This window comes from Anomalospiza imberbis, chromosome 1 (assembly GCF_031753505.1).
Source record: "Anomalospiza imberbis isolate Cuckoo-Finch-1a 21T00152 chromosome 1, ASM3175350v1, whole genome shotgun sequence".
Lineage (NCBI taxonomy): Eukaryota > Metazoa > Chordata > Aves > Passeriformes > Viduidae > Anomalospiza > Anomalospiza imberbis.
Window position 1 is genome coordinate 78,709,354 of NC_089681.1, and position 144,179 is coordinate 78,853,532.

Sequence of the window (144,179 nt, forward strand, 5' to 3'; positions counted from 1 at the left end):
TTACATCTATTTAATAGGGAAACTAGAATTCTTTCTTATTCAAATAACGTGTATCAATCACATGAAAATTCAAAACTCTTTTGACTGTTCTAATTACATACACTGTTCCTATTCAGATTAATGTTTCTAAAAAAATATTTATATGCTTCTAATTTTAAACTACTAGATTTAAGTGAAAAACTGAAGGTTCTTTGCCATACAACAATCTCATTGCTATTCTTGGATGATCTCTGCATAGTAAGGAGTGGTATGGTTTAGTAAAGACCTGCATTCAGTGGAGTGGAAAAGAAAGTGCATTAGACCAGAAATAGTAGCCTCTAAATGAATTGTGCCATCAACACAAAAATTATAAATTTTATATACAGCAGAGTATTTGAATTTCTCTTGTACATTTTGTACAAACATACAAAACCCAAAATATTGTGAATGCACATATATAAAAACAGAGTTTAAAATAGAATATAACTTCGTTAAGAGATGCTTAAAATAAATTGCACCCAAATAGCTAACACGTGCTACTTTTCTACATAGCAAAATGAAAGTTTGCCCTGCCAGACTTAAAATGGGTAATGACTTGTTATCTAAAGGTTGATGCAGATAGATTAACCATCCAACGTTTTTTCTTAATTCTTGTGATGGACCTTAGTTTAAGTCAGAACATCCTAATCCTCTCTGCCACCTTGTTGCACCCTGGGTTTGGGTTCACATTATGGGTTTTTTCTTTGTTAGTTTTCCACTTCTCTGTACCCTCATGCATCCCCCAGGTTTTCCCCTACTCCTGCGATTTCCGTGCCCGTCTCCCCGTTCTCGCGGTCCCACTCACCCCAAAGTCCCGTGTCCGCCCCTGCCGTGTTCCCATTGGTCGCTGTAGTACACGTCATCACCACGATGTCTGTACCCATTGGGCGGGAGGGCTCCCCATCCGCCCTGTCCCTTCCCTATTTCATCCCACTCCTCGGCATGCTCGAGGACATTAGCTTCTGTGCGAAGCTCCGGCTGCAGCTTTTCCACCGCAGCTCTCGCAGCCAATAAAGCATCCAGCTGTCACGTGGATGGATTTGGACAAATTCCCTGCGTCTTTGTTTCTTCCCTTGTGCTGATGGCGAAGCCCGGCCAACAGCCCAACTCGGAGCATGACAGCAAAAGCGCCCGGGAACTGTGGCGAGCCCCGGCCCCGACGAAAAGCTGAGACACCCAAGCCGGGCGCCTGAGAACTGACCGGGGCCGAGAAAAGTAACGGGCAGTTGCGCCACCTCTTCTATTGCAATTTCAATTCAGCTAATTTCTTCATGCTTAAATATTTCTGCAAAGTTTTGCTTTATCCACACTGGGAGAGAAAAATTAAATATTCAAAAACATACATCAAGCTCAAGACTCATTTTGAGATTCTTCTTGAAAAGCCAGCTTCTCCTCCAAGTAAATCTCTTTCTATTACACATATCTCAAACATTAACTGGGTATTTTTGCTTTGCATTACATCTTATATGAACTATCAGATCAGGTCCTGAGTTCATCTTAATCTTCATATAACTGTTCTCAGATACAATCTTGTGGCCATTAATGTTGCCTTCCAACAAAAGCAAAGCATGTTTGCTTCTGCTTGCTACCTTTCCAATTGTTCTATTGTTCCTATGATTTTTTTCCGACCCAAATAGGGAAAAAAGGATTCTGCAGGGCTGCTGCGATTAATTTACTCTCTGTTTGTTCTGTTCCTCAACAGTCAGATTTAAGTGTCAGAATTATCATGCAGGAGGTGTCAAAATGTTGCAGAATTTCAGGAAATGCAGAAGGAGAACCTTGTGAAGAATAAAACCTCTGGTTTTGGTGTCAGGAAGCTACTAAATGGACTTAGCTGTATTTTTTTAGCCATGATTCATTTCCCAGTTTGCTAGGCAATGATTTCAATAGTCTTACATAAATAAACATTTGTGCTGTGGTTCAGACTTCTTGTTTGTTCTACCTGTGAGTGTAAAAGGGTCTCATAAATACATCTGTGATTTCATCAGACAGAAGAAAACCACACACCAAACAATTCAGTACCTTGTCTGTCTTGACAACACAAGGTATTTATATTGACATCTTTCCTATGTTCAGTATCACTGACATTCTCCTGAAAGGTTAATGTCTTCACAAACTCATTTGGACTCATTTAACAAAAAAAGCATTTTTCACTTCCATCTGTGCAATGAAATTACATCATAATATATTCAAATTATGAGGTCTGTGTTAAAAAAAACAAACAAACAAACAAAAAAACAAACAAAAGAAACAAAAATCCAAAACTAATTTCCATTGTTTTTTAGAGTTCTGATTTCCATTTGTGTCTGGCCACCTTATCCAGAGTAAGACTAAAAGCAGACATGTTAAGGGAATAGGCAGTGGTGAAGGAGAAAGAGGAGTAGAAGCTATTCCTGTCCAAAATCCAAACAAGAATATGCTCACAGGGTTCCAGATCATGAGTAAAAGCACTGTTTAAATAAAAGCTGTGACAAAGTATTTAAGAGAATACTCTGATTGTGGTAGCTGGAGCTGTGTGCTTTAATTCACCCCCTGAAGGACTCTTCTGTAGTGGTTTTAGTTCACCAATTTAAGATTTCCCCAATTTAGAAATTTTCCCGGCCAATGCACCAAAGAATGTGATGGGTTCAGTGCTGGCCCATCACCAATACACTCACTTCCTGCTGTGAGATAGGATTAGGAGAAATGCAGAGCAGGCTCAAAACTTTAAAAGGGCAAGAGAATTTTATTAAAAGAGAATTTTATTAAAAGTAACTAGATGGAAAAAAAGGTAGTAAAAATTAAAACAAATCCTTCAGAACACCTCTCCTTCCTGCCTCCACAACCTTTTCTTCCCACTGACAATGTAAAGAAACCAAACCTAAGATTTTCAGTCAGTTCACCACCTCTAAAATAGTCTTTCTTCAGTTCACTGAGGGAGAGAAGTCCCTCTTTATAAGGTTATGGAGTCTCTTTCACAAGAGGAAAAAACAGTTTCTCATGGCTCTCAATTTCATCATGACTAGCAGCTGCCCAGGAAACCCTGCCATCGTGAAATCATTCCCACTGCCACGAGCCTTCCCACAGCTTGTCCATGTGCCATGTCAACTTATGGGGTATTGTTTTAAAGATGAGCTGTTCAACGGCAAAAGTTCTCATTATCTATTTCTAAAATCGTCTTCATCCCTGGAAACAGAAATCTTCTTCTCTGGGAAGCACAGGAGTACTCTTCTCTCTTTCTCTGTTCAAACTTCTCATAGGACCACAGCTATTTCAACATCTGCTTATTTTAGCATGGAGGCAGTATAAATTCGATATCATGATCAATATCAATTTGAACACTTTCATCTTCCCATAGTTTCATGTGTTATAAGGGGAAAAAAAGGTATTTTCTCCATAGCTTACAAGAGGATTTCAGCTCCAAATACAGAAAGGCATCACCTCACCCCTCCCATCTGGGACTTAACTTCTTCCTCACTGAGCTTGATGTCTTCACGCAGTTCCTTTACATGCTTGCACCTTGTTCCTTTCTCTCACTCGAGGGAGGACTGAAGCACTGAAAGGGTTGACATCACGCCTGGGCTCTTCAAATGGTCACCTGAACCCCCGGTCGAGCTGGGTGCTCTAGATAGCAGCTGGGGGAGGTGGCTTGGATCTAATCAGCCGGGCCAGGACTCAGCAGCAGCACAGCAGGACTGAGGGGGGTGGGTGGCCTTCTCTTTCCCCCTGCCTGATGGCTGCGGGCAACTTCCATGGAGGTAAAATCCCGGCATCGATGCGGGGCTGCTCCCGGGGCACAGCGGGTGCAGCTGGGCCCCGGGCTGGGGAGTTGTAGCAAAAAGCTAGATGTTAGCAAGGCCAGCTCCATTCGGCCCGCAGCACCCGCTCTCCCTTCCCCGGGAGCAGATGGGGGAAGGGACAGGGAACCAGCAGGCGGCCCAGGTAAAGGGAGTACAGCCCTGCGGCAGGGTCAGTGGGCCCGGCCCGGGACGGGGCCCCCCCAGCCGTGTTACCTCGCTCCTGACCAGAGGGGAAAAAGAGAGTTCCCGGCTTTTTTAATTTTTAACACTTGTGTTTCTCAGAGGCGTGTCCAGCTTCTCAGTCGTTCAGCAGATTGTCAGTTACACAAAAAGCTTTGCATCACTTCCCCGAATTTCCTCACATTCCAAACTATGACAGTCCAGTTATTCATTTGTCAAAGAGATACAACAAAGAATGTACCAAAAAAAAATGTGTTCATCATTCATCATTTATAGCTGCCTGATATAGCTGTCTAGTGAAAAAACTATATTTATATATATATGTATAAAAATATATAAATATATAAATATACATAAATATATAACTATATGTGTAAATATATAAATATATATGTAAATAAATAAATAAATGTATATATATATATACACACACACATACACAGAGGTGCCTGTATATAAAGTGGAAAAGCAGCCAATAAAATTTAAAATTTTAGGCAGTCCCAGTAGTCAAGGTAATAATGCCCATCATCCATTTACAAGGCTTTGCATTGACACATTATTTCCAAGTTTAAGACATCTATTAATGCTTTATTTCACATTTTTAAGGGTGTGACATTGGCATTTGGACAATTTTGAGGATACTTCTTGTATGCCTCTCATTAAGAGGGTAGGTACTTTCCAAGGGTAAACACGAAAGCTGATAAAATTGACAATAGAAGCAATGTATAATAAGCTCAGAAAATTCATAGGGAAGGTCAGGATTGTCTCTAGGACCCTTGAGTAAGATGTTGTCAGCTGAAAATGAGCTAAGACAATTCTTTTAATTGCTGAAGAGATACTTCAGAGGTTTGCGAGTTATCACCATAATTTCTTATTCAATCTTTGTAAAATGCATGTGCAAAGTGGTACATGCACATTAACTTGCTATATCTAACGGGAATACCATAACCATATGGCATGTTTCCATTACTTCTAGCCTTAAATAGGTACAATTCTACCTCTCTCTGCTGAAAGGTGGCTCAAAGTTAGAAAAGCAGAATGATGTGAAAAGAAGGGCTGGAGAGGCAGGATTCACAGATGGAACCTGAACAGTTTGAAGAAAACCAAGTTGAACCTTGTAAGAGATGGTCCCAAGTTCCCCTCATTTTTGCCTCACATTTGCCGCAATGGCAGAGACTGAGATCCTGGAGACTCCGATTGGAGTTCCAGCTTGGAGAGGTGGATGATTATTTTTGCAGGTGTGTTTGCTGTACCACCACAGACTACTGCTCTGAGCAGGGCCTGGCAAGGACCTGGCAAGGAGCGGCTTGTTCTACATGCTTACACCTGCTTCACGATACCTGCTCAAACCACAAATTTTGCCACCTCTTGGCCAAATAATCTTTCTGGGGTAACTGGTGATCTCCCATGGAAAACCCCTCATTTGCCTCATGACCACCATGACGGACAGAGATTGAAGCCCCCTTCCAAGGACTGAGACTGAAAACCCTAACATGGGGGGTGGACTGGCCTGACTTAAGCAGGATGTTTGCCAAGTGTTGCCGACAGGTATGTTCACTGGATCAAGAAAACTATGGGTCCCACTCACTGCTGAAATTGGCTTGCCCTGCTTCGGAACATGGACTGTCTGTAGCTGTTCGCCCCACTCGGCAGACGACTATAAAAGACCCCTAAGTTAACCAATACTTTGAGGAACCCCAACAGACGATGGTGAATCTCTGTGGCTGGACCATCGAGGATTTTGTCTCTCCGTTTGGTAGTTATATTCCCCCCCGCCGTTTCTCTTTTTCTCTCTATCCTTTATCTCCTTTCTGATCCCTCTATCGCGTTTGCCGTGGGCATTCAATGAAGGTGCATTTGTTGCGATTAACTGATAGTCCCCTGCTGTTTGCCTTTCGCACTTTTGGGATCGGTTAATGAACCATCACGACAACCCGCTCCTCCAAGTGGATCGTGACAGACCTGGTCAGTTTGATTACTGAGTTACCTATGTTTCATACTTGTAGAAGGTACCTTTGTATCAAAAGTGAGCAATGACTTTTTATTCAGTAAAAAAACCCAGAAGAAATCAAGAAAGATGGAGCATTTTTTCTTATAAATAAAACCAAATCATAGAATCATAGAACCCTTAAGTTTAGAAAAGACTTTCGTGATCACTGAGTTCAACCTTGGACCGAGCACCACAATGTCAACTGAACCACAGTGAATGTCTTGAACACCTCCAGTGATGGTGGCTCTACCACTTCCCCAGGAAGCCTGTTCCAATGTTTAACCACCCTTTCAGTGAAGAAATTATTCCTGATGTCCAATCTGAACCTCCCCCTGACACATCTGGACCCCTGGACCTTTTAGTCTTGCTAGCTGCAACTGAAAAATGGTAACTCCCACCTGGCTACAGCCTCCTTTCAGGTAGCTGCAGAGAGTGGTAGGGTCTCCCCCGAGCCTCTTTTACTTCAGGCTGAACAATCTCAGCTCCCTCAGCTGATCCTCACAGGACTTCCTCTCTAGACTATTTATCAACTCCATTGCCCTTCTCTGGATATGCTCCAGCACCTCAAAGTCTTTCTTTTGGTGAGGGACCCAGAACTGACATAGGACTTGAGATGCAGCTCCAGCAGCACTGAATACATGGGGACAATCACTGCCCTGGTGCTGCTGGCCACACTACTGCTGACACAGGCCAGGATGCTATTAGCCTTCCTGGCCACCTGGGCACTTCCTAGATCATGTTCATTCAGCTGTTGACCAGCACCCCCAGATTCTCTTCTGCTGAGCCACTTTCCACACACTCTGCCTCCAGCCTGTAGTGTTGCATGGGGTCATTGTGAGTCAAGTGTAGAACCCAGCCCTTATTGAACTTCATACTGTTGGCTTTGGCCCATTAATCCAAAGTGTCCATATCCCTCTGCAGAGCCCTCCTACCTTACAGCAGATTAACAATCTCACCAGTTTAGTGCCATCCTGCATAGATGTGCTCGATCACATCGGACAGATCACTGACCGGCCCCAGTCCTGAGCCCTGGTGTTGTTGTTTGGGTTGATTTAGTCAGGAGTTTAATCAATGTTAGTTAGGTACATTCCTTGTACACCCTTATTTTTCCCTCACAGTGGTTTGCTCCAAGTTGTTTACCCCAAGATTTCCCTCGAACCCACAGTTAACTGTCAATCTTCTCACTCCTCCTGGGTTTCTCCTTATTTGGTTCTGTCAGTCAAGGGTCGTTCACTCCCTGCCAGGTATCAATCATGTCACCACTCCCCGGGGAAGGTCACTTTTGAATGGTAGCCAGCTGCATCTAACTCCATTCACCTGGTAGACAAAATCCACAACTTTTCCTTTATCCGCTAGCCAGGCGATGAAGTTTTGTTTACTTAAAATCTTCCAAATTCCAAATTTGTCAGCTGCAAACAATATGTTGCAATACATATTTGTGTTGTTGTTTTGGTTTGCATTAAAAAAAAAACAAAAAAACCCCAAACATGTCTACAGCTTAGTGTCTCAGAACATACTTTATGTATAAATAATAATGACCAAATTTTCACATTCCTACCTGGAAAGGTTTTTCCACCCTCACCCTGGCCAAAGAGCAAAAAACTTAATATGAATCCCACAATATGAGACCTCTGGTTGCCAATATTCCTTGTTCATACATTAAGGAGACACTGTGTTTAATCAGAAGTTAAACAAAACCTCTCACAGGAGTATTGTGGCCTGGTAAAAACAAGTTTGGAGGGAGATTTCATATCAGCATTTTATATTTTTCTCTATTCTAGCACTGTATGTTGGGAGATTCCACATGCAGTTGATCACAACTGTCTAATTCTTAGCCAAAATCCCTGAAATAACCTAAAGACTCTCCCAACTGTATGTTGGGAGATTCCACATGCAGTTGATCACAACTGTCTAATTCTTAGCCAAAATCCCTGAAATAACCTAAAGAAAAGAAAACAGCAGGCAGACAGCCAAGCCCTGCATGACAGCATAGGCAGCAGTGGGTGTTTCAGAGTCAGAATTCAGGTTTTGACTTTCATAGAGAAGAAGTCCTACCTCACAATGATGCCATGCACTTTATAATGCATACCCTCTCAAAGTCCCTGACAAATAAAGACCTGTGAAAAATGTGTGAAATAACTAATTAGCATGAAAGTAAGGAGCAGTTCAGAAGCAATAACATCTGCAGAAATGAGGTGTGAAACACTTTTTCATAAGGCTTAAGTGAAATAACAATCAGTGGTTTTCAAAGAAAATTGCTGGCTATTTTCCCCCACACTGAATTTTGCCAACAAAGGATTTTGAAGGAAAAAAAAAAAACACTTAATGTTTATCTGAAAAAAGCATGCCAAAATTTTATTGTTTCCAGTTAAAAACACAAATAAATTACTTGAAATGTGCTTGCTTTCCTTCAAAATTTGCATGGAAGCAAATTAGATCAGTTTCAGTGCTGTAAATGTTATGAAGGCAGAAGCTGAATTGGCTAAATCAGGTGTTTTATTGCCATGTTTTAGAAAGTATTTTAGAAAAGATGAGATTCTATACAAAATTATATATTTTCTCAGCCTGATAAATATGTGTTCCATAGCCCACAACAGCTGAGAAATAATCCTTAGAGAATTTCCTTAGAGAAATAATATATCTTACTTTTAATACTGCAAGTGCCATAGTAAAGAATGCCTCACGTTTAATGAGAAAGGAATAAAACTTCAGAAAAGCTTTGAATGCCATTGCATCTTCATACTTTGTCAGTACAGGTCCTTTACACATTAAGTGAACCTTCCCAAAGGTTTTCCATGGAAAGAATGAATAGTTATAGCCTCTGGCATGAGACATTGGATTTGGCTGACCAAGAACGAGCAGCCAAGTCTTGAGCAGGTTAACATGGCTAGCTGAAAAAGAGCTAAAACTGTTCAGAGACTTCAGCTCAGAAGAGATGCTATAAAATCACAATTATTTTTTTTTTGTCATATTTACAATTTATGTAAAAATACATTGAGAAGTTCAGAATAGAATGTCACTCAAAGTTGTAGTATGGGGTTGGGAATTGAGATTTCTATGAAGATAGTATTACATAATATGAAAAACAACAAAAAGAAAAAATTAAGAGCATCTGAACAGATATTTCTTTAGTACGCAAAACCACTAAATGAACACCTGGAGTCATCTTTTTCTAATTCTTCCTAGTGTTTTATGTTTTGCATTGATAACATTACTACAGGTCATCTAGTCTTGAGTATACTTTAAATAAAAGTCTTTAAATAATAGGGTTGAAAAAACAATTATTACAGCAATATAATCTTCCATGCACAGTCAGTTAATGCCATCATTATGTGATTGAGTCCAAAACATTAGGGTGAAAGCAGTTTGGCAGCATTTTTGCATAATATGCCTCTGCTTGAAGCATCGGGCCAGTTGAAAAAAGATAATGTTTGAAGGAGGGGGAAATGGGGGAAGGCAGATGAAAAACACATAAATCAGAATAGGAGGATTTGAAGCCCATTAAAAAAAAAAAGCTTTTCATTTCCAAATATAGAGCATCAGATTTGGTTGTGACTTTACTTCTTTTCAGTTGGCATTTCAGTTATACTGCAAAGGACTAGAAACACCATGTATTGATGCATTATCCTAAAGCAAAACCTCACTAAATTAATAAAATTTACAATAACAGTTTTGAATATGCTAACATAAACATATTTTAATGCTCAGTGTAACTCACTTTTTTCTCACACAAAACAGTGTTAAACTAAAATTTTATGTATGGGAAGTTGTTCACTTGGGCATGAGGATTAATTGTCATTAATTCAAATAATGGTTAATTTTGTATTCGTAAAATGAGTTTGTCTAGAGAAGAAATTTCAAATGCTTTAATTTGTAGCTCGTGAGCCATTTCCTATATATCTCTTAGTGAGATAATAATATGCATATCCTTTGTAGTCAGAAATCTACATGACACACTTCTTGAGCTATTCCATCTTTGTGAAATTGATACTTCTAATGATGTGCTGAAACGTGTCAGATATGTTTCAATAGAGAGACATAATCAGAACTCTCTTATCAGACAGGGATGATATACCTTTATTGTGAAAATGTTATGAAATATACTAATACTTGTGAAAAATAATTTCTTGTATTCCTGTACACTTAAAATGTGTCTTCCTAAACAAAATGTGCAGTTAACACAGGAGTCAAGAGTTCAGTTTTTTACAAGCTCTTGGCAATATCACAAGACCCAATTTTAAGTAGCTTTATCTTTTTCATGCTGTAAAAATATCATTGTTGCTTGCTGAATATTTGGCTTTCTATTTAAGTATACTCAAGATTATATAACTGAAATATGCTGATATTTGCATATCATCAAGAAAACAGATGATAACTTGCAGAGACATTAGAAATATAGAGCTTCTCACTGAAAGTCAAAAATATTTGGTCCTATAGAATGTTTTTTAGACAGCTGTATCTTAAATCCCTCCTGAATGGCTTAGGTGATATTTTTGAAATGCATACATTTCAGCAAGAGCACCAGCAAAGATCAAAAAATGGAGCAGGTTGGTATAATTCTTGCCATTCTTTGTAAATCTTCTGGTTAAGAAGAACCTGTAACCAAATATGTTAGAATCAAGTAATAGCTTTGCTCTGCTATTAACATATATATCTGATTCTCAAAGTAATTGTGAAATATTAACAATGGAATTTCCCTGAAATACAGTAATAACAGCAAGAGATATGGGTCATCTTCAGTCATAGTAATACCAGGCAGAAATATATATAATTCTAGGTCTTAGTTTTCTGAAAGTAATAAATAAAAAAAAAAAAAAAAAATCGTTATATTGCTTCTAGTTGTTTTTATGAGTCAGGGAAGGTCCAAGTCACAGATTTTGGACTTAATTCTCATTTTACTGCTTATGCATCTGCCTTTTAAAGGCATCAGCCTTTAAAGGAAATGAATGGTGCTTCTCTCCAGAACTGCACCAGGATATAGTAGTAGAATCTACTACAGCTTATTTTCAAATGTAATCCACTTCATGCTCAGTACACAGCTTAGTTTATGCCAATGTCTAATGAAGAAGAGAGTTAAAAATCCATCGCCCATTGTTTTTCTTTTAAAAACTTTTTTAAAATTTCTTCATTACTGAAGGACTAATGAGGGAAAAGTAGACTTTCAGAATGAATAAATAAGCTGATTTTACTATACATACTGGTTTCTCAAAGCAAATTTATTTTAATAGAAGGTTTTATTTATTCATATGTTTTTATCTTTGCAAGTTCTACTTCTTTGATTGTGCATGACAAATCCCACTATAGTTATGAAAGAGATTAAACACTCCTAATTCATAAAGTAAATGATCCTTCCTAACTCAAACTGCTGCTGAAATTAAACTAAAGTTCTTATCATTTTAGGGTTCTACTTTCTTTAACATCAGCAGAGGAATATCAAGGTGCCAACAAGGACAAGGACCTAAAAATACTCAGTCTGTGAATGGCTCGTTTGTGCTTATCTGAACTGAACTGAACCTGTTTGAGGTACATCCACTGGAAGAAATAAAGCTGAACTAATGATAGAAGGAAACATTGGCCATTTTTTCAAGTAATACAAAAATATTTTATTGCTACATTATCTTAACACTTTTTCCTGTTATAACACTGCAAAAAAACTACTAAGCCCAAAACATTATTCAGCTTTCACTACTTTATAAATAAAAATTAATTTCTATTCAACTTCCAGTGGCAGCATGAATTGCTGTTAATTCATTTCACAGCATTTGGGTGCTAGAAAAAAACTAGACTGCTCCCCTCTCCTGACATTTTACTTTTAAACATAAAATGTTTTTCCTTTAATATCTTATGTAAGATAATTGTGTATTAAATGGCTTAGATATATATAAATAGCTAACAGTGGCCACGAGTAGTTATTTTCAGTGGGCTTAAAGAGATTTTATTGGCACATATGAATGTTGATTGCTATTTCAGTTTGCAAGCATGTTTTACATCAGCAAAACCGTGTACTGAACCAAAGGTAGAAGACTGGAGCACTTTATAAGAGCAATTTCACATTAGATATTTGATTTTATTCTCACAGTTCTTAAGAGTAGGGGTAAGGCCTACGGTATAAGTCAGAACATGCCTGAGAATAAATATGACAGCAATAAATCATAATCTTATTTGAGGGTTTCTCAATGTGTTATCAGAAAGGAATAAATACTGAAAAGATTGCTAAATCTACTTTTAACAATATTTACAATTTATTATTCAATCATGTTTTACCCTATGAACTGGAATTTTAGGAAAATAGAATTTGCTTTTATGTCTCTGCTAACAAAAAGGCGCTTATTAAAATGTTTTATAGTTGAAGGTTCGGGGTATGTTTTTTCTTCTATTTTCCTATATGACAGATAAGAACTCTGAAGTTTTACTAATATTAATATTAATATCAATATTACTATTACTATTAATATTAATAAGATTCTCATTTTTTTCAGGAAACAATAATCTGGTAGGCCCTTATTTACAGTAAAAAAAAAAAAAAAACAAATTTACCTTACATTTTAAATAAGCTAAAACAGGAAGGGAATCTTAGACCACAGTCACATTTTCAAATTTTATGTATGAAATGGTTCCTTACACATTACAGTATAGGTATAACTGAATTTGTAAGGAAAAATCTGCTTAGCTTTATCACATACTAATGGGAATAATGCTCAAATTTATTATTAGTTAACAAAATTAAGGCTTAAAGGCAACTCGGAAAATGCTGTTATTGAAGCTGTACTTATTTCCTTATTTTATGCATGTGTTATAGGTGAGTTTTAATCACGTGGTGGATTTTTCAGGGTTTTTTTCTCTGTTGAAGGAAAGCTGGCCTGCACTTCATAAGTAGCTATTGATTTTGTCCAGTGAGTAGCCAAATATTTAATTTGCCTTATTTTCCTTACAAGGGGCTATCAAGTATTTTGCTTTGTTTTGGTTGTTTTATGGTTTGTTTTTTGTTTTGTTTTTTGAGAGTTTTTTTATTTGTTTGTTTCTTTTGGCACTCCAATTTTGCTTGCCACTACACAAGACCAATGTTTGACAATTAATTGAGCAATAACAATGCTCATGGTCTAAAAGGCTTATTTATACATCCTTGAAAAATAAGACCTGAGGAATAACTACTAAAGTAAGAAAATTCCTCCCAGCTGAGCGCGGCGTCTCATGGTGTTTTCCCAGTCCCCGGGAAGCTCCGGCACCTAGAGCAGTACCGCCTCTCTCTGGGACCCGGGATTGCTGCGTGTTTCCGGACTCGGCTCCATGCCGATGTCCGGGCGGGTTTGGCCACGGATTCTTGCCACCATGAGTGAGAGACACCAATAAAGAGTGAAGGAACATCCAGATTCCCCACGCGTGGAAGCCTGAAAGTCCTTTATTGCCGCGGGGGCTGCGCAGAGGCACCGCAACCTGCTCCCAGCTGGCGCCTGAGGAAAACGGCCATGAGCACTCTGAGGTGCGGGATTATATCGGGGACGGGGTGAGGAGAGCAGGGGCCCTCCCACCCAATGGGGGCAGGCTCCATGGCGATGACGTGGACCATGGCGCTCAACAGGGACGCAACCGGGGCAGACCCCGGGCGCTGGGGCAGACGGGGGTTGGGAGATTGGAGTGACGGGCACCGAGCCCTCCGGGCAGGATGGGGAGTGGTCACAGGAGTGACAGCGGAAGCTCAACAGTCAGGGACCTGGAGTGAACAGCCGCACGGGGCGGGGAAGAGACACAGAGGGTGCGTGGGGGTACACAGAACACAGCTAGCTAACAGATCAGAGCCCCTAACCTAAACCACAAAGCGAGATGCAACAGCTGAGATATGTAGCTGTGAATTCTTGGTTTGAAAGACTGACAGTTTTTCCAAAAGCTTGGAGCTCAGAAATTCAAAACTATATAGGTTATGGTTCTCAATATTTATTTTATTTTAAGATTTTCAAGTAGAAGTAGAAATAGAAAACTGCTTCCTTGGGAAGTGGTATTTTGTTGGAATATTATTACTATAAATGACAATCTGTGTATGAAATGAGGCAAATCTTTACAGAAAATTGTCATTTTATAGTAGCCTCTACCTATTCCCAAAAGAAGTTTACCCAGTGTGGAACTAAGGAAAATAGAGCAAGCAGAACTAAAATAAGGGAGCATTAGAGTTACCATAATACTTGGAGTACATGGAAATTTGCAATAAGGAAGAAGACTTTTCCCCCTCTGTCTAGTGCACTAGTATGGAAGAAGGCCATACTGAGGCCTTAGCTACAAAGGAACACTTTTTTACAACAACTGTTTTTCAGATTATATAATTAAAGGTCAGAAGACAACCTTCATGATTTTCTTTTTTTCTGTCTTCCAGCCTCATTTGTACCAAGGTTGCTCAGGTCACCGTTTTGAGTTGGTGATGCAGGAAGGTTTATATATCTTTGGTATAATTGTGCATAGCAGTTTCCTAAAGTTTCTCTGTTGGGAGTGGCATCCAGAAAGCTTACTATGACATTTCCAAAATTGTGTCTTATTAATAGGAATGAAACATATTTGTTTCCCTTTTCATGCATTAATATTGTGTACACATTTATCTATAGTGTGATATGTTTATCTAAAACACGAATACATATTTACGTATATATATATATATATGTGTGTGTGTGTGTGTGTGTATATATATGGAATATTGATCTTAGAAATAGTATTTTCTTTGGGTTATATTTTACTTTGAATGTAACATAAAGAGTAGTAAGCAAAACTATTTCTCAAACATGAATAATTTGGAGAAGAGAAAGAAGTTGGGCAACAGTGTGCTTCCAATAATAGTTTTCAGCAACCTCTGGGTTATAAACAAGGTTTACCAACTTCCATTACTAAATAAGGTGATGTTTATGGTAGCTAAATTAACTATAATATCCTTGACTGTGTCTGATGGACTTTCATGTAGACAGAAATATTTTAAATTGCAATCTATATATCATCTTATTAAACCTAGTGTTTGCTAGCTGTTACGCCAGCCATGTCTTAGAGAAGTACCCACTAAATTTTCTTCTAATAAATTTATATTTTGGCCTCACTTATATTAAAGTGCAACTATAGTGAAGGGGAGGTAAGTTTAGCTGAGTAAAGGTAAAATAGAGCTTTACTGTCAAAACCATCTAACATTTTCCTAGTCTACTTCTCTTCTGGATACTGTTAAAACACTTTCTGACATGACAATTAGCAGCAGTTAGAGATATATTGAAAGAATGTCAAGGATTTATGATCCATTTGATCCATTGAGAATTATATGGTGGTATTTGTTTCTGGGGACAGAAGGAAGGGCATAAAAATGAGAATATATTAGTCATTGTAACAGAAATCCAAATGTCTAGATCATCAAAACCTGTCTTTGAAGGTGGCCAGCTGTGGGTGGTTAGGAAGACTAAAAGCATAAAGTTAGCATGTAGTGATAATTACATATAGCATTTTCTTCTATGATCACTAGCAGTGTAAAATTTTGGGTCTTCTTGATTGATTATAACTTACATGAAGGGGCTTTTGAAACATTTCCTTAAACAATTTTGTAATCCATTTAAGAAGTTGGCATCTACAAAATCTTGCAGCAAGGAAATTCACAATCTAAAGTGTTTTGTATCTGAAAAATAACCTCGTTTTCTTTTTGAACCCGGTATATTTTTGGTCTTATTATAAGATTCCTGATTCTGTTAATGAAAAACACAGTGAATATTAGATCCTGCATATAATTAATGTTTTCATACGCTATCAGCTGGAAAATTCCAGCCTGCCTTGTTCTTCTTTATAGAGAAACCATTCTCTGACTTTGATCATCACTTGTCCTCTTTGTTATCTTTGCTAGATGGAGAATACCTTGTCTGAAGGAGGACATGCTAATGACAGCAATAAAACCTTCACTATAAGGACATGACAGTCAGTAGTCTAACATTTTTTCTTCTTTTCCTAATAATTCTTAGCATATTATTTCCTTTATTTACTTAACACTGAGCTAAGACTTTTCCCACAATTAGCTATTATAACTACAAAATCTCATTTGTGAATAACCATGTTTTACCACTTCATCAGCTCTCATTCTTTTGAATGGCCTTTTTATTTACTGGTCTTAATAACAATCTCAAATAAGCTCTTATTCCCATTATTCATTTTCTTTGCCAGATCAAAAGATCAGATCTGCAAGAATTCTACTTTTGTCCATCCTCTATTAGTATTATTGAATATTTACTTTAATTATTTTGTCTGTATTTTGTTGAGGGGAAGATTTTCTAGCCTAATTTCTTTAGAAATGTTGATGATAGACCTTGTCAAGTACCTTCTGGAAAGCTAAGCAGACTATGAAATCTGAAGCTCCCTCCTCTACAAGTAAAAAGTATGACTGCCTTGATTCATAACATGCAAATGAAATTCCTGTGTGTGGCCAAATCTTAATTTCTGTCCTCATGAACAAGGACACATTATCCAGAAACCAGCTGAAAATAAGGAAGTTCATTGATTCTGTAATTTTTTACAATTCTGAAGTTAGTAGGATGAGGCACATGCAATGTGATGGAGATATTTCATATGCACCTATGTTAAATACACCAAAGTTCCTCTGTAAATTCAAGTTTTTCAGTAGTGTCATGACTTCCAAATCTTTTCACATGTTACTGATTAATTTATTTATATATTCTGTATTTTCTGTGACTGCAAAGTTGCAAGTTGTGCTACCTGTTTGGAAAATAAAAGATACATTCTAGATTCACCTACTGACTTTCCTCTAACCTTTTCATGAATATAATAAGTTAGAATTTCTTCGGTTTCCCTCAAAAAGTTTTGCTAGAAGTTTCCACACACAGTACCTAGACATGGGTGCAAAAATACTTATAAAATGATTACTTTCCAAAATTTAATTATTAAACAAAATACCATTTGACAAACATTAATGGAAAGTTACAAAATTATTTCACCAAATATAAGTTCAAAATTTATATGATTTATGGTTTGCAGTCAAAAAATAAAGGAATATTTCATATTTCTTTTCAAATAGATTTTTAGTTTTTCTATGCTGACTAGGGTTTACATCAATTTAAAGACAATTAATTTTCTCAAAAATTAAATGCTTCTTTTGATTTTCTGGGGGAAAAAAAACTGATATTCCAAGAGAAACTGACATTCCAAGAAAAATATTGGTTTAAAAACTGTCATTTTGATTTCATGGTTGACTATATTCTTTTAAAATTGAAACAAAAATAGCTATAAAGAAGAGAAAACAAAATAATTTTTAAAATTATGTCTGGCTTACTACTGTATTTGTGAATCCCATGGTATTAGTTCTATCTTCTGTCATGTAGAAAGTGACTTTTCATCCAGCTTAACCACATTAGAATAGAGTTTAAATAAGCCTCTGAAAAACTGGAGAGACAATAGGGAAGCCCAGAATACTTTGTTGGAAAAATAAAAGTTGTATTCATTCACATGTCTCCTTATATTTCCAATTATCTCCTTATGTTTACTTTTTATAGGATGGCTTTGAACCTAATAGATGACACTGTTTCGAAAAAGTGAAATTGTTTTAGATTGAACATCTATTTGTGCATCTTGCAATGAACAGATTACAGCTGAGTGATTTCTGTGCTGTTCAAGTGAGCCTGATAATGATAACACAGTGTTTGAAGGCTTCTGATAACTTTTATATTCTGGTCTCCAGTTCAACTTATTTGACACAAAGTGAGGAAAACTAAACTCTTTATATTCTTATATAAGATATATGTTACTAACTAGCTTCCTTACAGGTTCATAGTTTTTTTTTTTTTGTGTGGTTTTTTTTTTATATTCTTTTGAATTTTTAATGATGTGCCAGAAGAGAGTATTTGCTTTTTATTCAATATTGGATAAATTTAGAGGAACACTGTCAAAAATTTTAATTATGATAGAATAAGGGCAAACCAGTCTGAAGCAACCTGGAGAAATTATTGCATTTAATTTTCTTCATCATTCATGAGGATTCTTGTGGATCCCTTCCGTCTCAGAATATTCTGTTATTAGTATAATGAGCAGCTCTGTTGCCATTAACAAATATTTATGTAGTTAACCCATTTATGTAGTTAACCCAGTAGGAGCAAATTATAATAACAGGTTTAAAATGTAGCAAAATTGGTCCTCTTTCTTCCAACTTTGTGTGACAGGCAGCACAGGAAGAATTTAAGAAGTCATAGGAACCTGTGATTCAAAGGCAACAGAGTCACACTGGGCAATGAGTGAGAGGAATGAAGGGTAAACTCTTGACAGACAGTAATGCAATTGATAAATAGTTTGGCCTGGGAATAGTATATATGACTGAAGGAGAAATGATGGAAATATGATAGGCTGTAAGAGTGAATGAGAGAAAAACATCTGCATATACAGAGATGGAAGCTTGCAGGTATTACCTGATCTTTGCAACGTGAGGATTTTGTTGGTTTAAGTGCTTAAACTTAAGCACTTAAGGTGTTTTGTACTCCGGGTTTTTTTTTTTTTTCTCCTTAGAGTGTTCCTCCTATCAATCACTTTCCTGAAGGCCCTATGAAATATCACTCTTTACATTGTTGTCACTAACATAACATCTTGTGCACATCTGCTTCCATAAAATCCCTTTAAATATACTTTTTTTTTTTGCAACAGATTCTAAGAACTCTCTGTCAGTTGCATGTCCAGTGGCTACAATAGTTTTTATATGCTTCTGACTTTTTAAACATTCATAAGGCATCTTGTTGTAAATAACTTGTAAGTTCCAACTGAAATGCAATATTAATGTATGTGTATTTTCTTTGTTTCTGTGATCCTGTGGCTATTTTGTCTTAAGAAAATATAGAAAATTCATTCAGACAAAATAATGCCATGATTTTGTTTACTACATGTTGTTATGTTTTGTTAATTTTTATCTGATTTCATGTGGCTAAGGTTAAGAGGTACTCCTTGGGTAAAAGGTACCCTGTTTCACATTTTTTCTACTTTGTGTTGTCTAGGAGTTTCACTTTCCAATTTCTCACTATTTTAAGGGTGCAAGAAGACATTGTAATAGTGCCCTTGATTCCTAAAGTTTCCTAAAATTTATTGAGAAATAAATGTCCAATGATATGGAAACAAATAAAAAAAATCTTCATTTATACTATTTATGTAATAATGTCAGTAGTATGTTTATATATGGTTATATACATTCACAATGTATACTAATATTTTATTTAATAACACATACAGAATTAAATTTTAAACATCAGATTCAGATTCTACCGAACAGGTATAAAATAACTTCCTTCAACACAGTGATAGAAAAATATTTCCTTATGGTTATTACTTGGAAATTAGTACTGTAATGCAAATCAAAGTCATAGAGTCTTATTTAATGTTTGATGATATAGAGGAATAGTGAGAGAATTGTGTGTCTTTGTTTTTTCCTTCTGGATACAAACCAGAGATTTTTACTGCGTTATATGTAGAAATGTTTTCTGGACCTGTTTAATCATTTTTTTTTTTTTTTTAGCAAAGAGGTAAAAACCTAGATGTTTTACAGCCTATTTCATCTTCTGTCCTATTATGTAATCAGTTAAATACATAGCAAATCACTGATGTCAATGTTGCTGTAGATAAAATTAGTTTCGGAAGAGTGTCTTTCATCTATTTATAAATTTAATGGCTGAATATTATTTGTTTGTTTCTTCTTATTGCATGCTGTTGAATGGGGATTTGGAAGAAAAAAATTAGGTCCTGTTCACTAAGTGATCATAAAGATCATCTGTTTGTATCACCTGTAAGACTTTTACAAAGCTTTGTAATGCTGATTATATAAGACATTTCTTAATATTCTTACATTCATATTCTACTAAGGAGTATAAACAATTGCTAGTTAATAAAAGTACTATTGATTGAAATGAAGTAAAATCCATAATATTCAAATTTTCTTAATAGATCAAATAGTTTAACTTGATATCAAGTCAATAAAAATTTGATTTCCATTGCACCAAAATAGATTGCTTAATGGTAGTGTTTTCAGTTTTCAACTTCACTGGGTTTTATCAGCCCATTAAGGAGAAGAAATATCCAACTAAAAGCGAATGCAGCATTCCACTTTTCAAAGGACTTCTATATTTCCAATATCTCTTGGTGTTATGCCTATAATTAGATAAGAGAAAGCGAGGAGGAATGATCCTTCAGGTGCTTTTCTCCTACAGTAGCTTGTGGCGGCTGCCTGCTAGGACCTCAAGCAGTCGAGAAGCGCCAGCTAGCACAGCCCATGAGAGGCTGGGTAGCCGCCATGTGTGCGGACACTCCAGGGGTTTGGTGTCTGCCTCCCGCGTAATGCTGCGGCATGGGTAACACAGCTGTGGTGGCTTCTAACACTGAGAGTGAGACGAAGGGACGAGGGAAGGACACTTTGCTTGCGAGCCCAAAGAACTTTTATTCCCCCATGCGTGGTCAGAACAGCTGCCCTCAGCACAATGCAATGCAAAAATACGGGAGAACAAAAGATTACAGCAGATTAAATCAGGGGTGGGTGGACAAGGGTGGAAACCTGTCTCGCCCAATGGGGACAAACGAGATAGGGTTTCACAACCAATGGTGACATAACAGAGGTGGGTACAGCGTTCTGGGACAAATAGGCTAAGGTGGGGTGATTGCTACATGACTTTCATGAAGAAGCTGGGAGTGGTGACATGATTGACAGCTGGCAGGGAGTGAACAAACCTTGACTGACAGAACCAAATAAGGAGAAACCCTGGGAGGAGTGAGAAGATTGACAGGTAACTGTGGATCTGAGTGGCAGGAAATATTGGGGTAAATAACTTGGAGCAAACCACTGTGAGGGAAATGTAGGGGTGTACAAGGAATATACCTAACTAACATTAATTAACGTCCTGACTAAACCAACCCAACCTACAACAGTAGCTAATACTGACCTTTTAACATACTGCTTTGACCCTGAAATTATTTAATCTCAGCAGCATTTCAAAATTGTCTTCAGTGCTTGTCTAGTACAAAACTTGTGTAACCTAAAGATTAAGGGAAAAGAAGAGGCATTTCAAAATGGGTTTGGATACCTACTCTATTTTGAGATAGCTAAAGTGTATTTTTGGTTACAGTTGGCTAGTTGCTCAGGTTTCTTTTTACCAGAGCTGAGAAAGCTCAGTATATTGAGGGGAGGTGATGCTTGTTTTTGTGACACTTTCTCAGTCTTCTGACTGACAACCTTAAAGGTGGTTGAAAAACAACAAATAGTGTTTGTCAGCAAATTATTTGTCTTTGGAAAAATAGAGCTTAAAAAAGAATTGAGCATAATTTTACACTTTACCTCTTACATTTTATCTGCATTTACAGATCACTTCTGATAATGTAAGCATGATTCAAAATGGAGAACTATAGAACAAATAAACTGAGATTTTAAAACTGATGTTATGTGTTTGGATAGATAAATTGTGCCGGTATGTTTTTAGAATAAGGCTATTCGAGCTGACACAAGATAGTAATTCATATTTCTAGACTAGAATATTATTAGTTTAGTTAAAAAATTAAACCAAAAAATTCTCATAAACATTGAACTAAAGAAAGCAGCACTTGTGAACAAGCAAGTCAGTGTATAACTTGTTCCTGCCTCAGTGAGCACAAGCACTTCAAACTGTGTTGTATGTATGAAGAATACTTCAGCACGGAAGTATTAGCAGTTGGTTGTGATGTCACTGGAGAATTTCCATGTTCTCTTCAAGCTTGAAATTCATGGCCAGAACAGGCAGGCAGGCATTAACATAGTTGTAAAAACTGGTTTATTTTTTAAAAATAAATACAAAAATATAAATATAAAACATTGGCAGATAGAATTTGATGAAATGAAGTTGCACAAACTTTTTTTTAAACCAGCTGCATATTACACTTATTAACACCACGTGTACATTTTGTTTTATTTTAATGTACAGAACAGGACATATTGGAATTTTTTCTTCTTCGCCATCTTAAAAGCTGCACTTGCAGGAATAGGACATGTACCTAACAGAAGCGGCTTGTACATGAGGTTGCTTAAGGGATTGTCACCCTATTCAAATTTCTGAAGGTAAGATATTTTTTATTTTACTTACTAAAATGTACAACATTGAATTTCCATAGCTTTGGCTCTTGGAAGTTTGATTAAATAAAATGTTGTATAATATTCCAAGTGGCATCCTACTAGAAAGAATGAATGACATTAATGGACAAATTTAAAACAAATTTTAAAAGGAAACAATTGTGCTGAGTGGCAGGAAAATTTTCCTGAATGTTAAATACTGTTGAGTGCAGAAGGTGTCTGTAAAATTACTTCCGCTCAAAGGAAAAGCAAAAAGTAGCCTACTGTAGGTTAAGAAGTGTCTTTATCACTTTCTCCTCCACCGTACATCTCAGCTAGCTTATTAAACCGAGGACCCCACTCTCGGAGGTAATCATAGTTTTGGTCTCCTTCTGTAGTACCTGACTCCAAGGAGCTCAAGGATTCAGCTATGGAATCGTTTCCTTCATAGGCATAGGTTGCAAGCGAGTCATATGGCGGCGCGGAGGGATCAGTGTCATGCTCTTTTAGCCTTTGGTTAATGAAATCTCGGACATCCGTGTTGTCTGGTGCCGAAGGAGTCCTCCGTGGCACAAATAACGCTTCAGGGATAATGTCTCGCCGAAGCTTCTTATCTTCGATAGCTGCAGGATTCCTCAGTGTGCCAATATCAAAGGCTTGGGTGTCTTCCTCTCCACCGCCTTCATCATTGTAACTCACAATGTTGTCTCTGATGTCCTCTTTAGAAAGGATCAAAGGCTCCTTCTTTCGTTGCCTCTTCAGAGCAGCAAATAGCACCACTATAACTTAAAGAGGGAAACAAAGAATGGGTAAAGATCTCTATTTAACAATTTCTTAGCAGCAAATCCACCAGGTACAAGAACTACATTTCAGCTACATTTCACCAACTCATTTTTTTTGATAACTGGATAAACACCTCTACTGTATAATGGTAGCACAATAAAGTCTATAGCAAAAACCTATTTTGCACACATTGTGTACTCTGCTTTACAGGACCATGAGCTTGTCTGCATGCTCCTTCTGTAATGAGCTTTAAAATAGCCAGGTCTGTTCTGAAGTTATTTTTCCCTTTTCAAGCTCAAAGGATATTGTTAAAAAGTGGGTTTGAGTTGAATTATAGGTCATTAAGTGTTATTCTGCAAACCACAAAATGGAGGTTTTAAAAAATTTTCCTTTTTTTTTATTACTGCACTAAAATCACTCGATAGACAGGGCTTTGATGTAGTCAAATTTCTGCTTACTGTTATGTGAAATATATACTGCATACTGGTTTTTATTAGTTATTTAAATTAAAAAGAGACTTTTCCTCAAAAAAAATTAAAATTAAAAACATTAAAGCAATTTTTGATTATACTTTTCATCCTCTCTGAACTTTCTTTTTTTTGTGGGCAACTTAACGAAAGAACATAAATGAGCTTCTGGTTGCACAGCGATAGTTTTAACAGTACCAGACTTGAATTCTTATTTAGTGTTAAATTAGCAGAAAGCAAGGGTTTGCCTTTGTTTTTTTCCTTTTTATTTTAAGCTGCAGTTATATTCTTCTTTCAAAATCCAGGATCATTAATATTAACCTGCATAATTTTGTGAAATGAGTCAGGCCTTAAATATTTGTTCCTGGATAGAGGAAGACACGTTTCTCTTCTTACCTAGCAGGATAATGATGCAGAGGAGAATGGCCACCAGTGCCCCTGTGCTGAGGCCGGCAGGGAGAAGCAAGGCCTCGGCGCTGCAGGACTGCATGTTCCCCCGGCTGTCACAGGCACACACCCGGATGGTCAGCGTGCCCGTGCTGCTCTGGATTGGGTAGTCGTTGTCTGAGATCACCACTGGGAGAAGGTAAGTACTTATTTCATGTCGACTAAAGCCATTCCTTCTTGTCAAAATCCTGGCAGTGTTATCTGGATCAATTAAAAGATACTGTTGTAGGCTATACGAACAGAAACCATATCACTTATAGTAGATGCAAATTATCGTATTTTATATTACTTCAAAATAGATCCTGATATCATAGTGATATCTCTGTTTTTCTAACAACATTCCTATTTGATCAGAAAGCTATTTATAGGTTTTTAGGTACATCTGGCCTGCTTCTTTGTGCCTCTGCACCACTTTGGCATGTGGTTTGAAAAGAGGATTTCTCAAAGCTTAAAATGTTTTATAGATTAATGCATGCAGTGTGTGACACAGTTACAGTTCAGGGCTGAAACCCTGAAACGCAGCAACCAACCGAGGAAAAATAACCTTCCAATTTGTGCAGTTCAACAAGTACTTTCTTCTGGAAGATTCTTTCTACGGATCATCTGTGACAACACCCACAGGAATGCTGTCAACTCAGTATGAGATTTGCTACACCGTTTTCAACACACTGTAGAACAATGAATTATGTACCTTAGCACATGAAGTAGGGCTTTTTTTGGATAGAATGTGTCTTAGGAATTCAGAAAATGTGAAAGATGGTAGGTATTCCTGCACATTTTTGATACATGAACTTACTAAACTGTATCTGTAGCAGACAAATCTTAGTTGTGTGCAGGATACTCGAGCATCAAAAACTGTGCACTGAGTGGCCAGAGGGAAGGAAAGGAAGAGAAGGAATGAATAACACCAAGAGACTATTTCTTCTACTGTTAGAGCCACAATGCTAGAGTGGCAGTCAATACCAGAGTTTATAACTGTTTAGTTCAAAAGAGAGAAAATACAGGTTTAGTGTGCACTAAAATGAAAATTTAATTTTCATCATATTTGTGGGTTGCTTGAGCTATGTGGTTAGCTATCTTGACAACTTCAGGCACAACTAAAATAACTCATGTGCAAAAAGAAAGAAAAAAATTACAGATAGTAAGGAAATATTAAGATCTATACCATTCTGTACTCAGGACCTAGTCACCAAGATATAACCTTTGTTTAAAATATTAAATCATGTATTTTTTTCATAGACTTCAAGATGTGAAACACAAAGTTTTTCTTTCTTGCTTCCCTTCACTGGTTTTATGCATTTTAACATTATTTGTTTTCACTCAACATCAAAAATTACATGTCTAATGAATCTTTAAATACCTCTTCTGCAAGGGAATTTATAAGGTATGCAAACGATTTGATTTAATTATTTCACTTTCTCTACCATTAGAAGTTTTTTTTTCTGCTGTTGTTTGTAGTCTACTACATGCTGAAATACTCATCAGGAACAGAGGATTATTCCCTTTGCCTTTATGCCTTTGACACATATGAAGGCTGATACCATGTCCCCTCTCATTTATTTCTTGTGTAATCTAGAGTCCTCTGAATTAGTCATGCTAATAATGAAAGCCAAAATTCATAGTCTCACTTCCCCAACAGAAGCTTCTGAAAATATTTTCTGATAAAGACAGCTTGAGAAAGGATCAAAAGAAAAGCCAAAGTGGCTCTCAGAACCACTATTTTCATTAATGGTCAGAAAGAAGCAAAACAGAAGGCCCCGGGAATCAGAGCTATGGGACAAAAGGCTAAAGTGAAAAATCTCAACTTGTCAGCTGAAGGCATTTTTGAAAGCTTTTTTTCTTTTGTAGTCAAGTATTTAACCTATGTCTTATTCCAATCCAACACATTTCTGATTTTCTTTACAATTTTTTTTTTAATCACATTTTTGCTTCACCTACACAGATAAACCTCATTGAGGTAAAGTATTCTTGATAGTAGCAACATTCACAGCTTCTCTACATATTGATAGACATCAAAATCAAATATATTTCAGGAATGTAGCCAGAGAGAAAAGATAAAACTCCTTCCTTGTAACAGGCATGAATTTTACCTTCATTATCCTGAACAGTGAAGTTAGGGTTAACGGCAGCTAAGCTGAAGAAAAATTTTTGTCCACCAAGAGGGTCATCTTTGTCTACTGCACTTATGGTTTGAATAAGCTGCAGGAAAAAAAGCAAGCAAACAAACAACAACAACAAAAAGACCAAATACACCTAGGTTTTTGATAGAGCTGTCTGATCAAAGAAGATGAAAAGCATTGGAATAACTTAGCATTCACACATATTGACTTAATATTTATTCTGTAAAATAGGAAAACTAAACAAATGTTCAACAAGTGTCTTATATAAGTTTTTTTTTAAAAAGAACATCTGTATTTTTCATGTGATAGTACATGTACACCTATATCTTTGTAGCTACATAGTGGACAAAACTTGCGAAAAGTAGTTTTAGCTGTAGCTGATAGTTTTTATACATATTTGATTCATCATTTTAAATTCAAATCAACACCTAAGACAGAAATTCACACAAAGTTTTCTATTTTTGTGATAAAAACGGCATTTTATCAAACAGATATTTTTGAAAGGGAAGTTAATGTTTCAAATTACATTTCAACATTATAGCATTTTTTCTTAAACATGATTTTTCTATTTATTAGTATAGGAGAACACACCATCATGATTCCTGAGATTAAAAATGCCCGTTATATTTTCTACATATTTCTACTCTTGTAAAACATTGTAGCATACCCTAGAGATGTGCAAGTATGCAGTGGGATGAGAATCAGTTGTCATAATTCTCAGAGCAAGCTGTGCCAGGTCAGTTCCATACTCAGACTCAGAGCTTTCTACAATGCCTACAACAAATTTTGGGTATTTTTTGGGAAAGTAATGGCAAGCCCTTTACCAGTTCTTATTTACTTGTCAGGTAAGTGAATATGTGGCTTTTTCACTAAAATTTCTATACTTAAGAGTGGCTAAATATTGTTTCCCAAGCAAAATGAATTTTTTGACTTTTATTTTTGACTTTATTGCCTAATTTTAGTCTGGGGCTTTTTTTATACCATGGCATGTAAACTGAATTTAAGTCTGGATTTTTGTGCATGCATGCTTGAAGGTTCAGTTATGTTCTTAAGTTTAACTGCAAAATATAGATTATCTTTAGCCTAGATCATTTTTAGTCTTCATTTCTTATCCATCATTTTAAATTGCACTGCTTTTTCAACCATGGAATTACATCTAATTTTTAACACTATTCCTTCCCTGTTGTGTATGTGTTAAACCCTGTTTGTTTTTCCTCTTCCAGTTCTCCCAAATACAGCCATTTCTCTTCATATCACAGCTTTTGTCAGTTCTGATAATCTTTAACATCAACAACTGCAGTACACTCCTGTTTGCCTTAAAAAATGCATGACTAACTCCCATCTTCTCTCTTGTCCATCCAGAAAATAGCAGTAAATATCTTGATGAGGCAAGGATGAGATTTCTTTTAATATAACAGCTTCCTTGCTTTTTCAACAGGAGTTTTGTCCTTCTCTAAATCTGTTTTCTTGCATAATCCTCCAATAACTTTCTAAATGAATAAAACTGATAATGCAAGCATAGAATATTATTTGTTTTTGAAGAATGAATATTTTAATTATTTAGTGAGCAATTAGTATATGAATTTTCATAGGTATTTACAAAATGAAATTAAAAAACACTAGTTCTTTTTACTTAACAACTAGAGACCATGAATATGGTCAGATGTAGGTATTAGGCTGATGAAAATCAGCTGATTTGCTGAGTGTTCATAATCATAGTTTAAAAAGAGTCTGTAGAATTGAAAGCATTATACTGCAGTTTGAAAACTGTTTCCTGATAATACTGATTACTATTTTAACATGATAAATCCTCTTTTATATGTGGTTTTAAAAAGTTTTTTTTCTCTTAGACCTGGCCAGCCATGGGAAACCCCAATTACCTTGTAAATAGGGGCAATACACTCTAAGTTGCTTCTTTCTAGAAATGCCACAAAGCAGTAACTGCAGGGAAGCCAAGGATGTTACTCCATATGAAAACAAGCAGGAAATTAAGGGCCCAGTAGCAGCCATGAGGGTCGTTAGACACTAAAAAACTGATAAACCACTGGAAACAAGTTTGCTGTGTGGTCTGCTTATTTCAACAAAATTCATCTTTCTGCTTGGTAGTGTGGGAGGCGGCCCAGGGGAAGATCCGACAGGGTTGCCCTGGGATACTGCAATAGTATAACTGCCTTAGGGTTCCCGCCTTTCCTCATGTCTATCATTAGACCCGGATCTTCAGGAATTAAGTGTCGTTCGGACCTTGTCCCAGGAACAGTTTTACTTCTGTCTAAGAAGATCTCTGCTTCCTGGCCCTGCTGACAACCTGTACAAGTCCAATCCGTCAGCTTCAGAGGAAGCTTTGGACTTTACAGGACCAGCAGGACTCCACCGCCCTCCCAAGGCTCCTTTCTTTTCACCTGTGTCTTTGGGTGGTGAGTCTTGCTGCTTTGCAATAGCAGCTGACACAGGCCCTTTGCTTTTACTTTTCTTATTTGCTTTGGGTGGGGATTTTACTTGCTGTGGGAAATATGGGCAACTGCCTATCCCCAGCGAGACGGGAGTTTTATTCCCAAGTTAAATCTACCTTTATCCTGGGGAATATTTCTTTTAAGAAAAGGGAATTAAAATCCTTTGTTAATTTTCTTTTTGAGCATTTTCCATACATTACTAAGGAAGATGCTCTATCTTTATTGTTCTGGGGAAAAGTTGGGAGACATATTTATGATTTACAAGTAGCAGGGAATTTTAAAGTGGATTGGTATTTTCCTATCTATTATTCCATTCTTAATTTACTTAAATTGAAAGGGGAGAGTTGGGTCCCTAGTTTTCCTACCCCTATTTCCTCCCTCCTCAATCCTAATCCCACTTCCCCTAAGGGTGGGTCGGGAGACAGATCCTGCAAAAACGCACAGGATTGCTGCCGTCTCCCTGCTGCTTCCCGTCCCACTCTGTCCCTCTCTTGTTCTGGGACTGGCCCCCCCTAGTACAAGCTCTACCCAATCCCTCACTCCAAAAACCCCCGATCCCAGTTATAACCCCAGTTCCCATGATAGTTGTTATAAGCGGTCAATCACACAAAATGGTGATGGCCACATGGTCGATTGCCAGACCCCACAAAATGGCGCTTTCCCTCTTAGATTGTCCCCTCGGGTTCCCACCAGTAGGACCTCTGCAAGCATCAGTTCCATCAACTGTTTAGGTAGGTGCTTTCTTCTAAAATACACTATGCATTTGCTTTTAAATTTAGGATGAAGAAAATACAATATGCTATTGAGAAAAAGAAAGCAGACTCTTTAGAAACCCTACATCAATTTGCAGTTCAGAAACTTTTTCTTGCCTGAGTGAAAAACCGTTGAGAGTTTTTGAAAAAGGTAAGGCAAAGACAAAATTCTGATAGTCGTAAAACCACTGGAAGGTATAAGATCTGTGGCTATATAGTGAAGAAACTAAAGTAAGAATGAATCAGGGGAACTGGGAAAGAAAGATAACAAAATTTCAAGTAAATTGATCACAAATGGTCATTTCTCAAAAGACATGAAAGAGATGCAATAAACAAAGGTAAAATAACACTTCAGGATTAAAGGATTTAAGAAATTTTTCTAGAGATATCTGCAAAATAGGAAGGGAAAATTGAATGCTAGAAAAAAACTCCAGGGATTTTAGTTTTTCAATAGATATGAATTTTAGCTATTTTTAGAAAGACACTTGGTGAATATAGGAAGGAAATTTCTGGAAATAGGAAGATCCCAAAAGTCATGTTTAAGCAAGATTATGGTGAGAAAAGCATCCCTGATGCTTTTGTTATCCCCATTATTATATGGGTCAAATTAGCTGATAACATGAAGAGCAGAATAAAAATAATTGGTTCAAGAAACCTAGTGTGTTTATATAATCTATACTGAATTAAGTTATCAGAAAAAGGAAAATAGACTCCATGATTCATATTTTAAAATGTCTTTGAAAGAGAATTATGAGCTAGATAAATGTTATGTAAATGTTATTTACATAACATTTGGCCATATGAAAAGGGATGTATAGATTTGGCAAAATGAAGGCTAGCAACAGCAAGATAATAACAAGCCATTTAAACATGGCAGTGGACTTGAACCAGGTGAGGGCGTCCCAGAGCTGGCTCCGGGACTGTGCCGGGCCTGCCCGGGCCGGCCCCAGGCGCTGCCAGCGGCTGCAGCGGCCCCAGCGCAGGGCACGGCTGAGCCCCTCAGCCCCGGGCGGGCGGGCGAGAGCCCCGGGGAAAGCCTGGGCAAGGGAGGGCAAAACGCTGCTCGGCAGCCAGGGCTGAGCGAGGAACAGCGAGCGAGAGACAGCCCTGCGAGCCCCGAGGGGACAGCGGGAGCAGGGACGGGGGCAGGAGAGACCCGGCAGGGATGGCCCTGCGGACTGGGAGAGACCCGGCGGGGGAGGGCTTTCCCTGCGGACCTTAAGGCGATCTCCCGCTGCAGCAGATTTATTCTGAAGGACTGCAGTCCATGGGGAATGTTCATAGTGGGGCAAGGAAAAGTGTGAGGAGGAAGGTGTGTCCGAGAAAAGAAAGTAGTGAAGGGGTGAAGGTGAACCTGGGAAGGAGGGGGGTATTAAGGGAAGTAGTTTTAGTTCTTTGTTTCTCACGATCCTACCCATGTTTAATGGACAGCATATTAAGTTACTTTTCCCCAAATTGAGTCTGTTTTGCCAGTGATGATAATTTGTAAGTTTGTCCTTGTCTCAAGCCATTTATTTTTCATCTTTTCTCCCCGTATACTGTTGAGGGGGAAGGAAGTAGCTCGTTGGGCACTTGGCTGCTGACCAAGGTCAACTTCTGCCTTCTTTTCTTTTGGCAGATCATTTACAAATAGAGAAGAAGGGCCTCTCTTCTGATATCTACTATAGGGAAAATGAATATATAGAAAAGGTATACTCAGCTTCCATGCAAGATCTCTCTAAAGCAGGACTGACTTCTGCTTTTTAAACTGATTCTTCTCTTTTACATTAGAGGATCTTTGGAGGCTGGCAGCTGAGCTGCCAGACATGTGACAGCTGGGAGGTGACAAAACCAGTGGGATTCCATCTGTCCAGATGCCCAGCTCCTGGCTCTTCTCACCTGGGGGCGGAGGACAGCTGAATTTCTATGGTTGCAGGGCTGCAGCAGTCTGAGCATTTTGCTGCTTTATTTCCCTGAACTCCTATTGAGTCAGCCTTGTGTAGGTCACATGAATGCCTGTATCCTCTTTATGCCATCACACCAAGACTGTCCTCATTTTTTGGGGGGGGGGGGGGGGGGGGGTCAAAAGAACAGCAACTACTAAAATAGCATTCTGCCAGAGCTTGTGTATAGTTTGAGCCTTTTGAGATAGGCTATTTGCATAGTTTGTAAGTTCACGGTACAATCTGACATCAGCAGTAATAGCAAGCAGGAAAACAATCACAGGCCCTTTGAATCCATTAGACTAAAAAAGTCGCATTTTTCTCTTGCTATATATTTGCATATATGTGTATGTTTGTATACACAGATTTATGTGCACCTCCCCAGGTATCATATATAGTATGTATGTCTATATATATGTATATATAAAATTTAGGCTTCTGTACAAATTAAGTAAATTGAAAAGTATAATATTCATTATAATGCCTGTCTTTAGTAGATGGGAAATACTGAAATGAATACCACAGAATCTGTGACTGATGCAGCATCACTAGTTTCAGTGACCTAATAGATATAAATTTCATGGATCAAATGTAATTATAAAAACCTGAAAGGGAAGAAAAATAGCAGAAATGTGGGAGGAGTCAAGCTGAGAGAACCATGTTCAGTTTGGATTGATTACATTCTCTCAGGATAGATTGAATTTGAAAAAAAAAAGTCTTATTTATGAGCTGCCAGTAAACAAGAAGAATATAATTATATTCACTTAGATTATTCATGTTATCCTGCATTACATTTCTTCTCTTCCTGGGAATTGTTTTCTTTAAGCATTCATTTGCAACTCAGATTTCTTAAAAAATGTGTATATTTATGGCCCTCTCAATAACCTTGGCAGGTTTTTTGTGATAAAGACACTATTGAGCCCTATAACAATTTAAATAAGAATATGTGGATGTGTAAACTGATTTAGCATCTCATTTATTAGTTATAAGTGATTAGTGCTATTTTATTCAACTTTTAAACTGACAGCCTAGTCTGATTGTAAGCAATAAAACAATGCAATGTAGAAATACTTTTATATTTTCTTTTAAATTTTACTGACTTTAATAGTCTAGATAGCGCAGAAAACACTGTTCCTTAAAATACATTTACATGAAATTTAACTGCTCTCTTAACATTTCCTGTGCACTCTAGAACTAGTAACCTGCACAGAAAAAATTCTGAAACCTGAGATGAGTAAAATTTGTGGATTCATGCATTTATATTTTTTTAAACACAGGATGGGTTTCTTTTTTGTGAAGCTGGAAGAGGAAAATTCAATGTTCTTATTTTACAAGTATTAGTCCATATGTCATATTGAAAATTATTAAAATATTATTTTAGCATTTGTAATAGACACTTCAACTGTCCAAAGTTCTACATTTTTAGCCAGTGATTTCTCTTTATCTAACACCTTGAATTCTCTTGTGACTGTCACAGCAGACAAATGCACTTGCTCAGTACCTTTAGATATTTTATGCATTATAAATTTGGGGCTCAAATTCTTTGTTATAAGTTCAAACTGATGTCACTTTAAAATGAAGAATGACAACCTGAATGTGAAATTTGCAATACAACCTGAATGTTATACCTGTGGAACTCTAACAGTTGTGACAAGCTGGCACTCGTACCACATTCTAGTCAAATGTATTAAAAAGGTTGCACTAAGGTACTACTGCTACCATTTTAAAGGCTTTATTGGCTTATTATGCTCTGGGACATGTAATAGGAAAAAAAATTAAACAGTTCTAATAAGCAACTGTCTATTGGACATTAGATATTAAGCAGTACAGTCATTTCACTTAAATTGAAGTACACATTGTGTAGCCTTTGAGAAGCAAAACAAAGTATTATGTTACCACTTAAAAAATGTAAGTTTTCTTTTCAGAAATTTCTGATGTGATAATGAAAGATGACAATTGGAAAAATAAAAGTGTGACTGATTTTTTTGTTTGTAATCATTGTCAGCATGGATTGAATAATATTTGAATTTTGCTATTGGAGAATTATTGAAAATATAGATCAAACTTTTTAGTTACATATAATGTCCTACTTTGTGAAATTAAGGGCAAAGTGAATCATGACCATGTCATGGACATATCTCATCAGGATTTAGCAGAAGTACAAGATTAGGTAAGGAAAAGTGGTGATTGAAATACTGATGTGCTTGTAACATATTGACATTTCACTCTAAGCCTCACTTACAGAGCTTATTTGCTTTCATTTTTAACATTTCAAAAGCTAATTTGGATATGACATTTTCCTAAGCAATAGGCAAGAATGATCTACAATTGAGTGTTGTAGCAAAACTTGATAGTGGGAAGGGTTTATCAAAGGCATACCTGTCCAGCTCTTGCATTTTCACAGACAAAAGTGTCGTAGAAAACAGCAAACTGTGGGGCATTGTCATTAACATCCAAAATTCTTACATAGACAGGAACACGAGTAGTATCTTTGGGGTTGCCTGACAGCAGAAGAGAGAAGTAACATGAGATTATTTTCTTATTAAGAGTTTTCTGTTTTCTTTCAAATTGCATGAGCAATACACATGCAAGATGAAGTTTGAGTCTGGTTAATACTTAGTGTACAAACTAGTAACAAGTCAGAATCAGGCTGTCTGAAAAATAAGGAAATTATTTGTGTAGAGTAAAAAAAAAAAGAGGTGTTGTGATCTAGTGAGCAATTAATTTTTTCATGAAGATAGGGGACTGCAAATGTTAATAATATATTCAAATATTGTGTATGAAAAGTATGCCCACTACTACAAAAACAAACTTGGATCACTTGGTGGGCTCAAGGTTTTTTAAGGTTTTGATCTTTAATTTTGAAATTCTTTGGGACCTAGTTTGTTTTGCAGAGAAAAGACATCAAACACATCATTTGTGCATTGTGTTGGTTTTGCTGGGATAGAGTTAATTTATTCGAACACATGTATACATATCTTGAAAAATTTTCAAGTCTGACTTTCCTCTCTTGCCACTCGAAGAAATTCCAACAAAACAAATGAAAATACTCCTCCAAAAATTTGGTAAAGAATTTAGTAGAATAAGATTCTTTAATGTTTAATTTGCTTTAAAAATATAAATGTAGATTTTTCAGACATTAGGTTCAGAATTAAGAATAACCTCCCCCTTGCCAAATGCCAAATCCTACTATTATTTAGAGTGCTCTTTTGTTAGTATGGGTTAATTCAGGAATACAAGTGTCCCTGTTCTCACTTGCTGATCTTGTTGCCATACCAAAAATAATAAATAATGCCTGGGTGTGCAGCTGTTTATTGGAATTCTGCTGCGTGGTAGCTAAGCACTATATGATTTTTTTAACATTAATGGAACTGGATAAGTAACAACAGTAACAGATTGTTCCAAATTACTGATTTCCCCCCTTTTCTTCTGCTTTAAATGAAACAAAAGACATTTAGGAGCAGCTGGAATTACACTGGCTTGTTATCCACAATCTTTGCTAAAGAGCATGATGTGGATCTTTTTTGACACTCTGAATTATTTCAATTTCCAGGTTTAGGATGCAGTTTTTTGTAGCCTTCTGTATGTTTGTACTAACTTTCCATATCAGATCTAACACTGCTTTCATTCTGTCATGCTTCACAGGTAGCATTTTAAAATATTTAAAGATCTAAACCTCCCTATTCTTTCTCCAAAATTAACATATCTCTGTGGAGAATGCTAGCTACGCCAGGTATGTCCACAATATAAATTTGCTCTAATTTTCCTGTCAAGGAGATAAGTTTAGCAACTAAGATCTAGGCATACAAAGATGCTAAGGTTCATCGTTATATAAATCTGAAAATAATTTGTACAGCATTGGACAGCACTCTGAATGTTTTTTTTTTTTTGTTTGTTTGGTTGTTTTTTTTTTACGCAGAATGTTTAATTGGCAGGATGCGATGTTCCATTTAGTCCTCTGCAGTGTAACTCTTGCCAGCCATGTTTCACTGTTGACCAGTATTTTTTCCAATTTTTTAACTGATACAGAATTAGCCCTAAAATTTAGTAACTTTGAGAGGAACTCATTCTTAGTTTCTGATTTCAAAGATCAAACCTTTGTCACTCTGAAAATTTTCTCTGCATTGATTAAAGCTATTCTCAATAATGTAGTAGGTTTAGGAGGATATCTGCTCTTCTCTTCATACTCTTGACATGAAAATATCTACAGAGAGATGTTTTAAATGGTCCAAGAAATGCTACAGCTTCAGGATGAAACTGAATGGGACTTGTAAGTTATATTGATTCTAAGAGCTGTATGCGTAGATATCATCGGAAGAGATAATGAAAGTATTTCTAAGGAAATTAAGAAAATAATAGAGACAAAAACACAGATTATTATGATAAACTCAGTTCTTTTAACAGCAAAATCATGTTATTGTCCTCCAAGAAAAGGAATAAAAATAATTACTCCAATCTTAAAATTCAATTGGCTAACATCTCAGAAGTAACTTGGACATTAAAGGTCAGTGATGGAGGTAGGTGAGGAAAAGAGCAGTGAGGAGACAGGTGCTGTTAGCCACCGCATGGTTCACTTTTCCAGAACATCTAGTGTGAAGGGGCAGGGGGAAAAATAAAGGGGGGGTGTTTTCATCACAAAGTTGCAGCTGTAACTTTATAGGCTAAGGAAGACTGAAAGGAAAAAGAAAATCAAATTAGCTTACTAATCTCAGCTGCTATAACACTAAGATTGTGCCATTGGGATATCTCACGGTCAAGTGGCTTAGAAGTATAGATGGACCCGTTTCCAGAATGAATGTTAAATATCCTGTCAAGGTCAGTGTGACGATCCAGAGAAAATCTAAATATGATAATGAAATAAAAAGTATTGTCAAAATTATAGAAAGTTAATGAAAACATATATTTCACAAGTCAGTACAGGTTTTATGTTCTACATTACAAAGTTTTTGAAAAAGAAGCATTTACATAGTTTTGAAAAGACATATATTTAGTTTCTATAAATACTTCTGAAAATTCTGAAGGTTAGCTCCATAGAACAAGGAATTAAAATTTGGATTTTAAGAATGTGATACAATCATCTAATATTTGATAACTGGAGCTTTTACAAGAATATAGAAAAATTATTTTAAAAAATCAGAATTTCAATGTATAAATAAAGAATTAATTTAATTCCAAAAGGAAAATGGTCTTTGATATACTGTTTCTTCAGACTGAGACTGACAGATAATTTACAAGCTGTTCAAAAGTATTGCTATAAGCTCAGCTTCTATTATTTAGGATGTATTAATTCACTAGAGGTCAAGATAAAAAAACTTGTATAAAAATAAGTCCAAATGCAGAACTTTCATGCACAGATGTTGGAGGACCTTCTATATTTCTATAGTTGCTATACATCTGGCAGGCATGGTGTCCATCAACATGATATGGTGGTGTCAAACTAGTATCAGAAAATTTCTCTTTCCTCTTTTATTTTTAATATTTAACATTGCCTTTAAATTACAATTGAACCTTTGGTTTGGAATTAAATGTAGGATTTTGCCAAATATAGAATGATTTTTAGAATATGTGTCAGAATTGGGCCAAATTTTTTAAAAAGTTATGTAGTACACTTGTATAGTACAATAGAAACAAATGTTTATGTTTCTGTGAAAATGTATGAGTGATCTAAACTGTTCATCAAGTGCATCTGGTTTCATTTACAGTAATTTACTAAATTGGACCAAATGAAAAAAATGCTGTTATATGAAAATAGCATCTCTACGGTCTTGGTGGCTGTTGTTTGCTCACTCCACTGCATGCAATTGCAGTAAATATGAAAGACAAACAAATAAAACCCCAATAAACAAGTCAATGCCAAAATGAATATAAAAACAACAACAACAAAAAAAGGAAATTAGAACAGCCAATGAAAACTAATGATAGTGCAATAAAGACTTACTCAAATGTCTTTGTTTTTTTTACTACTAGCTTACTTTAATAACTCTTAACTAGAATAAAACAAAACCCTGCTATTTTCTAGAGAAATTATATTTAAGACTATTTGTCTTAATATGATAAGCATTTCATTTTACTTCATACATGATGTTAGTTTTATTGAAGACTAGAACTTATTTCATCAGCATTCTAAAAGCTGTTCACAGTGCAAAGTAAAAAGCAATCCTGATGGGCCTACTTGAAATAATGTTTTTTATAAATCGTGGCACTGGAAAATATTTTATATGTCTCTTGTGTGCAATTAAATTGCTGTTGCCCAACATATTTGTAGATTTACAGATTGCACCATTCTTAATTCTGTCTATCTCTGGGACACTAATAAATAATAGAAAAAAACTAAAACCTCTATGTGAAATTAATGTTGTATAACAATTTGTCTTAATTTCTCTAGCAAATAATATGTTTACAGATACTGAAGTATTACCTTATTGGACTTGAAGCAGAATCAGGATCTCGTGCCATTACTGTTCCTATTATTGTCCCCAGCTCAATATCTTCATGCACCTCAAAAAGGTAAGAAGACCTGCTGAAAACAGGAGGTTCATCTACATCTTCTACAGAGATTTTCACAATAATTGTGTCTTTGAAAGGCCCAAGGTAATAGAAACGGGGATCCACATGGGTATTTTCAGCTTCTACTTTCAAAGTATAAAGTCGTCTTGTCTCATAGTCCAGCGGCTAAAAATGAAAATTGTGATAAATTTTATTAAATTAGATTTACATATTGGCAGATGTTGACCTATGTACATAATGCAGACTGAAGAGAGCTGAAGCCTTATCAGATCCTGCCCCTGCATTGTGGGAACACCAACACAGTTAATATTTTCCCTCCACAGGATTCACCTTGTCTAATAAGAAATTATATTGTTTCTAGAAGAAGTATCTTTTCCTGTATATTAGTTAAATTATCTCAGCATGAATGACAAAAAGATTTTCAGTGCAAATTAACCATTATTCAGGGAATTTCGCAGCTGTTTCAGAAGAATATGGATTTGAAACAATCATATAACCATTTTAAATTCTTGAGATACTGACTGGAAATACAAACATTCCAGAACAATAACACTAATGTTTCATAGGAAATTCTGTAAATGCCTGGATAATCAAAATGATAAGAGTATTCTTATTGTCGAGCCTATATAGTGGGCCTTAAATATCAGGAATGTTTTAGGTGTCTTTTGAGGAAGGTGTGTGTGTCAAAGCTCTCTATATTTAGAGAAAAAGTGGGATTTATTCTTATTCCTTTTCATTTACTTTAATGAATCCGACATCAGGGTTTTTTTTTTTGAAAATATATTTGACATTTTTGTCAGCAGTTCATTTTTAAAATGGGAGGAGGAGCAGTTCACAGTTATAATTAGAAATCATTTTGGATAAAAAATAATTGTAATCCTTCAAATTTTTCTAGCTGTCATAGATGAAAAGTGTTAGCTAATTAATGATTCTAAGGAAATGAGCAAGCTGAAAATCTACCTTTCTGACACAAAGAGGACTTTATAAATTCCCACAGATTCTCAGAGAGATATAGAACTGGTGTTTTTCATTCATCAAAATGGGTGGTTGATTACTTATTTTTTTCTGCTTAGCATCTTTTAAGTACTAATTAATGTTCACTAAAGATGCCAAAGTGAAAGGTTAGACACTGAAATACACTATTCAAAAGCAGAAAGATGCAGTCCAGTGAAAGAATGAGTTTCCCCACTGCCCCAGACTTGTTTTAAAAAAATAGTCAGAGCAGATGGGAGAGTATCTTTGAATACAAATGAGAAAAGCAACTATTTAACCTAGATCTGAGGCTATTGTGTGTCTGTAAAGTGTATCATTCAGCTGTTAAGGGACACTGGCTTCAATCCTAAAAGCAAAGAAGACATGCTAGTCCTGATTTATTCTAATTGGTTTAATCTGGCAGAATGTGCACCATGAATATGTAAACTTGCTACTACAAAATTCACATCCAGTCTTAACATCTTGTCCACCTACAGTGCAAAACATGGATATGAAACATGTGGATTATACAGGCATTCCAGCACATCCACAGTAATGAACAAAAGTCTTCCCCAAATATATGAAATTGTGGAAAATCAATTATTTTGTCTGTGAGAAACTGTAAAGAAAATTTTGTATAGAAGTTGTTATTTTACAGCATATAATAAATTCAGACTTAATAACTTGCAGGCTTTGTAAAGGAACACAAGCTATTTGTAGTTATTCACCACTGCAAACAGAAATTACAATCAAAGTGGATAAATAACAACAAAAAAAAGAGACTATTTTAATGAATCAATGAACTCAGCATTCTCATCTCCTTCCTTGCTTGTTAGTGCTGTTGTCTGTGGTATTGAATGAACTACTTATTCATGACTGAGAGAGCATCCTGAAAAATGCAAATTCTGTCAGACTGTTAATGACAAAATCAGAAGATCTTGTTCATTAGTATTTATTGACATTTTTGGAATGTCACTGTATTATAATTTAGGAAATTTCTTGTGCTTGATTCAGCTACTAGACTTTTTTTCAAGATGCTATTGATTCAATATAATTGTGTGAAAATCTGAAGCAAGCAAGAAAAGAGCATCTCAAGAGAAGCCTTTACAAACTAGGAAAAGAAAAAATATAAGACCTCAAACTGTTTTTTTAAATTTTTTTTCCCAGATAAACAACTACACTGACTATGAACACAACAGAACACAGAAATTAAAAAGAACACTCTTTGCAGAGCTTCTCTCTTCATTGTTGCCATTATCAAGAGATGTGAAGGTATCTTTTATATCACTGTTTATTTCATTATTCTGTGCTTAAGAATATCTGTTTGGAAAGCTAATATAAACAGTGCTTTATCTTAAAAATTGTGCCGGAACTCTTTGAAGTTCATCTAAAAGTTTCATTTGAGATGTCCTAAAGACAAGGACCAAGGGACTTCTGGAAGGGAAATTTTTGAGGAGTAGGAGAATGGCATTTCTACTTGTGACATCTTAGACTTGGAAGACAAGCATTTGAAAATGCTCTGACAATGCGAGACAGAGGGCAGAACTAAAGGTAGCTCTGGACCAGGAACACCTTCATTACGTACACATTGCTCATGTGTCAGCCCTCTCACACATTTGCAACTTACTTTGGTGTTCTGGCATACAGATCTCATCTCACCCAAGTAGATGAGAATCTCACAGAGAAGGAAATCTGTGTCTCTCATTAGTGACTGAGCTGCTGATTGCTTGCTGAAGTAAACGGGTTATAGAAATACCTAAGAAGTCTGCATTTGAAATCACAGAGATAATTAGTGCTAACACATCGGGGCTGGTCCATTTTTTCATACTTTGCTTACAACGATGTTTTAAACCTATGCTGCATCTTAGATATGGTCACCACCTTTTATTTCCAGTTCATCTTAAAAGGAAATAGTACCTTTCAGCCACTGATGCGGGATGCTTGCAAATGTTAAGCAATTAGCATGTGTTATCACATGATAGAAGCAATGAACTCTTGTGACATAACATTGACATTGAAATCATTTAGTGCATGCTGTTAATAGACACCTTTCGCACAGTGATGATGCCTTCCTGTGTGTCCTTTTGTGTCACAATATCAAACATATCGGTCCCATCACCATCTATAATCCTGTACTCTACTTCTGCATTTTTTCCAGTGTCTGCATCTGTGGCTTTAACTCTGCCAATGGCTGTCCCAACTGGGGAGGACTCAGGAATGCGGAGATGGATGGTACCTGTCAAAGAGACAAAGAGCCATTCAGGACCCTCACAAGCCAGTACACATGCATGAACTAACACAATAGCTGATGTGACACAATAGCTGATAACATAATTTTGTGTATTTTTTTATTCTAGAGAACTTGCCATTTAACGCTGAGACAGTGGACGAGGCAGAGAACTATCCAGAGGAAAGTTTTATAAAGAAGACTGAAAACAAAATTGTAGAAAAAACATCCATAGGAAAGTAGGGTTGAGAAAGACTTTTATTCTGTCTCAGAGAAGAATCAACTATATCTGCAGTCTTCTTGTCTTTCTTTTCCTTGTAAGTTTCTTGTCCTCATTTTTCTTTCATTCTTGAAATATCATCTGGAAAGACTGCTTTGTGTTCTTTCTAGGCTTCACTCTTCTTTTTTACCCCTTAATATCTAAGGGCAATCTTTGAGATATATTTTACATTTATTTTATCATGGAAGCAATAACAAGAATAGGACTCCTTGGTTTTGCTGGCCACTTCTGTGCAACAGGCTTTCATTTCATTTCATTTCATTTCATTTCATTTCATTTCATTTCATCTTTCAAAATTAGATAGATGTCATATTAAATAAATTTGAATAACACATTAATGCAAGGGGAGGTGTGTTTAAAAGCTACGAGCAGAAATTGTGCCTATACTTGTTAAAGCAGTTAATTCATACTTAAATAGGCTTATGAATATTGCAATTCTTGGTTTGTGCTACTTTTCTTATCTCAATTATATCCCTTTATGGTAGTGTTATACAGCTGATAAAATATATAGGAATAAAACTGTCATCATTCAGACATGCTGCAGTAAATTGAAATAAGTGTCTTACCATATATTTTAGCATTCTATGTCCTAGGTTTAGTGTGAAAACTGTAAATAAGTGTTGAGATATTTGATCCCATCTGTTGGAACATATGCTAGAAAAACACGTGGGGGACATAATGCGCTATGAAGAATTCTCAGAAAAAATATTTTAAAATTAATGCATCTACAGTTGTCATTCCAAAGATGAAAGTGAATTCATCAAATCTCTCTTGGAAAACATTTTATTCTATGGTCTTTGTTAAGTTTTCCAAGATTTTCTGTTCTACTTAGAGACTACCTAAGTTAAAGGAGTTAGAGGTATGCTTGAAATAACACAAAAATGGAAATTGTAAAGGACAGCAACCACAACAGTAAAAAGCTGAACAGGCTACACAAAAAACAACACATAAATACATTGCCCAAATAAGTAGTACAGAAAAGTCCATTAAGGGCATATTAGTTTTGTGCAATCAAGAAGAATCATAGGGAGAGACTGGAATGGCTATATGGGAAAGTCACTGGCAATGTGATTTTATCATAATTCAGGAAAGCATGAGTCATTTGAGGATTATTGGTGTAGTACAAGCCAGCTACAGAGTGACACTTACTACAAAAAAAACCTATTATTTATTGGGTCATTAGAGATTGTTTCTGCTTCTACAGTTATTTTTTTTTCTGTTATTTTATGTTATTATGTTCCCATTTGACAAACCTAAAAAAACAAGAATGCAAAAACTGAAAAATAAATGCATTCACATTTAGTTTGCAATTAAACATTGAATGAAAATTATTGAAATATTTCAATTTAATTTCTTCGTATAACTTTACTTAAGCATATTTTAATATGAAACAAACATATAGCAGCAGAATTAATTCTTTATGGCCATGTACACCCCACATTCTATTTATATGTGTTTATTTTTGCTCAGTCACATTTTGATGTTCAATTGAGTATTTTATCCTGCATTTTCTCCAATATTTTCATTACCTTTCTCTAATATCTAGATCTGTAATACTACACTACTAGAGAATCTCTCTGTAATCACCTAATGGTAAAAAAAGGCAAAAGAAAAATTATCCCCAGTTTAGTACTTAAGCAGCACTATGGGCCACGATCGTGAAAGACTGCTTTTTTTTATCCCCAATTAATATTTATATGTTATAATTATTTTTATGAAGTGTCAACTACTCCTCACTTTTTTTTTTTCAGCACTTAAAACTATATCCCTATGCCTTGTGGACACTACTTTGACTCCCAGTGCAATACCCAAGTCATTATTTAGTCTACAAAGTGGTAAGAGCTCATATCATGAATTGGTAATAAGGTAGTGGAAACAGAGAGGGAAAATAACCAGAAACTTTATCATCTAAAAGATAATTTTTAATCTAGCCTATCCATTTCTAGAAATCTCCACCATAGTATGAGACGCTTCATTTTATTCCTTTTGTCACTGAAGACATTTAATGCATTGACTAAGTATGGGATGCAGTGCAGCTTTGGACACTGTATCAGAATACAAAGTACACCAAAGTAGAATCATTCTGGCAAAACTCTGCTGTCAATCTTATTTCTCTCTTCTCAAGGAAAGTAGTTTACTCTCTGCATTTACTCCAGTGAATGATGTCCTTTCATTTGTCTGTCAGGAAAAGAAATGGGAGGATCAAGGAAAGGAATACTTTTCCATATACTAAGGAGAGCAGAAATCAGCTTGAGGATTAAAGTCTACACACTTGGGATTGCAAATACTTCAGTAGGTCATAAAGAATGCAAAACCAATCTCATTTTTCCATTTACTCTTCTTCCCATTCACTCTTGAATAGGCATATAATGTGAGGGTAAATATTATAAAGTACTACAGGCTATAGTCTCACAGGATACATGGGCTGCCATAATTCAGGTCCACTGAGTTTCATTCAGACACAGGCTTCTAAGTCCATAAATCACATTTTCCATTTATCACTGGTCAACACTATCTCCTTACTTCTGAGTACAGTTGGAAATATTACAGTTGAAACGAAGTTCCAATGTCTGAGGTCTTTTAAGACCTTTCTGTAGCATCTTGAAAAAGTTTTCAATCTCATCATCACTGTTATCTATGTGGGTTTTAGTATATTTTTAAGAAGAGAAAAATATTCTGAAGAATCCTTGCTTCATAATGTAAACAATGGAGGAATTAGGGGTTCTTCTATATTTTTTTTTAGAAAGTATGATATAATACATTATGTCAAATTTTCTACAATTTTAATATGAGTTTCTTGTGGGAGACATTTAAGCTGATATTAAAAAATTTATTGAAACATATAGCTGTAATATGCTGAGTCCTGTGGAAACATAATGGGCATTCTAATACTTAGCCTGATAATTTATAAATCCTATATGAATATTATTGTTTCATTAACCTAATATATCTCGGTTTTTTATTATTGGAATAGAATAAGAATAATTTAATTTAATCAGTTTCAATTCCAGCAGTCTCATTGAACTCTGTTAAAATCATGAATCATTATAATGTCTATTTCCATTTTGAGGTTAAATATATATTATTTTTTAAAGCAAATAACTATTTTTATTTTCATATATATAGTAAAATATGTAATCTTTATAAATGTTTTAGTTTTCATATCCAATGGAACGTGCATTTATATCTAACAAAGAAATTGGCAGCGAGAAAGTAGAGAGAAAAATCAAACAACAACAACAAAAGCCCATGAGAGCAAAATTAAGTTTCTTTAAAGCAAATGACACATCTGATTTAAACTGACATTAAAGAAAAATGCAGAGATGCTACATCAAATCCTTCTCTCTCTCAAATATTATGTTGGAATCCCAGATAAGTCATGTTAAAATTGTCTAGAAAGTTGATTCCATCATTCTGTCTTAACTTCTAATTTAACTTAAACTTCTAACACTGTTTAAGAAATAAGAAAAAAGAGAAAAAGAAAAGTATAAATATGCACTTTTGAAGCTTCTACGCTATCTTAAGTTTAACTGTTAATTTTTTTTTTCTGTAAGGCTTTGAACATGACACCTCTTTGAATAGTCTTCTTCAGTGTGTCCAGAGAAGAGTGATACTGCATTCCTGTCCTACACAACAATGGAAATACCATAATCTTATATATACAAATGGAAACAATAAAATAATAAATAAAAAATTGTGGAAAATGAAAAAAAAATATAAATTAACAATAAATTCTGTTCAGAATAGAACCTTAGTAGAAATGCACAAATTCTACTAACTCAATGGTACATGATTTTTTTATTTCAAGTGTGTATATGAAATTACATGCTGATAAACATCTTAGCTGAACACATATATATTAACTTCGATATTAAATTGAACATAATTATGTACTCCAGTTCTGCCATAAAGAGCATAATTTGAAGCTGATTCTGTTATTTTGATCAAGAAGAGTGCATCAGTAACTACTGGATTGAGTGGAATTATACAGAGTGCATAAAATGTGTGGTGAGGATACTCTAAATCCTTTACGTATTAAGTAAATCTAAATCATCATGCAAATATTGCAACTTCAATTTATGCAAAAATCTTCAAATAAGCGACATAGTTTAATATTTCCATATCAGATAGAGACCAAGAATATTTTTACATTTTGGTTTGAGGATACAAAGGTAAAAGGCAAAAAGCATTATAAAAACCTTCACTAAAGCTGTAAAAAAACCTAAAAAAGTTAAATGTAATTTGCTTTACTTTGGGAAATTTTCTATGTTCTTTTATAGCTCTATAGCTGAAAAAGTACAAATCTGTCTGATTCCCTTTGAGTAATTTCTTTTCCACATTCTTCATGATTAAATACTTAAGCAGATACCTCAATTCAAACATTTCTGCATATCTAGAATTACAACATGTTTTATTCTCCAGTGGGAAAGCATGTAGGTATTAAGCAATAGGTAAGGAAAGCAAAAGCATTGCTCTAATGCTCTTACGAGTCCACCTACTATTGCTCCCCATATTTCTGGAAGGAATTCCAGGTTTATTGCAGTTATATTTGATCATGTAGCTGTTTCTTAACAAAAAAAAATGCTTTAACATTTAATATACTGCTTTAATAATAATAATCAGCACATAAGCCTTTTGTTTATGTGTGCCCCATAATCTAGATTTACTCTAAATTAAACCAGATGGTGATTGCTTAACTCTTACAGCACAAGTCAACTATTAAATGCAGCTTACTCTGGGGGAAGCGAGGTGGATTGTCATTGACATCAGTCAGTGTGATGTTCACGGTGGTGGTCCCTGATAATCCACCCATCTGGCCTCCCATGTCCTTTGCCTGGATAACTACTTGGTATTGCTCCCTGTTTTCTCTGTTCATGTTCGGCAATGCAGTCCTGATGATGCCTAAAAGAAATAAATTGGAAAACAAAATCGTTAATAATATATTTGTTGCTTATGTGCCGCAATCTGCTGCATCTTTTTTTATACTAGTCTGAAATAAATCTCTAAAATATTAATTTAATGTTTCAAAGTACAAATTTCTGTCCATAGGTTTTATTATAGTCTTATAGTAGTCTTTGGTACAGGCTATGTCTTGGCTGAATACTTGTTCTACATCACAGGTCCTTTTCCAGTTTCATGCTAAAAGTGCTTCAAAATATTTGTGTTCAAGGTTTAGGAGAAAGAACACCTTTTATTAATCTAAGTAGAAACATTAGGGAAAAATGAACAATATTTTCTAAGAAAAAAACCCTTTATTCTTGCCTTTATAAGAAATGTTATTTAAATCTTAAGCAATAAATAGTACCTCTGTAAAATTACTTATACTTCGTAATTTTAGATGTCTTGAATTTTTATATATATTATAAAAGTTATAAATCATGAGAAAAAGCAAGAAATACTCTTTCATTTCAGTTAGTTTTTAATTATATTTTTTATGTGATTTAAGGTTTTTTCAATTAAAAAAAAAGGTTTAAAGTCTATGGTAAATGAAAATAATGAAAATTTTCATTACCTGTTTCTGGTTCCACAGAGAAATATGGCTGCCCTTGAAGTATGCTGTAAATTATTCTGGCACTGTTTCCATACGAAGGGTCATCGGCATCAGTAGCTGTAACTTGGACCACAGAAGTGCCTGAAACATCCAAAGCAGACTTAGTTGCATATGACACTATATGGAGGTGTCAGAGCATCAATTTCCATTCCAACAGACACCAAAGAAAATTGCAGCTAATACTGATTGTATTTTCCAAATATATTTGTGATCTTCTAGTCAGCATTAGGTACATTCTTCCTTGTTCCGGGTCTCCTTCTATGTAAATTGAAAATAAACTTCCCGAATCCCACAAGTGTGATTAAGATTTAATTAGAAAATATAAACAATAGCTATGTCTGAGCTGAATTCTTATCCTTACCTAGCTACAGTAATTTATGTATTCACATCCTCTTTGCAGAAAACATTTTTTTATTGCAATAAATACCTTCATTCCATTGCCTAATATGGGTTTTTTGGTTTGTTTTCTTTTCCTTTTCTTTTATTTTGTTCAATGATATCAGGATGTTATGAAACTACACGATGAAACTATGCAGGAACATGACAGAAAAAGATTATTAAACAGGTCATTGGATCTTGTGAAAAACAAGCCATCAGTTCTCCCTGCTTTCTAAGTGTTACTATAGATAGAAATTACCAGAAGAAACACTGCCATATGAACTTTGAAATCTGCTGATTTTTTAGATTACAGAAAATTTCCTAACCTTAAAGACCTTCTCTAAATTTTAATAGAATATACCAGTCCTTTAAAACATGAAATGTTTGCCATTACCGCTGACAGTTTTTCCACAATCAAAATATTTTCCACATGCTGTTCAACTCTTCCATCACAGAAATAAAGTATAAAGAACAAGGATTCCCCCTATTGTGCATCCATAAAGTGCAAATACTATTTTAAGTATATAGGAAATTATTTGAAAAAAAAAAAGGAAAAACAATCATCATATGCACATGACTAGCTAGCCATGGGCTAATCTGAGGATCAGAAGACTTTAAAACTTGTTTCTCCTTTTATCCCAATTCTTTCAAAGTTCTTTTCCCCACCAAATACTGCCAAATATGAAAAAAGCACCTGTAAATCCAAGACCTTTGGCACAACTTATTTACTCCCTCACATTGTCTGCACATTCTACACTACATAGTTATTCTAACATACATAAAAAACAAATAAAAGTAAATGCTATTTCTCCATTTATTTGTGATTTTATGACATGATGACAAATCCACTTTTTACAAGTAAATTGGGGTCAGCAATTCCTTTAAAAACCTGACAGAATCATAGCACCCATATCAAGGGAATAAGCCTCTGCCTAACTGTTGAATCAGAGATGAGTTTTCCGAAACATTCGGTTTTCAACTGCTAGAGAATCGAAATACTTGTTTTAGTGAGTCCCTAAAAGTATTGTCTTCTCATAAAGAATGCAAAATGGGCATATTGCTGGTTATATTATTCCTCTTAAAATGGAGTGGATAATGAATTTAACAGAGGAAAGACCCAAACACAAAATAAAATCTTAAAAGATAAAAATTGCTACACAAGTATAAAGAAATGAAGAGCAAATAACTTGTTATTGTATTAAAAATTGCTTTGGTAACCGTCTAGAATATGGCTGAATCCAAAAATCTGAACTTTTTTTTTAAAAAATACGAATGTGGGGATGATAGGTCTGTTCTAAAAGCTTTGTTTCTATGATTCACTAAGGTTTCATGTCTTCAGCCATACTGAACTCCATGTGTAGATATATGGCTAAGGTTAAAAGGTGAATAGGCCTTTCTGTTTCATATATTTAAGTTCTGAAGAGTGCTGTCTTGATTCTGAAATGCACTTTTGGACCATCCTACAACTACAGAGAAACTGCAGTGCTAGAATTTATACTTGTTCCTAAAGAACACCTTCTCTGAGATAGCAGTTGTGTAAAAGAAGGATAAAACAAATCATGTTCAGTAACTGAAGTGCTGCAAGTTAAAAAAAAGGCAAAAAAACTCCAAGCCACTGAGTAACTGAACAACATGGAATTGTGCAAGTAAAGTTTACAACTCCTCCATTTCATATCCATAACAAGAGAGAACAGTCATAATGAAGACATCTGTCACAACAGCATGATGTGTTACTCAGAAACTTCTACACTGTACATCCATGAAAATAAATACTTTGTATTGCACGTAACTGAATAATTTCTTTTGTCTAGTTTTCACATTCCCTTCATTTGTGAAACTAGACGTATCTATTAATAGGTCAATTGCATGAGACTTTTTTTTCATGTTAGTTTAAAAATATAAGGATAATCAATTTTGAAGACTAATTTGGAAGGAAACTGAAGAACATGCTTAAAAAATTAAAAAAAATATTTAAAACAATTCCATTTTAAATGTAATAATATGTGTCTAACAGTTACTACTGTCTTATTTGGGTGTCATAATGAATATATTAATTAATACTCTTTCAGTGCACATGAAACAGAGCATATTATATCATCTATGCTTTTCTTCTGCTGGAATGAACATGGCTGCATATATTCACCCCCCCCAAAAAAATAAAACCTGTCAGAAACTTCTGAAAACTATAAATTTGCACCTATTCCCATTAAAGTCTGTGAAAAGAGACTTGTACTCCTTAATTTCATCACTATCACACAGTGCAGTTGTGGGTTATGATCAGGACAATGTGCACTCCATTACCTAAATGCAGTAAAGATGAACTTTACTTTTTAATGTTACCTCACCTCTTTGGCTTTTATGGGTCAGGCACCTGGCAGGAGAAGTGCAAGGGCACTGCTACACTTCCAAGTGCCATTCACCATGCAGAACTCCCCTTTGATCTCAGCCCTTGCTATGAGAGGAAAAGAGATGTACTCTCTAGGCTTCCACAGGGGGATCAGCAATTCCTTTAAAAACCTGACAGAAGCCATGTCAAGAAGTGAACAGGAGTAGTGCTATTAGTGTATCTATTACGTTCTGCACGTCAGCTGTCAAAGCACCAGCTGGTTTTGCTTTGCTTCAGTACACTGAAGACCACTGATTCTCAATAAAACAAATGTATTGTTTGTTCTGGTTTGAAACCTGGAGCAGAAATCAAAAGGCATTGAAGATGATCAGTTGTGCCAGGGCTTAAAAACTACAGTATAGGGATCACTTAGTGATCATCACTTGGTCTAGGTCTTCCTCTGTCTTTTATATAGTCATAGGTTGCTTCTGATGAAACTGGTCTTTGACCTTCAGAATTTAAACCCTAATCTGAACTCTATAGCATTGCATAAAGGAGACAGTGATTACATATAGGAGAGATGGAGACAGACATTTTACAAGGGCATGTAGTGACAGGACAAGGGGCAGAAGCTTCAAACTGAAAGAGACCAGGTTTAGATTAGATATAAAGAACAAATTCTTTACTGTGAGGGTGGTGAGGCACTGGAACAGTTTTCCCAGAGAAGCTTTAGCTGTCCTATCCTTGGCAGTGCTCAAGACCGGTTGGATGGGCTTCTGAGCAACGAGATCAGTAGGTGACATCCCTGCCATGGCATGGGGGCTAGAATTAGAAGATCTTTAAGGTCCCTTCCAACTCAAACCATTCTATGAATCTATGAATAAGGCACCATCTATGTTATTAATAACACACCAGTGAATTCTGTTATTTTCTGCTTGCATAATTGCCTATTTTACATACCATGAACTAGAATTCAACAGTGGTAAACTTGGCCCAGAAACAAACAGTCTTTTTTCAGATTATTGTAGTTCTCAGAAGGCATATTTTAACATAACTTTAATTATAGTCTTTGACTCTCCCTAGAGTCTGGGACTATAACAGTAATTAATATATTTGGCCCTTGCTGCTGTTTTCTGCAAGCATCTTGAAACATAATACAAGTATTAATGGCTTTGACCTCACTATTCATTTATGATGCATACATATTAGATAAAAATCACTGGAAATAATTATCTAGGAAAAGGAATACACAAAATATCCACTGTAGAGCTGGATTCAAAACTTAGGTTTTGTTTTCTTTACTCCCAGCTGAGTTATGTGATATTTAACTAGAGCAAGTACCCTCCATAGTAAATTATCCATACAAATAACAAGCCAAATTAATATAAATTTTCTGCTCTTTCTAGTGTAAAAGACAGGAAATAATGACACCTATTTTCTCTGGAAATAATGACACATGTTTTCCACTGAAATATCTATTTCAGGCTGCAGAATACAGAACAGAACTGAATAGGGCTGCATGTTCAGAGAACTCAATGTCAGAAAGAACTTTGAGTACAAGGTAGTCCTGTAACTAAGAAAATAATAAGTTGCAAACAAGCACAGGAATGGATAATTTAAATTCTTTAAAATGTCCTTTGTAAGGATAAATAATATTTTAACTTGGTGGGGTTTTGTTTTGTTTTTGGGGTTTTTTTAAACTTTTTGTTTCATCTCCTTATGGCAGGATTTGCGTGCAGAGTGAAATGAAACTTTGTAAACAAATCAAAAAAATCCTAATTTGGGTCTTTGAAATGTCCTAAGTCTGAAGTTGCAAAAAGATTTGTTCAGAGAACTTTATATGAAAAAATATTTTAAAATACCTTTGTAAGTAGGAAACCAGAAGGAAGTGTTGTAAGATAAATTCCATGGCAGAGAGGACTAAGCATTGGGAATTGGTGAATAGCACTAATGAGGGAGTATAGAAGAAGCCAAGGTAAAAAGTTAAGCAGCTCTAACTGCTGTCCAAAGAGAAGGAAAAAGATATAACAAGAGGTAGAGATGACAGGCCAACAGGGCACCCTGTGCATCACATGCCAACCCAGAAGGAGGTTACATTTTCTAAATCATATATTGATATTGCTAATTTAGAAGCAGAAAAGTTACAAGATGCAATAAGGATAAGGAATGATTATAGAATATATAGGCTGTGAAGATATATAAATATATAAAAAGAGGTCTAAATGGAAAGTTCTGAAAACTTTTCTAAAACACACTAATAGGCAAAATCCACAGGAAAATCCATCTAGAGAAAAATAGACTATCTGCAGTTCTGAAAAGAAATCTCCAAATGAGCAGAAAGAGATAGGTAAAAAATATGGACAGAGCAGAAGACTGTCATCAAAACAGTAAGAATATTCTGGGTCACTCACTCTGAAAGTAAGGAAAGGAAAAAGTGAAAGAAGATGAAAATCCAGTAATCAGTACAAAGACTTCAGGAGAATAAGTTGTCTTCTTGGATATCGACCCAGATGAGAGATCCTGAAGTTGGCCCATTTATGTCTGCCTTTTCTATGTTTAATAAGCAACAAAAGAAAGATGAACACGACAACAAAGAATTTGTGGGCCTTTGTCAAGACACTCTGTTTGATAATAGAAATAGCCATATGCTCAGGTGTCTGTCTGGTTAGTACCACAGCTGGAGGAAAAAATCAAAACTGCTGTTGTGGTCTGAAAGAGGCTGGTGTGTGGCTACATCATGATTTGATAAGGTTTATGGATGGAGACATATGAAGTAGAAGAAGACTAAATAGTGTTTTCCTGAATTCCTGATCATCTTATCATTCCTTCTAGCTCAGGGAACTTCAGGATGGAGAAAATCCTGTACTCCAAGGGTGCACAGATTTCAATAATTTTAAGTTTTTGGTACATGACCATTTCATACTTTGTATGATGTGATACCATGTTTGCCTTCTTTCTGGTATCCAGATAAGTGCATATAAGGTTCATATGAACTCACCACTGTAGCTCCAGTACAGATGTGTAGAAATAGACAAAATAGTGGCAAAACTGCAAAGTAGTTGACTTTTGGCGGTTTTCTTAAAGTAGAGATTAGATTAAGCCCATTTAAAACACTGATATTCAGTACTAGGACTGAGAAGGCAGACACCAGGTTATGGCCAATGTTTTGAGAACACAGTCACAGTACAACATAAATACAAAGCACAGGTACAAATTGTAAGTTAGTAGTCATATTAAAGACTGATATGGATTTAAAGTATAACAAAGAAAAAAGAGCAAATATATATTATCTATAAAACATTACTTGAGTGGTGAAAATACATATAAAAGATGACAACCTCCACAGGAACTAGAAACAATGAACAAAGAGAATTGTTCCAGTGTTGTGTCCTCCAATAAGAGGCATGATATCTGATCTCTATGTGTTCCATCTATGTGCACAAGATCCTCTTTCACCTTTGATTATGAAAGAGGCATGTATTTTATTTTGCTTTTCACCCCATTTTACTATTGTCAGTCACCAATCCTACTTTTATATTTAAGGATTTTTCTCCGTGCAGTTGGTTTGAATAAACTGATATCTTAAAAAACACTGTTCATATGTTTGAGTACGTTTATGGGTATGTTTATGTATGTGTTTAGTGGTGCAGCCTTCACACCTGATTGATAGCAAACTATTGAACTTGGATGCACCAATAGTAGCAGAAGTGAAAACCATTGTATAAAAATATTGATGTATTTTTGGTGGATAATGCTATCATGAAATCATATCATGTACTGGGTTGGAAAGGACCCATAAGGATCATCAAGTCCAACTTCCTGCTTCTCACAGGACTACCTAAAACTAAACCATATGACTAAGAGAATCATTCAAGATACACTGACACTTTCCTGGGGATCCTGTCCCAGTGACAATCTCTTGATGAAGAACCTTTTCCTAATGTCTGAGTGGAGCTTCCCTTGACACAGTTACATTAAATTTTCTTGTGTCCTATTGCAAATCAGCAGAGAGGGGAGATCAGCACCTCCCCTGAAAGGGCACCTGTGACAGCAAGGGAGTCTTGGAACAGATGCACCTGCAGGGCTGGGCAGGAACTTGTCACCATTCTCCCCTATCCCTGAAGTCACTGCATTCAGTGAAGTGGAACAGAGTGAGGACAGGGAATCCTTCACATAGTGTTCTGTCTGCTTGGCAGGTCTAACCCAGGAAAGGCAGGGTGTGGTTCTCTCTTTCTCAGTATCTCCTTTTCAGTAGCAGTATCTCCCAATATACAGCATAGTGCCACACCATGTTCACTATCCTGTGTTAGATAATGAAAATATTACAGTCCTGATACTACCACACTTTTTATAGAACCATATAACTCATTTCTACTCAGGTAAGGCCCATAGTAATTTGGCTTCATAGTTTCTCTTTCTGGTACCTATCACTGTGAAATATTTATATCATAAACTCCTCTTAATGTTTGCAGACATTTATAGACAGATTAACTGTTTCTGCATTCTCACAGAAGTGACTACTACAGGGGACATTCAACGGAATGTGCCATTACATCCAAGACTGCAATTTCTACCTGCATTCCTTACATCAAGCCTGACATTTTCTTAGCCCATGGCCAACAGTACTGGGCAGGTAATGGGCTGGTCACAATACTGTAACTAAAAAAAAAAATAAAAATCCCGAGAGGGAAAGAGAGAAAAATAGAGAAATGTAGGAATTTCTTTGTATTTTCCTTTGAATGGGGAAGTGAAATTGTAATAAAAAATGTAATTGTTCTTTTTTTCATAAATTTCTCATGTAAGTTGCTGTGCTAAAAATGCTTGAATTGTATGATGCCAGAAAAAATTTAAAAATATTTTGTAATAATGATGTGATAATATATTATTGTGGTACCAAAAGATAAACAATTTTAACTTAATGACTTCACAATTTCTATTAATTCTATTTTTCTCAAGTTTTATGCAGTTTATGCTTTTAGAAGATTATTCCCATTCTTTGTTTAGCCTTTAGTTTTCAGATTACTGAATAGATTTTTTTAAGTTAGAGAATTAAATTAGTTATGAAAAAATGAATCAATGTTGATGAATACTTTATAAAATCACATCATTCTGTCATGAACCACAGATGAATATACACCTCTAGGGAGCAGACATAAAACTAAAAGTAATAAAGCTAAAAGAAAATGCTACCTATCAGATAATCAGTCAGTCACTCTAGCAGCTGAATGATTGCATTTATAAAATCCAGGAACATGATAGATTTGAACTGAGTTATATTTCTTTTAATTATTACAATTTTATTGGCAAAATGAAGTCCATTTGTTTCAGCACAGCTATTTATGTAAGATAAAAGGTTAACACACTAAGTACACCGAAGCTGGTTTTTTTTTGTTGCTCTTTGTTTTTCTATAAATTATTGTTTTCTAAATATTTTTCTTATCATCTTATCTAATTTTTTTTGTTCTTTTAATGCTGACAATCTGCAGTTTCAAAATTTTATGATCTATGTACAACTGTACAGATACACTGGAACCTTGCAATCTGAATACTTTAAAAGCATTGATATAATGCATGAATGTTTGAGAACACTTAAAGAAAAAAAATGTTATTTATGGGATTGAAACTGATGAAATGAAGAAACAATAACTTATAACTTAGTATTGTATAATAGCATAATATTTAATGAAAACACTGTGTAATTTTCTTATATCTTTCCTATCATGTTTTAAACAATACATTTTGGAATTTATAGAAAGAACATGAGAAATAAAGTGGAAACTCTGAGATATACTTTTTCAACCCTACTGTAACCTTGCCATGTGCTTCTCAAGAAAATGCTCTAGAAATGTTCTTTCAGGATGCACTTCCAAGATGCTCTGCCTAAAACTGTATATCTTTACAGCAATTTAGAAAACTGACCAGTACATTAGTAAATTTGTATTACATTTTGATAGATTTTGGAACAGTAAAGGTGGAAGATTTTTCATTGCTCCTCTTTATGTGGGCTGATTTGATGAAATTTCAGTACAGGCGTACACAATCATCTGTCAGATTTCTTTTTCTTTTTAAAATTTGTATTCCTTTACAATAAAAACCACTTGCTGAATGCTAGAATTTTAAAACACTGATTCAATCAAAACTGAAAGTGGATTGAAATACTAAGAATAGAAAGCTATTAGTATTATGCTTCCATACATTACTGCACAGATTTGCTGAGGCCATTATCTTTCAGTAATTATGCTTTTTTTTTCTCTTTTAGCATTTTCCAATTCCCAGGAAAGTAAATACTAAATCATCAATACCTGTATATATAAAACATTCTAAAAACTTGTTATCTCAACAGGCTAACTTAGTCATTTAAAACACCTTTTTGACCTATTCAGGCAGTGGAAGTGATTAAAATGGTAATAAAAGCCTAAAATTATATTGAAAGCATTGTTTGTTTTCTGAATTTTTAGAATTTAATATTATGGTAGCTACAGTAATACAATGAATAAATTAATATAATTTTTAAAGGAAACTTATTCTATTTTTAGTTTTTCAAAGTTATTCTTGATGACATTTATGCACTAATATCAATAATAGCACATATTCTAAAATGTTATTGGTTATAAAATTCAACAGCTGGCATGATCCAGGCCACAACTTTGTAGTTAAGATAGGAACTGAAAATAAATTGCAGAGAAGAAAGAGTAACTCAAACAGCTGTTTAATATTCATGAAGGTGTCATTCATGGATGGAGTTAAGGGAAGAAGTGAAAGCACAAGAGGATTTGTCTATACAGTAAAAAAGTGAAAGAAAAGAAAATAAAGAGGGTGTCTACCTTCAGACAGTGCATCAACAGTGCATGAGTCAATATATAATTCTCCTCACCCACAGAGGGAGTGGAGACAGCTCTCCATTCACTGCTTATCACCACTGGGAACTTCCATTGAAAATGAAAGATAAAAAAATCGATCTTTCAACAGGGTAATTTAGTCATCTTATTCTAACTGTTCCTAAGGAGGAGAATGAGTCACCATTGCCTACTATCTGTAATATTTATATTCCAAAGAACTGTAAAGCCAATCATTTGGATATTCCAAGTAGAAACAGATCTTAGATCATAAAAATCTGGTTCTGAATGCCATTTCAGTATTTGAACAAATATGTCAACATGAAAAATACTTAACTCATCATGTAGAATTCTGCACATGACTGACTTTGGAAAAGATGGAGAAATAATTTTTCAAGCAATGAAGAAAAGACATTTGTGCCTTAGTACAGAGAACTCACCTACTACTGACATTTCAGGAACACTAGCAGTGTAAACTTCTTCTGGAAATGTTGGTTCATTGTCATTGATGTCATGGATCTTGATGACAAACTCAGATTCAGGTTCCACTGGTCTCAAAGTTCTTCTGTTGATAGCTTGGGCACGCAGGGTGTAAAAGGCTTTTTCTTCCCTGTCAATTCTCCGAGTTGCATGAATATCTCCTGTTTTCTCATCAATTATAAAAAGAGTACCAGCCCCATCTCCTGACAAAATGTATTTGAGGGATCCATCTCCCTTATCCTGGTCAGAATGAAGCTGAAATGGAAGAAGACAGTATTTAGTTTAGAAGCAATGAAAAGAATGGTTGTTTTTGAACATCATTATTATATTTTAAGTTATTCTATATAAAACATATGTGGTTGATACCATTAAGAAAGTAATTTTTATTCACAGCCAGTTTCCTAACTTAGCTCCAGTTTTATAAACAGTCAGTTTCCTAACTTAGCTCCAAGAATCTTTCAACTTGGCTGTTCGGGAAGATTTTGCTTTTGCAGCAACACCTGTTCTCTGCTAAGAAACCTCTGCACCACATTCTTAAAAAAGATTTTTATGTTAATACTGACCTTTTCTTTCCTTGAAGAGATCCTATTAAAAATTCACAACTGCTGTGCTAGTTGTAAATTCACTAAGCAGGTAAAGAACATGGCTAAATACAAGACAATTAAGGAAAGCAGATCCACTGGTTTCATGGATTTTTTTTTTTAATTTAATTTAATATTATTTATATTTCTCCCAAATTGGGGAACATTTCATTTTAAGTCTTTATGACTTGTAGTCCGTCAACTATTGTAAATAGACTAAAGGAAAAACACCCATATTTATTAAGTATTTATTTAACATCCATTATTTAAGTTGTATGAAGCTTAACTTCACATATACAACTTGTAGTCCTGACTGCCTTTATATGAAAAATTATTCAATTATGCTTTGTTATTCATAACAGCAGTGTGGATGATGGCTCATTTGATTTTTTGGATACATTTAGCATAATTTCTCTAAACACCTTGGTGGAAAGGTCCTTCCAATCTCATTGATTCCATAATTAACTGAAATAATCTGGCACTCAGATTTATTTTCACAATGAAATATATTCTTTTTAGTAAACTTACTTTTGAGTTCAGCAGAAAGATCAAATAAAGTAGAAGCTCTTATTACAAAAATGAAGTGAAAATGTATTTTTTTAAACCACACCCAAGAAATATCAGAATATTCCACTTTAAGAACTGGTGCATTTTTTTCTTTCTAAAATAGTTATTTACCCATATAATAACAGCATCGAATAGACCTGCAGTAAGATTCAGTCATGTGAAGAGTTTTTTTTAAGTCTACATTTCAGATAATGAAAAATGTTATATATGTAGCACAGTATAAATATCCCCCTTGCTGTGCAGCCATGAAAATATTTTTCATCTATGATGCCCTCGTATTGTCTTCCATAGCATCTGTTTTAAGTATTAGAAGAAAAAATATTTAATTATTATGGTTTTGAATGTGTATTTCCTTGTCTTTTCTGGTGAAACCAAACATACAGAGTGGACTGGTGGGATAAGCCAAAGTCAAACAGTAAATTTCTATGTTGTGAAAAATTTTCACACACACTGAATATTTGCCACAGACTTGATATATGTGGAACAGACAAAAGTTACCAGGCGTCTTGGATCAAAGCCTTCATGGTAGAAATTTGAACACTATCATGTTCTGAACTTTGATTTTCTATATGAAAGTATTTAGACCTATTAAACTTTGCTTACACTACACACAAGCATGTTTACAAAGTGAGTATTTTCTTACTGTTTCTTTTCATTCTACAGCAGATATAAAAAACAGGAAACTCCACCAAATATAAAGCGTAGGAAGGTAGATGTTCAGAAAGATCCTTTGCAAATAAATATTTTTCTTTCTTTTCCTTCTGTTTCTCTTTATGAAGAACTGAAGGATGCAAGCCATTCTCACACTTCTTTTGAGGAATGAATTTTTAAAGTGAACTATAATCCCTCATGCTTCTCCCCTGATGGCCCACAAAAATTATGACCTTTCACACCTCCAATTAACCCTTTCACTCTTCTTTTTAAGGGACTAAACAGTATCTTCCAAGCTGTGTTCCATTTTAAAATGTCATCTAGTGTAAGTAGTCCTTGAGTGTTTGCTTCTCCATGTCTTCCTAGAATATAATTTCACTTCAAAAAAATGTTAGTCCTAGGAACTCACTGCTGGTCCATGACCACTCTATGAAATATTTTCATAGCAGAATGATGAAGAGCATGGTAAGAGGCTGCTCTTCCTTAGACCTGTGACAGAAATATAAAATAAAGTCCTGTTTGAGAGGGATCTTTAAATGGGCACATTGCAGTTTTCCCAGATGCCTTCCAAATTCAGGTGTGGTATTGTTAATTCTTGTAAAAGTTTAGAATAGTGTATTGATGCTGCAGTGCCTGTTCTTTGACTCAGAAACCAGTAAGCAGCCTGGCAAAATCCATTCTAATATGTTATCTCCAGAACAGAATAACTCCATGCAAACAGTTCCCAGGAAGAGTGTCTAGTCAAATTTAACATACAAATGATACATGGAAAGTGTTTTGGAGAGTGATATTTAGCAAAACGATGCCAGGAACTTGTAAAATAATTTAGCAGTCCAAAAAATTATATTCTGGTGCCTTAAAATATTGCCTGACACTTGAAGCCTGAACAGTGTGGTAAAGAAAACTAAATCGGAAAACTAAGAAAGGCCCTGCACTAAAAAATATGAAGCTTTTGAACAAGCATATTTAGATCCAATTTAGCATGTAAAGATCTTTTAACACAGTTATTTATCTAATATGTAAGGTACTATTATTGTTGATGATTTTCCATTGTCTCTCCTGTAGCTACGCGTACATCTTAGTAAGGTAATTGGAAAATGGCTTTTATACCCACAAAATTATTAACATATTACCTCTGCCAAATTCAAACTTCCTACTTGTGTGGTTCTTTTTGTTTGTGTGGTTTGGGGATTTTTTGTTTATTTGTTTGTTTGTTTTTCCCCACACATATATTAGCCAAAAGTCTAGAAAGGAAATTGAATATAGGACTTTGAGACATCCACATAAAGACTTCTAGGGAGCTGAGAGTTGCACTTCACAGTAACATAAAAGGAATACAAACCTACCTAGTTAAAAGAACACTTTAAGCTATAACACTATGTTCCCTAAAAATATATTAATAATGCCTTTGGTTTGGTAATCCAATTTAAATTATATGTATATACATAAGAGCCCAGAGTTATGGTAGAAAAAGTTCAAATTCAGAATAACCTTTCAGGTCTTTTTGAGTGGTCAGGAAACACAAAACTATAGATAAAATGAGCAAGTCTTCCAGACATAATTCAAGGGGTGAAAATGTGTAGTATAGTTAAATAACAAAAGAGAATACCTCCCATTTTGGTTTTTTTCAGTTCTTAATTCAATCCAGATGTTACTAGAGGAATCCAGGTGACTAAAGACTGCCCAAGGTGCTTCACAGCCCTGTATGGTGAATCATTATCCAACTCTGAAATGCACGAGCAGTTTGTCAATCAGCGCTGCAGATTTTTTTTCATTTTACTCAAGTACTAAAAAAAAATGTTCTGCAAAATATTTTCTGCTACTTTTAGCAGAAAGTGTTTCCTATAGTTATTTTAGCTAATGGGCATCTGTGATTCATATCAGCCAAGCTGAGAAATTGAAAGACATCTGTTTCATTTAGCAATTTCCTTGCACAAACTGATCAGCTGTGAAGATGTGGTTTTGTTTTCATATCTGTCACTGATATTTTGCAAACTCCTGTTTCAGTGAATTTCTTGCTGTTCTTTCACAGAAATACTTCCCTTTTCAGCTGCACTGTATTACGTATTTTATGCATATTTTTCCTCACTTTATAGGAAACAGAATGTCAGTTGGTATTATTTTATGTAGCCCTGTTTCATCATACAGTAATTGCAATTACCATGAAAGATATTTTTGCATATCTTCTATCTAAATTGGTTGAACAACCTTTTCAATACAGAAGAATTTCTTATAAATAAAAAAGGAAAATCTTGTTAAACAGAAGATAATATTTACAGAGGGCCACAAAATGGGTTGTTATGTGAATACTTAAAAATGAAACTGAATTACCATTCCAAGATGGAGACAAAATCAGGTTTTAAGAGACAGATTGTTGTGGTTTGGGTTGGTTTAGTCAGGAGTTTAATTAATGTTAGTTAGGTACGTTCCTTGTACACCCCTACCTTTCCCTCTCAGTGGTTTGCTCCAAGTTGTTTACCCCAAGATTTCCGCCACTCAGATCCACCAGTTAACTGTCAGTGTTCTCACTCCTCCCGGTTTTCTCCTTATTTGGTTCTGTCAGTCAAGGTTTGTTCACTCCCTGCCAGCTGTCAATCATGTAACCACCCCCAGCTTCTTCATGAAAGTCATGTATCAATCACCCCACCTCAGCCTTTCTATTTGTCCTAGAACGCTGTGCCCACCTCTGTTATGTCACTATTGGTTGTGAAACCCTATCTCGTTTATCCCCATTGGGCGAGGCAGGTTTCCACCCCTGTACACCCACCCCCTGTTTAATCTGCTGCAACCCTTTGTTCTCCAGCATTTTGCATTGCATCGCTCAGAGAAATTTTGTTCTGACCATGCATGGAGGAATAAAAAACTCTTCAGGCTCGCAAGCAAAGTGTCTTTTTCTCATCCCTTCATCTCCCTCTCAGCGTGTGAAGCTACCAAAGCTGTGTTACCCACGCCGCAGCGATCAGCATTACCAGGGAGGAAGACACCAAACCCCTGGAGTGCCCGCACTCACGTGGCAGCCACCTGGCCTCATACGGGCATTGCTAGCCGGTGTATTTCAACTGCTTGAGGTCGTGGCAGGTAGTCGATGCAACAGATTTACTTTTTCTTCAGTTGTGGGAAAAACACAGAATTAATGCACATGTTACATCCTTCTTTAGAGTAAATGCAACCATAAATAAAATGAGCTCACAAAAAGATGCCCCAATCAAATTCAGCTCAATAACTTTTTAGATTGGTAAAAGATACTTTCAGAAGATTTTAGTTGACCAACATAATAATTGTACTTCAAAAATTCCAGCACAGGAAGTCAGTGTCAATTAACATTCAATGATTCAAATCAAACCTATCCACTCAGGATTTTGGGATTTCTCTCCATCTTCCCCCATGAAATCCACGCAATTCTGAAATCGCCCAAAATGAGTATAAAATAGGTGGACTTTTTTTTTCTAATAGCATACAAAGTGTTAATCCTATTTTCATCAATAAGCGACAAGATGCTACTGTGAAAACCAGAGAGAAGATTGGGCTAGTCAGATCTATTTTATCATACAAGCTACTTCTGGAATTCGAAATGATTTATGACAATGAGAGATAAAGACTTTACGATTTGTCATACATATTTCTGTTTGAATTTCTGATTCAGAAGTCTCTCTATGATTTTTCAGTGATTGGTATTCAAATAACTAGACACCAGATATGAGTGTATTAAGAAACTTCCCTCTAGTTAGAAAACTTACTGTAGGCATTAATGCAGTTCAAGTTATTTTTAATCTTAATTTAATATACTGTAATGTATAGGACTCTTTCCAATACAGTTAAAAGTTTTTGTAGTCTTTTCAAAATGACAGACTATTTTAATATTAACTTACTAATTTGACTCTTACTCTCTTATTTTATAGTAGTAATTTAGTAGGTTTTTAATTTTATAATGCAGCAATTTTTTTGCTACTTTCTTCGGCAGTGTGTCAATATTTCAATTTAATCTTAGTATTATAGGAACAATAAGACTTCAGTACACACTTCAATTACTCTATCTTTTAGATTTTATACAAATAATTCAGAGTGTCTCCTAAATCTGAGGATAAATTTCAGGGCAAATTGTAACATATTAGCTTTTTTTAAAGTAATTATATTAGCAATGTAAAGCCAAAATACACCATAGAAGCATTTGCCATTTCATTCAGTGTTCAAGTACACCTTTAATATTAGCAACTTGACTGGATACTTAGTTGAATAATAATGATTGTGTCTCTAAACATAATCACAACAGTGGGCAGATTTGACATGAAATCAGCAGAAAATAATTGATACAGAATTCCCACAATGGAGATATTTATTTTAAGTATCATGAACTGAACTATTAAATGATGCAGTTGTTAATTGATACAGAATTCCCACAATGGAGATATTTATTTTAAGTATCATGAACTGAACTATTAAATGATGCAGTTGTTTAACATTAGCTGGACTTACTGTTAAAGATTTTTAGACCAGCTTATATCCTGTACTGTATTCTCACAGTTGACAGATGTAACAGTCATGACTTTAAGCCACATTTTACTCACCAAAGAAGTTCACTTATTTAAATTTATCCAAAAGGTAACATTTTAAGCAACTCTTTTCAGTTATTCTGTAATTTGCACTAGGTTTTATTCAGATATGTCATACATTAAATTTTCAGACTTGGTTATATTGTCATTTCACCAGGACTGTGCTATTGTGTATTATTTAAGAGGAGATGGGGAGAAAGGAAAAAAATAGATTTCAAAAAGAATGCTTTGTGAGAGTAAGAAAGATAAGGGATGAGCAAACTAAAGTGGAAGCACAACAAGTAATGTAAAGATGAGGAGTACTCTGAAATTCTTTTGCAGGAAATGGAAATTAAAAACTCCAGTCTCCAGTGCAGACTGTTTTCAGACTGTGTTTGCTTAACTTGATTCATTATCAAAAGGAAAGATAAAAATATTTCCCACCATTTTTATTGATAAATTTCACAGTACTTCCTTGATGTCCAAAATTTTTGTTTGTTCTTAACAATATTTAAGACATAAATTAAAATTAATATACTTTTTTTAGCATTTATTTTCACATCCCTGAGTGAAATACTATTTATCACATAGATAGGATTATAATTTTCACAGCTCCCTACAATTTTCATTACTGATATAATCGTGAAGATTCTCAATTTCTAAAAAAATAACCATACAACAATCATGTTTTTTCATCACTAGATTTTTATTTTTTTCTCTTACTATAGATTATTTTTAAGGGAAGAATCAAGTCCGAAGAAGGTAAATAGTCCTTTCACTGACTAAATATTCTAGGACTTCAGGTGAGAAAGGCTAGATTTTTTAAGACACATCATATGAGCAGCAGCAAAAGGTCTTTCAGAGATGCACTAAGTCAATGTAACAATACCCAATCTCCCTCCTCAAACAAAGGTCTTTAGCTTGTTCAGAGTTAGAACAAAATGTTTCAGCTTCATTAGGTTGTTGTAGCTTCCACTCCAGAAGACACACAACCACTGAGGTAAGATGAGAGACTAATTGAATTTCATACACCAAAAAGTTCTTGCATAAGCCAATATGTATATTGTCTTCCAATTTTTCATGTAATAAATAAAATCTGTACATCAGGTGAAGACATAAAGCAGAGAAGTGCCAGTAGACCTGAAGTGCCCTTACTTCCTGGCACTACAATGTATGTCTGGGTATGAGTAAGCAGAAAGGAATTCTTGTGTTAAAGAGAAGAAAAAAGCCCTGACCATGCAGTTGTTCAGGTCCGCAATCATTAAAACACTGGACTGAACAAAGAAACATTGTTTGGCTCTCCTCCTACTGAAATCGATATAGCATAAGCCTACATTCCTACTTCTACGAGTAGTCTCTGTACACTATCCTGTGGTCTCAGAAAGAAAAAAAATCTGGTAAGATTTTCCTCAGACTTGGTTGGAGGTTTTTTAATATCCATGGTTTTTATGTGCTATGATTTTTGCCTGGTTTTTGACTAAAATAAAAATAGCTGCTAAATATTGCATAGAAGAGTAAGTAGTTTCCAGAACAATCTCTCTATTCAGCCTAGGAAGGTAACTATGCTAAAAAAGCACAGACTTTTTTTTCACTGAATTCACAATAGCTTCATGTATTTTAAAACTTAGGGGTTTGTCTGTTTAGTTTGAGAGTTTTTTAAGGAAAAGTCACCATTTATTCCTATGTTCTCTGCATTAATCACAAAAGAGTGGATGTAAGAACCAATTGTAGGTTGGGGTTATTTGTAAACAAGAATTATTTTATTATATATATGCTCATATATGTTTTCCTAAAGTAGCCTAGTTATTAACAAAATAACCATTGAGACAGTTTTTATATATACTAATGTATAATTTGCGCTATACATATAAAGTACTTTTTTAAAACAAAAGCAGAACACATTTAAAATATTGATGCTTGTTTTTTTTGCCTACTGCTGGAGGCCATTTAAAAACATGTTACACAAGATTGTCTTTGTTTCCATCTGAAATCATTGTCACATGTCAATTGGTAAGAGCTTTAAAGATTTTCTACCTTTGTGATATATGTTTTTTTTCTTCATGTATACTCTGTATTTATCACATACAAATAAGTAACAATGTCTGTCAACCCAGGAAGTGGAAAATGTCAACTTAAGTGGAGACTGTATATCAGAATTAAGGAATAAAAACCATTTTAATAATCTCCAAAACAGTGATGTCCACAATAATAGAGTATTTTTGTTAAATTCAATCCCAAGCAAGGGAAGAGAGAGACAGAGCTGATATATTTTTTTCATATGTTTCAGAAGACTTCTGATGAGTCTGAATTGATACTATATTTAATCATAGAAATTAAAACAATGAGGGATAAAGATGTCCTGTATCAATCCTGACCTCATTTATATCATAGTGAAATCAGTGGGACTATATATCCAGAAAAGAAATCTTATAAACCTAAACAGATAGGTAAGGCATTAAATGAGGAGCAGTGGTAGAAGACAGGTAGAATATGCATAAACTCTTAAATGCAACTCATATTTTTATTTTCCCATCAAGTTTTTCTCTTCTTTTAGTAAATTATGAAATCTGTTATTCTAGGGAACACTATTATCAAGAAAAATCCTATGTACATACCAGTTAGTAAATAAAGAAGTTGTAATTTAAATCATTAACTTAAAATTAGATTGCTGAAGGATTGTGTCAGTGCTATTACCCTCATAGGACAAAAGTGTTTCCTGATGTTCAGAGGAACCTCTTGCTTTTTGGTTTGTGCCCATTGCCTCTGGTCTTGTCACTGGGCATCTTAGAAAAGAGCCTGGCTCTGTTCTCTTTGTACCCTCTCCTCAGGTGTTTGTGTACATTGATAAGATCTCCTCTAGCCTTCTCTCTGGTGCAAAGAGCTGCTTCTCTCTCAGCCTTTCCTCATATGTGAGATGCTCCAATGCCGTAAGCATTCTTTGCTGTACTCTCTCCAATGTGACCATCTCATGTGCTGGGATGCCTAGAACTGGATACGGCACTCCAGGCATGGCCTTCCCATTGTTGAGCAGAGAGGAAGTATCTCCTCTCTCGGCCTGCTGTAAATGTGAGGCCACTTCTGTTTCTAGAGATTTTCATCCACTTGTTCTTTGTCAAATGGCATATAGCAAGCACCCATTAAAATGTCACCTTTGACTGTCCTCCCTTTAATCCTAATCCATAAACTCCCCATTGGCTCGTCTCCCACCCCCAAGCAGAGCTTCATGTGCTCTAGCTGCTCTGTCACAAAAAGGGCAACTCCATCTCTTTGCCTTTCCTTCCCATCCTTCCTAAAGCATCTGTATCCCTCCATTTCAATGCTTCAGTCAAGCAAGTCATTCCACCAAATATCCATATTCCCAACAAAATCAGAGTACTGCAGCTGTATGCAGGTGTATAACTCATAGTGTTTATTACCCCTACCTCATGCTTTACTATACAGGCATTTAAGAGAGAAATCCTACAATGATGAGTTCCTGGAGACTATTTGGGGATTTATCCACAATGGTTCCTTGTAGACACCTTGTAGGCACCTCAATTATATAGGGAATTACAATCAAATAATGAAATTTAATTGACTTTAGTCATGTTTCTACTAATACTAGCTGTACCAGCTGTCTACGTAGCTATAATTACAATTAAAATTTTTCTACCAAAGCAGCATATTTTATTCCACTATCAGAGTGCAAAATACCAAAATAACCAGATTTGGGTGTAAATCTTGGCACAAATCATACAGAGAATTGTATGTTATGGTGTATACAAAAAGACAGCATCATCAGCACCAGTGAACTCTATTCCTCAAATACTTTTACTCAGGACAAAAAGCCCATCATGATCTTGAGTGATACAAATTAAGAACTATATTCCATAGTAAATATTCTCCCTTGCAATGTTAATTGCAGGTTTCAAAAAAAGTGTTTTGTGGACTACCTCACTGATGAAAAATTATTTCTAACTTATGTGAACTCTGGTAATCAGCTGATAGGCCTAGCCAGTATTTCCATAAAGCTTCTGTGACATTTGCTGACATTTGTAAGACATCAAAAGCACCCTTAATCTCTGTTTTCCTAATTACAAATAAAGTACACTATATTAGTTATGCTGCTGGTGTTTAATTTTCTTTGTGTGGGGTTTTATGTTTTGTCTATAGAACAAAAGAAATCCTTTGCATTCTCCTTTTTTTTCCCTAGAATTAGTTTATTTCCATGAAGCATATGTCATTTGCTTGTGTATTATGTGCTCCTACTTTCTTCTTTTGATACTAAAAAGAATTTTAAATTATCCCTAGTAAACTTCTTAATTGTCTTTTATGATACACAGACTTTTACATGGCACTTGAAATAGTATTCCTTATTCTTTTAATGACTTTGTATTCTATAGCATGTCATTATCCTTTCCTAGGAAATACATCAGTATTACTGAAATCTCTTCCATTATTCTTAAATGACAAGCCTTGATTAATCCTATGCAGCTCTTCCCAGTGTCACAGCCATCAGCAGTCCTCTAGCTATTCCATTTATTATACTCGCCTTTTCGTAGACAACATGCCACTCCTGACACATAGAGAATGGTCTGTCACATAACCTGACCTAACTAAATAGGTAATTAAGCAGTTTCCTTATATTCCAACTGTATTATTTATATAGCAGTCTCATTATCTTTTTTGAATGACCTAAGACATCCTGCTGATTGCTAGAGGTATTTCTAAGTCCTCTATGGCATCTTCAGTAGCAAAAATGTGGCTGTATTTCTGCATAGTAGTTCTTACAACAGACAGATATTTTAAAAGTATAAGAGGAATGGAGTGTTCTGTAAAATATTTAAATTTTAAAAAATTATATAAATTAACGAAAGTTATGTTTTTTTCTGTCTCCTCATAGATGTATTTATTTGCTCTATAGCTCTACCCAAGTGGCCTCTCCTGAAGCTCATATATTCTACTTGCCTCATTAATTTCACTTTTTACCAGTATCTTCACTTCATTAAAACTTTTCATAAATTTTAGTAACATGGCATTAAAACTTTTCTTAAATTTTAGTAACATGGTTTGGAACACTGCCTTACTCTATCTATCTTTCCTGTTTCCTTTCTAAAAATGGATTTTCATGACATTTCTTTAAATTCCTACTTGTTAAAACAAAATTTAAATAATATAACTGCCTTTTTTTCCCCCATTTACTTCACCTCTCACAGAGTTGCATTAATCAATCTTCTCACTGCCAAAACTTAAAATATCAATGTAATTTTAATAATTTAGTATTAAGATAGATAATTTCTATCCAAGATTGTCCAGGTAGTAAGAGTTGTTAATTATTATATTCACTCTAAAATAATATTTCCTAAATATTTCTAATTCCTAGATAACATTTAAAAATGAATTTTCAATCATCAGCATGGATACTCAGAAATTTGAATTTATGCATACTTCACAGCAAATGTCATACATCAAAATGGATATGCAAAAGTTGTCATTAGAAGATGGAGTTCTTAATATAGAAAGAAGAAATCTGTATTACTTCTTCATGTTTCTGCATATCAAGTATAATTTATTCTATTAATTCCTATATTGTAACATATGTACCTCTAAATTACATATAATTACTAAGAAAACTATTAAAACATTTAAGGAATAAAACCAAGAAAAGCACTTTTTGTAACATAAACCAGTTTCTAAACCAAATGGTCAGAAAGAGTAGTTGCATCTTTTCTCAGCTGTTCTTGAATGTGGAAGAGACAAAGCATCCCATAGTATCATCTCTAATGCATCATGCAGTCTTCCAAACTTTTCTACAAAGTAGGTTTTTTTGTGGGTTTCTGTTTGTTTGTCTTCGTGCTTCTTTTTGCCACCAGTTACACCCAGATATATTCCAAATTATCATTCCAACCTCTGTTTCCTGTTGTGTTAATAAATGTCATTTGCTTGAGAATTATTAAGTATTAACATTCTCAAAAAAAAAAACCACAAAAAACCAAACAATAAAAAACAAACAAACAGAAAAAAACCACCCAGAACCTCAAAAAAACCTCAGACTATCAAAACATTGTCAGTGAAGGACAGTATGATTACTCTCCTAACTTTACAACAAGAGTAAGCTTAATTTGCTTATGTCTTTCCCCCCAGCTGCTTTGAAATACATACTTAGGCAAGTTGAAAGCAAAGGCAGGACTGAAGGAATACAATTTCAGAGGCAGGAAGAGCATCTACACTACTGCCTAAATAAAAATGTCACCAGAAAAGTTAATTTGGTGTAGGTTTGCATTGTGTGTATGACAGTAACTCTAAATCCAGATAGCATAACTGGACTTTAGACCACAGATCTAGGAAACAGATGAAAGGCACAACCAATATGAAGCATAGCCTTTCTACAAGCTTGATAAGGAGAACAGATGATCAGAATTGCTGTTGAACACCAAGGTTTTCTTCAGATGTTACATGTTCTTGCAAATATGCAGTCTTCTCCCACTCAAATTTTGCATACCCAGTCATCTGAGTATACAGTGCAGGCAGCAATCTTTGCAATTTCTTAGTTTTAAAAACTACAATACCATGAATATCCCAGAACTTTCTTTGTTCAGCACATATTTTCCACCTAGCTCTTTGTATAAATCTGTTTATGCATGCCTTTTTAGGTTACCAAGCCTCCTAACTACTCACTAATAATTTTCTAAGCTCTGAAATGTGTTAAAATGTGTAAGGTACCTTTGTACCTGCCTTTCAAGCATTTGGGTAGTCAGTGAATTCAATCTTTGAAACAAAACCAAGATAGCTTCTGTTCTCAGGCTTGAAGAGATTAGGAACTCATCTAGGGTTATATATTTAAAATTACTACAGACCAAAATATTGTAAAATAAAGGGTAATTTTTTTGCTTAGTGGTTCTGCCCTCCTTTAATGCTCTGAAGTAAATGGCTATTGAAAAAAACTCAGGAATCAGAAATAACTGTTTGAGAAAATAACACTGATGAGTTGGACAATGATGTTTGTTTACTCCTGCAAGCAAATCCTACTCTGTCTTCAGGGACTTCAGATACTTACTGCCTCAAAACAAATGGTATTAGAGACTTTGGAAGAACTTACCATTACAGTCTTTTTGCTTCAGCTTATTTTAATTATCTTCAAAGACAAAACCACTCAAAAATATATGGCAAACCTTCTAGCAGGAAGACATTTTAAAAGGGTAAACATCAACTTTTAACTTCTTAGAACTCTCTCCCTCATGGGTATTTTGTTGCAAGTCACCAATTTTTCCACAGTATTACTCCCAGATCTTCCTTGCTATCTGTGTATACAGGATATTTAAAAGGTCATCTGCATCTGATTTAACAAAAAAAAAAAAAAAAAAAAAATCAAGAGAAGAAAAAAAAAAAGCCCCTAAGGAAAATCAGCCTTTGGATTGCTGCTGTAACTATTGGCTATTTACACATTTATAATTTCAAATAAGGTATAGGTCAAACATTTGTAATGCTCTCTTTTATATTATGTTTTTTAATTCCTTGAGTGAATGAATGTACTGTGATGAAGCGGACTCTACTTTTCCTGAGTTGTGGCTTGGAATATAAATCATTTCAGTTTTAGCAGTTCTTTCCCTTTTGGTCTCTCTTTTTGCAACAAGCAGATAAAATTCTAAAACCAAAAGATAAATTGAACTGAAAGGAACTGGAGAGTTCAGATTAAACTGTTTCCCAGTTTCTTATACTATTTTGAAGAAGGGTGTTGCTTTAAGTACAATGCATATTCAGATACAAACTCTAAATGAAAACTACCCAAGAGAGCTATAGGTGTTCTTCAAAAAGGCAGCAAAACTGTATCATATTGGTGATTTTACGCCTGCTGGAAGTATGCCCATAATTTAGATTATCTTCCTTCTAAACATTCCTGACAACTGATAGCTGTTATTTCACTTTATGCTTATACAGATGAGAATTATCTATTTTATAAATTATTTTCAAAATGGCAGGCTACTGGTACTGGGACTACTAGAATAAAAATTAAATTGTACCATTTAAAAATAGTTTTCTCAGATACTAAGAAAAGCAGTTTCAGGAAACCTACCTCCATGACTAGCAGAACTGTATTGACTCCTCAGTCTCATTTACCAGTTCTCATCAGACTGACAAATGGCTTGGACTCAAGCATCAATGTGCAAAAGAAAAATGTAGGAGTCAAATAATGTTGTTCACTCTTGTATCAAAACTAGATAACTTTCATTAAATTATTTAGGTAAAGCTAGCCTGCCAGAATGCAAGAAGCATTGAACAATGCTTTCAGGCACATGGTGTGATTCTTGGGGTTCTGTGCATGGCCAGGAGTTGAACTCAATCCCTGTGGGTCCTTTCTAGCTCAGGAGATTCTGTGGTTCTATGATTCATACATTCCCAGTGTTTTGCATTTACGATGTTACCCCGAAGCACTCAATACCATTAGAGGTGTAGCTTCCTTTCACTTGACAGAAGAGGAGGAAAAAATATTCAGCTACTTGTCCCTACTCATATTTGCATTAGTTTATGAGTAGACTTGCAAAGTATTTGCATAAGGTAAAGCACTTGAAAACAATTAGATGGGTGGACTTGAAATTACATGAAGGGAAACACCCATACTGTTTTGAAAGTGGTTTTTCTGAAGCACTCATAGCAGATTAAGTATGAACATAGCATGTAGTTCTGCAATACTGAGAACTATTGACACATTGACAAGGAAATAATAAAAAGCTGTTTTAATATACGTGAGCGAAGCATGTTCTCACATATAGAGCAGATGCCTGGGTAGCTGCAGCAGCAGCACTGGGGGCTCTGCCGCGCGTTCTCTGTGCGGAGCCGGGGCTGTGCCGGGGCTGCCCCGCCCGACCCCAGGCGTTGCCAGCGGCCCCAGCGCAGGGCATGGCTAAGCCCCTCAGGAAGCGGCAAAACACTCCTCCTGACAGATGACAGCAAACAAGAAATACTTTTTAGTGCTTTACCTCAAGAGTTCAACATACCAGTTTTAGTATGCAAAGGCTGTGCTTGAAACAGAAAGCTTTAAAATGCCTGCTAAGAGTAATTTTGTTCAGGAAGAACTATTAAGTTCATTTAATTTTCAATTGATTCATAACTTTGTTCAGCAGAACTTAAAATTTCCATTAGTATCTCGTCTTCTTTGCATGTCCTAAATTCAATTTTACTTTGTTTTCCTTAGGGGGGGAATAAAACCACCTAGTTTTTGTTAAGATTTATTGCAGATTCCAATTAAAGACTATTAAAAGAGTTAAACTTGGTAAATAAAATACTTAAGGTCCTATAGAGGCCAAGGAGATATAAGAAGTGAGTTTAAATTTGTATTTGCTTGGAAGCTGAGCAAATATAATTTTAGAGATGATATCCCACTTCTTTGACTGTAACTCCTTCAGTTAAAAGTATGTAAAGTATGCCTAAAACTACCCATGGAAGTGAAAAAGGTCCTCTGCTATGCTTAGTGTTTAATTTCAAGCCATTGAATACAGACACATTTACATGTGTCCACCTGAGATATAGATATGTCTACTTAAGCAATTAGTGTCTTACTGTTCTTTTTCTATGTATTTTGCCCTGCTTCTCTTTTTGGAATTGCAAGGAGTTGAAGAGCACAGGTGCCTGTCTTGAACTGTTCAGCCCACAGAAGGGCTTTGCCATGAGATAGGAACAGAATGGTCGAACAGGATGGCGTGAACCGCAAGCCTCACAGAGGTGAAGTCTGGTTAGCTCATCCTGGTTAATGCATCCAGGCAAAAATTCTTCCTATGGCAAACTGTGTAAGGAAGCAACTGCTTGTACACATATCACTGGTCAAACAAAGACCACCCCAAGTTATGTGACAGATGGCATCTGTGACCACCAATGAACACCAAGGCCCACCCAAACATCCTTCCCTGGATACCCAGAACTCGGACTGTAAGAGAAGGCCCCATAGCAGGAACTTGGGATAAGATAAAGGTCATACTATTTTCCAGTGTTACTTCAGATGCAGGGGGAGGTTAAAAAAACTGAAGGAGAAGAACACATCACTGATACTGGACACAAAGAATACAAAATTTATGGACAACAAGGAAAGCCAAAGCAGCAACTGTGCTGAATCAGCTCTGATTGGGTAAAATGTCATTCTGGCAGGGGGACATCATGACCCACCAACTTAAAAGACTTACTGGCTCAAAAAAAAAGAAAAGTCTTAAGAGTCAACTGGGAGTGTTCATTTAGGTCTTTCATTTAAAGTGTGGGGCACATGTGAGCAAAAATATCATCAGATAATTTGGACACTGGGAATCGACCCCTTAAGCAACTGGGTTAAGTATGTCCTCAGTATGCCCTACTCAAGTGACTTAACCTCCCTTTCCTTCTGAGCAGACAACGCTTTAAAGAAACTTACACATACACACATCTGTCCAGGGCTGTGAAGCCACAGTCTTTGAACAAATATATCTGGCTTCAAATTCAGGTACACAACAACTGTGACCCTTTTGGTCATGGCTAAAAGACTTGTAGACAAGTCTTGTGGACACCAAAAAGCCTTTGCATTCTTCAGCAGTTGCCAATTGCATTCTGTATCATCCAGCAAAACCCAGTGTCTTGTAGGGGTACGTCCAGAACAGTAGCTAACAAACAATTCATTATTTATGAGAATAAAACCTTAGTATTCAGCCTGGTTAGCTCTTTGCCACCAGCACCTTCTGCTGCTGTTTCCTGAAGCAAGAAATCAGAGCCTCCAGCATACACTGAGGTTTCCAAAGGAATAATCCTTTTGAAAACAGAAAATATCAACTCTCTGCACACTTAACAATATAGAGCAAGTGATGAATCTAAGCAGTTATAGTCAGAAACTTCCACTAAGCTGAGACTCAATAGACTTTGAGAATGAATCTTTCCCAGACTCACTGAGAATCAATCAGCCTTCAAGACAATCCTACAGGAAGTTTTTGATGTCTCTGATGTTATGGAAAAACAATATTACACTTTGACACTGTTTACCTGTTCTTAAATTTCGAGGAGGCCATACCCAAAAGCAATCTTTTACATGCTTGAAATGAATTGGTGCCCTAAGTAACCCTCTTCACATTCTATATTTTAAGTCTTGCTGAGAAAGAAATAAATTTCTAAATGTTCTTGTGTCTCAAATGTCAATTCCATCACACTGCAGTATCTTCAATAAGATAAGGTTTTTGAAGATAGACAGCTGTGAATAACTTGGGCTTTGTTTCCAGTGGAATTATACCAAAAACACCTCACATGGAAACTGTTAAAGGACTAGCTGCCCTCTTTCACCTTAACAGGTCACTATTCATTTTTTCAGTTTGCAGAATATCTTCCATCCCTTTCCATTCTTTTTTGTTAATCTCTGTCATGAGAATCTGCTCTAGATGAAAATTCAACCTCTACAGAACTTCAGTGCCACGAAGCTGATTACTGTCACCTAAAAGAAAAGGCTTTTTATATCTCTCAGTCAGATCTTCACACCAAATATTAAGCCTGCACATTAGCACTTACAATTCAAAACCCTACTCTTCAGTCTCTCATAGCAGCAAAGGGCTTCATAAAAGAAAGAACTTTGGTAGCAACCCTCTTCAGAAATCAAAATGCAGAGATTTTTAAAAGAGTTTGGTAAGTCTTCACCTTACCACAACAATAACATCACTTTGTTGGGACATTTTATTGTATGTGTCACACCTGATGATGAATCCTTTGAAATAAAAACATGATATTTTCTGCTACCCTCTTCAGACCAGTACTTTTGGTAGCTGCTTCATCAGAAAGAAAAATACAAGCAACATCTGAGGCTTCACTGCCTTGTGTCGTTCTGACTGTTATGTGGTACATCATCCACAGTGTCAGTAGAGAGTTACTGGAACTATAACTGCTGTTCTTGAAAATGTTTCATGCACACACAGCTTGCTAAGGCTTTCCCTCAGAATCATGTCTGGGTTGGGATTCTCAAAGTGAAAGGAACTAAGTGAGGTTGACATGTTCTGCTCTTTACACCATCAAAGATAATGACTACACTTATAAGCACGCGATAGTGAATACTGCCACGATAATCCTTTCTGGTAACAGTTCTAATGTGACACACACAAATGTTATATACATTTATGTGCAAATATAGGATGAATTATCCCTAGAGGTACTAAAAGGCATTGCAGTGTTACTAAGAACTTCGGTCTCTCAAAGTGCTGTAATGGAAATTGCTAGAAAAAGTCAATATCTATCTCAGAAAGCTAAGTTGGGTAAATATCTGCAAAACTAAACAATTGACAAGATCTGTTGAGAAAATAAGAGGGGAAATGAACTTTAATATGGATAAAAAACTTATTTGTAAATTTATTTTTGAATGACCCTGTACTAAGATATTGTTGGTACATACTAAGATATTGTGGGAAGCACAAGTAGTGCTTCCTTTATGTGACAACTACTAGAAAACAAAGTTTAGATTTAAAAGAATTTTTTTTCTGGATATACTCAAAGTAAATTGAAGTCTTTCACAGCTGTTTTGAAAATGCATAATATAAAAATAATTAATGGGCCTTGAAACTGTATACTAAGAAAAGAAATAAAAATTATTAATCAACTTTCCTTAATATTAATAAAGTTGGGTTTCTGACATGAGGTTTACACTTCTTTTAGAACATTCTTGCATTGTTTAGCTGAAACTGGGAGGACCACTTTTACTCAGATTTTCTTCTAGTAAGAAAATTCTTCTAAATTTCTTCAGATTTTCTTATATCTTTTGCAAAGAAACCTCAAAGCCAAATTGTATTTTGTATATATATATATATACACACATATATATATATATATATATATATATATATATAGAAAGAGAGAGAGAGAGATTTGGTTTTCCATCTTCTTTATGACTTCAACCTTTAGCAGAGATACAGCTGAAATCATTATTTGAGGTTCTGCATATACAAAAATCATTTACATAATTTTGATTTCTGTTCTAAGGATGCTGTGTATTACATGAAGAAAAGATGACCATCCTCTTTCTTGTGATAATGATAAATACTGATCTAAAGAAACCTGGGAATGTCCATAACCAGTCAATATGTACTCTGCCACAATATCGCACAGATTAAAGAAGGAATGCTTCAGTTGTTATGGGATTATGTATTCCATTAATTCAGTGAACACCATTTCCATCATATTATTGTAGTTGAACATTGTCAAGATGATCCAAACATTGAATAAATGACTGCATAAATTGCATTGTGAATTGTAGACACTTATTTAATATTCATCAGTTAGTTTCCCTGATAGATATTTAGATGCAGGTTAAAAAACAAGAAAAATTGTATCAGCCATGAGATCAGAAACCAAAAGATGTAAACCATAAACCCTGATGAACCATCTTTGGAAGTTCTGATGATTCTTCCACTGGCATTGCACAAAAATTCTCTCTTAGTCCTTGACCATGAATCATTGAGTTCTCTTATTATTGCCCAAAATTTCCAAACACCGTCTCCAAACACGCTGCAGAGAAATTAACAGGAAAGTGGCATTTTATGTCACCCACCTATCAAAATAATTTTGTCTCTGGATAAAATCAGGTAAAAGGAAAAATGCAGAAATGTTTTGAATATAGAACTGAGATGGCAGTTGGAAAGGTATTTCATCAGTAATTCTTTATTTTCTTTATTTACCTAATCATTTGAGATTTAGGACTATCAGAATAAAGCATTATAAATTTAACAGTCAATTTTTTACTCCACATATAATTATATCTGTTTCCATTAGCTTCATTTGTGTAAAACTCTCCCTGAACAAATACCATGCTGTGATACTGTTAATTTTATATGTGTTTTCTACCCTTTTCCCAAACTTGCCACAAAATTACTACCAGGCAATTTTATATACTGTTTAATTTTAAATTTGCTTTTGCAAATTAACAACTCTTGTAAGTAGAGCAAACTAGATGAGCTGTCTTAACTGCTCATCAAGTTTCTTCTTAGTGCTGTACTCTTAATCCATCATCTTACTTATCTTTACTTATCACTTCACTTTTGCAAACACTTATTTTCTCTCAGCCAAAGTAGTTCAATGTTTATCAACAGCTTTTCTAATGCAGGTGAGTTAGTCTAAAAAATATTAACCTTTTCCTCTCTAGAGAGTTTTTCTTTGCTTATTTATGACTGGAAAAAAAATTTTAAGGAACACCACTCCCTCGTCATGATTTGAAATCATAAATATTCAAAAATAATACAACAGGAAAAAAGTAATCAGCATGCTTCTGAAGGTTCTTAAATAATATGAAGTTCTGGGTGCCCTGGAAATCTATTTATTTCCTAGGACTGTTGTAAGCAATATACTTTCAATACAGTAGTAAAGTTTTTTGATACAGTAACCCTTCTTATTTTGTAGGCAAGGTCAATTTTCTTATGCTATCAACCTGATCCAGACTGAGGAACTGGCCTACTTGCTTCAGAACACTTGGGAGTCATGACTTTACACTTGAGAACTGGATTAAATAAATATAGGGACTATTTACAAGACTCTCAACATGCTTTGGAAATGGCTGCATTATTTAAATGCTAGTGCTAATACTACAGACTCAAGGCAACAAATAAAAAATGGCTTATTCATAAGCCTGCACTCTTAAATTTTTACTTGGTGTTTAAATTTCATAAGTTTTAATAAGCATTTCCTTTCATAAATCCTGCAGTGTCCTTAATTCTTCCAAGAAATGTTTTATAATATAATGCTCTCATACACCAATATGTGCTGGGACCCAGCTGGCTGGATAGTAGTTTTGCAGAGTGAACTTGGGGTCCATTTGAGCAGCAAAATGACCAGGAGCCAGAAAAGTGCCCTTGCAGCAAAGGTCATCAGCACCCTGGGCTCCATTTGGAAGAGATCACCTGGAGATCAAGAGAGATGATCATTCCTCTCTTTTCTGCCTCGGTGAGATACATCTGTACTTCTGTGTCAAGGTCTGGGCTCCCCTCGAGAAGAGAGTTACAGAACTAATGGAGGGGGGAGTCCAGGAAATAGCCAGAAAGTTGAGTAGGGAATTAGGGCATTTTTCATATAAGGAGATGCTGAGAGAGCTGAGATTGTTCAGCCTAGAGAAAAGAAGGCTCAGCACAGACCTTATTAATGTATATAAATACTTGTTGGGAAGAAGTGAGGGAGACAGAACCAGTTTCATTACAGTGGTGGTCAGTGACATGACAAGAGACAGTAGGCACAATGTGATATACAAGAAATTCCCTTCAAATATAGGAACAAGTCTTTTACTGAGTGGGTGGTCAAACACTTGAATAGTTTGTCCAGTGAGACTGTGGAGTCTCTACCTTTGAAGCTATTTAAAATCTGACAGGACATAGTCATGAGGAAAATCAAGCTTACCCTGCTTTGAGCATGGGTTTTGGACTAGTTGATTTCCAAACATGCCTTACAATCTTAGCTGCTCTGTGATTGAATGATTTCCAAAAAGTCAGTATTTCACTGTGGTATTTTTCAAGTTCCAAACCAGGTAAATTCTGAAAAACTGCTTTATAGAAAACTGAATTTCGTCATTTAGAACCAACCACTGGTGCTAAGTTGTACCCATTACTGCTGACACCGATTTCATTTTCAAGAAAATTACCACTTTGAATTAACATCTTATACCTGTTTGAATGTTATTGTGGGATTATACATTATATATTTTTCAATAAATTACTTGGGAAAACATAAACATCAACACAAAATGATTTAAAGGACACTTCCAGTGTCATTTATGTACACCTGTACTAAGCTACACAGTCACATGTACCAGTCTGCTATCTTCTATTGCAGTTCACTTCCTAACCACATGATTTGTATCACATGGTTTGCAAATGAACTTTACTCCCTGCAGTTAATTGATTTTCAGGGAAATGTAAAGAGGAAGAACATTTTTTCTTAAAAATACGTTGCATTCCTCAAACATGAGCATAGAAAAAGAATGCAATATCTTGTATGAAACATGAAATATTCAAAGACAGTTGGAAAATTATTTTATAATGATTCAAATAATATTATGCTTTGATAATGAAGACATACTGAGTGGGCTGCTAGTAGGCAAGTTGTGCTGAAACAAACAAATCTGTCAAAAATATTTTTCTTCAAATATTTCTCAGTAGCTATAACTAGCAACATTAAGTTAGTGATTCTAGTAGGAGAAACAGTATATCTGTTTCTTGAAAATCTGCTTCTTAACACATTAGAATAAAACATAGAAATTAAGACTGTGGAAAGATCAGAACACTTGAGAATTATACAGAAAACCTTTAGAGAAACCTACCTTGCCTACATACTGATAATCAGATCCTGTATATTCCTCTAAAAGAAAAAACTGATTCCACATCCAGCCTCGCTTCTGGCGGTGAATTGCTTTCCCATCATTCCCTAAAGCCCGTCCTCCAAAGCTTTTGGGTCTGAGATCAGGAGTCCTTCTGAAGAGCATTTCTGTATGGCAGGGATGTGGCAGCCACATCCAGAGCAGCAGAAGTAATAGGACTTGCTGTATTGTCATAGTTCTCCACTGCTGATGCTCTTCAAGCCGGTTGGCAGTGGAGCGTAGTTTTGTTTTTCTTGGCTTGTTTTTTTTTATGTATCTAGTTTCTGATGCAGCCAAGCAGTTTCCAGCAGCTCATCTCTGTACTGTATGCAGTAACCAAATCCTGAGAGTAAACAGAGAAAAGACAATGTAAGGTGAAATTCATTCACTCCTTAGTGTCCAACGTCACTGCTACTGTACCCTTCATATACAAAAAATGATGACACAGAAAGCAATCTGGTTAGAAATATAAAGGTTATCCATATAGGGGGACACTGAATATATCAGGTAGCTGCTGTAAGAATGCTTCCTTAAAAAAAGTAAGAGTGCCATTAAAAAAATTTCAATTTAGAAACTTCTAAGAGTGTTCTTTATTTAGACTGGTGGATAAATATTGCTGAAACTTACACATTAAATACTGCTGCCTTTGCTTCAAATGTTTTCCACCCATTTTCATTTACAAGAATTTCAGTGTTTTATTAGTCTTAGTATCAAGAGACATGAAACTCTAACACAAAGTAGTTTTAGAAATTACAAATGGTAAAACACCCAGTTCTCCAGGGTATTTTAAATGGTAAAAGGGAATATCATATGCATCAGAAGAACTACAACAAGATATGAAGCAAACTTTTAAACAGAAAAAGTTCTTGAGATGGTCTTGCAATATGCAGTAATTCAAGCTTAGCCTTAAAATGTGGGAAACATTTTTAAAAATATGACAGCCTGTTTTCCAAGTATCCTGAAATACTTATGGAAAATGATATTGCAGGGAGAGTGCAAGTGTCTCCCAGCTCACCCTTTTTTTGTCTACACTTTTGTTTTTTCACTTTGCTTAATTTTATTTCTTCCTCCATCTAAAGAACCATGAGATGTTATTTCAGCAAGAGAAATTCAGTAAATTCTCTTCACTTTACTTCTATACCAGCATTTAAAGAATAGCATTTTTTGTTAGTGAGACCATTTGGTAATTGTTTCCTCCAGTAAATAATAAAACCCTTTGATTTGTCATCTTAATAGGGTGTAGTTTCTGCAAACTTTAATCAGGGTGATTTTGCTATTCTTCCTAGGATACCCATAAAAAACAATGATGATTGTTGCATTTCCTTAAATATTTGTCCACATGTGGCAAAAAACTCATGTAGTAATATGCTTGGGTTGTTTTTTTTTTTCTTTTTGCTGATTTTAATAGGTAAGTAATGTGCTCTTCTTTCAATAACTTTACACTATATTTCACTATCATCTTAAATATTTTTATTTTTCAAAGAAGAGCTACATAAAAATTTCAGAAAATTTTCCTGCATTTCAATTTGATATTGAGGAGTTACTCAAGCTATTTCCAGTAATCCTGTGTTGATTAAAAGAGCTTATAATAAAATGTCAGGATTTTTAAAGTGGGTACACTATGAAATATAGTGACATAGTTTAAAAACTGTGTGTCTGCGGGCAGGCATGTTAATAACTGCACAGATACTTTTCATGAACCAGTTATTGTCTTCAAGTTATATTCACTCAGGAGAACATTTTCCCCTCTCTCCCAGTACTTGGAAGTCCAAACATCTTCTGAAATCCACTGTTATTAAGGATTTTGGCCCCAGCCCTGTTCTCAGTAACTCACAGATACCCATTTCCATTGGTCTAAACAAACACCAACTTATGTATTATTTAATTTACCACTTTTCCCTTTCATTTACCTCATTTGTGTACATTGATTAATACACAGAACAATCTGTTCTAATATAAGCTACTATTGATAAATATACTACATATGCTGCATTATATCAGCATGTACAAACTGGAGATGTGGTCCTCCACCTTGGAGATTATTTATCACAACTCATACTTGTGTTCTTTTAAGACAAAGGTATACCGAGTGAGAGAAGAGGGCAAAGATTTGTTCTAAAATAATTAGAAATATGTCTTCTCAAAGACCATGAGAAATTAAAAGTTGAAATTCTCTCTCTCAATTTCCCTAAAAATTTCAAACCTATTGTTTTTTTTTTGTTTTTTTGAAAAGGGTATATAGAATTTTCTTCTCTCGCTCTCTCTCTTTTTTTTTTTTTTTTGTGTGTGTGTGTGTGTGTGTGTGTGTGTGTATGAGAGGGAGTGTTTCCTTTCTTTTTTTCCCTTTTTTCACTTTCTTGTTGCCCTCAGTATATATATTCCATTATCCACACATTATTATTTGATGTAGAAGTGTTGTTAAATGCCTCTTGGGAAATAATGCTTCAATATTAGGGGTTGTTATTGAATTTCCTTCTTGTTAAATTAGGTCAGCAGAATGAATGCTCAGATGAAATTTGTTAAACTCACAAAAGTAGCTAATGTACTTGGCAAGCACAGCTGCTTAATGGATGTACATACCAGCAAGGACTTTTCTCTCCTTTGAGAGTCCTGTTGAAGTTCAGTTTCCTGCTTTAAATGTGATGAGTTTGATAGTAGTCTACTCTAAACAAATAACATTTGCCTTTATAAATGAGCTAGCAAAAAAGAAAAAAACAGACTAAGCTAATAAAGAAACATTGTATAAAGGTAACGTTTGAAGATAATTAGATGAAGGAAACCTTTTAATTCATAACTACAGAAAGTAAACAGAAATCTGAGTTCTGTATTAGATTGCATATCTGGATTCTGTGCTGGAAGAGTGAGTGGAGGAAGAAACATTTTCATTTGTTTGCTTTTTTGGTGTTCAGGATTTTTTTGTGGTTTTGTTTGTTGTTTGGTGGTTTTTTTGTTTCTTTTTAATTCCCTGTAAAACTAGTTGTAAAACTGTCAAACTTTTGGCAAAAAATTTATCTTAGAGGAGGGTTTGAGAACTCAGAAGAGTTTAAATAGCTTTGTTGACCTCAAGTATTTATTTTAAAAAGAATTTAAAGAGTTTAAAATAGTTTTAAATAATTTTAAATGATATTATTTCACCAATCATTATCATCAAATCTCTCTCTATCTCTTCTTCCAGAAGATCACTTCTTGAATTTTTGTCACAATAGAAAAGAAACAACTAAAAAAAAATTAAAGCTTTTTAAAATCTATCAGATATGTCCAATTTCTGTGTAATATCCTCCAATGTAACGCCCATATTTCTGTGTAATATCCTTCTAAATTGCATTAAAATTACTACAGAAGAACATTGTGCCCAGCTGCACTCTTATTTATACAGATTTGTGGATTTGTATTATTTTTAATGAGTTTTCTTGGAACTATTTCTAGTATGAAAGAGATGAATCAATCATCACTAAAGCTGTTAAATCACCATTAGCTTTCAGATAACAGTTTTTAAACCATTAGGCAATACTTTTCACAGGTTGATCACTTCTAAACCTCTCAGAACTTAGACGAAAACATTTTAATGCCGCTCAAAATGTATTCATGTGACCTTCAACTTCTAGCAAAATTTGAAAAATTGTATATATTGCTTCTCATTCATGTAATCCATCCCTCCAATACTAAAACATACTTCATGCCATTTGAAACTCCTAATATTTAACACCTGTATAAGATGGGCTGTGAATGCTTCTAACATGCATGTGTCAAAGTTCCACCTACTGGTTCAGGATATAGAACTTTTACGCTAGGAATTTTATTTCTATATTAAATTATGCCCTCTTTTTGTCTGTTTTTTGGCATTCATATATAGTTGCTTTTGGAATTCAGCAGAACCAAATTTAAAATAGAAAATTCACTACAGATCAAAAGACTGTGTCTGTTTAATTTTTTCTAATAAAAAAATTTAGTAAATGTCTCTTGTGAGGAACAAATTTGAATAACAAAAACTTTACTTGGGATAGCTACCATTTAAGAATTTTGTTCTGTATTTGACCTTGGTCAAACTTGAATTGAATTTTAATTGTGTGACATTTCAAACAGCTTGTTTAAGGAAAGATATTTATGCAATGCTGGTCCTGTTTTCTCCATTTCTCTTTCAGTTGGGAGCCATTCACAGCTCTAATCTTGTCTTTCAATCCTTTTTGCTGTGTTTGTACAAAAGAAAGAAATTTTTGGAACTGAAGATGCTTTCTGAAAAATTAGATTAAACAGTGTTGGAATCTCATGAGGAGAATAACATTTAATTTTATTATACTGGAAGCAAGCCGAGCATATTTTGTTCTTGTTTTGCTCTTGCTCTGCAGAGTTGATGCCAATAGTGCTATTCTTATGTACAACCACAGTGAGAAACTTTTCTTATGTTCCGTCTGACTTCTCCAAATTTTTGGACACTCTCCAGCCACTGGTAGAGAGATACCAGCATAGTCTGCAGACCTTCTATCATAGTTCCTCCAGCCTTCAGCCTACTGCCAAAGTTCCTATGGCCATCAGCCATGAACCATAATTCCTACGATTTTGGTTCTTCCTTGAATTAGGCAACTTCCTAAGGTGCCTCTATTTCATTAGAATTCTGGTTCCTGACTTATGGTGTCAGAAATTAAATTCAAACCTCTGGCTAGGATTTGAAGTAATAGGGACCATTTAACAAGCTAGTAGAAGTAGCAGGACAGCTAAGTGCAGAAAAAGCTGTATTTTCACTGAGCCTCAGAAGAGCCTTCAGCTCAGATAATTTAGTGGTGTTATTTGCCATCTCTATCAAAATCAGAAATTCTAATTCTTTAGAGCATAGTGCGATGAAGCAAGTACTTTAAAAAGACAGCTTTGCAAGAGCCTGTAACTCAAAACACAGCAAATCTTTCTCTCTGTATGTGTAACCCATTGGTGTAAGATATCCCTTAATGGAAAAGAAGACAATGCATTTTTATGAAGAATTTTAAGAGTATTTGAAACAGACAAATTAGATCTGTCTAATTATCAATTCGTAATGGATTCTAATCTCATCATTCCTTGTATTATAGATTTATGTTCATTACCTTATGTATTATAACCCAGTGAAGTCAACTGAAGTCATCCATAATTTAATTGCTTGATTCTGAACTCAGATGATAATTGGTAAATTGTCAATAAGCTGCTTATTTCATAGCTTGTAGCAGAACCCTTGCACACCACAGTGACCACACTTCAAGTTATTAAATTATAACAGGAATTTGCAAAGTAGTCAGTTACACCTTTGAACCTTATAATTCAGTCTTCTTTATTAAGTCCTGCAACCATTAATCTGCTTAGGAATTTGAGTTGAATATACATAGTTCAATGCTAAACTAAAAAAACCCAACAACTAACATTTCAGGGATTAGGCATTAAAATTTTTAATATTAATAATATTTCCTAATCATCAAAATTACTTCATTCAAATAAGTGTTTTGGGGAGAAAGATATTGAAAAACAAGCAGAGAAAACAAAGGAAAAGGAAATACTGAACTTTAAAACTTTTGATAAAGAAGTTGATTTTTTTGGGCTATGGGAGATTATATATAAGCATACCTTATGTCTTTTTTTTAACGTATATTTATGTACTAAAAATTCTAAGTAGTTTTAAAAAAATAACAAATAAACATGCACTATGCTAAATTCAAAGTGGAAAGTTAAGGAGGCAATCTGTGTTCCACTGGTAGTTCAGTAATTGAATATCCACAACTGTACTTAAGCAAACAGAAATCCAGAACAGGGGAAAATATAACTCCAAGCAGATGTTAAACTGAAGAGGAAAAAGGTATCGAAATCCACTCCTCCCAGTTCCCCTGCTGTGAAGAATATCGTCCTCCACCCTCTAAAAATCTCTGGATGCCTCACCAAAACTTCCACCTTGTCTTCTTAAGGAAGAGTGAAACCCTTAGGCTTAAGACAGAGTGGGACATTCAAAGGATCAGCATAAGACCAGAGAAAAGGCAGAAGATATTAGTAAGTTACCTTGCATAAAAATTTTGACTGTTTGTTAATGAGGATTTTATTTGTTAATTAGATTACCTGGATAGTTAACAGTAATTCTTAGTTCTCTACATTCAGTGAATACACCTTTTCTGATAGTAAGACATGGGGAGTACCACACTATTATAGCAATTTTCTACATAGATAGTTCAATTTACTGCTGTTGCTAAAGTTTTGTGGGAGAAGATATACATGCAGCAGTGACAAAATGGTGGGTAACTTGTGAACATGCAAAAGTTGTTTGAATCTTTATAATTTATGTAAATTGTGAGGTTCCCAGAGCATTTCATTACATGTGGCACCCTGCTCTCCCTTCTAGATGACGCTTTCCTATCTGACTCTATATACTGAGTTTAAGTTCTGCAGGGTAGCTACCCAGTACTTTTCTGCATGATAAGGATGAACAAGTATAGAGTTAATTTATTAAATTTATAGAGTGCATAAGCCTTTTCTGCTGAATTAAAGAAAAAAAAATCAAAGTATAAAAAAAAATACACTGAAATTTGCAGAGTGTAGCAAAAAGAGTGGAAAGATCATAATAAGTTGCACAGCATAACAATAAACTACTGTGTTGAGTTGACACAGGCAGGCAGACAGAACAACCACAAACCCACGTCTGAAACAAAAAGAGTAAAATCATTTCGTTACTCACTAACCAGAGGTTCCTGAAGCAACACTGGGCAGAGACAGCCAAGAGGGAATGCAGGCACCATCAGGCTCAGTCCACCCTGATGGACAGCAGCCCTGCTGTGTGCACACTTTTGTCAAGGCCCTGTGTGCATGTAGTTTACCATCATGCTCCAATCTCCTCTGTGGTTTTTATGATCTTTGCTCTGATCTCTCTCCTAAAGCAGGGAGCTCAAGCACGTCTGTGAGACTGCCTACAAATATCTCAAAACATCGTCATCATCAGCAGAAGGCGTAATATGTGAGGTTTCCCACATTGTTATTCTCCAGGCCTTGGCACTCCCAGATGCAAGGTCACCTGAGAGATTCTACCATCCTCCCCAGCCATTCTTCTGCTTTTAACCCTGTCCTCCCAACAACTATCTAGGCACAGTTCTGGAGAAAATGATGCAGAAGAAGCATAATAGTTCTGAACAACCTCAATATGGTGGAATTTTTATCACTTATCTTAAAAAAAAAAAAAAAAAAAAAAAGAAGAAAAAGAAAACAGGAAAGAAGATATGTGGACAGGAATATTATTTTTAAGAAGTATGAAATAGTCCTTCCTCTCCACTCAGCCTCATTGTAAATTCAGCATTCAGGTTTGAACACACATCTAATGATTTATAACATGCAAATTATTAGGCATTAGGCAGGCAACAAAGCATTTAGGGAAAAAAAAATATTTTTGAGTAAAGAACAACTGCACCTAGTTACCCAGTCTACAGAAAGAAAACAAAAGGAAAAAAGGGCTGCAGTTGTAGTTTTTAGAACCACTTCTTGAAATTAAGAAATTATTTTCAATGCACACCACAGATAGTCTAAGCAATTTACTTCATTCACAGCCATGGTGATTTAGGTTAAGTGTTAACTAAAGCTTCCTATATATTTGCAAGGATATTTGGCAGCTGAAATGAGATGTGACTGAAGGATTTGAAGGACAGTCTCAGCAAACTGCTTTCCGAAATTGGCTGCCTGCAGCTGGTATGACCAGAGCATTTCTCAAGATGTTTTCAACTCTATCCTATTGAACTCTATTCCTTCTTCTTCCATGCCATTATTTCTTTTCATTATATCTCTCTATGTCTGGTGCCACTGCTACCAGTGACCACTGCAACCACTGGTCACCCTATTCTCCTGTATGAGTATGGATTGTTCATTCCAGATCAACTACATCCTTTTCTATTTACCAATTTTAATCTCAAAAGCAGCTTTAGATTCACTTTTCTGGGTTGAAAGCAACTGAAATTCTCTTTCTTGCCAGCCAGCATAACATGCTTTTCCACATCAAATGATACAGTCCTAGACACATGGTTTAGAGAAGGTCTTGCCAGTCCTCTGAATTTCCTTCCATAAGATTTTGAAGTTGTATTTATCCCATAAATTGTCTGCTATACTCTCTCCAATAGTGAATTTAGCTCTTTCTTCCTCCAATGTGAATTCATCCCATGTATATCTTCCAAAATGATTATCCCCCCCTTTTTGTCTAGCCTATAGTCATGCTGTCTTCTAAAACCTCCATATTTACTATTTGTAGAGATTTTTTTTTACAAAGAGGGTAATCCTCTGCTTCATGTATTATGAAACCTAACTGAAATCCCAAAGCAGTTATAGCTTTTTAATATTTGATCCTTCCTTCCTGCCTTCCTTGCCTTCCTTGCCTTCCTTGCCTTCCTGCCTGCCTTCCTTCCTTGCTTTCCTTCCCTTCCTTCCTTTCCTTCCCTCCTTCCCTCCTATCCCTATTTTCTTTTTTTCTTATTCCTTACATTTCATCTTTGACAGACCATAGGTTTTCTGGAAATAACAATATCAGAAAATTCCATATTAATTTTGCCAAGAACGAAACATGAGAGCTCATTGAATATCTAGATCTGTACTGAAGCGTTTGCCTGAGCAGGGTGAATTATAATGAATAATGCTGAACAGTTAAGAGAAAGACATTCTTTTCCTTCAGGGCAGGTGGAATTTTAAATCTCCTAACCTTTGCTATCCAATGCTTTCACCTGCCAGCAAACTCTAAGCCTTATTAGGGAAATAGAATAAGCACAGAAGCGTGCCAAATATCTAAAAACTCAGTCTAATCTCATCAGGAGTTTATATCTTCAGCTCAGGCTGAAACCTTACAGCTTTAGAGAGCAGAGGCAGTTCACTAAAGCGTAAAGAACTGGGGCATTGAGAGACTGTGCCTGCTTAGAAAACTGTGTAATTTAATAAAGTGTTCATTGATGTCTACACAGTGGCTCCTCCAACTTGTGTTAGTGCCTGTGCCTGCAGCATGGATAGTCACATTCCTGCTAATTAGATGATAGCAGAAGGATTACATTCTTTCTTAGCAGTCAGGGAGAAATAGAAGCAATAATTTCTCACAAAAAATCACAGCTGAAATTAACAAGAGGATTACATTTTAAGAAAATTTGTAAAAGTTATGATTTTATTTCCCAAGGTTATTTGAATAAAAGTGTAAGTATTGCAAAATCCATTCAGTTATTGACAAATTTCATAAAACTCATATTTGGAAGAAAAAATAATATTGAGTGACAAGAAGGTACATTTGCAATGCACTTGATTTTTTTTCCTATAAATGCTTCTTAAAGTGCTTGAAGTTTCACCTTGTACTCAATTACTTTATAATTATTTTAGCATGCTAAAATTCTGCTATGGCTTTTTGTATTGTTCTGAGTTTATCTAGCAAAGCAAAAGTCTCCTTGTGGGGTAACTGCAGTTTATTGGACCATGATGACATGATGATATGGAAAAAAAAAAAAAAAAAAGTAGGGAGTGTTAATATTCATTATGTTTGCTGTGGCTGGATGAAATGATCAAAATTTCTTCAATTTCAATGAGTCAGAATTATAGATCATCTTTTATAAGCTTGTTCATAAGCTGTTACAAATGTCAAACCATGACTAGAAATCTCTTAAGACTATACCAGATACATGTATAGTGTATAACAGTCTGTAGCCTTTCGTGCCTTACATTAGACAAGCTGCAGTACATTGCAGCATGATGAAGTGTTTTCAATTTAGGCAATATAATATTCGCTGTTGCCTATGAAATGTGAAACTATCTGTTGTATGAGGTATGCAAGAAGAGCTCCTTCTTCCCAAATGGTTCTTGCTTTGAATCAGTACACAGCAGGCTGCATCTGACATTTTTCAAAATTAGTTTTGCAGTGGGATTAACTGCAAAAACCTGCAAGTCATAAAATAAAATTTACAATTTTTTGCATATCTCAGAAATGAAAAGGATGTGTCTTGACTGGTATTGTGAAAGGATATCTGCTCTTAAGTAGCACATGAGCATGGGCATGATAAACTGATGATGGACACGGGTCAATTAGAAAATTGGGAGGCAAGGAAATTTTCACTTAAGAATGTTTCTGTGTACTGTAAAACTCTACTATAGTTAAACTGGCATTCAAGAGTGCTTTTCATGCTCAGAAAACATAATTAATACATATACTAATGCTGCTGTATAAGAAAAGAGAGGTAGACATTGATACAATGAATTAAATTATGCATAGTGTGACCCTGGGTTCCACACTTGGATCAAGAGTGTTCTGAATGCCTTCTGTAGTATCGATACAGTTCTATGCTTTATAGAATCTCTGTTTGTGTCTCAGCCTTCAAGGTACAAGAGGTCAGGCCAATGCAATAGATTCTGTTGAACTACCAAGCTGAGCTGGAAAAGTCAGTTAAAACTGTGGATTTCAGAAATATTCACTGGACAAATATGTTGACACTTAAGAACTTATTTGTATTGTACAGCTTCTTTTGATACATCTTTCATGTTTGATGGTTATACAGAGATATGTATGTTAGTTTGCTGGCCTTCTATATGTTGTCATTTTTTGATGTTGACCATAGCATCTGAGGTAACAGTAATAATATTGGACTATAGGAGAGATTGACTGAAGAGAGCCACTAAATTTGTGATAAAAACCAAATAAGGACATGCCTACTTTTTCCTGTCCAGGTATCATCTACGTAGAACATTTCTTGAAAAAACAAATACTTGAAAATTATTTCAGGAAAAAAATCAATTTGCTGAAAAACACTTGTAAGAACCCACATCAATAATGTGAGCAGAAACTCTTCCAACAAGAACACTTCTCTGGAGAACTAAATCACTGAATTCTACTTTTTTTTTTTTCCCCTCCCCATAATGTAACATATTTTACACTCTTTGCTGTATGTCTTTCTGAGAAATATATGAGTGGAAATCAGCAATCACTTGCACTGAAAATGACCTTGCATGGATAATTGGTAAGGGCTACATCTAGCTGCCACTAGAGAGATTTTATTCAAAACAGTTATTTCATCTCTGATCTTTCTTTCCTGATTTTGAAGGGTAACCAACAAAACACCTTTCAAAGATAAACCTGGAAAAGAACTTCAAAACTCATTCAGGAGACAAAAACAATGAACTCAAGAGAGTTCATCTTTTTACTGTGCATCATATTATCTCTCCCCTCCCTTTTAACCTCTGTATGTCTGCAGGTTAAAAACTAACTAAATCTCTCTTTCCTTTGAGAGCTAAATATCTCTTGTTATTCTCTACAACACTATTTTCATAGCAGTCTATTTCATTGGTTGCAAATATAGATGTATATTTTTTTTTTACAGAATTAATGCAATTGATAGCTATCTAATTAAAATTAGAGATTTTTATTCAACCTCTGTGTAAACTCCACTTTTTCTATTTCAGATAGAAAGGGTTTCTATGCCTGACAGAGTATTTTGGATTATGGTTTTCTTTTTTTCCAAATACATCCAGATAGGCTAGTAAAATATTTTGACATTTTATTAAAAGAGTTATACGTCATCTGTAACATCTTGGATCATTAGTTGCAGTAACACTAGCAGTCTTTATGGCATTCATTACTGCTTCATCTGTGATACAGAAAAGGAATATACTCTTTTCTATTGACTCTACAGAACACAATAATAAAATATTATTTTGTTATTCTAGATCACTTGAGATTGCAGAGAAAGTATGTGACAGGCAAGAAGGCAAACTGCACCTTTTGAAGTCTCAGCATACAATACTGAGTAGTCTTTCACTTAACTTATTCGGAGAGGCTTTTATTCTGTATCCTGTACTTGTGTACCCCGTTCCAAGCCTGCTTGATGAGGTCATTAATATATGACAAGCAATAGAATTACTATTATTCAAGTGAAATCATTTGCCTTCTCAGTAAGGAGGACATCTGGTAGACAAGAAAACAATAGTGAGCTCCTACCTGTAGGATAAAGCTGTGCTCTGGAGAACTATAAATACACTGAAGTTGTTTTAGCTGCATAACTCATGTAATAGAATATTACGTTTAAAATCCATATGTTTTGTGGGGTCAGAGGTTGGAGACATGGACAACACACAGACATCAAAGCTCCCTGTGACAAACAGCCTTGAGTTTATTCCTCCAGCTCCTTTTATAGGAGCTCCAATTACACATGTGATTGTTTGAGGTCTTAGCCCCATCCAGCTCTCTGGCCAGTGATACATCTGCATTTAGAACTGGATGACATTGGCTGAGAGTCCCTGTGTAGATTGAATCCAACCTATCCTTGCTCACCCAGGGACTCTAATGCCACAACAGAACACTGACATAATTGAGTGTGGACTAATGAACAGCTACAAAATGGAATAACAGGCAGAATCTCCTTAGTCCATAGGGAAAATATCTGGTTTGCTCACCAAATGAAGAAATAAACCTGTGTGTCAATGGAGTATTAAGTGAAGTTATGTGGGTAAACATAAGCAACCCTTTTCTTCAAAACATGCAAGAAATAAGGCAAACTCAGGAGGGCATTTTTAACTTCTGCATGAGAGGTTGCAACTTGAAGGTTTGTTTCACAGTTTCAGTGTCTGGAGAATCAGTAGTTTAACAGAGCTCATACTGACAAAGAGGACAAAGTGGAGAGTGAGAAGCAAAATAATGACTGTAGACAATCAAAAACCCTGCATCTCCTTTCCTACACCCAAATCTTGCTTAGCAGCAAGTAATGAAGTAGCAACACCCATGGTGTAAGGCGTAAAGATATCCCAAAGTAATGACTTTTGCAAGGAGAGGGACTAAGTAGCAAGCAAAAAAGTCTGACTCACGGTATAAATTGAAAGGAAAAATTAGCCCATTGTGGTGTGTGTGCATATATATTTGTTTGAACTCGGAAATACAGATCTTCCTTAACAACTGAAAATGAATGGACACAGTAATTTGACTTAAGAAAGCCTGGAATAATCCCATGTAATTACAGATGAAGTTGTTCTTATAAGAGCTGTAAAGGGAAGAAAACTGGAGAATGCCTAGGAAACTACCCAGACCTTGGCATTCATCTGAGATGTTTTATTGTGGTGTGCAGAGATTGACTGAAAGAGTATAGAAGACAGACCAACAATAAAAGTAGCTTTCTGCAATTTTGCTTTGTTTGTTGGGTTTGTTTTTGTTTGGTTTTTATTTTTTTTGTTTTGTTTTGTTTTGTTTGATTTGTTGTTGTTTTTGGTTGGTTGGTCAGTTGATTTTGGTTTTGGTATTCATAAAACAATGATTTGGTGGTGAGAACATACATAAGGTTTACTTTGACAACACGTTACTTTTTTGAAACATAGAAATTTTTGGCCAACCAGTCTTCAAAGTTGGAACATTGGAATAGAGTGAATTGGCAATTGGCAGGTAATATCCAGCACCTAGAGTGCCTATTGGTGTATTATTTAAAATGAGCATTGCATGGAGAGTTTTCATCCTTTTCAGCCAGGAGAAATGAGAAATTCTGCTTTTGGATAAAACTGAAGTCTGGATGAAAATGAAGTAAATAGTTATACAAGCAAATTAATTGTCTGTAATTATTTGTTAAAATAATCAGGAACTAGAAGGAATAGAATATCAAGATTTAAAAAAGTTTGAGGAGTACAGAGAGAATTAAGACTTTTTGATATATTTTTAGTGTTAACTGTTTTCTTTTTAATCTGAATCCTGTCAGATAATTCCATGAACGGATTTGGAATTGGGATTGCAATACTGGAGCTCTTTAGACAGTAAAGGCTTTATTGTAAGTGCCATCTGAGAGGTGGTTGGATAGCTGATAAAGTTTAAAGTTTCTAGATCTGGGTACAGTTGCTTATTTGTTTTGTTTCTGTATATGTAAGTATGTGTGCATGTATAAATTTTGCAACTATAGGGATGCTTATTCAGCAAAGTATATATTATCAGGAATTTTATATGAAGAGAGAAAATATACTCTTAAGGGAAAACAAGCAAAAATTAACAAGACTTAGTTTTGTTTTTAATTTCTATTTTATTGCTCATTCTTTTCAATATTGCGTTTCAAGGAAACTCACTTCTATTTCTCTGATAAGTCCCCTGCAATAACCTCTGCTATTTTTTCTGTGTTTCTTTTTCCTTTCTCCCTTTCTTTTTTTTTTCCTCTATCACTACAGATTCCTTTTACACGGCCACCGTACACTCATAAAACAGCAACCAATATTAGCTGTTCAACCAATACTGACAAGCCCTGCACGTCCCATGTAACATCAAGCAAGATTATTTTTTATCTAACAGCTCTTTTTAGTCCAAACTGAAAATATAAACCTGCAAGAGGCTCTGCTAGGCAAAGTCTTGGCCTGTCCACACCATATCCAAAGTGACAATGAGTCTAGATATTTTGGTCCAATAATTCTTGAACTGCACCCAAAACAAAAACAAAAATGTAGAAAACAAAATCCAAAAAGTGCATATGTTGTCACATTTTGCTAGCAATCTCACAAGAGGCTGTTTGGCAGTTTAGGAATACTGCATTAGAATAGCAGGGTAACTGTCATGGTCAAAGGGAAGATGGATTCATACTTTATAGGTTTATCCAATTACTTCCTTTGTTAAGCAACAAACAATTCTAATTAAAATTATATAGTTCTACAAATAGCTAGAAAATCAATATTTTTCCTAACAGATTCCTGTAGGATTACATTTATCCCAGTAAAACTCAATGATTTATAGCAATATACCTCATGTACTGTGAATTCTGTGATTTTAAATTAGTAATTGATGCATGCACTATTTACAACAGTTTCTAATTACCTCTCTCTTTTTTTTCTATTTTGGATCTAAGTTGAATAAAATACTATTATAATTGCAAAACAAATGTTTATAGTTTCATTGCAATTGGAAGTCAATTAAAATTCAAAACATATTTCTATGTGAAAAAAATCTCATTTATTTGTATTTAATGTGACTGAATAAAAACTGTATAAGAGAAATACAAGGAATTTAATATATAGGAATAAATTATGCCTGTTAATTACCATTTGGTCTCTGAGTTTTGGATTTTTGAGGTTTTTTTTTAGAACAAGGGACTGTTTCACTAAAATATGGACAGCAAATAATTTAAATTTATGGTTTTTTAAACAACAGTCTTTTTTTTTTAATGGAAAGAAATTACAAGTGATTAATGATATATTGACCTTTGCAGTTAAAGGCTTCATGAAGTGTTACAATGTGTTAAAGAGACTTATTCTTACCTTGTGCTATATTATATGCAATATTTTGATATCATGTCTGAATGAGTGATGCTGTCCTAGGCAGTATCTACACATTTTTCTCTAAATAATATTTTCTTTAAATTTACCAAATCTCAAGAACAGCAAGTGAAATCTCCCTTGTAGAGATCACAAATGAGTAACCACAAGAAGACTGCAAAAAATAATTCTCTAATTCTAATTCTCAGAATTAAAAATGTTCTCAAAGAGTCTATTCAGTTATAAATATATTTCCATCCCAGCCTCATAACACAAATTATAATGATGTATAGACCACCCAAATGCCTAAGAAAACTATCTGGAAAAAAAAAAGCTGTTCTTCTTAGGAAAACAGAAATTTGATAATCCTGTGTATTTGAAGGTAAACCCTTTCAAAATGTGAAATATATAGAGATATATGCAGCATATATCTGAGACATTTTACATATAGTTTCTTGTCACTATAAAGTAATAGTTTGGACAAACAAAGTATTTCTGTAAAAGAATTAATACTTTAAAATTTTATTCAACTAAAGCAAAAATAAATCTCACCACTTAATCCCACCAGGTGCATAACATACTAGAATCCCTCAATTCATTTCCTCATTGTACTCATTTTGTCTATGGTAGAGTTAATTTTCTTTACAGTATCTTTTATTTTGCTGTGTTTGGGATTTTTGTTGGAAACAGTGTGAGTACCACAGAGATGTTTTCCTTATTGTTAAGTAGCACTTAACTGTTAAGCCTGGTGTCGAGGCCTTTTTCTGGTCCTTACTCCACCCCTCCAGTGAGTAGACTGGGGGTGCACAAGAAGATGGGAGGGGATGCAACCAGGACAGGCCACTCTGACTAATCAGAGGGATGTCCCATGTCATGTGACATCATGCTCAGCAGTAAATCTGAGAGGAAAAAAAGGAGCAATACAGTTTGTCTTTCCGCATCACCTTTGCCACATGTGATGGATCCCTGCTTTCCTGGCAATGGCTGAACATCTGCCTGCCCATGGGAAATGGCTAATTAATTGCCTTCCTTTCCTTTGCTTGTGTGAGCAGCTTTTGCTTTCCCTCTTAAACTGTCTTTATGAGTTTTATCAGTATTATCCTTCCTTTTCTCACCCTTATCCCACAGAAGGGGGAGTGACAGAGCAGCTGTGTGGTGCTTACTCCTTACCAGGTCTAAGCCAGAAAATCCATGCTTTTTTTTCTCTTCCCTCACAGAAAGTTATCTTTTTGGAAATCAAGAATCAGATGATCTGTGCATTTTTATCAGCAGATTTCTTCAAATCACTTACAGGGAGGAAAACATCACAGAAAATCACAAAATGTGATAGACACATCTATATATGATAGACTCTCCTTAGAATTCTTGGGTTACAAAGTCACAAGAAAAATCTGAATCTCCCATCTTCTATTAATACTAATGTCTAAAAGCTGGCTAAGAAATAAATTCATAAAGATACAACTACAAGAGTACACAGAGTAAAATATATTCAGACACTTTCTGCACAACAAAATTCTAGAATTTGTCAACATAGGAAATGTTGACCATCTGTTATCAAAATCCCTCCAGGGGAAGCAAATCCATTTCCATCCAATGTATATCATGACTTAACTAGTAGATAAAGAATTACTATTTTATCCAATCTGCCTTGATATTTTTACAGGGTGGCATCCAGCTTCTCACTTCTGAGAAGTTTATATCAGTTTGGATCTCTGTCATATTGCTACAAACATCATTTGTTGCACCTGGCAAGAAAAAAAATGCATCGACGCAATGCTACTGTCAGTATGGAAGAAGCAATGCTGAACATTTTAAATTTCCTATTTTCATTTATATCTTGTTTTAAAGTAAAGCAAGCAATTACAAGAAGGTTACGACTTTAGACAAATATAGGAGGAAGGTTACTTTAGGTCTTACATCAATTTAAGATCCAATGGATCAATGGCTCCAAATAGAAAATAAAAGTGATTCTTAGGAGGCTGTAAAGGTCACATAAATTAAATGATAATACATCCCATAGAATTTTTTTATTCTTATGACTCATTGTGTTCACTTTTCCAATTTCCATCCAGTGTCACTCACAAGTTACTTGCTCTAGCCTTTATTTTGAAAATGGATTTTCACTGGCATGTTGACAACTATCCTTTCTTTTCTCCACAGCTTCTTTTTTATCTCTGGTGTTTCTTTTACTCCTCTTCCAAACACCTATTTGAGAAGGGCAGACTAGCATAAGAATCTAATGCCAGTGACAGTGTTATCCTTATGTTACTACAAGAATGTCAAGGATTTTTTCTCAGTTTCAGCAACAAAAAGCCATCTACTTCAGTGACTGAAGTGTACTTGCTAAAGATATTCACTGATGCTACTCAAAGGAAAATGTGATATGCAATTAAAGTGTATATTATGATTTTGAAAGAAACTATGGGGATTTTTTTCCTCAGTGTTGAGAAGCACAGCACTACAATATTATGAAATATATATACATACACATTAGCAAAACTTAGTGAAAATGTCAAGCAATGATTTCCTCCCTCTTCTTAAAACATTATTTTAGAGCAAAACAGATATCTTGTCGCTAATAACTGTTATATGAGTGAGGATTGAAGAACTCAAGTGTAATTTCTTCCAGTGCCTATAAACAAACCTTCCAATTTGCAATCCTTCCTTCACATAAGTCAGTGGAACTCTTGAAGACAGACAGCTCTATGACAGCAAAGAAAATAAATACCTAACCTACAAAAAGTACACTGCTTTTGAGAGAGAATGGTGTTTAAAAAATGTCCATACACTGGATATGACAGAAAGTCACTCTTACACTGCTGAAAATTTTGCACCTTTCTGGAAACTGGTAAGATGTTAAACACCATTGACAGACAATGAGGTCAGCAAGAAGTCATGTCACAGAACAACCAGATAAACAGCAGCACTGCTGCTGTCATTTCTATCCTCAGTCCTGACAGATGCTGCATGCGAGTCCTTACTGCTCTGCAACTGGACAGCAACTTCTTCAATGTCTCTGTGCCTTGGGGTTTTTCCAAATCCCATTCCATAACCTTTTCCAATTTAATTTCCCCTCCAAAAGCTTTATTTATGCAAATTGCTAAAGGACTGCAAGAAATGTTCATCCATGCCAAGGTTTGCAGGTTTTTTTTCCACATTATCAACATTTGTAAAAACACCTTACTCTTTTCATCAATAAAATATTTTTATTCATTACCTTATGGAGAAGCTTCTCATAAGAAAAAAACCTCCAGCTCTATAGAGAAATATTCTGGAAATAAATCTGGGACTGATTGTGTCACCTGGACTTCTTTGCCTTTCTCACTTAGGGGACATTTTTCACTGAGTTATTACATAAAGATGATTTTTTTTCTTAGGGGACCTGGAGGGGAATAAGGAAGGAAAAAAAATGTACTAGCTTAGTAAAAAGGATTCTAGAGATGAAACATGGGTATGCTAACACAAACATGTTAGTTAGGTATGGATAAGAAAAAAGAATATAGGACAGAATAAATAAGAGTTGAGGGGCAAGAAGGATAAATAAAACAGGTGATAGCAAGTCAGGGTGAAGAAGGTACTGCATTAGGCATCTTATCAAATGTCTTTGACATCTCTACATTGATACAAAAAGCACAATGAGCAAACCTAGAAAACTGCACCATTTTTTGTTTTGAAAGTTCAAAACCATATAATAAGCACCTTAGAGAGTTGGTGCAGTATCCCAAAGGACTGGAAGATTATGATAATATTATGTGCAGAAAAGACAAGAAGACCAAAGGAGGAGTAACTTTTGAAAGAAACGATATGGCACAAACAAAAGCTTTTGTAGTGCAAAAGTGGAATAGACAATGCGGAAAAGAATAGACTTTGGCTAAGACACTGTAATTTCATTCAAAACATAGTGAAACAAACACCTCAAAAATATAAAATACATTGTGTTTTAAAATATTAATATAAAGGAATAACAGGGAAAGAAGGACGAATAGACAAAGTCAAGGCATAAAAAAGAAAAGTCAGAGATGTCTAGGATGAAGTAATTCTGTAAGGGAATTAGGAACAGAAGCAAGATTGAAAATTTTGATTCAAAACTCATTGGAAGAGCAGTGTTTTACAGATAAATTGAAGGAAGCTGGAGAATGCTGTCTTAAGCACAGCAGCATTCTTTCTACAAATAAATGTAGGACAGGTAGCTAATGCAATTTATATTGGCAGCAAGATGTTATGATCTCTGCATTAAACAAGAAAGAATAATTGAAGAATTTAGATGTGAATGGCCACCTTTGCAATCCTATTAGCTGAGTTACACTATGTTTTACAACCAAGAGACATAATATACAGAAGAAACCCACAAACTCTTTCTAGGTGAGAAGTGATGTAAATTCCCCCCAAAGGGGATGGAACAACACTGGACAAGGTGTGCAGCTGTAAGCAAGGCAACTGCTAAGCTATGGGATGACTCAGTTACAAGACATTTAGAAAACCCAGCAACCCAGCAGCCGCACATTCACATGTTGATAAAATAAAACCAGCTCAGCAGGAGAATCAGGCATTCTGAAGGGCCACACACTGTTCACTGCAATTTGCAGGTTTTCAAAGCATGGGTTTAATGAATTTACTACTAGTATAGAACATGAATTGGCTGAAGCAGCTTCAGAAAAATTAGTCATTCTCTGATTAAAAATATACATTTTCCACTCCAGTTCCTCTCTTAATTCTTCCTATGATTGAATAATTATCATGCCTGGTGGACAGAGAAAAATTACTAAATGTCAACCTTCTTAATGCTTGTGAGGCAAAGATCACTGAATATGATTTAATGGCAAGCATCATCTGGATTAAAAAATAATAAACTGATATATAAGGAGGATTATTACCTATAAGAAAAATTAAGTCTATCTTCTCTACTCAAGCAACAATGGGAAGGGCTCAGCTAAAATAATAAATCCATTTTGAACACCACATTTTAAGAGAGGTGTGGAGGACAGGAACTCTCATGACTGTCATGGCACAGGGAACAAACTGGTGCTGCTAAACTGTAGAAAAAAAGGCATGTGAGAGGGAAGAACAAGTTACAACTTAGAAATATGAAAGACTTGGACAGAGGTTAATCTGTTATCTACTGAATATGCAAGAAGTAATGTTTAAAATGATTTGTAGCTGAGAAGAAGAACTAAAATAAACAAACCACAAACCCCAGCCCAGTTGATTTTTTTTTTTTTTGTAATTTTTATGATAATCACATCTACAGACAAAACTAGTGCACATTAACATAGTACAATTAATCTCTTAAGACTGTCTTGGAGATTAAGTTCCTTCTCCACCTCTATCCATCCTTAATCTTGTAAGTGCTATACCCAGAAGACCAACCCTGAACTTCATTTTCTTTAGACTGAAAAAAGTAATAAAAGACTGTTATATAATGTATACTTTCAAATATGATTCACATCTGCACAATAACTGAGCAAATGAGAACCAAGATTTTTGAGTCAATCTTAATCATGCTGGCCCTATTTTGTGAAATCAAAAAAATGAAGTATTCCATTAATGTAGATTCCACATAAAATGGGTAATATTTGCAGGCTGGCTTTCACAGCTGTTTAGGGATTAAACATAATTTGAAAAACTTAATGCTCACTCATATTTTGTTGACTAATATCTCACCTTATGTTTGCTTTTTTACAGTTGTCCCTTTAGACTACTGGACTTTCAGAAATATTTCATAACCTCTCTGGAAACAGGGAACAGCCCAAGGGCCTGAACACAAAATGGTTAATGCTTATGTACCCACTGTGTCTTCAAGGAAAGATGGAATGATTCTAAGCATGCAGAAGAAATGCTGTGTGAAAGAGGAAAAATCCTATGAAAATTGTAATCACATTGCTGTTGAGAATGACCTGTCTCCAATATAACATTTGATTCTTTTAGCTATTTCAGCTGTTTCAAATCACACTAAGCTCTAATGTGACACATCACTGAAGATCAAACATAAAATGTTATGTTTCCAAAGAGACCATGGTGGAAAGAAGCAGAAGAAACAAATGAATATTGTTTACAGAAAACTTCTTAAAAAAAAATAAAATCAACATTTTATTAAATTGGCAAACTACTTCATCAGGCTTGAAAGTTCCCAGATCTATTTTATTATATATTGCCATGTTATTTTACTTAAGCGTACAAATACAATACATAGCCAGTGGCCAGTGGACAGGGATGAACCTGGGTTAGGACAAGTTATTTCCTAACTCTGTGAGCTATTCCTATTCCCTAGTCTTAGTTTTACAAATGCCTTATCTTTGTAACAGTCTCTAGCAGGCCACAATATTTCCATATAAAGAATTCTGTAGAAAGACTTCCAAAAGTACAAGAAAATCCAAGCACCTAAACTTGGCAGTTTACATAGGTCTGTCTTCATGCTGGAAACCTAACACCAACACACTGTAGAAAGATTTTGTTTGCTTTTCACTCCTGTGTAGTGTAATATGGGTAAAACTGCATATCTTCAGGGAACTGTACATCATATGTACCCTGGGTTATGTTTCTCCTCCCAATACACAGCTCAGACATCCTGGTTCTTCTCTCCCCCATGAACATTTTTTTTCTCAATGCTTCCACAAGCGTTATGGCACAGGACGTTAAGGAAATGGAAGGCTTTTGAAGAGGATGAGCAAATCCCACCAGGATGTGTTTACAAAGAAGGAGCCCCAGAGATTATATGCAAAACAGCCCAATTATTAGGAAAAATTCCCAAGAAGAAACTGATATAGAATGCTGTTTTCAACACCTATACACTCATAATTGTATTCCATAATTTTTGATAATCTCAAATGATCAAGAAGACTTGATTTTAAGTTTTATTTGCTATACAATGGTAACTGCAGTGCTCCCTCTCTAGGCTAAATACTTGTAATAATACTAAATAATTGTTAGTTTTGAGTTCAAAAGAAAAAAGCCCCACCAGTTATGGAATTATGATTTAATTTAAATTTCATTAAATAATCTTAATGTGTTGCCCAAGCATCCATATAACATTTCTAGGAGGTAACGGGACTACAGACTAAAGAGAGTGGATATTGTCTGGGGGTGGTGGTGGCTGTATTCTTTAATTATAATATATTGAATGGACAAAAAGCAGCCTAAAACTCTTCAGAAATTCTGAAGCCTTTGCTGTTTTGCAAACAACCAGGCAGTGCACAAATAGATAGATAAGAGGTCCATGCCTATGCACAAACACTGCTGCAGCCCAATAACCCCCATTACTTCACACATCTATTAGTAGCTAATAACTGATACATTATAAAAACTGACTTTTCTTTATCATTAATTAAATCTTCATAAATAATAGCCTTTATACATTGAAAATTATCTAGGAACTATAGCTGTACATCATGAACACCCTTGATAGCACTGTATATTTTTAAAAGCACTAAAGTACACCATAAAATCAATGTTTAAAAACTAGAAGAAGGCTGAAGAAACACTAGAAAAATATATTTTTAAGCATATGCAAAGTATCATAGTGTCTCCAAGAACAATCTGTATGTGTGTGCTGATACCTAGAGATAGTCTTTTCTTATGTAAAGGGACTTATCACATGATTGTTGATTTCTTAATTTTTTAGTTAAGATTAATTAAGAAAATTTTTAATTTCTTAATTTTTTCCTTGCTGCTGTGCCATATGGTCTCTTACATGGTTTCAGGGCATTGCTGCACCAATTAGGTCTGTTCAAGTTTAACCAAATTTTGTGGATCCTCATGATACAGCCCAGGAAGGGTATATGTGGAAGAGGTATGACATTACTTAGCATCCCACTACAACAGAAGTTTTGTATGCTCAAATTAATATATTTTGATAAATAAGTGTTCTGTGTTTTAGCTACATAATAAAGTTACTCACACAGGACTTCAGACTCCTTTTACCTGTAGCAGTAAACCCTTTGTTCACAAACAACAATTGTTTCAAAGCACTCAATTGTTAATTGAGTTTCAAAGCACTCAATTTTTAATTGAATTTCAAAGCATTCAGTTGTTCATTTGCTATATTACATCATACAGATGAAAGATAAACATCTGTGATTGACAGAAAATGTGAAGTGAGAAGCAATGAACATAAGAAGAATGTCCTAAGTAAAGAACATGGCACATAAAAGAAACTTCGAAATACAAGTACCCACACAGCACAGAAAGAAATCCAGTGATGAAGAACTGTATAAGAGCTGGGCCACATTGGATTAAAACAAACAAAACTAAAAAATTACAAAAACATTGCTTATAATTTTGGAAATTTTATGAACAGAAACATATAAAAAATAATGCAACAATCATTAAAATTCTCAGAGTAAAATATGTGCATTAAAAAGACTTGTAATTTGATTTCCATAATAATTTTATATTGTAGTGTTATGTGGAAGATTTAACAATTCTAAAATACTTGGCAGTGTTTGACTTACAACACTGTAGTATTTCAGTGAGGTAACTTATTAGTATTCTATTAAATATATAATTCCGTATATTGCTTTGGATGTGAAAATTTCTGCTCGATGTACCCTGAAGCAAAAGTGCAATTGAGCACTTCTTAGGCAATAAGAATGTTCAGCTCAGTGCAAGTTCTCATTTTGCACTTCTCTTCCAGGACAAGCTCTGATCATGTGAATTCTCTATAAAATTTAATCATTCCAACTGTCCTCTTCATTTCATTACTAAAGCAGGCTGCTCATTGTGGTCCTTAAATCAATTAAATCAACTTCCTGACAAATACTTATTGGACATTATTGAAAGGCTATGGAAAAAGTCACTGCTTTCTAAGAATTATGTGAGCAATTAAAAATATCCTTTTATTAAAATTAAAGTGGAAACCAATGTAGTGTCTGAAAAACTATAAATTCTGGACATAGTACTACTAAGCACTAGCTGAGACAAATATGTAAGGTTGATCGTTAACTGGAAGTTAGAAAAAGTTAACCTCAGAAATAGAGTTGCTTTATTCTTATTTTCTGCTAGAAAATTAGTCTCAGAACAAGGCACAGCTTTGTTTAAGGATGAAGTTGCCCAAAGCACAAGTGTGTGCAAATCTGGACAGAATTTAAAAAAAAAAAATGTGCTGAACTTTTTATATCTGATTAAATCTGATCAACTCTGTATATCTGATAACAATATTGGAAATTAAACACAAGCTGAAATAATTTTTCAACTGCTGAGGTCTCCCCTGTACAGAAGCAGATGAGTTCATCAACATAACCTGGCCTCAGACTACTGTGGTTTTCTGCATACAAACTCCAGGCTTGAAATACATAGTAGGAGGTGGCTTTCTGTCCTTCCTGGAGGCAAACTTCTTCCCTTTTATTACAAAGAGCGTATCAGAAATCCACTGACAATGAGGAGCTTCTGCAGTGCTGTCCAGCCCGGAGTCTCCTGGTTCTTCACATGCATGACTCTTCCGCCTGAACAAGCACCCAGTACTTCAAGCATGGCCTAATTGACAAGAGCACCTGACCGCTGCTGTTAACCAAAATGCCTTTCAGAGAAGTACCAAAACACACAAAAAAAGGCAGATTAATTCTTACCTTATCTCCTGAAGGATTTTTTTTTTTTAAATGAGTGGCAAGACAGACTAGTATGGTCTTTTCAAAGTGCAAAATCTGTGATGTCCTTGTGGATAGCAATGTGGGCTAACAGAGAAGCAGGAGAGCTGATCATTGTCACCATTCCTTTCCCATGTAAATCAGCTGTCACAAACACCTAAGGAGCTAGAAAAGAGCTCTAGCCTGGTTGAAAACTATCATAAAGACTTGTGGAATATCTGGAGATAAATGTGTTTTTTTCCTTTGGCTGAGGAAAACTTAATTGAATGCTGTTAGAGAGACACTTCTAGGGACATAAGGGTTTAGTTTCTCTGAAAATGTTTCCATCTTGCACAAGACATTGTGAGGCTATTAAAAATTATGGTTAAATCAGGGAAAAATATGTTTTAAAATTTCTTAAGGCTGGAAATTTCTGTCCCATTTTTAAGGAACTACAATTCCTTTTGCCTCTTGCTTCCTGAATTCCCTTAACTCTACTAAAAAGTGACAGCTATCCCCATGACAGTCTGTCATAGTGCTTTACATCAGAGCGGATGGATATAAATCCATTGCAGGAAAACACATTTTTATTTCTGAAGCCTATTGATTTCATCCCATCAGTCCAATAAGAGATAATTTTAATTTTTGTCTTATTTCTATATTCATACCTCATACAAAATTATTGTTATTAATTTAAATTATTTCTACACTGTAAAAGGTAGGGAAAGAAAACGTGCATCATTTGCAGATAATACATACATAGGCTTCTCTGTTTATCTTCACAAGAAAACAACCAAGTTTACGTTGGCAAAGGTAGGTTTAACCAAATGCCAAAAATTACATATCAGTGTCACTATTTTTAATTTTGCAGTTCTCCTTTCTATTGCAAAAGCCCTTCCTAGTTTGTCCTAAGAACTGCAATCTCCAAAGGACAAAGTCATAGCTACAAACTCATTTGGACTGTTTCTGCAGGAGTCTGAAAAGATGGCACAGCTACATTGTGCACGTAATAACAGTACCCATGATTGTCAGGAACCTGTGCTTTTGTGACCTTTATGTCTTGTTTAAAATTTCTGTAGGCTTGTGGGCCCTGAAACATGTCACTTATTTACTACTGCAGTTGTACAGCAGGATGATTTTTTTTTCTTTCACTGCCACAGCTTAGGTATGTGTTGCTTAGACTAACTGGTCGTCACACTAGATATAAATAATTTTGACAGTCAGGAGAACACACTAAATACACAAGTTCCACAGCTCAGCGATCAACCTTATCTGACAGACTAACCCCAGAAACAGTTTTAAAAAGCATTTTTTTCCTTTTGATCATCTAGACAAGCTCAGTGACAGACACTTTTCAGTCTCCCCTTTATATACAGAATCCAACAGTTTCCAGCATAAATAATGTATTTACTTACCTAAAATTCTAACTAAATTATGCACACTGGGATTGAAAGAGCAAAATCTACTTTTCAACAGGTGCCATTGCAAGAAAGGGAATATAAGGAATTTTACAGCAGAAATGAGGAGATTCTAGAAATTTTTTCAATATTGTATTCTGAAATTGTGCTGTACATATTTCCAGGCTTTTCTGAAGATAATCACAAAATCATTAACTTTTCACCTCCAGAAGCTCCACAAATAGGAAGAATCACTTACATTGACCATGTTTCCTCTTCCCTCCCTGACTTCAAAGAAGACATTGACAGATTGAATTATTTAATCTTTCTAATACATTTTCCTAACTATCTACATATACTTTTTATCCCTTAAACTGATTTTACCTCCCTCTTATCCACATAACACTGTCTGCAAATTTTCTTAATCTCATCTCATCTGAGACTTTCTCTTTGGTGACTTATGACATGCTGCATCACCTTTCTGTACCTGTGCTTGCTTTTTTGCCCATCTCATTCCATATTTCAGGTGGAGCAGACTGCCTGCCTTAGCTGAAACTTTTTGAAGAAAGTACATTTAAAAAATGCCTTAAACCAAAACGTATAAAAGAATTCTGCTTTCCTCCTCCTTAATATTCCTTAAAATATTCTGTACTAAGTTTGTATTAAATGTAACAGAAAGAAATTTACAGTGTCATGAATAAACAAATGTGTATTAATCCAGAATAAGAAGTTAGGAAGATAAAATATTGGTAACTATCTTTCTAGAAAACTTTTTAAGATTTAGTTTGTGAGTCCTTAAGCTTCACACTTTTCTGTCTGTGTTTCTATCAAAACTATGACACATATTTAGATTTGTCGTTCCTGTAAGGGGTTACACATCTCATCAATTCACTGGAATGAGCAATTGCAAATCTTTCTTAAGTCACTTACTACCAATTTTGTAGTCTATTACAGGAGGCAGATATAGAAAGAGAGAGAAGTATTCAATACTTAACTGTAAAGGGATTTTTACTGGGATGAGGAGGAAATAATCACATTATCACATACCTGTATAAAACTGTTTAAATTCTGTATCTTATTACATTAATGTTATGATTCTTCTCTTCATTCTGGTTGATAGGCGAGGGAGTTTTATACATAGCTAACCCTAATCAGAGAAATCACACAATCTCTAACCAAAGAAAATGAATGCTTCACCTGTTGAGTGACTTATCATAATACACTGAACTTATCACAGTTGGTACTTCAGCTAGTGATTGATTATTAAAAATCACATTCTAGTGACTAACATTTTAATATTTACCATATAATTTCTAGAAAATATATCTTAAATCTTTATGCTTCTAATATTATTTTCTGTACAAATATAGAAAGCATATAGTACACAGACAGTAATGGTCATGTGTACAGAAAATAATGGAATCATCTGACATTAAAAGAACAGGTGAGATCTTAAAACAGTGTTCTCATTTGGTACTAATTTTGATCGATAGTATTCCCTTCTTCAGCTGGAAGGATATTATAATAACTCACAAAATAATAATCTGACATCTATTTTCAATAACTACAGCATATTGTAACAAGACTATAATTTTTTTTTAATGAAAACATCATTACTTTTGAAAGAATGAGAACCCCCCACCATAAGTAAAAGCAGGATAGACATCTCAATACTCTTTCCAGCTCTTTACAGAGAATAGTATATTTGCATCTGGAAATTTTTATCAGACTGGAAGTTAGAGATAAGTAAGCAAATATGGACTATTGTATAGAAAATTTCTTCAGAAACTGAGAAAGAATGTGATCTGTACTGACTGCAGATACCTACAAGCATTATCTTTAAAACCTCCCAGTATTAAGTTAGTATTTATGTAGCACAGAACCAAAACTACTAATTTTTCTAAATCCCAATGAAAATACCAGAAAAATATACAGCATTCCTGTGCTGTTCTTGCTCTTTTTTTTTTTTGGATGCAGGCTGGTATGAATTTTTCCCAGCCAAAACCAGAAAATAAAATGAAACACAAGAATGCTATCACAGACCCTGTCTTTTTCTTAAACATTACAGGATGCTGAAGTGAATATTGCCTTGAGCTAGCTAATATTAAAGTATTCTAGAGAGATGTAATGCACTGCTACAATAAAAATGTATTGACAATTGCCTTGAACCAGTTAAGTATGCTACAGAGATCTAACGCAGCAGACTAAAAATCTATTTCTGTGCTAACGACAGTCAGTTTTTCTGAGATTTCTCAAATCAATACTTATAGACTCTTAAAAAGGATGAAAATCAAAAAACAAAGATAGTTTTGTCCTATGCATGAATTAGTTTGTTATTTTACAGACACGATTAAAATTCATACATACATATCTATCACCAAAGCAAGGTACATTTTTGCTAAGCTTAGAAAATACGTACTGAAAAGACTACCTCTTTGTTTCATATAATAATCCTCTTGCCACAAGATGGCACCAAAATATTAAAAATATCTGCATTCCTAAGGTTCCCATCTGAAAAAAGGAACACTTTTCAGGGAAATGCACAAGAAATGTCGTCAATATTTGACTTTCAATTTGGTTAGCAAGTTATGAATATCATTCTGCTTACTTTGACAAACTACCGAAATGTAGAGACTTACCATAGAGTTAAAGGAGAAAAAAAAATTATACTAAAGTTTAGGTTTCCTACAAATTGCAAAGAACTAGCTGGGGACTTTTAGAATTATATATTTCTCCTATAGGACAGGGAAGTAAAAACATATCTAGTATATTAATAAAAACTGAACAGACATGAAAAACCCCTCCAAAACCATCAACAATGTATAATTTCCCTTAAAGAAAATTTTCCCTTTCAAATGCAATTAAAAAAAAAAGTTTATCTTAAATTTTTGAGCTCTTTAAAAAGCTGTGTGGTACATAATGAAAAGTGAAGAAATTGCTTCTAGCTTGTAGGATACCATATTGTCAAATGAATGCTTTTCTATTGCCACAGCAAAACCTCATCCCATATGAAGGGCATTACTATTTGAGATGAACAGCTTGGAGTGGACTAACTGCATAGTTTGCTTTTAGGATAAAAAATTTCAGACCATAACCACTTCACTGGCAATTATTTCATGTAACACATGTCTATTAAAATTCCAGCAAAATTACTAATAAAAAGCAGTTAATAACCTCCAACCTGAAAGAAAGCCAGCATCTCAGAAAATAAAACTACAAATTTCACAGCTAATTTCAAGTCACTATAGCTTTTTCCTTTAAAGAAAAATGTTAAGATTATAAAAGAAATATGTTTATATCAGTATTGTCCTGATCTTCATCACCAATATTTCTGATTTTACAGAAACATATTAAGTAAGAAACTACCTTCAAACATTTTTTTCTGCACATCACTTCATTATAGTTCATATATTATAAAGCACTAATGGATTACCCTTGAGAAGTCAGCACTTGATTAAACATTAGAATCACTGAGATGAATTCTGTTTACTTAGATAGAATTGAATACTTGAAAGTATACTTTTTTTGCTGTCATGCCATCATGACATCGCATTTTTTTCATTTTATCTTCCTTATAACTAATAGCCCAGTTTTAATCCACTGTAATGATATTTAAATAGCTTCTAAACTTGTCCAGGAATTATTCTTTTAGTGCCAGGGCATCAAGATTTTGTTTGTGGTGGTTTTTTTACCTGATAGTCATGGATACCTCTAAGGCAAAACTGCCTGGGTGCTTTTTCAGAGATTCAGCAGGAACCATGTAACGGGCAGCTGTGGGACTGATCCACCTGATCTGCTTTTATCCCATTAGCCCTGACTTTCACAGCCTGTCCAAGTGGCATAACAACCTCAGACCCCACATGCACAAGCACTTACTGGTTGGATCTTGATGGCTGCAGCCATGGAGAAAGGAAATTGCAGGTATTTTCTCTGCTGAATGTACATAACCTGAAATTTAACAAGAACTCACTGCTCTTTTAACACAGGGTGTCTGGTCCTGTAACTGAGAAGGCTGAACTACTTTGAGCTTTACCACTGGTTTGTAACTCCAGCTAGGTGGTTGTTGTTAGAAGTAAAAACTTAAAAGCTCATTTGTAAGTTCTGTTCTAAAGCACAATATAGCAAGTACCATTTAAATCCCTGAAAGCAATGAAATGTATTTTTACTGGTATTAAAAAAAAAAAAACAACTTCTGATTTCATAGCTCAAATAATTGGTTTCTACTTCATTGTCACAAAATTTTAGGCATCCAGTTTAGACTGTCTCAAGGCTAGTGACCTTTTTTAGTCACATTACAGATTCTCAAATTCTCTAGAAGATTTATGCTCATCAAAACTTTAATGGGATTATTAATATAATGCACTATGTCTTAGTTCTTCTTCATTTCCTAATTCTCATTATTCTGGCCTCAAATAAAAAACTGGAAAAAACCAACCACAGTTAGGATATATTCACAAATAGCACATGTGTTTCAGAGTGATTCAGATGCTTTGTTAATCAAAGATAGAAAGAATAAATGTATTTTTGTCTTAATTTTCCATCCTGCACAAATATTCCACATATGTGCTTAAATTTTAGATAAGAGATCAGTTTATTCAGGTGATTAAAATAATTAAAGACTCTCTAAATAGTATAAACTAATAAACAAAAAAATAATACATTTTTACCTTAAGAAAGGTTTTCTCAAATTAATTAGATGAATCAGGATACTATTTGGTTTGAAACCACTTAAGAAGGGAAATTTGAAGGAATAGTATAAGCAATTTTATAAAAGAGCACTATTAGAGAGGAAAACCCATCTACCTCTATCTGTTCACATTCCATTCAGTTGTGACTACCAGAAAACAAAGTAGTTCCAGTTACACATAACACAATTGCTTTTAACTTCTTAATCAGAAACTTAATAAAATGCCCCTAAGTCATGAAGAGAACCAAATGTACTTAACATGCCTGGGGCTCTGTTCACCCATTTTAATCAAGATTCCAGCTTCAGGGCTATTTTCACCATGAGGACCATACTCTCACTCAAGGGAAAGAGCACATCTCAGCATGCTAATGTCAGAATATAACCTTTGTCCAACAGAGGGGGAAAAATCACACTTCCCTGAAATGGTTCTCACGATAGTGTTCTGCATCCCACTCTTTTATTGACACTAGAAATTTCTGCCAAGAGACTGTGGAAACTATCCCTGAGAGAAACAGAATTAGAAGACTATTTATTTAAGACTATACTATTTAAAACTTGGCCATGGGAAGTGGGAAGCAGAAGTATATTTAGGGAACTTGGATGTAATATGTGTAAGTAGATCTTAAAATATATTTCATGCCATAATGAAATGTCTTACTTATGCAGTCTCAGAAGCAAGGAAGTTTTTTTCATTTGGCTGCAAAATAATTAGGTGTACCCCATTAACCCATTCATAAATTGAGGTCTACAGTATTATTTACTGCTTAATACAAGACTATTCTGATTAACAGTGCTTTTATTTTTTAGCAGAAAGTCAGGAGAGCAAGGTAGTAGCTCTGCATAGCTTATGCCACAGAATCAAACTTACAATGCATAAAAAAATAATATAGCATGCAATGGTATTGACATGTAAAAACCGTGTCCCATATTAAATGAAAGAAACCAAATATCTGAAGGTATCTGTACTCTTAATGAAAATATGATCTATAGCATGATGTAAACTTTTTGTAAAAGATTATTTGCATAATTTGTTACTAAAATTTATTTTTGCAGGTGGAAAGGAAGTAAGAACTGAAATATTGTCATTCTCTTGCTTCAATTCATCATGTTTGGGGATTTTTTTGCGTTAAACATATTCAGTTGGGTTTATTTCTTTCTATGCTTTCTATTTTTCTTGGGTTTTGGTTTGCAATTATTTCTAAAAACTGAAAGTCCAGATCATCTTCTGGATAATCCCAACAATAAAAAAAAAAACAAGCAAATATACATCCAACATTAGCTGAAGAATTAAAACGTATAAATCTAATTAGCCCATGTAAACTTCTAGTAAATGTATTACCTATAATTTTAATGACATAAAGAATCAATGAAATTTTATCATAGAGTCATAAGAAGGACGGGGTTGGAAGGGACCTGAAAGATCTTCAACATCATGTAGTTCCAAGCCCCTCCTACCATGAACTCCAATGCCACCTAGTGTGGATAGGATATCCACAGCTTCCCTGGGCATCCTGTTCCAGTGCCCCACTACCCTATGCGTAAAGAATTTCTTCCTAATATCTAATCTAAATGTCCACTTTTAACTAATTTTCTGGTAACACAGAGATAAAATGGAAGTGCATTTATGGTTCCCAGTTCCATACACCATGTAAAAGGCATCAGGGAAATGATAACTCACTACTTCAAAGAGAAAGGAATTGATACATTTATGTGATAATTTTTCTTGTAATTCTTAGAATCAGAATAAACCTAATCACCCTCCCTCTATTCTCAATATTAACTCCAAATAATTACATATACTTTGGGTTTTTGTATCTTTTCTCACTCTCATTTAAAATCTCATAGATTTACTCCATGTATTTTGTCTTTTGTGTAAGATACAAAATGTTTGAAACTCTCTTGATTAAGGCTGTGAAACTTAGAGGAACTAATGACAGAATGCACAGCTTATAAGTTTTCTAGACACAGGTATATCTCTGTTTTATTTGTGCTTGCTATTAGGAGAATATGACAATTAGTAAGATAATTTTTGCATGCATTAAACAGATGGAATATGTGGTAGATGCATGCACTAAAAAGTTCAGTTCTATATATTTATTTTATGTTAGTTTGAGGGACAAAAATTAACAGTCCTCTGGGACACTGCATTTTGAGTCTTGCTAATAATGCTGCAAATTGCATTGGTATATATTCTTCATGTCCAGAAAATCTGGATATTATAGCATTGCAGAGTTCATGAGGATTGCAGTCATCTTTAAGAATCATGTTCTGGTCTGGATAAGTGGTGGTATATCATGTTCTTTATGTTGTAATGCAAAACATTGCACTAGGGTGATACAATAAATGCAATCTGTAATGTGGTAGGTGGCAGAATATTAACAGTAAAATATACATGTACATACATTCATATATATCATACCACATACAGTTCTTCATGAGAATATATTTGAAGAGGGTTTTTTTTTTTGTTTTTTTAGAAAATAGAAGAATACAGTTGTAGCTTTGAAGCCACAGAATTCTGGAAACATCTATTTTCAAGTAATTTTTTGAATCATTACCTTTACATAAACACACACACATGAACTCTTCATTACATGATTCCCTGCTGTTTTAAATATGGTTCAACATTCACTCTGAGTTACAATTAAAAGATGCCATAATAAGTCACAAATAAAAACATCATGTGAAGAATGATGTACATGTGGGAATAATATTAAAAAGGACGCCTCCCATGTTGCTTTTCATTATATCAAATTAACTTCCTAAATCTTTTTATTTCCCTGATGTAGCCTGTTGGTACATGGTACATACTTCCATAGCAGACTTGAATTTGTATCCCAGAGCAGATGTCCTGCAACAAGCTAGGAAGTACCTCTGAGATGCTACTAGAGCTTTATGCCTTCTGCTGGACACACTCGTTTAACAAAAAAATTATAAACATAATCTATTTCATCGAAGTTAATAAAGACAAGAAATGGTAGTGGGACTTGCAGAATAAGTCAAGTAATGAAAGGCTGAATTAAATTAAGAAAGAACCTTTACAGTATTCTGCTTCCTAGAATGCAAGCCCTGTTTAAGATAAAGGTTGTCCCTGTTTTACCTCTACTGTAAACACACACACACACACACATTTGAGGTAATTGTCTCTGACATTTAATAATCAGGAAGACTGCATGCAAAAAGAAATGTGTATGAGGCTTCAACTGGCAATTTTTTGCCAGATCGCCCACATATTAAAGTATAGACTGATAGGCCATTAGAGAGAATATATAAGCTCAATAGCCTTTGGTTGGGTGGTGTTCTGCCTTCCCTCCAGATGAAAAGAAAAAAAGTGTTCAGGTTCAGCTGTCACCTTTTGTTTTTTGGATTTTTTTTTCCTGTGTGCAGTAGTGCAGTCTGGTCACTATATACACAGCTCCCAGAGATTATGATTTTTTTTTCTATTGCGCTCTTGTAGAGTCAGTAACCCACAGAAATAGGCATGTTAGGGAAGTCATCTTGCCAATGATTCAAAGCTGAAGACATGTAAATCCAGGGAGCAAAACACAAGCAACTTTTGACATAGGAGTTCCTCTTGGCCTAAAGAGAGATTTGGAGAACATTTAGAGCTCAGAATACCATTGCTACTTCTTTTATTTCTTTTTGCTTTTAAGTTTTACCAGAAGTTAGACAATAGAGGAATTATGGGTTTTTCTCAAAGGCAAGTGTTCACATTAGTAGGTTTGAAAGTTCAGGATGTGCAGCATATGTGCTTTTTAATCACCTAAGTTTCCAGTGAACAGCACCTTTAGCTTCTATGAGCTTTCATTGATAGTTACATACTATTCAGAGCAAATGAAAGTGTGCTATGGTGTGGCATCCTTTCGTGCAGTGAAGTCACCCTTCATAATGTTTTATTCAAGCATATTTAAATTACTCATGAGAAGGTGGTTTTTACTATTCTAATTTCTGTTTTCCTCCTTAACAAAAACCGATGTATCAAATAGTATGTTAGCAAAAAGCCCATAGCAAATTCAGTGGTAATGCAGAACAAATATTGATGTTGTTCACTTAAGTCACTCACAAAATGCTTCTTACACCCTTATATTCTGCCCAAATAATCAATGAGTTTCTTCTGTCAGTCACATAATTAATAATAATGCCAAAGAATTGGCCATAGAGCAGGTTTTTTTCAAATCTATGAAGGACATTTTGTGAAGTCCAGTTAAAACACCTTGGTGTTCACAAACAGGTGATAATAATGAATTAATTAAAAATAATATTGTCAGAACCTCATATTCACCCCATTACTACTATTCAACAATAGTTAAATCGTACTTTGACCCCCTGTACCAGTGCTGCAACCTAGTGGTACAAAATTATACTCCTTTTCAATCAGCCTGTAAGTATGGTTAGCAGACCTAAAAAAAATAATCACTTGCACAGAATTATCCAGATGAGACAGGTTATATTTCATTCATTTCTTTCCTTGGGAAATCACGTTGAGATCAGGAAATTACTCTCTCAGAATCAGAGGCAGATATTATCTTCAAATTAACCTTTTCTGACTTTTACATTTAATTATTTAACAAGGGAAAAAACTTACATCACTTAGCTGAAATTTGTATACTGCTTTGTATGTCTAGATGTGTATTTTTTTAATCTCTCTCTGCATTTAATTGATTCTCTGCCCATTTTCCTTCACACATAACATTATTTTTCTGCATTTTTTTAACTACTGCTAAGCATAGAAAAGAACAGTAGACACAGTGTCTACTGTGAGCACATTTCAGTATTTCATCATTCTTCACAGATCCTTTGTCTATTGAGAACATGCAAGTGTGAAGTTTTAGTGTATCTATACTCATTTATTCTAATGCAAAGCCAAAAAGACAATTTAGGAATATATAATATTCTACATGCAGTCTTTTTAAGATGTATTTTGTTATTTTCTTTTCCACAAACTGTTTAAAGTGTTAATAAATATAAATGGTTGGCAAAGCAAGTAGCCAAGACATTTTCCACTACTCAAAGTAAGAAAAAAATCAAATAATCAGGATCAGTTTTCAGCTTAAATATATGCATTATAATCAACACTCTTCAGACATTTCAGTGTTCCTATTTAAATGTACATAATTGTCTTGACGCTACATATAAAAAACCACAGACATAAATCGTAATTAAAATTAACAGAAACTGCTGCAGAAATTATTACCTATTCATTTAAACTTTCATGTAACAAGTATATAAAAATATGAGCCCTCAGGCCCAAACTAGATTAAGAGTTGGTAATCTAAGGAGTATTCTTCTCTTGACATAAACCCATATTGACTCTAAAGAGCTGGTTTTCAACTCTTGAGGAAGATAACCTGTTTCCTTCTTGTTTTCCTTAGTTCCCAAAGTTCCTTCTTTCATTTCTTCCTCTAAAAGAGCATAGAGTGCTATTACATTCAGAAGGTAAGCAATTAGTATAAAAGTTTGTGTAGCTGTAAAATTCTCAATAAATCCTAGTACCAGACTCGTAATAGTTCTAGTAAATGGCATATGTGAAAAGGATTTAGAGATTCAGAAGTGTGTTCCAGTCTCCCACTCTCTGCCTTTCCCCTCCAGTAATATCACCATGTAAATTTAAAGCCTACTACCTTTAAAACAAGAAGAAAAAAAAAAAAGAAAAGAAAAAACCCCATACTATTTTTTACAGACCTGCTTCCTCACACTGTACACATACACACTCACATACGCATCCACACATACATGCACAACAAGTTGTATAATTAAAAAAATACCTTCAAAGCAACGGGAGTGCTGTTGGGATAACACAGCGGCTTTTACTGAAATAAAAGATGAAGATTATAGGAAACAGCTCCATTTGTGTGGAAGCAACAGAGATGATAGGTCCATTTCAAAATGCTGGTTGCTATTTGTCACTGATTGCACGTGTAGATGCATTCTCCTAAGCTGAAGGGCTGTTAGATTTTTACAGCTGCAACTAGTATCATGTACAGTAGGAGCCTATTGAAAATTTCTTATGCAGCTGACAATGCCATCAATAGTTAGTTTTTGGAAGCATGGATTTAGATTTGTATTGTGCTGAATTAATTTAACACCACATAAAATATGGATTTTATTGCAGCATTGACAATAAATGCTCACACAGGTGCAGACTGAATTTTTCTTCCCTCCACCTTTTCCCTTCTACCCCCTGGTTTTTCCTTCTCCCTCCACTCCCCCTTTACTGAAATGTCAAACCAGGCAATTTTATCCCTGTCTGTGTTCATATAGCTCTGTACAGATATTTGAAATATTGCTTGTATCCACTTTGCTATCCCTCTCCACAGGGATTTCCTTCATAAGAAGCATTTTCTGTGAGTGTAGATAATTATTCTGAAATTCAATCCAGGGCAGAAAGATTAACAGTAAAAGCTGCAACAGACTTGCACAGGTATACAGAAAGTGGGGGCACATATGTGTATGTTTCATGCTATGTTCATAACTGTTACACTATGAAACACTGTGGTTTTTTCAATTAAATTAGACTTGTTCCCCCCATGCTGAATTTTCAAGAACTGACTATAGATGGAAACTGCTGCTCAAAAGGCAGCCTGCTTACTAGGAGAAGAAAAAATATAAAATGCTTAGTGTTTCAATCCTGAATGCATATGATTATATTGGTTTACTTTGACGAGAGAATGCACAGCAGTTGTTTCCTATCCCTTGTCTCATTACTCCTGACGCATATTTATAAAATGCAGAAAGTTGTATACAGTAGAACAAATGTACAAATCTCATTAAACAACATGCTGCTCTAATATAATAACTGTAATAATATCAACAGAAAGAAAATGAGAAAGGTTCCTACCTTTTATTCTGCTGAGAAAGTGGTGTCCACCCCAACCAAACTGAAAAACGAGCTATTAGAGTCCTTTTCTTGGTCAGTTTTCTCCTGTTATTTTTTAACACTGATCCTACTTGGATCTAACTCAGGCTTTTTCTCCCAGCATCACTTAACTCTGGACAGTCCGGAACCAAAGCTAAGGGGGAGCTCTCCCTCCGACTGGCTTTCATTCGGAGCGTCTGATTTACGAGCAAAAAAAAAAAAAAAAAAAAAAAAATTACAAAAAAAAAAAAAATCCTGCACCAAAAGACGCACCACCAGAGACACACACACGTGCAGCGTGCACAGACACACAGACACACACACCTCTCACTCTCCCTCCTCGGAGGGGAGCGGGAGAGAGGCGCTGCTGCTGGAGCCGCAGCACTTACCCTGGGAAGGTTGGAGCCCGGGGAAGTGCAGGCTTCCCGAGCACACAGTGATTTGCAAGTGAATGCGGTGGGAGGGTACAGCAAACGGAAAGCTTTTTTTGTGAAAGCCTGTCGCCCTCCCTTCGCCGCCAGAATGGTTCTCTGGTTTTGAAGCTTAAGCTTCATCTGCTTAGCTTGTCGTAATAATGAATATTGAAAACACTTCCACTTTTTATGGTGTGTTTTTCTTCATTAAACGTAACCACTTCATTGTATCACCAGTGGTCTTACAGCAGTGTTTATAAAAGATACATTTATTTTAAAAAATAGCATGCTGCCAAGTTAAAGGAAACCCTTTGAGGGCTGAGATGAAACCAGAGAGTAATTATTTTCTTCACTGAACTGCTTTTTCTATTAGATTAGTAACATTTTTCCTCAGATTTCACTATTTTGCCTTATGATTAATACAAAACAAGACAAGTTCATAAAATTAGGTAATTTCACATTTCCAGAGGTTCTAAAAAATATTCATCATCACTACGAATTCCTCATTAATATTCCTTCCCCAGCTGGTATTTGTGATGACTGCTTTTATTTTAGTCATTGTATTTGGACTTCACATTTTGCAATGTGTTTCTCTGCATCGAATAATCTGTGTAGGTTTCATGTTTCTAATACAGCAAATTGGACTTAGCACAATCCTCCTTGGATCATATCAAATTCAATCCTTTCATTTTGATACTATAGAGAGTTATGTGTACATTAGTTAGAAGAGATTTAACAAATAGTCACATAAGATTAAACCAATGGATGTCAGTATTGCTCTATTTAAGAAGTGTCATAAGAGGCTTTCTCTGGTTGCAAAAAAAAAGTCTTAAAAAAAAAAAAAAGGGAAAGCCAAATTCTCTAAACAGGAGTTGAAAAATGTATTTGGGAGTGAGGACGAAAGTAACAATGACAACTATTTCACTGTTAGGAAATCTAATACAGAAATATGTAGCTCACTGGGTCTTGTTAGGCTACTCAATTTTAACCGTTCTGCTTGTTTTTAGCTGCTTTCAGGAAAAAAGATAATTAAAAAAAAAAATAAAAGGCAAGATCCTTACCACAACTTACCATCATTTCCTAATGTAACCACCTGCTGTTGCTTCCCCTTATTTGTAATCATCAGTAGGAACAGAAATGACCCATCACCTAAGCACAACCTTTTGGCAGATGAGCAAGTCAGCATTTCAGTAACATACTATACTAGCATATGAAGATATCATCTGGAGATAGAAACAAGTAAAGCAGTAAAATGCCAAGTTGTGGGGGCACAGGGAATCTCTTTTTACTGCCATATATTAAATTATTTTGTTTTGAAAAATTCATCTACCCTGACAGATTTTTAATCTTTCAAAGAAAGCAATTAAATTCATTGGTTTTTGTTGTACTTGGGCTCATAAATACACAGTGCCATGTAAAAAACCTCTGTAGAAAAAAAAAAAAAAATTCTTTCCTTCTCCCCTTCCTATTCTTTTATCAATATGAAAATCAGAACTGCCATGTGCCCCTCTGCTCCTGGTTTCCAAAGACTTTCATCCTCAGATCCTCGTTTTCTCCTGTCCTGTTAGTCCTGTCAAAGGACTAACTCAAGCTTCCTAGTCTTCACCACCATTTGACACTACACTATGTAAAGATACATTCACAGTTCCCATTAATCCATATGGAACTGGCAATATTATTCAGGCACCTGTGCTATCTTACATGTTTACATGTTTATTTCTGCTAAACTGGAAGCATAAGATTCTTTTATTTTGGGCAAATCCTCTCATATCAGTCTGAAGGTAAAGTTAATGGAACTTCCTTTTCGGACTGTACCAACTGTGCTTCTGTCTCCTAACATATTAGATTTAGGCTTTGATCCCATAGCAGAATGCTAAGGATTATGTTAGAATAAAAGTTGCACTTTCAATTTTGTAATACTAACAAATTAAATTGTGATGGAGAGAGACACAAATATGTGCTAATGTATATATATGGATGCAAAATAGCTTTTTAAAGCTGGACTGCTTTTTGGATGATGGACAGAATATTAAGTGCGGAATATTAAGGTAAAAACCTCATCTCTTTTTAGCATTTTTCTCATTTTTAACCATGAAGTTGGTAATAAATGACAATTTGTGTAAATGCACAAAAATCAATTCTACATATGCACACACACATACACACAGAGAACTATGCCAAATTTTGAAATCAAGGAAATAAATTGAATAATTCAGGAAAAAAGGAGGTCAGAGACCCTGACTGTGTGCTTACTCCCTTTTCTGAGAAGTATTTTGGTACATTTCTTCTAGGGTTTTATTCAGCTGAAGTGAACCTATCTTATCCTAGAGAGATATTAATTTATTCAGGCATAGCTACTGCAAGTCATACTTGTATACTTAAACTGGACTGACTTTGGGAATTGAGGTTTAACTCTAGAAAAGCCATACTTTGTCACAAACTACTGTTTCTGTTGGTATGGTCAGCTGCTTAAAATTCAGTGTCTATGAATGCTGATAGCATATGGTCATCTAAGGAAAAACATTTATTCAACCATATACTTATTCATACATGACAGTAACTTTAAAACAAGCTGGCGTCATAACCTATTTTTAATGCAACCTAATACTTCCCATTAGAACAATACATTTTTATTTACTTGTAAATTTACCAAACAAATTATTTAGGATTAAATTTTCTACACTGATGATCTGCCTTGGGCAGAAATAATTTAAAAACATTTCAACCAAACTGATACTGAAATTTCAGAGAATTTGAAAAAAATATACAGCTGAAATTTTCTCACAGGAGTGAAACAACCTTCATGTTTTGAAGGCAGAATGTGAAACTCCACAGGGTACAGCTGGCCTTTGAGTCACAGAAGCTTACCAATGGGGACAGAATAGGTTAAGGAGCATAAAATAAAGGGTGGTAGAAGCAGGAGTGAAGGCTGGAGGACTCATTCTTCTTGGATAGCAAAGGGAAAGAGAAACAACAATATATTTCTGATAAAGAAGAAAAAAGGAAGAAGTAGTGGCAGAATAAGGACAAAGAAATAAATTTACAGAAACTGAACAAGGAAATCTGAGGTGGGAAAAGAAAAGGCACGCAAGATGAAAAGCTAGACGGATAAAGCTCTTACCAGAGACTATGGCATTGCTTTTTACCATCTCTGTCATCAAGGTAAGCAGTTTTATCATCTGAAATTATGTCTCTACTACCACATTTCTGTGGAGATCCTTTCCTTTATTTTCATTTCTGATTACAATAGTGGGAGAGATACCGTAAGCCAACAGTTGCATTTTTAGGAAGATGAAAAGGTATAAGAAAGATGAGAAAGAAATATCTGGAATTAGACCCCACTCTACTAAGCATTGCTACTGGCAAATGTCTGTCCTACGTACTGGAATTCTCTCCACTCAGTGTTGGCCCACATGGAGCATGACAGTGCATTAGTAGTCTCATGAGCCCTTGAAGTATTGATCAGTGTGATGCTTGTAAAGACTCCAAACCTAGCAGTGGCCTGTATGGAACCTAATGATCCTATTTCTCCATGGTTTTATTCCACATTTGATATATTTTTTATCTCTGTAAAATTGTGTACAGAAACCTAAAAATAAAAGTCAAGTGCTCCAAAATTAACAAAAGCCAGAATTGTTTGTTATAAAGAACACTAAATGAAAATATTATAGTGCATATATGAAAAGAAATCAATTTATTACACATATATCCTAATTATTTTCCATCTCTCTTCACACAATCCAGAAGGTACCCTTCCTTGCTGCACAAGATGGACTGGTTTATGGCTAAGTCACAGTCTGGCAACAGTTATCTAGAAAAAATTGTTTTATGGTGGCCAGAAAATTTTTAGGGAATGGATCTGAATGGAGGGAAAAATAGAAGTTTTCACAATGAAAACATTCTTTGAACAAGACCATATCTAATCCTCTGCCACTTACACCTGCTTGATGTTGAACATGTGATTGGAACTAGATATCTTTAGTGGCTCCTTTCCTGTTTGTATGATTATTTCCAAGCTTCTGATTGAAGTGCTAGGTCTGACATAAAGAAGTACTGAACACTCAGTTTCATGTGCTGAAGTAACAGCAAAAATTGTAAAAGTGAAGTTTGATTCTCTGTGTGTTTTCACTAAGTCAGCCAGTACTTCTGATCATGGTCTCTCTCTATATCTTAAATTCTATTTTTTGGAAAAGGTTAAATATCATGGCCCCAAGTCACACACTTAGTGAGAAGACAAGCTAATGATTGGAAAACATTAATGCTAGGAACTACAGAAGTCCTTAAGGATTATGTAAAAAAGCAGGATTTGAAAAGTGCCCCAAACAAAGTCATACACTACATTGAATAATCACAATGAAGCAGAATTTTTTAAAAAGAGAATATGTGCCTTTAAGACAATAATCTAGGAAAATATAATGAACATGATTCACCACATCATAGCTGCAGGATAAGCAAATAATTTTAATAATTTCTTTAATTACTGTAAGTTTGAGTCTAAAGTCTTAGCTTTTTACTTCTACAATGACTACATGCACATCTGTAATGTTTGTTATTTATTCATGAAATGCCCATGAATGTACTAGGTAGTTAGGTATGGAGTCTAGTTGGAGGCCACTTTTTAGCAGTATATCCCAAGGATGGGTATATTCCAAATATATACCCTCAGACAGTTTGCTGCTGATACCAAACTGGGAGGAGTGGCTGATGGACCATGTCCATCATGCTGAGGCATCCAGAGGTGCCTCAACAGGCTGGAACTGGTGGGAGCCTCATGAAGTTCAACAAGATGAAGTGCAAAGTCCTGCATCTGGGGAGGAACAACCCCACACACCAGTATATTCCAGAAACAGACAAATTGGAAAGCAGATTGGCAGAAAAGGACCTGATTCTGCTGGACACCAGGCTGAACAAGAGGCCCTTTCTGCAAAGCAGGCTGACGGCTGCATTAGGCAAAATACTGCCAGCAGATCAAAGGAGGTGATCCTTCTCCCTGCTTAACACTGAGAAGGCCATGCCTGGTGTCCTTTGTCCAGTTGTAGGCATCCCAGTACAAGAAAGACATGGTCACGCTGGAGAGAATCTAGCAAAGAGCATCTCACATATGAGGAAAGGCTGAGAGCTGCAACTCTTTGCACCAGAAGAGAGAAGGCTCTTATCAATGTACATGAACACCTGAGGGGAGGTTGGAGAGAGAACAGAGCCAGGCTCTTTTCTGAGTTGCCCTGTAATAGGACCAGAGGCAATGGGCACAAACAAAAAAGCAAGAGGTTCCTCTGAATATCAGGAAATACTTTTGTCCTGTCAGGGTTACTGAGCACTGGCACAGGTTGTCCAGATGGTTGTAGAGTCTCTATCCTTGGAGATCTTCAAAAGCTGTCTAGGCATGGTCCTGTGCAACCAGATCTAGATAGCCTTTTGTGAGAAGGGCTGGGTTGGACAAGACAACCTCCAGAGGCCTCTTAGAACCATAAAAGTTTAACAATAAACAGTAGAGAGGTGACAGTATTAAAGGAGCAGAGGATCCAATGCCAAACAGTCTAAGTACTGTGGAGGAACATACTGGTAGTACTAGGAACAAAAGGAAGGAGGAGCAAAATATTTCACAGTACAAGCATTAAGAAAAAAAAATCCAATACAGCAGTACCCTATTACTCTTAAAGTATCATGGCCTCTCCATTCCATCCTGTAGTGTTCATACCAGCTGCTGCTCTGACAATACCACCATTTCCTTTAACTCTCCATGCAGTCTCAGCAATGTCTTACAATGCCCTGACTTCTGTTATAAATTCCTCTTGATCTACTGTTATAGAAAAAAAATAAAACAAGAAAAAAGTTATTTGACTTCTTTAGGTTTTTGGCATCTCATTTTAACCAAAACAATGGGGGTTTCTTTTGCAACTTTTGAAAGCTAAAGTAAAGTAGCTGGCACCAAAGAATCAGTCCAACTTCCAGTCTTTCATTCATTGCAGTTATTCTAGAATGTGCACATCCTGGTATCTGCTAAAACTCTTTTGCTTTTATAAATCATCTGCACACCTACTCCTCCATCTTAGAGTGCAGATGTTCCGATGCTACAAGTAAATTTTAATACAATAAACTAAAAATGGTTATACTTGGAAAACATCTACAAACATGGAATTATGTGCCATTTATAAATGAAACATAATTCATAGAGATGTCTACACACAGAATAGAGTAAATAACTAAGAAAGATGTCAAAAAAATCTATATTGTATAAAAAACTTGTCTTTGGTTTACTTAATAATTATGAAAAAAAATTTATAACAACCAGAGGGACACTCCTTTATGGATTATTGGTAGCAGTCTTCAAATAGCCTATCATTTCTTTAGCAGTTAGAATAGACAGTGCTTTTATAAAATAATGCATAATTAATACAAGCGAGTGGAAATCTTTTGATAGAACAGCTATCCTCTGATATGGACAAAAATTATTTCTGTATAATAGTATGAAAATAAACATTTAAAAAACCATCTTTACTTGACTTCACTAAAATTTCTCTGTGGATTTCCCTTTTTCAAGTCAGCCAGTTGTTCGTTGTTTTTTTGTTAGTACTGGTTCAAGCCTTGTTAAAGTTAATTTGCAGATATAAGACATTACACGGTGTAAAAAACCTGCTGCACTGCAAAGTGTTCTTAGTAATAGTTATGTGAAGGTTGCCAGATCTCTCTTTTCCTTGATCTTTCCATTTCTTAATTTTCACTCAGTGATAACTGCACCAGAAATGTTACAAACAATTACAAAAACTTGTTCTTTGATTCCCACTTAGCATTAAAATGTTTCTCTGCATTCCTTAGAAAATTATATTTTTTATACTTCAGGCTTATTGACATGTTTGCTTTAGATGCATGGTTTTGATTCAATATCGTATACCAATGCTGTTACACATAAATCTGTCTCTGCAGGTTTATAAGGAGGTTTAGTGTCATTCCATTTAAATAAGAATATGCATGTAAATGCAATTGAAAATAAATTAACAAATACACATGAAATCCTTCCTCCCTTGACAACATAGCATATCTGGAAGAACACAGATTAAAAGTATCAGTTTTTCATTTGGCAAGTGTGATGGTGATACATTAAGAACAGCTAAACTGCTAACCATCTTTAGATCAATTGCTTACAATTGAAAGAAACTGTATTCCCTCAGAGAACAAAATCAAATTCAGCATATATTTTCAGTGTAAATGATACCAGGAATTATATTTATAGACAAAAGTAGACAGTAAATCATAACCCTGCTCAGGAGGAAAGACAAACATATTTTAAAAAATTGCTAGATTTTAACGTGTATAATGTTGTTGCTATATTACATTTGAATTCAGAGACTTAAGGACATTTTAAGCTCCTTTGTCATTGAACAGTTCATATGCAATTAGCAGGATCCACATTGACTCTTCTTAACTTTAACAGATTATGAAAAGTGCTACTCTTGTGCTATCATCTACTTGTCAAGAGGTACACCTTCAAGTTAGTCCAGCATATAAAAAGTGAAATAAGAAGTGAAATAAAGAAGGAACTTGTTATTTCTTATGCTGTCCCTGTTATGGGTCAAGTTGCCAATATACAAAGCAGTACACCTGAGGAAATGTTGTTTTCACAGAACCTATCTCATGGAGAGTGACATATAGAGGGCACAAGTCAGACAAAGAAAAAACATTTTAAAAACCTACAACAACAACAAAACAAAAAAAAAACCACCAAAACCAATTCTTTCCTAGCATGTCTTAGGTGATTTGCAAGTCAAGCTGCAATTAGCAGGTCTGGAAGTCCCATTAGTAGTCTTTCCTAGTCCTTCTAAATTTTTACCCATAGATTCCCCTACAGGAATTAGCCATGTGCTTGTACTCCAGCTTTACTTTGAAACACCTCCCTAGGAGGTTTTAAAGATACGGAGTTCAGGGGACAAGATGGAGGGATTTGGGCATGTCCTGACCTTCTTGTTCTTGTCTTCCATGTCTTGCTGTGATAGTAACACTTTTCTATTGGTTTAAGGTAGGGACACACTGTCCAACATAGATGTTAGGTATTGGTACAGGAACTGTAAACATGGTACATGTAGTTTTGAGTATATAATATGGGAGATGCCCGGGGCATGAGGCCAGACTGCTATGGCTTCTGTACTAGGCAGACCACAGCAGGTCAGAGAAAAAACATATCGATAAGAAGAAATAAACAACCTTGAAAGCACAATCGGAAGCATTCCAGGCTCCTTCTTCAGCTGCATTCAGGCTAAGGGAAGCAAAGACTCTTTACAATCTCTCTTGGGGTCACCCTGACCTTAGGAACCCCGAGAGAAATCCACCGACAAGGATAAACTCATTGGTTAGAGAGAGGAAAGTTGTCTAACAGTAGAAAAGTGTTGTGGCATCGAATGTTTCACATTCTACCAAAACTAATGGTAATGATAAGTCCCCTATTAAATTTCAACCTGGTGTCTTCCAAATAGCTCAGACAATATTTATTTCTATTCCAGATAGTCTGAACAATAATCCAGTCTACCCTTGAAAATACGTAGAGGGAGACTGCTCTACAATTTCTTACTCAGTACCAAAACTCAGATAGAAAACGAGGAGTTCATATGCTTAAAGCGCATCTATTTAAATACTAAATAAGTGATAAGACAGAACCTAAGGTTTTTACCAAAATTAAAATCAGATTAAAACCATGCAAATCAAATACATCTAGATTCTGGTTATAGTTGTTTCATGCAAGATTTTTTAGGGGCATCAAATACAAACTAGCAACTAATCTATACATATAAAACACTTTGTATAAACTGACCAAGACGTAGTCAGATATCCAAATATAGGAGAGAGCTTCAGTGTTACTGATATATTTTTACTAGAGGTAAATGAAAACAAATGGTGAGGAAAAATTATGGTGTCTTTGTAAAACAAAAAAATTATAACTTGTACAGGTGAATGTTAAAAGAGGTGTTCCAAGCAGCAGAAGGCAGTCTTATTATTCTTGTAACAAAGGAACAAGACATTGAAATAACAAATGTTAGCACCTTTTATTTACATCAGAGTTTACCCTGAAATCCCAATCAAAAAGCTGAATCTCTTATCTGTATGTTTTCCATTGAATTAAGGGGGAAAAGCCCCAAAACAGGCTCCCATAAAATAGAAGGATTACATTTTGAAACAAACAAACAAACAAACAAACAAAAAGCTGATAATTGACTGAAACTCTGCATCTGTGCCTAAACATTGTAGCTGTTGCATAATGTTGCACATGGCATATTTTTCTTTTTTTTAACCCCTCCCAGTATTCCTAACTTTCTTGCCTTAAACTTCCCCTGACTGCTACAGGAATAGCAGTATGTTTCTCTGAGGAAGGAGCAAAAATACAAGGAGTAGAAATACAAGGAGTAAAAAATTTACAAGGAGTAAAAATATAAGGTCAAACAACTCATTGTAATGTGCAAAACCATCATCAATATCTGCAAGCAGAACTGTTTGTTTTCTAACCTCTGTATTCATGAGTTACAGATTTTATTTTTTTTCCTGGAAAATTTAGTGAAATCATCAGCTTCCCTATTCCAAATACAATACCAGAGACTTACCAGTCAGGAGACTTGTAGGGATTTAGGTCTTAAGTAGCACTCTTGATTAGAATTCATGCCCCTTATATTTCAGTGGAGTGCCAAACAGACAGAGAACTCACAGACTGCAGAAAAAGGACCGTCCTCATCTGACAGGAAAGACTTCAGAGTGCAGAGTACTCAACTCTAACACGAGGGGCAAGCTACATGAAGTCAACAAATGCTCCTATCCATGTTTGCATTACGCAGTTTTTCCTCTTTGAACATTAATCTGATCTTTCTGTATTGAATAAGAATCCTACTGAAGTGTCACTGAAAGAATGTCTCATTTTCAAGTTAGTCCATCCTTTACGGATATCAGCACTTGCATTGTGTGCAGAACTATCATCAATAAGCTTTTTGAAAAAGAGAGGTGTTAATAGTAAAAAGGAAAATTTTAGCCAAATAGAAACATACTAAATTGCAATTCAAAATCATCTGATAGCTACAGGCAAGTCTCTTTTTAGAAATGGGTGTTTCCAGAGTAGACAAATATATACATAACTAAGGACATGACTATGCACATACCTTATATGAAAATTTAGTCTGTAGTTAATATAAGAAGTTGTCATTATTTAATGTCCAGTTAGTGGTATAAATAAAATCACTTTATTGCTTGGACAACTGCCCAAGGAATAAGGACCTACATCATAAATATGCACACATAAAAATCGCCATCAGTACTCATTAGAGTAGAACCTTTTTGGCAGACTCAACAAATTGGAAAGGAGATTTGCTTAGGTGACAGCATAACATCTGATGCCAAAAATAAAACTGGATGAACAAACACAGAAAGCACAAGCAAAGAAAACTACCTATGAAGTTAGATGAGTTTAAAATGAATTAATGAATCAATCAATCACTCATATTTGACTGAATCAAAATCAAGTGAAGCTAATACATAGAGCTAGTTTCTTTGTTGTTGGCTATCATGGCTTAGTCAAAATAAGGCAAGGAAAAATTCTTGCAAATAGTGTAACAAAACACAGTTAAACCAACACATACAAGACTTTATATATTACTCTTGTGTATAACTTTGTGCTTTTTTCTGTAATAATGGACACTTCTTGGCATAAACAAGAATTAAAGTGTTATTTCTGTATTTTGTTAGGTATTTTAATAGCAACAGATATGATTTTCTTCACTTCTTAAAATTTAGAAATTGTTACATTTATATTACTCCAAATGTAAATGTAAAACTGCTCTGAGGATGTATACACTTATTATTTACCAACTGTTTCTTCTCTTCTGAAAAATACACTGATACATAATGGGAATATACTGGATAAAGTTAAATAGATACCATTCTCGAAAAATATTTCTCTGTGACAAGATATTTTTATGCAGGAGTCAGGAAGTGACCTAAAAAAGTTACCAGAAAGTAATTTGCCTTCAAACTCTGACTCTTCATCATTTTAGCAAAATATGGCCTTTAATAACATAGTAACATAATAATAAAATAAACCCCTAAACAGCGATTCACCATTCAGTCACTTAATACTTTCTCTTTTTCAAAAATACCACAACACAGCACAAAATTAATTTCCCATACAGCTTTCTAAAAGACCATAATATTTTAGCCTCAGGACAATACCGTGACTAAAGAAAACAAAATCAAACAAACCTGAACCAAACAAACCAACAAAAAAGAAAGTCAAAGAGGACAAAGTAGCCATTTTATAGCTCATCTTCAAACTGAACATCAGATGAGAAGCCTAGGTATGCTCTTTTGTTAGGCCATTTATTGTGCTACATTCTGATCCCAAAAAAGCAAGTATTCAAGAGTTTCGACTTCTGGCATTTTTTAATTATGCTTCTGTGCAGTATAACATGGAGTAATACGGTATAATGAAGGCCTACGGGAGACTATTAGCACAGTTTTTTTGGGACCTAGCAAATAATTTTTAATATTTATTTTGTCATAAATGCCATATGCAGAAGTAGTAATTAAGAGATGCAGCCAAAAGAACAGAACCCTGAAAACCAGACTATCATTGTTTAACATTTTTCACTTAATATTGCCCTTGTTTAGTTTTTGATTTTAAGTAAAAACAGTTAATAAAACAATCTTTAAAAGGTAACTGGTCTCTTCGGTCTCAGGACAGTTAAATTATATGGAAAACACAATGCACAGTGCACTCAGAGAGAACACCGTGACAGCCTTCTAGGTTTCATCATGAAGAAAAGGACATTCCTGAATTTTTGAAAAACTGACATAACTTGCATGAATCAAAAAAATGTAAAATGCAACACTAAACTGTGAAAGCTGTAAGATGATGCATGGAACATAACTCACTATTAATGGATACTAGGAAGAAGATGATAACTGCAGAAAATCCCTTCTATAAGTATTATAAAATAGCTTATAAATTATAAATACTGTCTAGTCTAACTGTAATGACACATGTCAAGTTCTAGAGATAATAATGCCTATTCCATCTCTGTCATAAATTCATTCTGTGAATTTTGGCCAATCACTTATCTGTATTCACCACTACAATGGAGATATTAATTACAGAATGAATATATTTCACTTTCAATTTGCAAATTGCTCATACAAAGCTTACAGTTTCGTTGCATTTATTCCGCATAATTAATCATTTAATTTTCAGATGACAATGTTTGTTTTTTTTTTTTTCCCACTGAAACTTACACAATGCTGGCTAATTTTTCTTGAAATATATATGATACTGTGTTTTTTCCTAATTGTGTAAATCTAGACTTTAACCAATTAAAATTCTGTTACCAGCCACAAAATATTGGTGACGTATATTGGGAAAGAATGTCTTAGTTGTCATTAAAGAACACGAAATAACTTCAGCAGAAACTGCCAAATAATATTTTTATTTATTTAATTTTTATTCATTGGCTTTCCCCAGAGCTGTAAGAAGTATCATACTAATGTTCATATAATGTTAGAAAGCAACTGGATGTTAACAATAATGTGAATAAACAATAATTATTTATATGTATTCTACAAAGGGTATTAAAGCACATTATAATTTTTAATGAATATTTTGGGATACTTGTTTTATTCTGATCAAGAAGAAAAATTCACAGGTTTGACAAAATTCTCAAAATTTGACAAATTTTGAAAGTCACCATTCCCACTTAAGCATCAAAAGATTTTCCTCAGAACCCAGGAATGTTTCTGGAATATTCTTTTACTCCACAGTGAGAAGCTAGACAGAGAGAGATGGAAACAATGCATGCACAGAGGAGCCGTTAACGTTTCTCTATGACAAGAAACATTTCGTTAGAAAATACTGGCCAAAAGAAAAGAAATATCAACCTAAAACATTCTAGCCTACTGAGTTGAGGTCACTGCAAAGTTAGGATTAGACAAACCTTCTATGGATTACCAGAAAGGCAAAACCAAAACCAAAGACAGCTGTTGTGTTCATTAAAGACATGCTGCTTTTCGCAAAATGACAATCTTTCTGGATTCAGCTAACAGAAAGTCACATTTTCTGGTGAACACAATATGCCTTATCATACAGGAAAGACACAATTATATTATTTCATAACAGCATGCTATATTTTGGATTGAAATCTTTTTACCTCACATTAAAATGTTGAAGAAATAAGAGAGAGAAATTAATCTTATCAAAATACTCAAAATATCAGAAGCAACACTCCTAGATTACAGTAATATCAGTAATATGCCAAAGTTTCAGTCTTCTTAGAATTAATTTTTTTTTTATTTTCAAGATATTAGAAATGTCCCTTCTGTTGCTGAGAAAATAACAACTGACAGAAGCAACAACATTGTGCTTTGTTGAAAGATGACAGGTACTGCTACAGTGTTACCCTTGTGGTAATCTCTCTCATGTACCTACTGACTTTCCTTCAGACATGCTGTGGACATACACTTAAGTGAATAGTCACATCAAGATCTGCTTTGCTTCATTGTTTATTTTATGCGCACCTCTAATGTGGAATATTTTAAAAAATTAACCCCTTTAATTTGCATTGAAGCATTCAGTAAAGAACCTTGAACATATTGTAATGGAAAGGAAAATCAAAGAGTACTTCATTTAAACAGTAATTTACGTACCATGATTTAATTTCAAAATACCTTCTTTTTAAATTCTGAAATTTGCATTTAACTTTATTTTCAAGCTATAAATCAGCCTTTAACATTCTTTGCCTTTGAGTAGAGGTTCATAAAACCATCTTCAAGCTAATCCTTTAAAAAGGCTATTTCATTATCTACTTACCTTGACTATGAGCAACTCTATTCCATTAATTAGTTAATTTCTGATGAATTATCATCCAGTTTCTACTTCACAATTACTATTGGATTTTTATTTTCCTGTGGAAAAGAATAGAAAAGAGGGATAAAGAGTGAAACTACATTAAAATAGAAGTATTTGTTAAAAGATGGGAGGGTCAAAGTTTAGCTTAAATTACAGAAAGCCTTCATGTGAGTCATATAATGAATTTTTAAAAATAGAGCTGTTCTAGTTTAACCAGCTTTTCTGAAATAATTCAGATTCTCTTAAGCAAAGCATAAAAAATCAGTTAGTACCCATGGAATACAAATATTATGTGTGAGTATAGAAAGCATTCAGGACAACAGCATGGAATTTCTAATTTTTGGTGCATGTGAATCAAAATCAAGAGAGCTTCTGAATGGTAAAAGAAGTTATAAAATTATTTTGGTTAAACTATTATAGTTCTGACATTTTTCTATAAACTAGTGTGGGTTTTTTTCTGTCAGCATTGGAAAAGGAAGAAATTGTATGTGAATGATCATTAAACTTTTTTAACTCTCATAAGTTTTGTTTTTATCTCCTTTACCAGTGAACTGAAAAGGTGTGGAATTAAAAAAAAATTGGCTTAGCATGATTATATATGAAGTAATAACTAATTTCTAGAATAAAAAACTGAATCAAGCCAGGATGTATGAAGGAACTGAAGATAAGTACACACTACACTGAATATAGAAATGCACTATCATCTTGAGATGTGAAGACCCACAGCATTTCAAAATCAAAAAATATACTTTTCATTAAAGTAAACTTGTGGGTGAATAAAAGTGTGGTCAAATAGTAAAATAGTAGGCAGAGGGTAAAATAGTTTCGGAATAAACTATAGTTTACAATCAAAAAAAACATGGCTAGCTGCATATGCAATCTCCTCACGTTGTTCAGATGACATTGTGATGACGTTGTGATATGACATTGTTTGGTATTTCTCTACAGTTTTTGAGTTATTTAGATATTTATGAACTCATCATATTTTGTACTCTATATTATTTTGTCAGTTTACAGAATAAATCACAATAATGCAAAAGCTCTTCACATAGATTCCACTTGATATATTAAAAAATATATGTATAAACCATGCATATGGTTATATGCATGACATACATTCACATACAAGCTATTGTATTTCATGTAGAAAAATACTACCGCACATATAATAAACCCTTTCTATCAATGTCAGCAGATTTTGGGATGGAGAATTAGGAAGCTGTTTGATTTGCATGTCAGATTAAAATAAACAAATAAATCTCTCCAGAAGTTAGGAATAGATAGATTAGGGAAAATGTGATTAATACTAAACAATTTTTATACCATGATAAAATTTTAGCCTCAATTGCATAAAAAAAATAAAGGGAGAGTGGGAGACCCAGCAGCCACTGACAGTGACAATGTGTGCCTGAGACTGTGTCATGAGATATGCTGACCAAGACTTTTCTAGGCCATATTTCATTTTTAACAATTCTCCTGAATGAACAATTTCTGGTATCTAATGAAGGGTGAGTCCACATTAAAAGTTTAGAACAATTTAGCTTCAAAATTCACCCAATAAAAAAAAAATGCATTTGAAAGTAGACTCCTACTGACTCATAAGTCTTCCAGTAACTCAGAGAACTATTAAAAATATTTTTTTTTATTTATTTGAGGCTCATAAATATATTTTCTTATTTCTATTGTTCTAGAAGGTCTCCAGTTTATTTGCTCTGTGTAACCAAGTTCTCCCACTAATATGTCATTCTTGGCCCATGAACATCTTATTTTATTTGAGCTCTGAGGTTAATTTCCAAAGAGAATTAATGACAAAAAGAAAGAACTGTGTTCTTTCCCTTGCCAGATGCTTTACTTACAGAGCATTAAAAAGTTAAGAGATCTTGATTATTTATCTCAGTCTACTTTAGTAGATTGAGCCATTAGTTATGAAAAGCTGTAATGCTGTTAAAAAAACTGAGATGAAATAGGGAGGTGGCACATATACTTTTTGTCATTTTGGTTCCATAATTTCAAAGAAAACTTATTACGCAAATAAATACACCGTTTTTTCTGGGGGGAAAAGGAATGAAATTTACAAACCACAATTGGCAGGAGACAGTATTAGTGTATCCATTCAGTAATGACTGAAAAAATTCTGCTGCCCAGAGGACATCTTCAAACTGATAATGCTAGCATGCCAATTTACTTTTCAAGTTAAATTTTTTTCAAATATACAATAGTAATATAATAATTAAATAAAAGCTAAAGAGGTTAGGACACTAGTATGCATCACCAGCCATTACTTGTCACTAACCATTTCTTGGATTTGCATGCATAGTGTTGGGTTTCCAAGCCAGATAGGTTGATTTTGAAGTGGCACTAATGGCCATGTGTAATGAGAGAAAAATGGTATTTGAACCTTGGTTACATTTCTTAAAAAGATCAGAAGTATATTTCACCTCTCTCCCAGGCAAAACTTCTTTTAACTTAGTCAAATGCAGAAGTTTTGAGTGGGACATAATTTATCCAAAGTCAGGAAATCCCCATCTGTAGAAACAGTAACTTTTTCACTAAGACAGCAAATATTTTTTCATTCTGTCCTGTTGAAGTTCCACCTGAACATGAGGAAGAACTTCTTTACTGTGCAGGTACTGTGCAGGGCTCTTTACTCAGCTCTGGAACAGATTGTGCGGAGGGGCTGTGGAGACTCCCTCACAGGAGATATTTAAAAACTTGCTAGCATGGCAGTACAAAAGGCAGTAAAGGCCTTGGCTCTACGTAAGCCCTGCTCAGAAATAACAAAAATATCTCTTTATTATCAACCTTTGTTACCTCAGCCAAAACCAACACAAATGTTCATTCCATCACCTTTTGGTCCCAGACTTTCTTCTCTTAGTGAAATTACTCTTTCTACAAATTTTTGATTTCTTCATTAACCAAAAATTAAAATGAATTTCAGTATTAGGTATCATAAAAAATTAATTCATTAACTTGCTTCTGCCAAAAGTTAGGGGGCTACAGAGAGAAGCTAATAACTTACCTAACTTATCTTGGAAAGGTGTTGTAAAAGTGTTTAATCGTTTTCTACCTTGTGTATTTGGAAGGTACATTAAATAATGTTGCTTAATAAGTATACTTTTATACAGTGCACTACATAAAAATTGTATATATTACTTTGGAGGAAATTATTTCAAGAAACATTGCAATTATATTGGTGTTTGCCTCTTCTTTTCTGAAGCAACTGCTTGCAGGAATTATAGCTCACATTCTATATCTGCAATGATTTACACAGCTCAGCTGAAATGCCTATTCAATATGCCAAACAATATAATAATCTATCATCTATCACATATGTATGATATCACATATCATACATTCTTTAGGAATTGAAGGTATTCCTATTACACACAAATTTATCAAATAGTTGCATAAAATTTACACAGTCAGTTAATAAGGAAAATGCAAGTTTACAATAATAGTAAAATTATTGCAAAAGTACAGTCATATCCAAAGGCCTAGGAAGAGAACATGCCATGCCAATAATATGATTTTTCCCTTTTTCTAAGTTGTTTGATTATATTTTCCTGATTTTCTGAAAATAAAGCCCTGATTTTTAGGTTTTGAACTTTTTTTTTTAGTTTATCTTCAAAATCTTTGTTACTTTATCTCCAGTAACTAAGATTCCTTCTAATCTCAGAAAATAAAATCCAAAGCAGCAAGTACAAATGCAAATTGTTCCATAGACAGTTTTTACTTCATATAAAAAGTAAAGTAAAAAAAAATCTAATCAGAAAGTAAAATCAGAAGAGTTACCAAAATGGGTAACAGCACATGAAAGAAATTAAAGAGATAATTTAATTTTCTTGTGACAAGACAAGAAAATAAATCTGCCTTGTATGAAACTTGCAAGATACATACTTGGAGGATATATACTATGAACACAGGAAGAAAATCATCTAACCACTTGTACTGCATTAAGCAAGTATTCAAGTCCATTCAATCAGGCATTCATTTTTCTAATGATGAATATAATTAATTATAAATTCAAACAGAAAACTAAAATTTCTTTCAGAATTTACAGTTCGTAGTGTTACAGCAATACAGCACAATAATCTTGGTGACACATAGGCACAGATTAAGAGATTCTCAGTGACATCCCATGTTACGCACGAACCTCAGGCAGGCCTCCCTGTATCTCTTTGCTAAATGAAAACACTCAGAGATATCCAAGAACCTTTGATCCTTTGCACTATTTTATTGAAATATAACCTGGAATAATGGAACTTTTTAAAGTAAAATTTCAACTTTGTTGAGGCAAATAAAAGTTTCAGAAAACTGACCTTGAGACTCTGGCAGCACGATGCCATGTAGTTGCATGTCCACAGCAACTTATGAAGAAGTAAATGCCCTCCTTCATAGGACTATACAAGTTGAATACCACTAGACAGGAGGAAAAAACTCCAGCTTTGTGTTCTGACCCACTCCTGAAGATGGGGTAAGAGATGTTCTTTTAATAGATCCCTTGGGGTGGATTAGAGTGAAATGACACTATATGTATTTGTGGCAGGTTTATTTTAGAACAATTTAGTTGCAATGGAAAGGAGGTATGTAGCTGGTTTTTGTTATGATAAATAGAAATATAACAATTTCAAAAGTATAAACAAAATATATAAGAGAAGGAAAGAGAGAAAGAAAGGAAAGAGTGGATAGTAGACAAGAAAGAAATCACCCTCATGGATCCAAAAATGACACCTGCTTGTTGCAAATTTGATATCCATTTTTCAAAGTAATGGTCACAGTCATGATCTGTCTGGTGTGGGGGAAGCCCGCGAAACACAAAGTTCAATGGGGTAATAAATATTCAGGTTCAGGTGGGGATGCCCAGGTATCTCCCCTGGGTGGGAGTTTTACACTGCCTGATGTAACACTGTGGATCATGCACAGTCCTCTGGTGGAAGACCCCAGAAATGAGTCTGAGGGTGCTTTGGGCCTGTTTGATGGCCCTTTCTAATGACATGACCACTATTTTGCCCTGCTTCTCATATTGGGCCTTATCAGAAGGAAATGGCATAATAGAAGCCATCACATCTACAAGATCTGATTCTTATTGGCCTTTCCCCTTATCTAACCAGAAAACAGCTTAAGACATCACTCTGAGGTTATCAGGGACCCAATAAGACACAGGGCTCAACTGGTTTATCTAAATAAAGGTTGTTGTGGTCATCCTCCAGCATTGGGTGCTCACAACCTCTGTCTTATGTGGGTCAGAGGTTTTGCCACCACAAATCCAAAACTCTCCTCCTTGCCTTTGCTGGGGGCTGCAAACCCAGCCTCACCAAAGCACCCATTGTTTTTGCAGATGGCTGATTGTGTGAATCAATAACCAATAATATTTCAGCCTCCAACACCTTGGAGAAATATAAACTGCTGAAACTGAAAAGTAATTAGTAAAAAGCAGATGAAGGAACATTGATAAGTAGGAGAAATACTGTAATTCTTTTTCAATATCGAAGCTCCAAAATTAAATACCTAATGTTGTTATCTCAAACTGTTAAATAAAGATAATTTTAAGAAATGGTTTCTAATATAAACTGTGATATTTTATTAGCTAATCAAATGCATTACAGTGTTCAGTATATCTAGTTTCAAATAAATCTAAAGTATGTAAAAATGCAAGCCTTTCAGATACTTCTAAGTGTCCGAGGCAAGGGATTGGATTAAAAACATTTAAGCAATGAAATTAATGTGACATTTGTTCATTATTATGATGCAATAAGCTGAAAATCAGAAATATACTGCAAATAATCAGGGAGGAGATAACAGGGAGGAAAATAAAAAGTTGAAATATTTCTTAGTTTTCATCCACAGCAATAATTTTTAGTATCTTTATAAAAGATTTCCAGTTACTGACAATACACTTTTCAGAAATCATTTTTGTTTTGGAAAATGTAAAAATTACCTACGGGCATATTTAATTTCCTCATAAAATCAGGCAATTTCTCTCTGTAAGAAAGAAGTATCCTTCTCTTATATGGAGTATATTATAATACTACTGGAACATGCTGCTAATAATTCACTGTCCAAAAGGGAAACCTCCCTTTTCTGTTCTTCCTTATCTGACTTCTACTAAGTATAAAGATCTATAATAAGAATACATCTATATTCTATATACATACATATAAATATATAAGAAAAGGGTCAAGGGAGAAACTAGTCCAATGTGAGTATGGAAAGTACTACAAGCAGTTAACAATAAAATCTCTTTTCTCTAAAATCTTTGGAGAGCTATTCAGTTTAGGGATTTTGCTGCTAAGAGATACACATTTGCACTTTGCTGTTATTTTCCTAGCAGATGTAATACTGTTAAGAAATGGAAATGCTTTAACAAAGTAAAAGCATACCAATGTTTTTTATCTCTCGGCTCACCATTTAGAAATTTTCATGAAATGAACAAAAAATACTATTGTGTCAGCTAACCAGCATCCATAAGTTAAAGACTGTAAAATTTCAAAATGCTATGTTGACATTGCCTTAAGAATTTACTGCAAACTTGCTTCTAGCACCTTTTTATGTGTGGTCTAAGAGTAATTTCTCTACAACAAGAAAAAAAAGCTTGACAGGTAAAGGCAATTCCTGAGGTCTGTCTTGCTTAGCTGAATAAATGCATGGAAAGATCCAATGGCTGTGGTTCTTTTGTTTATCTGTTTATTTGGGGGGTTTTGTTGGTTAATTTAATTTGGCAATGTAAAGTCTGCCAAAGACATTTGTAAGGTCCCTACAACTGTTTAATTTTCATATTTACTTTGGGTCCTTTTAGAAAGGCATTTTAAGAGTTTCTATGAAAGCTTAAAGACAGAAGTGAATTTCCCCTATGCTATTATATTAGCTGATTAAAGTGATCACTTGTGACCTTCATTATTAACTTTGTACTCCATGTCTTTATACTGTTTTCATTTGTTTTCTGTGACAGAGGACTTTCAGATGCAAAGGTCTTTCAAACAAATGTTAATGTTAACTTTTAAATTTAAGGATAGAGCATTAACTGGAAATGGATACCCCAGTTCGGTAACAGGCACTTACAAGACCACATCTGGAAACCATCCAGTTTTGGACTGCCCTGTACAAGGGAGATAATGCACTGAAGTAATTCCAGCAAAGGGCCACAAGGGTGAGGAAAAGTTTGGCTTTGAGAAGAGGAAATGTAAGGGTGAATTAATTGCTATCTACATCTACCTTGAAGGACGACATGGTGAGTTTAACTTAAGTAATAGCCAGATGCCTACCCATCCACAGTCTCACCCCCCCTTTACAACAGATCAGGAGAAAAAAGAATGCAAAGGCTCATGGTTTGAGATAAAGACAGGGACATCTCTTACCAATTACCATCAAAGACAGAAAATCAAAGTAAATAATTGCCAAATAAAAAATATTTGAGGAGTGTGAAACAAAAGCACACATCACCTTAGCCCACTCCAATCCCCTCTTTTTTCCCAGGTTTACTTTCACTTCTTCATCTGTCACTCCTCTACCCTTTACCCTCTGTTGTGAGTGAGCGGCTTAGATTACTTTAGGCTCCACCCTCAAAGGTATTATACAAACCAGGTTTAATATGAATGCACCAGTACACTCTCCAAGCAGAGCAGGGGGATGAGGAGTGGGGTGCTGTGGTCAGTCCATAACAGCTTCTCTCTGCTGCTCCTCCCCCCTCGCACTCTATACTGGGTCCACCCTGGGGCAATTCCATGAGCTGCAGTACTTCAAGACAAGCTTACTTGTCTTGGAGAGCATGGGCCCTCCATGGGCTGCAGAGTCCCTTGGGCATGTCCACCTGCCCCACCAAGATCTCTCCTGGGGCCACAGAGGCATTCCTGCAGGGGGCCTGGAGACCCTCCTCACCTCATCCGTCTCTTTCTCCTCACTCAGCCCTGGCTGATGGGCAGTGTTTTGCCCTCCCTGCCTGCCTGTGGCTGAGGGGCTCAGCCATGCTCTGTGCTGGGGCCACCAGCAATACCTTGTGAGCAAATCCTTCTCTGAATTCTTCATCCCTTAAAGCCCTGTCCCTGAGGCACTGCACAACATGAGGTAGTAGGAGCACAGATAGGACTGATAGACCCCTGGATGTCTTGCAAACAAAGAAGTTTCTCGTCAATGTATTCATTTACAAGTTGTACCGACCAATTTTGAAATATCTGCTTGAAGCAGTTAATTAGATTAGAAATTATTATATGACATCAATCACTGCATGGTCAGCACACTTCTGAGTTCTGGAGAACTCAGAGTTTGGTAACAATGACAAGTACCACTGAGGTTTCTAAAGAGCTCAAAATGTTTGGGATGTAGATGTAAATCTCATGTTGAAGTTTCAGTAGGAAAGATATGTGATGGATTCTACATCAATTAGCTTATTTTTGTGTAAAATGGAATATAATAAAATAATACTAAATGCATTAATGGTTTCAAGATCAGTGACATTTCAAGAAACTCAAAAGCTTACCAGCCCTGTATGAGAGAGCTTTAGGTTCTTCCTAGTCCAGATATATTTGAGAGTACTTATGAACTTTTGACTCAACTCCAGCACAACTTTTCATTTCCCAGCAGCTTGAGGGTAATGCCCATTAATTTTGTCTTTCACCTCAAACATAGCCTCCCTGCAAACACACATCTTTCCATATGAATGTTTCAGTTAGGCATTTCTTTCTTAACTAAGAGCTACTGTGTTGATTTCCAGAAAAACTATGAAGAGACCAAATCCAATATCTTTTTCTCTTTGTGGGAAAAAGAAAACCCTTTATAATGAAGAAGTCTTATATTTTATATTTTAACTTACAAAAGAAAAATACTTTTAAAAAAATCAAACAAATAAGTAAATAATAAAAAAAAAACAGCCCACAACACCTCAAAAACACTTCACACCAAAAAGTAAATTGAAATTCAATAAAACACATTTTAAGTGGTTAGATGGTTAGATAAGGTAACTGGCAGCTAGGCAAGATAACATGGCAGCTGTTATTATTCCACAGAAAGAAAGCCTTAAAATAAAGCCGAGTTTCTCAAAATTGTAGCAGAAAAATAACAGACTAAAAATGCTGTGTCACAATCTAACCTGTTTAACCTTCAAGCCTTAAAAAAAATCAGATTTTACACCACACAGTGAATTCCACAAGTAAAAGGAAAAAGAAAAAAATACCTAGCCCATAAACACATTGTGGAAATAAAAAGACTAAACTATACAAATCTCAATGGTTCTGACCAATAGGCTGTATTTAGCTTCTGACCACTGCTTACAATTAAGATGCAAGTTGAAGTTGCAAAGATAATCAAATTAGAAAAATGGCACTTAATTAAGTTCTGGCAATGAGAATCCCAAATTTTCTCATAAAAAGTCAGGCAAGACTTTACTTAATCAAATGTCACAGTGACATTGGTAATTGATCTCATTGCCCAATTGCCTTATGGAATGTTAGTTGTAAAGGAGGAAAGTTAAAGGATCAAACCAGCTGAGAGGGGAAATTACCTGAATATTGAAGGAACTTATGCATGTCAGGTTCTAATAATTAAATATTCTAGTGACATTTTACTTTTAGAGGATTGCAAAGTCTGATTTCTATCTTCTTAAGTGTTTTAAGTCCTCATCATCCTCAAAAGGTATTAAATATCTTTATTGGCAAGTTTTTCTGATGTCATCATAAAGATATTACCTTCCATTGTATCCATCTCAATATTTGCCTCATGATTTCCTTCCTATTCTGGCTTTTTCCTTCACATTTCTTTTAAATCACAGTCCTCCCTCATCTCAACCAGTGAAAACAGCAAAATTTTCTCACTCTGCATGCTTTTTCTACCTTAAATCTAAATTTCTAGAGTTCTGGAAAAAAACACCAACGCATCTTCCTTTTGGGTCATCTCATAGACACTTTCAACTTTCTCTTATTCCATTTCTGTTCTATTTTATTAGGCTGCTCTTGGTTTCAGGCTGTGTTTCCCCCTTAAAAGCCCAAGAGGTTCTATTCCCAGTAGTCTGACTCCTCTATACCTCAGGAGCTGAAGTTAAAAACAGTTGCAAACTGCAGTTGTTTTTTTTTTTTTTTTTACTTTTATGGTAATGATTTTCCAGGTAAAATAATTCAAAATTTTTCCTCGTCTCAAGGTGTTTTAATTAAATTAATTGCATTTTTATGATGAAATCTCTGAAAATATTAGGTACTCTCTATGTAGCAGGCAATATATGTTCACACAATTCCCACATTTCTACCTATTTTGCTTAGAATTTTTCATATTTATCCAGTGTTAAATGCCAATATACAGTGCACCTACCTGAAATATTTTTCTCCAAAATTATCTATGGGTCCACTTGTTTTCTGCTTTGACACTACCTCGGCTGAAATACTCATTAACATTTTTCCTTTTTAAGACAGATGAGATGCATTCACATCATTTAACTAAAAAAAAAAAAAAAAAAAAAATTTTATTCCCCCTGTATTCAGGAGTCCTGGTTAGGAATAAAAATCTTTTCAGTTGAATTTTGAAATTAATTTAAAGTGAGAAAGAGAAAACTGTTAGGCAGCAGGAAATTTAAAACAGCGGGCTCTTTTACTAATGACTCAATGCAAGAGACCACTACTGATTGAATCTCTGTAAACTCTTCTGGAGGAGGTGGTTCACAATTGCATTAAATAATAAAGTGTTTTGTAATTAATTTAATATGAAATATTTTAACAAAACCTAGTATGGCAGCAACCCACTGAGTTAGTAATGGTTTCTAAAAATTCTACTTCAACAACATCTACTGACAATGTATTTTAGAACTCTTAATGAATCTTAATGAATTAGGTGTGTTTGCCTGTTATTATAAAAAAGTCGTGCAACGATACTTTGCATTGGCTACCTGCCACGACCTCAAGCAGTCGAAATGCACCGGCTAGCACTGCCCGTATGAGGCTGGGTGGCCGCCACGTGAGTGCGGGCACTCCAGGGGAATGGCGTCTGCCTCCCTGGTAATGCTGATCGCTGCGGCATGGGTAACGCAGCTTTGGTAGCTTCACACACTGAAAGGGAGACGAAGGGACGAGAGAAGGACACTTTGCTTGCGAGCCAGAAGAGTTTTTTTTATTCTCCCTGGTGGGGCCAGAAAAAAATCTCTCAGAGCGATGCAACAACAAAAATGCTGACGGACAAAGACTTGCAGCAGATTAAAAAGGGGGTAGGCGAACCGGGGTGGAAACCCGTCTTGCCCAATGGGGACAAACGAGATAGGGTTTCACAACCAGTGGTGACCAACAGAGAGCCAACAGAGGTGGGCACAGAGTCCAGGGACGAATAGAAAGGCTAAGGTGGGGTGATTGATACATGATTGACAGCTGACAGGGACTGAACAAACCTTGACTGACAGAACCAAAAAAGGAGAACACTGTGGAGTGTTCTCCACAGTGAGAACACTGACAGTTAACTGTGGATCTGAGTGGCGGGAAATCTCGGGGTAAACAACTTGGAGCAAACCACTGTGAGGGAAAAATAGGGGTGTACAAGGAACATACCTAACTAACGTTAGTTAAACTCCTGACTAAACCAACCCAAACCACAACAATACTTAGGTAATTTGGGAAGAAATTTAAAAAAAGAAATTCCTCACATCTTTGAATTTTTTTTTTTTTTTTTTTTTGCTATAGACCTAATGCACAGACCAGAAAGTTGAATAAAATAGAAGTTACAGGTCTAAGGAGAGGCAAATAAAAACTATTTGGGTTTTTTTACAGTGGTCATATTTTCTTTGATCATATATTGGGTCTAATTCTTTTCCATCATAAATTAAAAAGAAGAAGTAATTTAGTTTAAAAAATCTAAAGAAATAACTATTTTATAAGATGCCATAAATGAACAAAATATTTCCATATTCTATCTTACAATATATTCTTTATGTTTTTCAAAATATATCCTAGGTATATGACAACCGAACAGAAACAGAATACTTGGAATTGGTGTATAGCACTTTGAAAGCATGTTATGACTATGGTGCTTTACTGAGAAGGTCATAGTGGGTTGTTTCGGAATTGTGAGAAATTGCTATAGTATTATGAAATATATTTTTTAAACCTACTAGCTGAAAAGCCAGAAGTTGTCTGCTAAAATAGTTGCTTGTGACCCATGAAGAAATATCAACATATTCAGTTAATGAGTTAATATGGGTGTTTTTGAAGAATGGTTGAGTTCAGACCTGAGATAGACCTTAACATAAGCAATGTAGCCAGTCACTTGGGGGAACAAAACAACCTTCCCCAGGTGCTTACTTTGCCCAGGCTGTGTCCCTGCAAACCCACAAGGCTTCCAAACTTGTTTGTGCTTAGGATAAATCTCTCTACTCATGGTCAGTCATAAGCAGAGGTGATTGTTTCTAACATCTAACAGTACTTTGTATGTCCATACTACCAGCAATAACAGAAACAAGCAATAACGAAAACAGAAATAGAAACAGGATGCCTATCCCTCTCCATTCTTCCCCATGATTTCTTGTGAATAAGATAATAAGATTCTGGCATAACACCCTTGAGTAATGATGTTTGGTTTTGGCCACACTGTCAAACAGTCTTCATTTACCCCATCTCTTCTGCATGCATCTCTCATTTTTTGCAAAGACTAACTCAAACAGAACATTAAAGCCCTTGCCTCTTAATTCTGCTTTCATTTTTATAATTGCCTGTCGTAATCACTAGTATAATGGCTACTATTTCTTGCAAGAGTAACAGAGAAAAAAAAGCAAGAGGAGGAAAATTCCTTCTAAATAAGGTTTCTGAATTTCAATCAAATTATACTCATTTCACATTGTGGAGGCAATCCTTTCCAGGGAAAGCTTCTGTTCTGATTATAAAGAAGTTTGTGGAACTACCTTTCATAGAAATATTTACTATTTATCGCTGAAAGAGAATTTATTAATAACAGTGTGACAGTGCAATAAAAATTCTATTCTGCATGTGTCTAAGAGAATTCAAGACTAACAAGTCATAATTTAGACAGATTTCTAAACTGATTTTTTCTTACTATCTGCATTTCTCTGTTCCATATAATTAAAAAAAAA

The 144,179-nt window shown here is 35.0% G+C and overlaps 1 protein-coding gene and 1 long non-coding RNA gene across 7 annotated transcripts; one reads left to right on the forward strand and one right to left on the reverse strand.

Moving 5' to 3' along the window:
• Positions 1-21,732: 21,732 nt before the first annotated feature.
• CDH10 (cadherin 10) lies at positions 21,733-117,372 on the reverse strand. Of its 5 annotated transcripts, XM_068197317.1 has the most exons (13): positions 117,244-117,370; positions 116,837-117,051; positions 79,115-79,493; positions 56,483-56,777; positions 46,464-46,583; positions 45,686-45,853; positions 40,493-40,680; positions 37,384-37,637; positions 35,669-35,805; positions 33,345-33,466; positions 25,812-25,920; positions 23,671-23,922; positions 21,733-22,809 (listed from the first exon to the last, which is right to left on the reverse strand). In XM_068197317.1, the coding sequence occupies exons 3-13, from the start codon at positions 79,343-79,345 to the stop codon at positions 22,316-22,318; spliced, it is 2,370 nt and encodes a 789-aa protein (XP_068053418.1). In that variant the 5' UTR covers positions 79,346-79,493; positions 116,837-117,051; positions 117,244-117,370; the 3' UTR covers positions 21,733-22,315. The 5 variants fall into 5 exon arrangements, with proteins under 5 accessions (XP_068053418.1, XP_068053422.1, XP_068053428.1 ...); XM_068197321.1 differs by lacking the exon at positions 116,837-117,051 and having other exon boundaries at positions 117,244-117,372; XM_068197327.1 differs by lacking the exons at positions 116,837-117,051; positions 117,244-117,370 and adding an exon at positions 115,764-115,785.
• On the forward strand, positions 21,898-40,833 carry LOC137477946 (uncharacterized). Of its 2 annotated transcripts, none has more exons than XR_011001299.1 (3): positions 21,898-22,033; positions 37,369-37,472; positions 40,603-40,833. It is a non-coding gene; the product is annotated as an uncharacterized lncRNA (long non-coding RNA). The 2 variants fall into 2 exon arrangements; XR_011001300.1 differs by lacking the exon at positions 21,898-22,033 and adding an exon at positions 23,920-24,480.
• Positions 117,373-144,179: the final 26,807 nt, after the last annotated feature.

Bases quoted from the DNA above. Each gene is read 5' to 3' on its own strand.
- CDH10 (XM_068197321.1), bottom strand. From the start codon at position 79,345: ATGACAATACAGCAAGTCCTATTACTTCTGCTGCTCTGGATGTGGCTG. The intron at 46,584-56,482 runs GTGAGTTCTCTG...TGGATGTTTCAG, and splicing joins TCCTGAAATGTCAGTAGTAG to GCACTTCTGTGGTCCAAGTT. The intron at 22,810-23,670 runs GTAAGAAGAGAA...TCCCTCTTTAAG, and splicing joins CTGCATCATTATCCTGCTAG to TTATAGTGGTGCTATTTGCT.